General features: G+C 44.7%; 2 protein-coding genes and 2 long non-coding RNA genes across 17 annotated transcripts; 1 reads left to right on the top strand and 3 right to left on the bottom strand.

Moving 5' to 3' along the window:
• Positions 1-33,353: 33,353 nt before the first annotated feature.
• LOC308505616 lies at positions 33,354-37,968 on the bottom strand. The gene is made up of 3 exons (XR_013994604.1): positions 37,912-37,968; positions 35,623-35,928; positions 33,354-35,367 (listed from the first exon to the last, which is right to left on the bottom strand). It is a non-coding gene; the product is annotated as an uncharacterized lncRNA (long non-coding RNA).
• A 934-nt stretch (positions 37,969-38,902) lies between these two features.
• Positions 38,903-105,187, top strand: FHL2 (four and a half LIM domains 2). Of its 13 annotated transcripts, none has more exons than XM_081068175.1 (8): positions 39,281-39,380; positions 41,273-41,332; positions 76,192-76,371; positions 81,386-81,633; positions 87,211-87,385; positions 95,684-95,853; positions 98,457-98,643; positions 103,626-105,187. In XM_081068175.1, the coding sequence occupies exons 5-8, from the start codon at positions 87,379-87,381 to the stop codon at positions 103,775-103,777; spliced, it is 516 nt and encodes a 171-aa protein (XP_080924301.1). In that variant the 5' UTR covers positions 39,281-39,380; positions 41,273-41,332; positions 76,192-76,371; positions 81,386-81,633; positions 87,211-87,378; the 3' UTR covers positions 103,778-105,187. The 13 variants fall into 13 exon arrangements, with proteins under 13 accessions (XP_080924305.1, XP_080924311.1, XP_080924301.1 ...); XM_081068181.1 differs by lacking the exon at positions 81,386-81,633 and adding an exon at positions 41,944-42,003; XM_081068184.1 differs by lacking the exon at positions 41,273-41,332 and adding an exon at positions 78,133-78,242 and having other exon boundaries at positions 39,285-39,380.
• Positions 100,768-109,886, bottom strand: LOC308505615. The gene is made up of 4 exons (XR_013994603.1): positions 109,649-109,886; positions 104,632-104,720; positions 103,057-103,309; positions 100,768-101,953 (listed from the first exon to the last, which is right to left on the bottom strand). It is a non-coding gene; the product is annotated as an uncharacterized lncRNA (long non-coding RNA).
• An 11,156-nt stretch (positions 109,887-121,042) lies between these two features.
• Positions 121,043-132,068, bottom strand: LOC308505648 (uncharacterized protein). Of its 2 annotated transcripts, XM_081068267.1 has the most exons (11): positions 131,922-132,068; positions 130,997-131,069; positions 130,224-130,358; positions 129,280-129,437; positions 128,682-128,792; positions 128,118-128,225; positions 127,588-127,698; positions 126,803-126,913; positions 124,605-124,798; positions 123,894-123,980; positions 121,046-121,355 (listed from the first exon to the last, which is right to left on the bottom strand). In XM_081068267.1, exons 8-11 carry the CDS (start codon positions 126,884-126,886, stop codon positions 121,313-121,315), a joined length of 408 nt encoding a protein of 135 aa, XP_080924393.1. In that variant the 5' UTR covers positions 126,887-126,913; positions 127,588-127,698; positions 128,118-128,225; positions 128,682-128,792; positions 129,280-129,437; positions 130,224-130,358; positions 130,997-131,069; positions 131,922-132,068; the 3' UTR covers positions 121,046-121,312. The 2 variants fall into 2 exon arrangements, with proteins under 2 accessions (XP_080924392.1, XP_080924393.1); XM_081068266.1 differs by lacking the exons at positions 123,894-123,980; positions 124,605-124,798; positions 126,803-126,913; ... (5 more) ...; positions 130,997-131,069; positions 131,922-132,068 and adding exons at positions 123,063-123,444; positions 123,538-123,775 and having other exon boundaries at positions 121,043-121,355.
• Between the last annotated feature and the right edge of the window lie 12,111 nt (positions 132,069-144,179).

The raw sequence follows: 144,179 nt of genomic DNA, 5'->3' as shown, positions 1-144,179 counted from the left end.
AGAACAGGCAGAACACGTCCCCAGTGTGGACACACTGGACAAAGTGACGGTTCACACACCGGGCAGGATGGAGAGGGACAATATAATGTTTCCTCACATGACTCAGAATGGTGCACAATTCAAAATGTATGAATTATTTCTGGAATTTTCCATTAATATTTTTGGACCACAGTTGACCACGGAAAGTGAAACCGGAGGCAGGGAGGGACTACTGCACTTGGGGTTTTTGTCTCTCTAATTAAGGTTTGAGCTCCACGCAAGTGGGGACGGGCCAGGATGTCTTCTCTATCCTGAGCCTCCAGACCCGTGCCTGGCACTCAACAAAGTTTTGCTGAAAAAAGAGTGAGTAAATGGGTTATCATTTGTGCAGTGCCCATCAGAGCACCGAATTATGTATGAGTGAGCAGTTAATAAGTGCATCAGTTTCCTAAGGTTGCTGTAACAAATTACCACCAATTTGCTTAATGCAACAGAAATTTATTCTCTCACAGTTGTTTGAAAATCAAAAGCCCAAAATCAAGATGCCAGCAGGTCACAAGGTTGAAAGGGAGTTCTTGCCTCTGCCACTATCTGGCACTCCTTGGTTTGTAAGAACACAACTCTAATCTTGGCCATCGTTGCCCTCTCTCCGCGTTCAAATTTCTGTCCTTCCTCTTATAAAAACACCAGTCATTGAATACAGTGCCCACCCTACGTCCAGGATCTCAAAATGCTGAGCTAATTAATGTGCAAAGACCCTATTTCCAAACAAGGCCACGTTCTGAGGTCCCTAGTAGACAGGAATTGGGGGTGGGCACTATTATTCAGCTCAGTACAATAAGTTTAGTTCTCCCTTGATATTTAACTTGTCTCAGTACCCAAAACAGCTACTAGAGATTCACCTATTGGGTCATTGAGATTTTTCAGTTCTTCAAATCTTTCGTAGAAATTTCTGGAATTGATGGGCCAATAGTGGTATATATTTTGTTCTAAAAACTCAAACACGTAAAAATGGATCTTTTTTATTTTCTTATATTTCTTTTTATTTTTTCATTTTTACCTTGAGCTCCTTATTCCATCTACTGGAGCAGATCAAGCTAGTCAGTTTCAGATAATTTCAGCCTTTTCCTCAGTCACTTCAGGTTGGAATACATTCAGATCTAATTCCCCCCCACCGCCATGTCTTCCATTTCTGCTTTCAGTCAGAGCTCTGCGAGCAGGGTCTCTGGGGTCTTGTTTGCACCCCTGGGATAGCCTTCACGATTGAACACCCAGACCCCTAGACCTACTGGTAGTCTGTCCCCTGCCACAAACTTGGCAAGGACTTCACACCAGCATCAAATGTCCTTGTGCCGGGTCCATCTCTGCTCCTTTCTGTTCCTCCTTCACTCTATCCAGGCTGGGGGGCAGAGGGGAGGGCAGTGCCAAGTGTGAATGGGAGACCTGCCAGTTCTGCCCATTGGTGCCACTCACAGAGTTTTCCTTTTTTAAAACTGGTTGGATGTGTTTGGGGTTTGGTTTGGTTTGGTTTTCATTAAAACTCAAGCAGTCTTTGATCTCCGTTTCCACTATGCCCACTTTTCCCCTAGATAGCACCTCATGTCCCGTGGCCTCCATAGAGCAAAGGCTCTCATGGCACGAGTGAGGAAGTTCACTAAAGCAAAGGTGGGACACAAGCCTTGATGCCCTTGGACATGCCCTGGCATCATGCCATCCACACGTGTACGAAAATATCATCCATCAAACTAGACCCAAATACTCTCCACTGACAGTACCCTTTGGGTCTCAGACATCATTTCATGGTGCCTCTAGGCCAAAGTTCTGTTAATTCAGCAGTTACATTCTAACAACTTGGTAAGTATTTATGTCCTAACAACACAGTGGCTATTTGACAAAATATATATACTTACAAATTGAATGAAAAATAATTTTTATTTCATTTTTAATAACCACAATTTCTTATTATTTAGCTGTGTGCCTATTTGCAACATCAGAATCAGATTGGATGCTCTCTGTGATAAACTGAATCGTGTCCCTAAAATGCATATATTGAAGCCCTAACCCCAATATGACTATATTTGGAGATAGGGCCTTTACAATGGTAGTTCAAAGCACTCATATAAATGAGGCCCTATTTCAATAGGATTGCTGTCCTTATAAGAGGAAAAGACACAACGACATGCATGCACAGAGAAAAGGCCAGATAATGCCACAGCGACATGCTATTAGGGGAAAAAAACTCTTCCTCTGCTCTCTTAGTTTCAGTTCTTGGGGCCTACAAATTAAACTAACAAAAGACAGATTAACAGGAGAAAAAGTATGCAATTTTTATTAATATTACATGCATTTGCGTTCACCGAAAAGAAGAAACTCTAAAAAGCAGTAAGACTTGTGGGCTTATATACCATCTTAACAAAAGAAAGGGGATTTGGGCTGTAAGGGATGACAAACTGTGGCAAAGTGACCAGGAGATATACGGGAAGGAAATGGAAGGTTAGTGTTATTTTAGTAAAGTCTGTGCAAACTACTCATCTCAGTGTGATGCTCCATCTCTGGGATTAAGAGAGCTTCTTTCTTCCTGATGGGGGACAGGCAGAGCACCTGCACAAAGGGAAATTCATGCTCTACTTTAGGCAGATGGGGTGGCCAGAGAACTCTTCCTTTCTCTGTTGATTCTCAATTGTCTTCCACTCAAAATTGTCCTTATGTCAAATTGTCATATTTGAGGGGTGGCATATCCTGAACCCCTTCAACAGCCATCTGCAAGTCAAGGAGAGGAGCCTGAGGAGAAACCAACTCTGTTGACAGCTTGATCTCAGACTTTGAGCCTCCAGAACTGTGAGAAAACAAATTTCTGTTCTTTAAGACACCTAGTGTGAGATATGTTGTTATAGCAGCCCTTGCAAACTAATACCATAATTCTTGTTTCTTTTCTTTAATTTTTCTTCAATTGCAGTGACTGCCTCTGACAAAGAACAAAACACCATCTAGTGCTGAAACTACAAATGACCTTGAGATAGTTGTCCACTTGGTGTGGGCCAGATGGCAAGGACACAACCTTCCCTACGAGAATTTGGAATATCCCAGGGGCTCTGTGCGTTTGCTTTGGTGCCCCAGGACATTTCATCCACAGTTTGGGAACCATGGCCTCAGACCAAAAAATTTGCATCTGTCTCCTTCAAAAAGCACCAGTTTAGTGACATAGCTGAATATTTTCTTATATGTCCAACCTCACTACTTGGTATATAGTATTATAAAACTTCATAGTTTTCAGTATTTAATATCAACATATAGGCCAAGGACAGATAGGCCAATTCAGTGCACTTGAAGAAACTAATGTAAATGTTCTGAACCTCGTCAAAGAAAAGTAATTGAATTGATGGATTGCTGAGAGGTGAAGGGCCGAGAGAGATGAAGAGTGGTGTATGGCTATTACTTTTCTCCACTTCCTGTTGGAAGCTCAGGAGGAAATGACTCAATGCAATGGAAAAAAAATAGAAGCTTAAGTACACTGTTGAAAGTTATAAAAGTAGAATGGAAGCATTAAAATAAATATTTTTATAGTGGAAAAAAGCAGAGAAGATGGGGAAAACATTAGTGAGCCAAGTTCTTCACTCACATTCTGCAAAACTAACAGAAACAGTCTAAATCTGATAAATTACCAAATAGAGCAACAAGCAGGTAAAGGTGTTCTCCCTGAAGAGCGTTGCTAAGTGTGTGTGGGTGGGGTGGGGAGGGGAGAGTTCATGTTGAAGCAAGATTCTTTTACTTGTCATTTGTTAGCATTCCGTTTTATTTTGAATTGTTTTCTGTTCTTTAATAATATTTTTATAATAATAAAATTTAGTTTTTTAAGAAAATGTTCACAAAATATTACATGGAAAGAACAATATCTAGAATAGAATATTGCATAGCATAATTCCAGTATACTTCATATATCTAGTCCTAACATATGTAAGAAAAAAGATGGAAAGAAATAAACAATGCTGCTAATTCTGGATGATAAGAACACTGGTATTTTTAATTTCTGGAATGAGTAGGAGACACTTTCATAATCAGAAAAAAATTTTTATCTTAAGAACTGGTACCAGAATTTTTCTCAGGGAGAAAACTAAAATTTCAGTGTATAGTATTTTTAAAAATACCATCTTAACTCTTGAGGGATAGATGAGAGCTGGATAGATACAGACACTTGGGTAGCAAAGGGAAAGTGTTCCACACCCCTTCCCAAGCTGCAAAGCTAGCTCATGCTGGAAGGCCAAGCCTGGTCACAGAGGCAGGCCAGAGGTCTGAATTACTGTTTTTTCATAACCTGTTTTTCTACCAAATTTTTACCAAATTCCCCACTCTTGTCTTCAGATCTCTGTAAGGGATTGAAACAGCCCCCAGCGGGAAGGACAGATGCCATGGAAGTTCTCCATGAGCTGTAGGAGAGAAATCAGCATGTGATTTAGGACAGACGTCCAGGTGTATATGTAGCTATGGCAGGTCAGGAAGGAAGCGTGAGTTCTAGCATGAGCCACAAGGAAATCTCTAGTTGAGGACTGGACTGTCCCCTTTCATCCAAGGAGCCTCCATAAGACCCAGTAAGTTCTCATGCCATAAGAGTAGAGTAGGTCAGGAGTTACCATGGGTGGACCTGCATGGTTTGGTCAACCCACATTCGAGGTGGATTATAAAATCAAGGCTGTGTACACAAGAAAGTCTGCTGGGTAGGAGCCAAGGTGGCTATGAAACATACTGGAGGCAGTAACTTTTTGTTCCCGTTTTTATGTCCTTATGGCAGCTTCTCAGAATGAATTCACTAGTGAGTTACAACCTTCTCAACCTTTAAGAGAGGGTCCAGAGTTTGCAATCTGGTGTGCCTACAGTACCCAGGCAGGTGCATGAATGTGTGAAACACACTCTCTAATGCAATAGGGAACAGTAGGGAGACCCTGAGATAGATGAATAGCAGCACAGGAACCATGTGGCAGAGACTCAGCCCTCCAGCTGCAGACAGACAGCCCGGGAGTAGAATCCAAGGCTAGTCTGATCAAATCAGATCACAAAGCCACTGGAAAACCATACCAGCACTGGACACATTGATGACAGCTATGCTGATCAAGTTTTTCAGACAAAACATTAACCAGAACACTAGTTCCATAAAATCAGGTTACATTCATCAGTCTTTGTGCTTGCCCCTTCCCCCATCTTCCAGCCCCCTTCCCTTTTCCTCCTACATTTTTCTTCTTAATTTAAGCAAAACAGACCTCGAGTTTCTTGCTTCTGGAAAGTTACTAAAAACAACTTACATAAGAAAGCTTACTTTCCATAAATATACCCATTTATAAATGAGAACATAACTGGGAAACTGCAGACATTCCTAATTTGTTTTTATTTGTTTGTTTGTTTGACTTTTTTTGCGACATGATCATCTAATACACACATTCTTTTCAGATCTGCACGTTGGTTCTGGTGTCTTGATGAGAATTCTCTTAAACCAAAGAGATTGCAATCGATTCTTCCAGAGACCACTGACAGAGGTAAGAGGAAAAGTTGTTATCCACATAAAGAACACAGAGTTAATGACACTCAGAATTAAAATTCCTCTTTTTGGTTATGCCTGGACATGTCAAAACAAAAGATTAAAGCAGAAAAAATTACTTATCTTGATACAGTCACCCATCTATGATGTGCTAGCACAGTCGAAGGATAGAAAGACACTTAAAGTTTCTAGAATAAAGAACTAATTGATATAATTCACCAATCAATCCATTCAGTCTTGGGCTTTTCTTTGTTGGGAGGTTTTTTATTAACTCAATCCCCATACTAGTTATAGGTTATAGGTCTGTTCAGGCTTTCTATGTCTTCATTGTTTCGTTTTAGTAGGTTGTATGTTTCTAGGAATTTATCTATTTCTGCTAGGTTATCCACTTTTTTGGCAAATAATTATGCACAGTAGTCATTTATGATTCTTATATCGCTAATCTTTCACAAACTCTTCCAAAAATTGAAGAGGAGGGAACACTTCCAAACTCATTTTCTGAGGCCAGAATTTCCCTGTTACCAAAGCCAGACAAGGACACTACAAGAAATGAAAACTACTGATGACTATTAATGCAAAAATCTTCAACATAACATTAGTAAATCTAATTCAATAGCACATTAAAAGGATCATACTCTATGACCAAGTGGTACTTATTCCTGGTATGCAAGTATGGTTCAATATACTACTAGGTTGGTGCAAAAGCATTTGTGGTTTTTGCAACTATTTAACCTTTTAAACCGCAATTACTTTTGCACCAACCTAATAAAATCATTAATGTGATTAATGTGACACCACATTATAAGGATAAAAATCACATGATCATTTTAATAGATGCAGAAAAGTGTTTAACAAATTCAACACTTTTTCATGATAAAACTCTCAACAAACTAGAAGAAAATTATCTCAACATAATAAAGGCCATATATGAAAAGCCCACAACTCACATCGTACTCAATCATGAAACACTGAAAGCTTTTTCTCTAAGATCAGAAACAAGGCAAGATGCCCATACTCACCGTTTCTATCCAACATAATACTGGAAGTCTTAGCCAGAGCAATTAGACAAAAAAAGGCATCCAAATTTGAAAGAAAGAAGTAAAATTTTTTGCAGATGACATGGTCCTGATATATAAAAAATCCTAAAGACTTCATAAAAACTATTGAATCAAAAAAACAATTCAAAAATTCATTTGAAACTACAAAAGGCCATGAATAACCAAATCAATCCTGAGAAAGAAGAACAAAGCTGAAGACCATACATTTCTTTGAAAATGTATTACAAAGCAATAGTAACCAAAACAGTACTGCACTGGCATAAAGACAGATGTAGAACAATGGAACAGAATATAGAAGTCAGAAATAAATCCAATTATATACAGCCAACTGATCTTTGTCAAGGGTGTCAAAAGTACACAGTAAGGAAAATATAGTCTCTTCAACAAATGATGTTGAGAAAACTGGATCTTCACATGCAAAAGAAGATTGGGCCCTTATCTTACACCATACTCAAAAATCAACTCACAATGTCTTAAATACCTAAAGGTAAGACCTGAAACTGTAAAACTCCTAGAAGAAAGCATAGGGGACATCATTGATCTTGATTATGGCATTGATCTTGGCAATGTTTACATGGATATGACATTAGTAGCACAGGCAACAAAAACAAAATAAACAACATCAAACTAAAAACTAAAAAGTTTCTGCACAGCAAAGGAAGCAATCAAAAGAGTGGTAAGGCAATCTCAATAATGGAAGGAAATATTTACAAACCATATATTGGATAAGAAGTTAATACCCACAATATATAAGTAACTCTTACAACTGAATTGAAAAAACTAACAACTTGACTTTAAAAATGAACTAAGGACATAAATACACATTTTTCTAAAGAAGACATTCAAATAGACAAGTATATGAAAATGCTCAACATCACTAATCATCATGGAAATGCAAAAAAAAAATTTCAATGAGATATCACCTCACATCTGTCAGTATAACTATTACCAAAATAAAAAAAGACTTAGTATTGACAAGGAAGTGAAAAAGTTGGAATCCTGTACATTATTGGTGGAAAAGCAAAATGGTACAGCTGCTATAGAAAACTGTATGGATGATACTAAAAAATAAATAAATAAATAAATAAATAAATAAATAAATAAATAAATAAATAAATAGAACTACCATATAACCCAGCATTCCACTTCTGAGTATTTATACAAAAGAATTGAAATCAGGATCTTGAAGAAATATCAGAACTCATATGCTTATTGCAGCATTATTCACAATAATCAATATGCGCAAACAGCCTATATGTCCATCGACAGATGAATGGATAAAGAAAATGTGGTGTATACACACAATAGAATACCTGTCAGCCTTAAAACAGAAGGAAATCTTGCAATATGAGACATCATGTATAAACCTTGAGGACACTATGCTAAGTGAAATAAGTCAGTCACAGAAAGACTAATATTACGTGATTCCACTTATGAGGTCTGACAATTAAGCTCACAAACTTGTTGCAGTGGTATTGCTAACCTTTTTTGATAGTAGAGGGATTATTCATTGTGAATTTGTACCAAATGAACAAATAGTTAACCAAGTTTACTATTTGGAAGTGCTGAAAAGGTTGTGTGGAAAAGTTAGAAAACCTGATATTTCACCAACAATTCGTAGCTCTTGCATCACGACAATGCACCAGCTCACAAGGCACTGTCTGTTTACTGGCTAAATTATTTGTTTAGCCAGTAAACAAATAATTGTATTGGAACACCCTTCCTTCTCACCTGATCTGGCCCTCAATGACTTCTTTCTTTACCCGAAGGTAAAGGAAATGTTAAAAGGGAGATATTTTGATGATATTCAGGACATCAAGGGTATTTATACAAAAGAATTGAAATCAGGGCAGCTCTGATGGCCATTCCAAAAAAAGAATTCCAAAATTGCTTTGAAGGGTAGACCAGGTACTGGTGTCAGTGCATAGCTTCCCAAGAGAAGTACTTTAAAGGTGACCATAGTGATATTCAGCAATGAGGTATGTAGCACTTTTTCTAAGATGTGTTCATGAACTTAATTGTCAGACCTTTTCCCTCACATTTTTTAATGAAAATATATATGATGATGGAAAAATATGGCAAATATTGTGCTCTTTAAGAATTTTTGTGTCACAATAGATAGAAATCACCTGTTACATAGCTGCCATCTTTATTTTTATTGTTTTCTTTTTTGAGACCATACAAAACCTGCATGTAAGGAAATATGTGCCTGTGGAGAAAAGGGAACTGCTTGAGTTAGTTTCTCACCATATGCTTAGCTTGAAAAGTTTCCTTATCTACTTTACCTCTTTGATGTTTTCTTTGAAAAGCAGCCCCATCTCCTTGACAAGTTAATTGTTGGGGAGTATAGTAGCACTTTCATAAGCCATTTTATTTTCTGAATATCTATATCAGGAAGAGATGGCTCTGATCCTACTTCTTCCTGGTTGCATATCTTCAATTTCTTTTTTCATCCCTTCTAGCACCCTCCCTTCCTCCTCTCCCTTATCCTCTTCTCCAGCACCTCCACTTCCTTCCTTCCCTCAACCATTTCTGTGCACTCCCACCCACCTCCCTATTACAGCTTAAGCCCTCAGTTTTCTGCCCGATGGTGGGTGTCCAGCCTGAAATGATTGCTAATCTTCTTTCACCAGGCTTTTTACCTCCATGGCTTAAGTGCCAGCTTTTTGTGCCTCTGTTAAAATTTCTTCGCTAGTAACAATGAAACGTCAAATATCGATTAATGCAGAGGTCACTCCCTATGTGTCTGGAGAGTTTTACTGGTGAATTTGGGTTGCCTTAAAATGTTCTATGTACTCATGAATTACAATGATCCAGTGCCATGAACCGAATTAGAGGGCAAGGCCTCTTGTTTAATGCAAGTAAGAGTTCATTTCAAGAGGAAGTTGACAAATACAGTAACATCTTGATTTTGTCAAATGTCACCAATTATTTTTCAACCATTTTAGTTCAGCAAAACCAAATATCTCCCTTCCTGGACTTTTTAATTCATGTATACTTTAGGTGAAATATAATCCCTGTGTTTCTACCACATTTGCACTTAATACAACCAACTTTTGTTTTCTTAATGTCCAAGAACACTTTAAGAGAGGTCAACAGCCTCTTTATAAAAAGCTTTCTTCCTGTCAGGCTCCCAAACAGGAAATTGTATTTTACTAAGGGGAAACAAATGTTATCATTTCCAAACTTCAAGTGTGGCTTCACATCAAGCACCCACCATGTTTAACAAGGCTCCTGAATTTGACAAAATGTATTCTATTTCCTCTGGTTCAAAAATGTGTATGTGTAATATTCCCAAACAAGTTTATAATCATATATAATCATATATATAATCATATATATAGTCATATATGTGTGTGTATATATATATATATGTGTGTGTATATATAAAAAAATATGGTGAATGTTTAAATAAAAAATATTTATTACAGGGGTGGCCGGTTGGCTCATTTGGTTAGAGCGCAGTGCTTGTAACACCAGCATGGCAGGTTTGATTCCCACATGGGCCAGTAAGCTGTGCCCTCCACAAATAGATTGAAAACAACAACTGGACTTGGAGCTGTAAATCATCCTCCATCATGACAATGCTCTGTGTCACATGTTGCTTCTGGTAGTATACAGCAATTTCTGTCAAATAAAAACACACTGTTCCCCAATATTCCCCAATAAAAATTTTTTAAAAATATTTATTACAGTAAAAGACACATTACCATTAATCCCCTTCAAAACACTCCCCATTGCTTTGAACACACCCCATTGTTCTTGCTACTTTCTGTAGTAGTTCTAGAAGTCCTCTTTCGTGAGTGTCTTTAGTTGCACTTTCATGGCTGGCTCAATGTCCTGAATCATTCTGATTTGGGGGAAAATCCAGAAGTCCAGAAGGGGCCAGATCCAGTGAATAAGGTGGATGAGGACACACTGTAATGTTTTTATTTGACAGAAGTTGCCGTATACTACCAGAAGCAACATGTGACACAGAGCGTTGTCATGATGGAGGATGATTACAGCAACACTTTAAAACACTTTTCTCAACAATAGCTCACATCCAACTGACTACACCAAACAAGTTGAAACTTGTTACACATTGCTATTAAGGTTTGACGTGCCACTTCCCATATTGATGATCCCTGCCTTTCTGTTAGATGGCACTTGGCAGCAGCATTCACTATATTTTGTGATCAGACCTCATATGTGGAAATACATTAAATGATCAGTATATTATGTAAATGAATTATACATATATCTCCAACTTAATGTTTTCATTTATGTTCTTTTTTGAGGGGACAAAGATCATCCTTTATTTTTATTTATTATGTTTTAATTATTTTTTTATTCCCATACCCCCACCCCAACTATCAGCTTATTCTCTATATCTATGGGTCTTTTTCTGTTTTGTTTTGTTTATTCATTTTTTTTTGTTTTTTTGGATTCCATATATAAATGAGATCATACAGTATTTGTCTTTCTTTGTCTGACTTAATTCACTTAACATAATACCCTCTAGGTTCATCCATGTTATTGCAAATGGCAAGATTTTATTCTTTTTATTGCTGAATAATATTCAATTTTATATATATAGAGAGAGAGATATAGATATAGATGCATATTCTTTATCCATTTATCTATCAATAGACATCTAGGTTTCTTCCATATCTTGGCTATTACTAGCAATGCTGCAGTAAACATAGGGGTGAATATATCTTTTCAATTTAGTGGGGTTTTTACCCCTTCGGATAAATACCCAGAAGTGGAATTGCTGGATGAATGGCAGCTCTATTTTTAATCTTTTGAGGAACCTCCATACTGTTTTCCATAGTAGCTGCACCAATTTGCAATCCTACCAACAGTGCACAAGGGTTCCCTTTTTTCCGTATCCTCTCCAACACTTGTTGTTTGTTGATTTATTGATGATAGCCATTCTGACAGGAGTGAGGTGGTATCTCATTGTGGTTTTAATTTGCATTTCTCTGATAATTAGTGATGTTGAGCATCTGTTTCATAGGTCTGTTGGCCATCTGTATGTCCTCTTTGGAGAAATGTCTGTTCAGGTCCTCTGTCCATTTAATTGGATGGTTTGGTTTTTGGTGTTGAGTTGTATGAGATCTTTATAAATTTTGTTTCATCTTCTAGGTTCATCCATGTTGTTGCAAATAGCAAGATTTCACTCTTGCCCCTTATTAGTTGTGTCATTGGCAAATATCTTCTCTTATTCAGTAGGTTGTCTTTTCATTTTCTTGATGGTTTACTTTGTGGTGCAAAAACGTTTTCATTTGATGAAGTCCCATTTGTTTATTTTTTCTTTTGTTTCCCTTGTTTGAGGAGACATATCCAAAAAGATATCACTAAGAACAATGTCAAAAGAGTTTACTGCCTGTTTTCTTCTAAGAGTTTTACGTTTTCAGGTCTTATGTTTAAGTCTTTAATTCATTTTGAGTTTATTTTTTATATGGTGTAAGAAAGTGGTCCAATTTTATTTTTTTGCATGCTATCTGTCCAGTTTTCCCAACAGCACTTATTGAAGGAACTGTCTTTACCCCATTGTATACCCTTGCCTCCTTTGTCATAGATTAATTGACTATATAAGTGAGGATTGATTTTGAGACTCTCTAATCTGTTCATATATATATATATATATATATATATATATATATATATATATATATATATAATGCCAATACCCTACTGTTTTCATTATTGTAGCTTTGTAGTATAGTTTGATATCAGGAAGCATAACACCTCCCACTTGGTTCTTTCTTAAGATCTTTTTGGGTATTCAGGGTCTCCTGCAGTTCCATATAAATTTTAGTATTAGTTGTTCTAATTCTGAAAAGACTGTCTTGGGTATTTTAACAAAGATTTCTTTGAATCTGTATATTGCTTTAGGTAGTAAGAACATTTTAACAGTATTAATGCTTCCAACCCATGAACATAATATATCCTTCCATTTATTTGTATAAAGAAATCCTTCCATTTCTTTCTTCAATATCTTATTGTTTTTAGAGTATAGTTCTTTTATCTTTTTGGTTAAATTTATGCCTTATTGATACAATCATAAATGGGATTTTCTTAATTTATTTGGTTTTGGTTTCAAGGTAAGCTGTCTTTGTAGAATGAATTTGGATGCATTCCTTCCTCTTCAACATTTTCGAAACAGTTTAAGAAGGATCCACATTAATTCTTCTTTGAATGTTTGACAGGATTCACCTGTGAAGCCATTTGGTCCTGGACTTTCGTTTCTTGTGAGTTTTTCTTATTACTGCTTCAATTTCATTGCTAGTAATTGGTCTGTTTAGATTCTGCATTTCTTCCTGATTCAGTTTTGGAAGATTATGGTGGCTCTTATGTTGGGTGCATAGATATTTGTGATTGCTCTATTCTCTTCTTGGATTGATCTCTTTATAATTATGTAATGTCCTTCTTTGTCTTTTTTTACATTTCTTTTTGTTTTGTTTTAAAGTCAATTTTTTTCTAATGTAAGCATTGCTACTGCAGTTTTCTTTTCATTTCTATTTGCATGGAATATCTTTTTCCATCCTTTCACTTTCAGTCTGTATGTGTCTTCTGATTTCAAGTGAGTTTCTTGTATGCAACATATAGATGGGTCATGTTTTTTAATCCATTCAGCCACCCCTTTTAATTGGAGCATTTAATCCAGTTATATTTAAAGTAATTATTGATAACTATGTACTTATTGCCATGTTGTTAATTGTTTTTTGGTTATTTTTATAGTTCTCCTTTGTTTATTTCTTCTTTTCATGATCTCTTTGTAGTTTGCTGTGTTTTTCTTTACTGTTTGGGGACTCCTTTCTGTTAGTTCTTTGTATATTTTTTGTGGGTTTTTGGTTTCTGGTTACTATGAATTTTTATGTATATAACTCTATATTTACAGCAGTCAATTTTAAGTTGACAGTTGCTTAAGTTTGAATATATTTCATAGGGATTACATTTTTATTCTCCTCTCCATGCTTTATATTACTGATGTCTTGTTTTACATCTTTTTATGTTGTGTGTCTCATAACTATTTATTGTAATTTGGGTTGAATTTGATACTATTTTCTTTTAACCTTCAAAGTAGCTTTTTAAATGTCTAATTCACTATTTGTTAAATATTTGGCTTTACTTGTGAGATATTTTTCCCCTTTCTCATATTTTCTTATTTCTGGTTATGGTTTGTTTTGTTTTTTCCTGCTTAAAGATGATCCTTTAACATTTTTTGTAAATCTGGTTTAATGGTGATGACTTCTTTTCCGGGAAACTTTATCTCTCCTTCAACTCTGAATGATAACCTTGCTGTTTAAATTATTCGAGGTCTTAGGTTCCTTCCTTTCAGCGCTTTAAAAATTCCTGTCATTCCCATCTGGCTTGTAATTTTGCTTCTGAGAAATCAGCTGATAACCTTGTGGGGTTTCCTTTGTATGTAATTTATTGTTTCTGTCTTGCTTCCTTTAAAAGTGTCTCTTTATCTGTAATTTATGCCATTTTAATTACAAGATGCCTTGGTGTGGATCTCCTGGGTTCACCTTGTTTGGAAATCTCTGTGCTTCCTGTATCTGGATGTCTGTTTCCTTTCCCAGGTTAGGAAAGTTTTCAGCCATTATTTCCTTAAAGTTTCTGTTCTTTTCTCTTTTTTATTCTTCTGAGATCCCTATAATGTGAGTTTTGAGCACTTGATATTATCCCAGAGGTCCCTTAAATTATTCTCATCTTTTAAAATCTTTTTGCTGTTGATAGGTTGATTTACCCAGTCTGTCTTCCAGGTTGCTGATCTGCTCTTCTGTATTAGCTAATCTGCTGGTAATTCCTTCTAATGTATTTTTCATTTCAGTTATTATATTCTTCAGGTCTGCTTGTTTTTTATTATATTTTCTAACTCTTTGTTGAACTTCTCCCTAAGTTCCTGTGTTCCATTTTCAAGTTAAATGAACATCCTTATGATCATTTCTTTGAATTCTTTATCAGGCAAATTACTTATCTCCATTTCCTTAGGGATTTTCCTGGGGATGTTTTTGTTCCTTCATTTGAGAGATAGTCTTCTGTCTTTTCATTTTGTTTGTCTGTCTCACTTTGTTTATATGAATTAAACAAGACAGCTATCTCTCTCAGTCTTGAAAAATTGGTCTTATGTAGAAGGGGGCTGTATGTAGGCTGTGTGTGTTGGGTGGTTTTGGCAGGCTGGTAGGAGCCAAGCAGGTGCTTAAGGCGTCTGAGACACTGGCCTACAAAGGTGGAGTGGCTCCAGATGAGGTCAGGAGCATGTAGTAACACCCTGTTTATCCTGCTTGCTCTCGTTTTTCAGGGCCAAAATGGGCTCAGGTAATGCATCCATGAACTTGCTGCAACAAACTTGCAGGTAGGCCAGAGCACCTGGATATAACCCCTCCCTACTCTAAGAATTCAAGGGCGATGTAATCAATGACACTCATTGGCACTTCCAACCTCAGAGCAGTCTCACAGGCCCTGGGGAGCTCCCATGGCTCCCCAGCCTTCTCTATACAGTCTCTGTCTTGTTTGTTGTTCAGTATGTGGTCTTATATAGAAGCAATAATGGGCTTCTATGAGCCAGGTGGTTTGGGGAAGCTGGTTGGAGCTGAGGAGGCACTTACTACATCTAGAGCACTGGCATGCTGGGTTGGAGTGGCTCCCAGCAGGGAGGCCAGGTGCCTGTGGTGACAGCATTGTTGTTCCTGCTTGCTCCCATTCTTCTGAGGCAAAAGGCTGTGGGCAGTGTAGCTGGCAACATGCTGTGGTGATCTTGCAGGCAGGCCAAAGCACCAAAATAGAGCTCCTGCCACCCTGTGGAAGTGGAGGGGGATGTAAACAATGCTGCTCTTGGGCTCCTCTGGCCCAGAGAGTTCCCGCAGCATCCAGAGGGCTCCCTCAGCTTCCCAGCCTTCTCTATTTGGTCTCTTTCTCTTGTATGTTGTTCAGAAGCTGTTCATTCAGCCCTCAGTTGTCTCTCAGTTATGATTGCTCTCTACATATGTATATATTTGAGTTTGCTCATGAGAAGGGGTGACTCCCATGCCCACCACTATCTTGGACTTCTTCATTCAAATTCTGATGCTAAGGCCAATGAGTAGTACTTAAATCTGCATACAAGTGTAATCATAAAGAGTTTTATATGACTTCTGATAAGAGTTATACATTCATAATATAGTTAAAATGTCCATACTGCCTAAGGCAATATACATATTCAACGCAATTCCTATCAAACTACCAACAACGTTTTTCACAGAAATAGAACATATAATCCTAAAATTTATATGGGACCATAAAAGACCCCGGATAGCCTCAGCAATCTTGAGAAATAAGAACAAAGTGGGAGGTATAACAATACCTGATTTCAAACTATACTACAAGGCTACAGTAATCAAAACAGCATGGTACTGGCATAAAAATAGACACATAGATCAATGGAACAGAATAGAGAGTCCAGACGTAAATCCATGCCTATATGCCCATCTAATCTATGACAATGGAAGCAAGAATGTACGATGGGGTAAAGACAGTCTGTTCAATAAGTGGTGTTGGGAAACCTGGACAGACACATGCAAGAAAATGAAGCTGGACCACCTCCTTACACCATACACAAAAACAAATTCAAAATGGCTTAAAGACTTAAATGTAAGATCTGAAACCATAAAATATCTAGAAGAAAATATAGGAAGAAACTTCATGGACATTACCCGGAGTAAGATTTTCACTGATATATCCCCTCGCGCGAGGGAAGTAAGAGAAAAAATAAACATGTGGGATTACATCAAACTAAAAAGTTTTTTCACAGCAAAGGAAAACATCAATAAAACAAAAAGGGATCCTACTGTATGGGAAAAGGTATTTGCCAATGATATATCTGATAAGGGATTAATATCACAAATCTATAAAAAACTTACTCAACTCAACTCCAAAAAAACAAACAACCCAATTAAAAAATGGGCAGAGGACTTGAGGAGACATTTTTCTAAAAAGGACATACAGAAGGCAAGAAGACATAGGAAGAAATGCTCAACCTCACTAACCATCAGAGAAATGCAAATAAAAACCACAATGAGATACCACCTCACTCCAGTCAAAATGGCTATCATCAATAAATCAACAAACAACAAATGCTGGCGGGGATGTGGAGAAAAGGGAACGCTAGTGCACTGTTGGTGGGATTGCAGATTGGTGCAGCCTCTATGGAAAACGGTATGGAGGTATCTCAGAAATCTGAAAATGGAACTACCCTATGATCCAGTAATTCCACTCCTAGGCATCTATCCAGAGAAATCCAAAACTCCAATTCAAACATCTGTATGCACTCCTATGTTTATTGCAGCACTTTACACAATAGCCAAGATATGGAAACAACCGAAATGCCCATCGGTAGATGACTGGATTAAGAAGCTGTGGTACATTTATACAATGGAGTATTACGCAGCCATAAAGAAGAAAGAAATCTTATCATTTGCAGCAACATGGATGGATCTAGAGAACATTATGTTAAGTGAAATAAGTCAGAAAGAGAAAGACAAGTACCATATGATCTCACTTATATATGGAATCTAAAGAAAAGACTATGTGAATGAACTAATCAGAAACAGTTTTGGGGACACAAAGAAAATACCGAGAGTTGTTAGATGGGTGTGTGTGGGGGGGTTGGGGATAAGGGGAAAAGTAAAGGGATTTGGAAGCAGCTGGTAACCACAAGATGGCCTCAGGGTTTTTTTGAAAATTAATTTGAGGAAGGTATTCAATAATGTTGTAAAGATTTTGTTGGGTATCCGATGGACATGCGTCCTATTTGGGAGACCACCTCAGGGATACTGTGGACACCTGATCATGGCATTGTACACCAGAAGCTAAACATTAATGAATGCCAACTATAATTTTATATATATAATGTGATGGTTCAGTGTGAGGTCGGAGGGATAGTGGATGGGGGGAGGGGGGTTCACAGTGTGAGGGATATAAATGATGAACGTCTAAGTATTACCTTGTCTTGTACACCTGAAACTAATAAATAAAAATAAAAATAAAATAAAATAAAATAAAATAAATAAATAAAAACTGTGATGCAGATTGAAAGAGAAGAGACTACAGTAATTTTACTTGCTGTGTGACTGCAGATTACTACACTGTTTCCCCGAGGATGGGACCTGGCTGGACAGTCAGCTTTAATGCGTCTTTTTGAGCGGGAATTGGTGTAAGACCCAGTCTTATTTTACTATAAAACCGGGTCTTATGTAGTATAATATAATGTAGGACTGGGTCTTATATTAATTTTTGCTCCAGGGGACGCATTGGAGCTGACTGTCCGGTTGGTTCTTATTTTCGGGGAAACAGGATAGCTCTGATTGTGGACATCAGGTATTGGCTATACCTTCTTACAGTTTCCCTGAAAGACAAACTCACACAAAAACACCACTGGAAAATGTGGCATTTATTATATATCTAGATGAGGAGAAGAATGAGAATATTCACTAAAAATAATTGAAATCCCCTTAGTTAATTCTCTAACTGCCCTCCTTGGCCAAGCATTTACAAGCTTTCCTCTCCTTTTTTCCCATATGAGCCCTGTTTCATCAGCTCCACCTGGCTTCCTCTAGGTTTTTTTTCACTGAAAACCATACTTATTTACCATCATTCATGCAAAATGTCATTCCTCCACCTGGGAGACCTGTGTGTGGGTAGATCTCAGCCCTGGAAACTCAGTCTCTGCTACCAAGGATCCTTGCTGAAGCCACTTTGAACATAGGAAAAGCTCTCCTCCAAGGAACTCTCCTCCTAGCTGGCAAGAAAATAAAACTGTCTCCTTTGGTTGCTTTAATTCGATGCTCTCTAAAGAGTAATTTTATAAGAAATATTGTGACCTTAAAAGAAAGGCGGAAGGGGGGGCACTTCAATGTGAAGAAAGAGGCATATAGCAATTATTGGAAACCAATCTATTCTTCTAGACCATAATAAAGACATGAAAATAAAACAAAACATCTCAAAACCCAAAAAAAAAAAAAAGAGTTATACATTCAAATCAGTACATGCCTAACCTGGAATGCCCTGAAGCCTTTGCATGTCCTGCTTTGAAACTCCTGCCACTTTCTGCCCTACTTTCCTCCATCCAAATGCCATCTAGGATGTTCATATCTAATTATTTCATAGGGTTAACTAAATTTGTTTCCATGCTCTAAATGAATTGCAAAAACTCATTTGCAGTATGCCTATCACCCTCTTAAAATTGGTCAGTTTCCCTCCAGTAAGGCTTGGCTGCCCAACAGAATGTAAACAGTATATGTGTGCTTGCTTGAAAGGAAACTTTCCTTTAGAATTTGTATGGCTGAAGCTGAATACTGTCTCTATCTAATGATTTAAAAGTTCTGCTAAAAAGGTTAAAATTACTCAAGAGTTATATACCTAAAAATGAAATAATTTTTTTTCATGTTTACATATGTAGCTCTTTGTCAAAAAATGTCACCCACTCTCCGTTTCACCTTTTATGGTGTCTCTGAAAAATCTAAAAAGAATAATTAGGAAAACGAAGATGTATTATCAAATACACAGACCTTGAGAAAATCCCTGAAGCATTAGATCAAAGCTGTTTCCTGATGGTCCTTTGCTGCCTTAAATATGTGATTTAATTGAGACTTTTCTGTGCATCTAACGCCAATGGAGGTAGGTGTTACCATGTACTCAAACACCTGAATCCAATCTTTACCCTTTTTTAAAATAATCCAGCTGATTTATTCTCCCATAGCTTGTCTCTGAGCTAGGACAGAATAGAGTGTCCTCAATTAAGCCCAGTTGGAAGATTCCTGGGGACACTCCAGCAATAGATTTTCTTGCCAGGATCACTTGGCTGCCAGGTATGTGGAAAGTGATTCTGGTCAAAATGTTCTCTTTTTATGTGTGCCAACAAAACACTTAGGAAAGCTTTCACACTTAATTCCTGAGCATCCCTTGATACCCTGCAAGAGTGTATGTTTACACACACACACACACACACACACACACACACAAAGGTACATGCACACACATACAGCATACAGAACTTTTTCTATTCATTCTCACATATCCCTGAACCCAACGTACCTTTCACTCTGTTTTATTTTATTTTTCTTGAATAACAAAAATTTATTCTAAAAATATATGTCAGTAACAACTCAATACCAAAAACTGGTTATTATAATGAAAAGAAAAACAAGTAAGAGAAATTTGCTTTAATTGTTTTTCTGAAAGATACAAAATTATCACTGTAATATACTGCCAACTCTCACTTATCTGTATTTGATTTATTCATTTTATGGATTATCCAAGGAAATTTAACAACCATCGATTCAATTCTTCCTATTATTTAAATATCTATCTGGATTGTTTTTATCATCAAATAAATACGTTCTCAAGGAATGCAAACAAAAATGAACATTTGCTTAAGTAACATAATTAGGAAGATAAGTTTATGTTTAGGAAATGTTCTCCAACGCTAAATATTGGTTGAATCACTGTTTATCCCAATTTTTGCATGTAACCAAAAAAAAAAACTGACTGCATTGATGTACTGGCATTTGAAAATAACAAGTTTACAATTTATATACAGAGAAAATACAACTAAATTATTTCAAACCCAAAGAACAGAAAACCTTAAAGGTATATAGTGATATTTAATACTTTAAAAGTGGGTTTTTTAATCTTCAAAATGCTACAGTACTCAAGAAAATTTCAGGCCTGTCTAAAAAATAATGACTGATTTAAAGTATTGAAATGTCAAGAATGCAGGGGACAAAGGAACTTATATTTAAAAGGCCCCCATTATTATAAAATGTATCTTAAGTCTATTTTGCAAATATATGAAAGCAATAGTTGAAAGAGCAGTTAGGGCTAAGTTAGTAACATACAATTTACCTATCAGCCAACATCTTTTCCAAACTAATATAAACACACATGTTTCATAATACTTTTTCCACTCTACATGTGTCACATACGTCCTGTCATATCCATATTTTGGATAATTTTTATCACCCATGCTCATCACATCAATTCGCCATGATGCACAGTGAATAGAAATGGTCTTTTATATCAAAATTCTTGATATATGATATTCTCTGTAAACCAAGAGCTGATCACAGAAGATACATTTAATTCCTATTAAATGTAATTCTTATTAAATGTAGGTGAATGTTAGCTCATTTTTAGACTATTAGAAATTGGTATAATTTACTTTGACCAATCTAAGCTAGAAATACTATCTTAGTATTTATATTTAGTATGACTAAGTACATCTTTGTCAAAACTTGACCCTGAGTTTGAGTGCTGGAATATAAACTGTAAAACTGAAAACACTCCAAAATCTGTTGGCTAATATTGGTATCCCTACAGCGCTGTGCTTTTTCTCTCCATTAATATAATATGTGTAAAAGTGCCGGGTCTTCAGCAAGAGAAGAAGAGGAACTGCCTAAAGAATATCCAAATAAGGGAACAGCAAGTTTCCTGTCTTAAAAATTTCTGTTTCAAAACTTGATAAGAATTTATTCCAAAATACATTGGTATTTTAGTATAAAAACACTGTTTCCCCAAATTGTTTGATATTGAAAGCAGATCTACACCTCAAAAATATTCACTAAATACATAATTAATAGCTGAATATAAAACAAAGTAATTTGTCCCGTCCCGCGCAACGAGAGTTGTGGGCAGCGCAGGGTTAAGAAAAGACAATAGTCATGAATACAGTTTAAGCAGACCAAGGGACCTCCCAATCTCAAAGACTGGAAGCCCCAAATCAGGCCTTGCATCAGCTTTTATTAGTTAGGTAGGGAAGTAAAGGAGATAAAGCTTGTCAATCTCAAGATCTGTGAATTCTATACTTCATAATATGAAAACGATTAAAGTCAATCACCCTTGCCTACAGACAGCTAGACTGTAAATCTCAACTTCCCCAAGGGACAAAACCTATATGCATATGAATAGATGGAGAGCACCTCATTAAATCACTTCCTTTGCAGGTTTTGGGAAGGAATGCAGCCACAGAGGCTGAGGCTTTCCTTAGCCTGAGGAAGTTGTGGGGCTGTGCCCACCTCTGTGAACCCCATGAGTTCTTTCTTTTGTTGGTTCCCACATGACTGTTTCTGGCTTGAGTTGTTCCTCCCGTGAGGAATCTTACTCATCATTGACTGTCCAGTCATCTTTCTGGGACCAAACACGGAGGCATAAGGTGCAAACACAAAGGTTTAGCAAAGTCCCTGAAAGGGTCCATCTTAAAGACTCTCCTTTTTGGGGAGCAGGTTCAAGGAAACAAACGGTTAAGCTGCTGCGTGGTGACAGTAATTTCCAGACAATAGTCTCACAGTAACAAATAATCTAACTTCTTATTTAATATTAAGCACTAAATCTTTAAAACATTATCATGTTAAACATTGAAATTTGCTGGAATTACACATAGGGGAAAAAATAATTATATCAACCATCATTGAAAGCTCAACGAGCTCAAATGAGGTGATGAATAAAAATACAGGCTCTCCAGTGGCTCTCTAACTGGGCTGAGCCCAGGTATTGTTTTTACTTTTATTTGATCTCTTTTTTTTTTTGAGGAGGGGGTGCGTTTTGTTTCTAAACCAACTAAACCAAAAACATTAAAATATTGATGCTTTCTGAAGAGACCCAAACTAAAATCATGCTTAAGACCTGGTTTACTCATGAAATTTTCTGCTGTATGGCATTAGTAATTAGGATATATCCAGCCCTGAATAGCACTGAAATTCTTTGTGTGAACAACAAAGACAGTCCACCTCCTGAGTGCCATGCCAAGCTCCTTATTTGTGTGCCAAGATGGCATCATGCCCTTCAGTGACGATGTCTTCCAACGACTGGCCCTCTGTGACTGTTGCACTAACTGTACACTCCAAATGTTTATTAAGAACCCAAACCAAACCCTTTTTACCTTTAGTATCATGATGAATCTTTACATATTTATTAAGTATATTCTACATTATCATGGCCTGTTTGTACTATTTTCAGGAAAAGAATATTGTCTTAAACTAATTGATAGTGTTGCATCAATCTTCTTTCTTCGTTCCTTAGATTTCCTTAAATGATGACATCATGTTCCTCAATGGTTCTAGACCAAATGCCTCTTCTTGAATAGCACATTTTGTATCTGCTGTAAAGAACAGATAAAATTCCCAGTGTTGATACGATACCACCAACAGAGCTGCTAATATCAAATTTTAATCCTTTATTTTCTTTAGAATTTATTGTTGCTGTGATTGTTACTGATGAAGAAACAGATGTCACCAAACTATTGTAGGTTGTGGTCATCATGGATGTTGACATCTGGGATGTGTTTTGCGAAACACTTGTTATTTTGGGTGTCGACTTTAAGGTGGTGGAAGACACATTTGTTGAGACCCATGATGTTTTCATTTTAGATGTTGCTATGTGTTTCAGGGTGGTGACTGCCCCGTTTTATTGAGACTGAGGAAACTGGAGTTGTAGATGGCTTCACAGTGCTTTTGGAAGACTCATTCGTATAGTTGAAAGTCCTGTGTAGGATATTCCTTGTTGGTTCAGTAGTGGGGCTTCTGAGAACTGGAAAGATTTCTGCTTGAAGATTCCCCCAGTCTTCAAGGCCAGGGTCCACTGCGGCCTTGAGCAGTGTGAGCACCAGCAGTTCCCCATCATGAAAAAGGCCACGCCGCCTTGTGCGCCGGGTCCCATTGTTCCGAGGGCTGGATGCAGCAGTCTCATGCTCCCAACTGAGGTGGCAGTGGCACCAGCAAGAGCGGCCCTTCTGTGCACCTGAGCCAGCTCCAGGTCCCCTCCACGGTGCATGCCTCCCCTCCTGCCTCCTGCCCCCAATGACTAAATAGGATGCGTCTGGGGCCAGACGCACGGGTTGACGCAGGGCTTGGTGTGCAGAGCACAGGTGGGGACTTCACTCTGCTTTGTTTTTGTTTTGTTTTTGTTTTGGAAGGCAGCAAAAGTTATACTCAGAAACCAAATCTGTCTTTGCCAGAAATTTATTTAGCACGGGTTAGCTGTGGGAATTATAAAAATTTCACAAGCCAATAGCATACAGTTTAATACTATCTCTTAAACCAAATAGAGAACTAACATACTTCAAACAAATGTCAGATTAATTACACTACACTTCCAGGCAAAGGGAGGTGAAGGAATAAAGTCCAAGTTTAATATGAGACATGTCTTTTTATATGAGTAAGAACTCAGAGACTGTCTCACCAACCAAAGGGCTAATTTCCAGCTGCCAACACAAAAGTCAAAGTCCGCTGTTGCTAGAGCAAGTTGCTAGGGAACGAAGGTGCCAGTGTGGGTAGGCAGGCTGACATCTTTCAGGGCATTGCTGTGTGGCTCGTTACCACTGTCTAAGAGGAACGCCTCACCAAGGCAGGAGCAAATGCCCCAAGGGTCTTTGGAGAGTTTTTAAGTTAGGAAAGAGTTGAGTTAAGTTAGGAAACGGAAACTCTCAAATAGTCTTCACAAACTCTCAGTATTTATAGTCTAAATGTCCCTTTGCCATTATTGTTCCTCCACGTGTCCCCATAGATAAACTCTCAGCAGGGCCCCTCTGCAGGTGGGATGATGCTTATCAATGACAACCCATGTAGGATGATGACCCCCTGGCATGACTTACTTCATTCTTAAAGCAACGGAGAATGATGACTTCCTGACACAACTCAGTTCATACTTATAGCAAAGCAACTTGTTTTGTCTTTGTCATAAACAATGGATTAAAACAACTTCCCTTAAGTCATAAACAAGTGGATTTGAAAACATATTAAACCTATACATAACACACTTCATCCAAGAAAGGGTCCAAAGCTGACTTTAAAAGGTAACATTTAGCACAATTATTCCAATCTTAAGAAAAAGGAACTTCAGTGTGTGACCTGGGGCCCAGGACCATCCCCTGGTCGTTTTGATTTAGTAACCCCAGGTAGCATTCTTGTCCTCTATTCTAACCTTTATGGTTTGGCCAATAGCCAGATATCTATCTTCTGAAGTAATCATCAGAAAAGACCAGAGAGGCACAGGCTGGAAAAGGTGTGGTATTTGTTCACTGATTCAAAGGAAAATCATTCACATTAATCCTTCATTTTTGGCATTTGTTTCCTGAAAGTGCTGAGAGCCTTTCCCTGGTGCTTGGTGGCTTTTCTGCATCCTGTGTCTCATGCTCACAGCAACCCCCGATTATTATAACCTTGTTGGAAATAAGAAGAAATGAAAATACAGAAAGAGGATGAATGGCCCTCGTGATAGTTATCTGAGGATAAGAGAATCAACGTGAGGTGGAGAAATACTACTCATTTTTGCATATTGATTTTGTATCCTATAACTTTACTAAATTCATTTATTAGTCCTAACACAGTTTACTTGATGGAGTCTTTAGCATTTTCTATATATAAGATCATGTAATCTGTAAACAGAGAGAATTTTACTTCTTCCTTTCAGATTTGGATACTTTTTATTTCCTTTTCTTGACTAATTGCTCTGGCTAGGATTTCCCATACTACAGGTATGCTGCATTTCTATACACTAACCAGAAACTCTCTGAAAAAGAAACAAAGAAAATAATCTCATTTGCAATAGCATCAAAAACAATAAAATACTTAGGAATAACTGAAAATTATAAGTTATTGATTAAAGAAACTGAAGAAGACACAAAAAATAGAAGGGTATACTTTGCTCATGGATTGGAAGGATTAGTATTGTTAAAATGTCCTTATTACCTAAACCAATCTGCAGATTCAGTGCAATCTCTATCAAAATTCTAATAATTTTTTTTCACAGAAATGGAAAAAAGAACAGTCATAAAACTCATATGGAACCACAAAAGACCCCATTAGTCAAAGAAACCCTGAAAACTCATATGGAACCACAAAAGACCCCATTAGTCAAAGAAACCCTGAAAAAAGAACAAAGCTAGAGGCATCACATTGTAAAGACAATGGGTGATGACCCATAAGTTACAGATGAGCAAGGACTGAAGTACAAACCCTGAAAAATCTCTCCCCACCTAAAGTAAGAGATAAGTGACAGCCTGTAACAAACTGAGGTGGGCAACATAATATCGAAGAATACTGGAGGCTGAAGACGTAAACAGGTCCACACATATATTCAGATTTTAAAATGTGAGCATTTGCTATGTGCCTAAGCTTTGCAATATGATCGTGACTGATGTCACGAAAAATGGCTGTCCTCTTCAATTGTTATTTTGGTGCATCTACTAAAATGGAATGTTTAACTAGGAATGATGTGTCCACTTAGATGGCAGACATTATTGTCACTATTGTCATTGTTGATATGGTGGTGTTCCAAAAAGGCTCGGGAAATTCTCCACAAACTGATGGAGGAGGAACCTGGCCACCTTCCTATTTTTCACCATGCAAGTCCAAGAAGTTTCTAAGTTCCCTTGCCTCCTGCCATTCTCACTACCCACAGGCAGGACCTAAGGTTTTGGATTGCTGATGGAAGATAAAGCAGCAGCACAAGAATGTGGGGAAAGATTGGACAGAGATTCCAGGAAGTGGAGTTCAAATTCAAGTCCAGCCATTGAATCTCTATGAAAATGTATCATTTTATCGAAAAAAAATTTCCTTCTTTTCTGATTAAAAATAATACGTGTACATGTTCATTATAGAAAATAATAATCCAGAAAAATCTAAAGCATAAAATAATAACTATCCAATTTTCTACCCACAGAAAACCCACTGGGTCTAATGTTAGCATCCCACAGAAGACATTTCTAAACAGCTCTCTCCATAGTGCATGCATAAACACACAGCAAACACGACGTCATTGTACACCAATGCAATCCTGCTTTCCATGTTGTTTTATAGAGTGATACATCTTTTTTACTTAATGTGTTGCACACATTATACTCAGTCAATATAAATAGCTCTATTTCATCTTAAAGATTGGATTTTGTTCAAAGTGTCACATTGTTCTGATGTAAAGTACTTTTATTTGATTAAAACTTCATAGATGAGCATTTAGGTTGTTCCCACTTTTTCTGCTATAAGTGAGTCTATGACGAAAATCCTTCTATCTGTATCTTTTCACAATTATCAAACATCTTAGAACAGTTCTAGAAATGGAATTTCTACAGCAAATGTGATGCTCATCGGAAATGTTAACATTGTTAAATGCCCTCCAGAATTTGACTTAATTTACACTGTACGCCTACCAACCGTACTGGGAGTTGCCATCTGATTCTGGCGCCGTCAATATTGAGTAATGCCAACTTTTTTTTATTAATTTCAAGTGTACAAAACAACACAATGATTAACATTTACACCCTCACAAAGAGATAATCTCTACAAGTCCACTACACACCTGACACCATACATAGCTATTCCAATACCGTTGACTATATTCCGTATTCTGTATTTTACATCTTGTGAATGTATATATATACATATGTATGTATATATGGTCTGACAAGTAAGTTTGTGAACTTGTTGCAACTTTTTTATGATATCTGAGAGATTATTCATTATGAATTTGTACCAACTGGACAGTTAACCAAGTTGACTATTTGAAGTGCTGAAAAGGCTGCGTGAAAAAGTTAGACGACCTGAACTTTTCACCAACAATTCCTGGCTCTTGCATCTCGACAATGCACCAGCTCACACAGCACTGTCTGTGAGGGACTTTTTAGCCAGTAAACAAATAACTGTATTGGAACACGCTCCCTACTCACCTGATCTGGCCCCCAATGACTTCTTTCTTTACCCGAAGATAAAGGAAATAATGAGAGGAAGACAGTTTGATGACATTCAGGACATCAAGGGTAATACAACGGCAGCTCTGATGGCCATTCAAGAAAGAGTTCCAAAATTGCTTTGAAGGGTGGACTAGGTGCTAGCATCAGTGCACAGCTTCCCAAGGGGAGCACTTTGAAGGTGACCATAGGGATATTCAGCAATGAGGTATGTAGCAATTTTTGTAGGATGAGTTAATGAACTTAATTGTCTGACCTTCTTATGTGTGTGTGTGTGTGTGTGTGTGTGTTTAATTATAGTTGATATTCAATATTATTTTATATTAGTTTCAGGTGTACAACGCAGTTCTTAAGCATTTATATAATTTATGAAGTGATCCCCCTGAAAAATCTAGTACTCCACACATAGTTTCTATATTATTGACTGTATTCTCCATACTGAATTTCCCATCCCTGTGACTATTTTGTGACTACCAATTTATACTTCTTTCACCTTGTCACCATCCCCCCAACCTCCCTCCATTGCAACAATCATCAGTTTGTTCTCTGTATCTATGAGTCTATTTGTTTTGTTTGTTCGTTTATTCTGTTCTTTAGATTCCACATATAAGTGAGATCATATGGTACTTGTCTTTCTCAGTCTGACTTATTTCACTTAGCATAATGTTCTCTAGGTCCATCCATGTTGTTGCAAATGGGAAGATTTCATTCTTTTTTATGGCAGAGTAATCCTCCATTGTATGAATGTACCACAATATCTTTATCCAATCGTCTATTGATGGGCATTTTGGTTGTTTCCATATCTTTGCTACTGTGAATAGCACTGCAGTAAACATAGGGTGCATATATTTTTTCGAATTAGTGTTTTGGATTTCTTTGGATAAATACCCAGGAATGGAATTGCTGGATCATAAGGTAGTTTTATTAGTAAAGCCAACTTTCAATCATTACCAATCTGATGAAAAACAATGATGGCCAAATTTTGTTTCTATTGCTATTTCTTTCAGTACTTAGGTTGGCACATTTTAATAAGGTCATTGACCTCTTTCTCAGTATTGCTTGGTAAATCACCAGTTTTATGTATTTGTCCTAGTCTTCTATTAGATTGTTTAGCTTGTCCTGTTAATTTATACAAGTTATATTAGGGATATTAATACTTTGTCATATGTATTATAAATTTTTCCTCCAGCCTTTTGACCTTTCTATATGGTGTTTTTGGCACTTTAATGTAGCCCAATTCAATGTTTATTTTTTGATGGTTTCAATTTTTCATGTCATCCCTTATTTCAAGATTATGAAAAGAGTACATTGGATGAGTTTCAGCATCTGACAATTAGTTGGACATGCAGCTCCCCAAATCACAAATGCTATGCATTTTACTTGGTAACTTCCCACCACCCTACTCTTTGCATCCTGAACCAGTTTCCACGGCCTTCTCTAAATTCTCTTCCTAGTGCAAAGGAGCTCAACCTCACCCTTCCCTCGCCCCGAGTTATAGAAGCTATCCATAAGCGCCTGGCCGGCCCAGTGCCAGGGCTTACCTTACCAATTAGGTGCCAGGAGTATCTCTGACATCATCACAGAAAATGAGCCTCAGTTGTCACAGCAACAGCTGCTGTCGCTGTGCTTCCAAGACAACTTCCTCACTTGGGTCCACATGCCTTGAATTGTGCACATATGTTGAGCACAAGCCAATGTCAGTGACAGGAGTGGGAAAAGTCGGTCCCTCCTGGGACTCGCAGCTTTAAGCTTTCAGCTGCTAGTGGTTCCTGTGTGCCTCTTTCTTAACAATTTCATATCCATGAGATAAAAATTTCCAAACTGTCCCAGGACCACACTTTTAATTCTACACAAGGAGGCTAAAGACAAAACAAGGTGATTAAAAGGTCAAATAGGGGGTCAGGAAGGAATCACTAAATGAATTTCATCTGGAAATTTCTCCTTAATTTGGCAAAAACAAAGCTTCTTTTCCAGTAATGAGAAGCCACTGTGAGAAATGAATACCTAGGAGTATGTGTAATAACATATACCACCCTTCATTTAAAAAGCAATCTTCAAGGATTTGTTGAATGAATGAATACATGAATTAATGTACGCATGAATATATGAATGAACAAAACTGTCAAAGCACATTATTGTTGGATAGAAGGCTAAATTATATACCTGTCACTGATCATGATAAAGGAATACAAGGAATTCTGTTCTTTAGCTTCTTCTTAAGAAAGGATTGTTTTAAATGCCTTTGAGGCTAATTTTTAGATGCAGAGTTTGGAGGTGGAGGCAAAGCTTCCTTGCAACCAGCTGAGCAGCTTTTTAAAACTAAACATAGACTTGCTTCCTCCAGATACAAGGGTGTGCGTGGACCCACCTCCCTGTTCTTGGGTTCCCTTAGAGTTCCTATGCTCTAAGTAGCTCTTAATCTTTTGATGAAATGGCCCCCGTTTACAACCCAGGATGTTGCCAGAAGAGCTCATCCTTTGTTATTATGCGAATTCCCCCCAAGTTACCCCACAGACCTGCAGAGCGAACACTAGCCACACTCCTGTGGCTCCACGCCCACCCATGTCAATCTCCTTACTTACTGGTCACCTCACCAGGATGTACTCAAAGGTGGGACAGAGCATGCACTGAGCCTGTGTGCTCAGGAAGTCTTGGGGGCTGTGGTCTCTCCGGCTCACATGACTGATGGTGCTATGAATGAACTAAACATTCAGACTCCACTTTGCCTCAGGTACCTGTGACCCCGGGGTGTATGGAAGAAACCCCGGGAACTGGCCTGGCTGTGACAGTCTTGGCCCCTTCCTGTTGGCCTTACCTGACTACGTACCTAAGCAGGGCTTAGTTACGCCCTCTGCTGCCAGCCACACTCTTGGCCGTCCTGCTGACCCATACACATTCCCATGAATTCACTGTTGAACACATTTCATTACCAGTAACTAAATTGCATATTCTTTCTACTCCAATGCAATATATTTTTCTTCTAATTAGTATAGCCATCAAAGTGATTAATTAAATAGATGGCTAGTGTATTTATACTGCAATTTTCATGTTCCCTTCACAGCTATTCCCGGTCGCCTGGGCTCTCCTGTTTTCTCCTCTCCAAAATGTATCACTTTGGCACGTGGATTATTTTGAGCTAAAGGCAATCCAGACACTGCAGGCTCAGGATAAACTTCTGTTCTTCTCTTAACTTCCTAGAAGAATTTAAATTAGGGGCCTTACACATAATAAGAGTTATTACCAGAGACGAGATACCTTTTCTGACCTACATACAAGGCAGGGTAGACTTTTAATTACTGAACATCTGCTCTTCTTATCATCCTGGAAACTGCCCTCCTCCCCTCTGACGCCCCAAGTCGCCTTACCTCAGCCTTAGCTCAGAATGTCATATATCCCTGATTTTGCCTTTCTGTTTTCTAGCTGCCAAAGTACCCTGTCTGTTCCCTGATTTGGGACACATGTTGCTAATTCCCTCTACAAAGCCCTATTCCCTGGTTAAGTCTAAGTAAGGGACTCCCCCCTTCAAAGCATCTCTCTCCCAGTCTTGGAGAACACAGAGCTCACTTAAACCAGAAAAGATAAATCAGGTTGATTTAGAGGGTTAGGACACATTTTTAGTTAATTTGTCCAGATATGTGTCTATAATGAGACTTTAATTATCATAAACTCTGTGGACCTCTGAAAACCACTTGAAAAGTCTTAATAGGAAAATAGAATCTATTTCAAGTAATTTCAACAGAGGGCATTTAACGCGAGAACTGGCCACATAGGTAATGGAGGGTGGTGAGCAAGAAGCCTGATGAGCATCAGGGAGAGGCAGAGGTGTGGGCCCCAAAGCTGCCACCACACAACACATGTGGGAACAGACATACTGAACATGGCAGAGCCACAGCTGCTGCCACACCACACAGCGTGCCCTGTGTACCCCTTCCAGCTCAGCTAGCTGGTTCTGAGCTGTATCCTTTAAAATAAACAGGTAACTGTAAGTGTAGTGAAGTGTTTCCTTGAGTTCTGTGAGCCATCCTAGCAAATTACAGAACCCAAGGACGGGGTCGTGGGAACCTTTGATTAATAACCACCTGGTCAGAGGTCAGAAGAGGCCCAGACTGGCGACTGGCGTCTGAAGTAGGGGCCGTCTGTGGCGCTGCACCCTACTTCCAACGCTAACTTCAGGTAGATCGTATCAGAACTGAACTGTAGGACACTCAGTTGGTGTCCACAGAGAACTGGAGAATTGGTTAGTGTGGGGGAAAAAACATACTTTTGGTGTCAGAAGTGGAGTGTTGTGAGAGTATAAAAGAAAAAGTTTTATTCCCTTTAGCCAGTCACAAAAGGACAAGTATTATAGGACAAGTATTATAGGACAAGTATTATAGGACAAGTATTATAGGACAAGTATTATAGGACAAGTATTATAGGACAAGTATTTCTAGAGACAGAAATTAGAATGGTGGTTGCCAGGTGCTGGAGAGAGGAAGGAATGGGGGGTCACTGTGAAGGGGTTCAGAACAGACCTCCCCAAGATGTATCACTTTGGCACGTGGATTATTTTGAGCTAACGACAACCCGGACACTGCAGGCTCAGGATAAACTTCTGTTCTTCTCTTAACATCCTAGAAGAATTTAAATTAGGGGCTTTACCCATGATAAGAGTTATTACCAGAGATGAGATACCTTTTCTGACCTACATACAAGGCAGGGTAGACTTCTAATTACTGAACATCTGCTCTTCTTATTGTCCTGGAAACTGCCCTCCTCCCCTCTGACGCCCCAAGTCGCCTTACCTCAGCCTTAGCTCAGAATGTCATATATCCCTGATTTTGCCTTTCTGTCTCAGAGCCTCCCCTGTATGTGGGGTCTCTGACTCTCTCATATATGTGGAGTATCCATATGTACATATGTAATTAAATTTGGTTACTTTTTCTTGTTAAACTGTCTCCTGTCAATTTACTTATTAGACCTGCACAAAGGGCCTAGAAAGGTAGAGGAAGGTTTCTTCCTCCCCCACAGCTGTAGATACAGAGTTTTAGTTTGGACAGATGAAAAGTTCTGGAGATGGCTGGTGGTGATGGTTGTACAACCATGTGAACTGTCTACTACTTTGTGGTTTTCCTCCTGAACTTCTCTCCGTAAGTCTGGGCACTTGGGACATTTTAAAATATTGTACTTTTGCAAGTAGAATATGAGTCATAAGGGCTGTGCTCTGAGTGAATCATAAAACAATCTTGTCTGGTCTTTTGCAATAAGGTGACACCACGTTGGATTCTAAAGAAGGCAGCCCTGTTTATGTCGGTCTAGACTGGGATGGCTGGATGGACGTAGCTGAGAGAGGGGGAGCTGGGCGTCTCACTGCCCTGCTAATCAGAGCAGAATCAATAAACATTTTAGTCATTCAGGAAAGAAAGATGAATGATGATTTTCCTGTCTGTCTTTAGGCTTTTAGTTTCAATTTTTATGAATGGAAGAGTGTGCAGACCTGAAGTATAAACTTATTAGTGATAGGAAGGGGAGAATCTATGTGCCGAAGTACAAGTTGGCTGGAGGTCTGCTGGCTCTCCCAGCTGTCTTTTCTGTCTTGTCACTCATCTGGCTTTAGGACGTCAGCCCCTTAAGGATAGCAATGAACTCTCAAGAAAACAGAATGTTGCCAGCCACTTGGGTAGCACCTGTAAACTGGTGAGCCTCCTGCTCTTGGAAGCTCCTCTTTCCCTTTGGGGATAAGCTGGATTTACTGAGACCATGAGACTCCCAAAGCATAGAGGTCTCCTCGCCGCCACCTCTGTAGGAAGAAGAAAACAAATGAAGAGTAGAGTAACTGTACGATAATGACATTGAGTATTTGCCCTGGGCGTCCCAAAGATTACTTTACCATAACAATCATTGTGTATTCTACATGTCCATTGAGAGAAAGGGACAGACAGCATAGCATTGGAAACGTGATTTGGCAGTGAGTGGGCTGAGTTTCAGGACCTGCTCTCCACATGCGAGCTGCTCACCTTGCAGTGCCTCCAGCCTCCTAAGAGCTCATTAAGTGGCAGATATTGTTGTTAAAGCATGTATCTCAGTCTGGAAACACAGATATGCAGGAAATATTGCTTTATTTCTCTTCAAATACCTTAATTGAGATTCTGGGCACCCACTTCACCAGTACGGTAGGAAATGGCCCGCTTGCCTTTACTGGGTCCCACCACCACCCCCACCATCTTCGCTGCACAGAATCTGGAGGCTTATATGCTCCACAGAGTGGGTGCCAGACAATCCCACCATCTAAGGCACTGTCGTGGCCACACGGTGGCAGCAGCATAGAGGTCCCCACACCTCGTGGAATCCACACACCTCCCTGTCATTCACAACCCAGGGGGTAAAGGCTGGGATGGGGCATTGGACCACTGCTCTCTCTCTCACTGCTTCTGAAGGTACTGGTGCTTTCCCTCTGTCAGCCAGGGTCCGGGCAGGAAAGACATGCCACACCCAACCGAGGTCATGGGAGGACAGATTTAACAAAGGAACAAGCTACAAAGGTGTGGGCAGCAGTTTGGGAAACCAATCAGGGACAGGGCAGGGCCTTGGAGCTAGCGATTGTGGCAAATCATTCCATGTGTAGCCCTTAGGGTCAAGGAGAAGAAACTGTGACCAGAGCTTGGAGAGGGCCCCCGACAGGCACTGTGGCCTTCGCTAGAAGGATGCAGCCAACCTGCAGCAGCCCTGCAAGGAGGCTCTAGGCACCTAAGGACCTGACCTCACTCTCCTGTGTCCTGATCTCCTACTGGTTCCTTCCACAGGCTAAACCCAACCAAAAAGCCAGAGAATAAAGGAGCCCTCTGATGCTCATTTACACAGCCACCTGGGCACAGAGCAAGGGGGAAAGAGAGGAGCAAACCTGATATCCCTGGGCCCCTCCACTCTCGGAATCCTAGGGCCACCTCTCTGAGGAGGGTTAAGCTCATCCAATGGCCCCACCACACAGTAATTGTAAATGGTTCTGTAATTGCAGTCTTGCTGACCTGATTACAGCCCATTCTCTATAGCATCTGGGAGTGGCTTCGTATCTGTCTAAACTCAGGGGCCAGGAGGCATTCGGTCTCTCCAAATTCTCCCTCAGCTTCTAATTGAAGTTTCACATGTCACCGGTTAAAGTTCCATCTGTTTGATTGAACATTTTGACCCTACTGGGTTACAGATAGCTTGAAGCAGAGAGTCCCCAAAGTGTTATCAATAATACAACTGGTGTGGATGAAAATGGTAAGAGCAGCTTTGCCAAAGGTTTAAGGGGGAGAAGATCAGAGTGCCCAGTATCTGGAAGTGCAAGGGATGGTGGCGACCTGTTGGTGTACTGCTGTGTTGAGTTTGTTGTGTATTTTTGGCAGGTGACTTGAAGCAGAATGACGCGTTAGATCCAGGGGCTCTTAACTGAGGGAAGCTGAGCCCAGTCCTTGGCAAGTCCATGCTTTCCTCCTGCCTAGGTGACAGCAAACAGGACACTGACAGCCCAGTCAATATGGAGCTAGCTCTCTACCTTGGTAACGTGGTTCATTTCAACACTCAAACTAGTCCAGCATAAGCCAAGTTCAAAAAAAGAAGAGACGCCTGGAGTCTATCACACCAGTAAATGGTGATGTTATTTTTCAAGTTGAAACTTTCCAGAGCTGTTCGCAGATGTATTTACACTATCGGATGTTTATGCGACCGATATTGCTTGGTTATTGTTCTGGGAAGCGCAGAAGGGATGTTTATGTGGAGATTTCAGTAAAAGCAAATGGACGTAGTTAGACCACGAAAGGTAGTCATTTGAAAACAAGGGCATGGAACGGGCTTGTCCTCCCAGCTCCTGTGTAGACACATAGTGAGCGACACACTTCATAAACCAATTCCCCTGTCACACGCTGGTTCTGCGCTGAGGGCTTCCCGGAACAGAACAGGGCTCTCCTTCGTCCTCGCTGTCCTCAACCAACGAGAGTGGATGCTGTTCCTTGCCTCTCCTGCCTGGAATTCTTTATCTCGGGGCTTCTGACCTCAGCACGAAGCACTTCTCCTGCTGTCTGCTTGTCCTTTTCTGGCTCCCTGTCCAGCTCGTCTTCCACTGCCAGGCAGTGAATCTGTGAATCCAATAAGGGAAAATCTGTCTGGGGTAGAAAAGACTAGCTCCCTCCAGCTCGGGGCAGGAGCATTAGCCCTCTGTGCCTTCCCACTACAGGGAGGGCAGTTGCGGCAGCAGGCAGGCTAGGTGGGCCTTGCTAGCCCTGGTGACAGGTGAGAGGCAAACACTCCGTGAGCCAGGCTCAGCGGCAGTGCCCAGTCGTGCACTTGGCCAGCTGGGGGTTGAGGCACGCCATTCCACCTACACAAGTCACCTCCAGCAGGTTCCAGGAACCACAGAACCGGGTTCACAGATGAAGGCTGCCCGCCCCAGGCAAGGAGCAATGATGACAATGACCCCACAGAAAGAAGACTGTGGTGGCCCAGCAGTAAATGGCATCGACGGTGTCCAGCAGGGAAAGCTGCACCAGGTTCAAGATGAGAGGCTCGGGCTCCTGCGATGTATGACTACAGCACATGACAGACTATCAACGCTTTGAAGTAAGGTTCTAGCTGCTTCAGGGCTCAGGGGCCGGGATCCAGCCACCGTGCTGGGCACATGGAAGAAGTTCAATGAATGTCTATTAAAAAAAGAATAAATGAAGAGTACTGATGAATGAACAAGATTCCATGACCCCCTGGACAAAATGCCTGCAAGCACAGACCTGGAGAGGTGAGATGCTGGCAATGGTGAAACAGAGCCCAGTTGGGACCCCCACGAAAGAGGCTTGTGATGTCCCTGCCCTAGAGCTTAACAATTGAACCCCCACCCCTCCTTGTGGTTTGACCTGGAAATGTCCCGTCCAGTTCTTTGCTTTAGATAATTACCCTGAAACTTGTGTTTGCTTATGATCACAACACCCCTTGCTTACTGATCACAATCTCTATGACCTAGCATTCTTTCCAGGTTACTGTCATCACTGCTCCTGGGTTGATGACCACGTTGGAGAGCCACATCACCTGAGAGAAAACTCCATGCAGACCCCTGGAACATCATGTGGTCTCTGGGGGAACACCGAGATTCTTCCTTAAATATCCCGGTCTGGTCTGAGAATGTTAAGGCAGTGTTTGGAGGTGTTAACCTACTGCCTTCTCAGACCTCTGGTGCTCTGATAATAAACGCTTATTCTGTGATCCAACTCCTGGGTCTCTATTGGCTGAGCCGGGCCCTCGCCCAGACGGGTGGTTGGGGATAAACTCCTGAGCTCAGGGGCCATCTGGGAGTCTCTGTGTCTCCCTATCCTGTTCCAACCAGTTTCTGGTTCCTAGCGGGGCCTCAAAAAATATTTCCTGAGTAGAATCTAATGTTTGTTCCAGACCTACATGTCCTTTAGTTTTGTTCTTTGAAGTTTTGAAACCCTGTCAGCCTTTTCCACTATGATACGGTGGAAGAGAGTTCAATTCTCCCTGGCACACCCAGTCCTGACCACAGCCAAGAATCCTGGGTCACAGTCCCCCAAAGCAGCTGCCATTCCTTCCCACATGTGTCTGCTCTGCCAGTGATGTCAGCAGGGGCAGTCTGTCACATGCCACCCACCCCATCCCAGACTGTGTGGGTACAGTCTGCCCCTCTGAGAGGGTGGGGGAGAGTCAGCGTGGAGGAAGGGATCACACCAGGGTGCTTCTGGGAGCTGTTCCTTGGGTTCCAGGTAGAGCCCCGTATGCCCTTAGACCAGCCGTTACAGAGGTTGCCCGTTAGGTGGGCACCCCATGTCCTTGCCCAGAGCCAGCTTCCTCCAAGAGGAATTCCCTTCAGCCCTTCCCTGCACCTATTTTTCCCTTGTCCAGGAATCCCCACGCTCCCACAGGGGCTGACGTGAGGTTGCAGTCACCTCTTCTGACCAGACGTCTGCAGGGTACATGCCGGTGAGTAAATCACCGGTGGGTAGGGCGGCTTGAGGGTGATCATCGAGGAAGGGCTTTAGCTCTGAAAGGTCAAAGAATAGTCTAGAAAGTGGCTCAGCACCCGCCTCCAGACTCTGCCCTCAGTGGTCTCCTCCTCCTCCACCTCCTCCTCCTTCCCCTTCTTCTTCTTTCTCACTGTCTCTTCTTTACTGACCCTCACATTGCTACATCTTATTGTTGGTATTGGCATGAAAAAACCTGCGGACCTCCACATAGGCTTTTCCAAAGACCAGGAGACCCCAAGAACTTGTGTAATCCTAAAATAAATTGGGGTTCATTAATGCAGAAACACAAAAGGCTCTCTTTTGATTCTCAGAAACTTAGGTTTTAAATGAAATTAATGTTCTTATTATAAAAGAAATACACAGGGTGGACGAGTGGCTCAGTTGGTTAGAGCGCGAGCTCTGGGCAACAGGGCTGCCGGTTCATTCCCACATGGGCCAGTGAGCTGCGCCCTCCACAACTAGATTGAAGTCATTCAGTGAGATGCCACCCAGGAGATGGGTGGCTCAGTTGGTTGGAGCGCTTCCTCTCAACCACAAGGTTGATGGTTCAACTCCCGCAAGGAATAGTTGCGCCCCCTGCAACTAATAACCTCAAGTGGACCTGGAGCTGAGCTGCGCCCTCCACAACTAAGACTGAAAGGACAACAACTTGACTTGTAAAAGTCCCAGAAGTACACGTTGTTCCCCAATAAAGTCCTGTTCCTCTTCCGCAATAAAAAATCTAAAAAAATATAAAAAATAAAAGAAATACAAGATCATTGTAAATAATTTAGAGATTACATATAAACCAAAGAGGAAAATAAAATCAACCATAATTCTATCAACCAGCATAACCATAGTTTCACATTTGTGCATAGCTTTTCAGAGTATATTTATGGGGTAACTGTACAGTAACTTATTATCTACATACCATTTCCCCCTTCAAATGACCTGCTTTTTTATTACCAATATATTACAATATTGTCTCTATGTTATTAAATATTCTTCTAGGACGTTTCTAAAGGTTGTAATGCATTCTTTATGGCTATACTATTCCTCATTTACCCAAGCCCTGTTGTTAGCCAGTTATGTTGTTTCCAACTTTGCCCAAATATTGAAAGAGCTGTAAGCAAATTCCCTGTAGCTATATCTCTGCCCACATCCACAGTCCTTTCCTTGTGATAAATTCTGGGACATGGAATCGCTGTGTTAACGCAGGTAGCTGTTGCCAAATGGTCCTCTGGAAATCCTGACCCTGGTCATCCTCCCTCCACCTACCTCCAGCCACGGACGAGATGCCTTTCAGAAATAAGAAATTTAATGAATAAGAAATTTAAGGGTGATCAGGAACTGTTGCTCCCCCAAATGAGTCTTTTCTCTCCTCTTCCAACATATGGTTTAAAGGGGCTAGCAAGATTTTTCTGTTTTAATTCTATGGAGAAAACGATTTGTGCCTCAAGAAACCCTTGTAACCATTCATGAGTGAGGATGGGAGAAAGAGGACTTTCTGTAAAGGCATTCCACTCCTAACTTCCCACATGCTCAGTGTTTATTAAACCGATCCCTTGGTCTTCCCTAGAATCTTCACCCAAGCAAATGCCTCTGAAGCTAGGGGGAAAGGGTCAGAGTGTTCTTTCCAAGAGGCAGTGTTGAAAACACATACCACACCATAAGTACATTTATACAGATGGGCTGTGTGACCTGGGGCAAATTTCGTCTCCATTCTGTGTCTCAGTGCCAGCCACTTACAATCTGGGGGGCTCGCTGCAGTGGAGCGGTGGGCAGCCTGCCCAGAGGCTCTGCCACTTGTCTGACGTCGCCAGATCCGTCCTCATGCTGTGGCTTGTTCCCTTTTTGCTGCTCTTCGGATGGCTGGAATGTATGTGCAATGCCTGGGATGTCCTTGAGGCAGGCAGGCCTAAAGGGGAGCTGGCAGCCCCTTCCCATCTGGATACCTTACAAGGCAGCCAGGATCGAGAGGCTGAATTCTTATCTCCGGCGCTCTGGACGTGCCTTATTTATAGCCCTGCTGGCAAGAGCAGGCAACTGGCCTGCAGCTGCGTACACGGTTGGGGTAATCCAACAGAGTGGTTGGCATCGCCGCTGTCCGCTCTGATCAGGCTGGAGGGCAGACGACAGGACAGGTAAGGGCCCAGTGTCCTCCCTTCCCCTTCCTCTCCTTTGCCGTCTGTCCATCCCTGTGCCTGCACCGGCTTAGACACGAGCTGCGCAGGCTTCCGGCCCTGGCAGGGAGCTCTCTGGCGCTGTGGACTCGCAGACCCAAGCAGAGACCCAGGTGGCGCTGGCAGCTTCTCTCACCAGCAGCACAACTCGTGCGCTCCGCTTAGGTGCCTAGAAGAGCAGAAGCTGCTCTCGCGCGGTGCCTGCAGAAACATAAAGAATGTGGGAGCACCCTGATTCCTCTGCCCCTCTCGGAGTGGGAATCGGGAGTTTACACTGAGATTTCAACACCGGAAAGCTGCTTTTCAAAAAGGGCAGAAAAAGGAAAAAAATTATAACACAAACATTGGGGGGTTGGGGAGAACCACAGTGCTCTCCAGCTTTTTTTGCTCCCTGACAGGATTTCTGCATAGCCTGGGGTGAAAAGGCAAATTACTGATGAGTCTGATTATTCTGGGAAAGTATGTTTATACAAGATGACTCTATGGCTGATGGTTCAAAAGTACAGATAGCTGGTGTGTGCTTTAAAAGAAAATGCACTGATGTTTTCCTAATTTCTAGTGCAGAATATACGCAAAATTCACAGTACTGAGTAATGCTGGGGCAATGGCATAATAACGTTAAAATGGATAGAATGACATATATATGATAATAGGTATCATACATATAAACATCTGCTAGCCAGACTCCATGCGAGGCACTTTATCAAGTCCAACCTAAAAAGAAAACGAAAAGAAAAAAGAAAAGAAAAAACTGTCACTCCAGTTTTGGTTTTTTGTTTTTGTTTTTAATAATCATGAGGTCGAAAGATAGTATTGACACCTGCGTTATAGGTTAATGTTATTTTATCACACATCTTTGCTCTATACAGGTCTGTTGTTTTATTTGTTTCTTAAGGAATGTTGTTTGCATTTTGTTTTACTGCTAGGTTTATAACAATGAGATGTGCTGTAATAAAGTCTATTACATTTTGAGATCCATGCTATTTTACAAAGATATTTAATGGACTAGCCAACTAATCAACTCAAGTGATCACCTTTTTGAGGCTTTTTCTAATATCAAGAAAATATTTTAATGACTGACTTCCAGGAAAATTTGCCTATTTTCCCACAAAGCATTCCCTGACTGCTCACCCACCCACCCTCTTGCCTGCCTTTGAGCACATTTTGCATTTTCTGATTTCATCATCCTGTTTAGTTCTTCCAAAGTTCATTGATTACAGACCCTGGAGGCCAGGCCACACTGTATCTCTGTCTATAGTCCCACAGCTCTTAACACAGCCACTGAAACACTTTCTACTGGTGTCTAAAATATTTCATATTTAAAATAGATGGCCAAGAAACACTGACTTTAAATCATCCTCTCCCCACTGTTAAAAAAAAAAAAAAGTTCAACTGAGTAAGTGTTAAAGATCTTATTGGTTTTATTCAGCAATTCATGAATCGGTCAGCATCCCATCTAGCAGACAGAAAAGGAGCTCCAAGAGCTGTGCAAAATGAAAGACTTTTATAGGAAGAAGGGAGCGGGAACAAGAAACTTGTACTAGGCAAACCAGCAGGTTGGTTACAGCAAGGTCATTTCCCTGTAGGAGATGGGGGGGTCTATAAGCAGATTACCTCACTATTGTTGATCAGGTGACTCCTGACTGACTGGTTTGAGATTCCGTTTGTGGGAGAACCAAAACTGTAATTAAGTTAAGTCTCAGTTTGGTGATATAAGCCTTAGCATAAGTGATTCCATTCGGGGCCTGTTATCTTGTTTTCAACACCACCAAATAAAGAGGTGAAATTATATTCATAGTGTTTATATTTTCTTTTGTTTCTTTTCTTATTATACAAACATATGTTCATCATAGAAAACACAGACCAGCAGAGAGAAGGACATGAAAAATTATGCGTAGCCTTACTACTCAAAGGTACACAATCAGCATTTAATTGTTTATCTTAACTATTTCTCGATTCTAAGAGATCCTTGATTATAAAACCAACCATTAATGTAATACTAGCTTTAAAAGAGAGGGGGGAAAAATCCCCATTATGTTGCACACTGATGTATGTTAGATGAATCTAAAAATAATGAATTATGGGGAATATACATTATAATTAAGGAATATATATACACACTATACGTGTGTGTGTGTGTGTGTGTGTGTGTGTGTGTGTATATATATGTGATCAGGTTATTTGACAATATACTTTTTGTCCAATTTATAGTCAATATACTTTTGCTGTGTATTCAAGCTCTAATTCTTTGAAAACTCGTTGTCTCTATAGACATTATGACTTCTCTCTAGCCAGAGTATTAAAATATTCATAGTAGTTAGATAAATGGGACGTTAAAAAGCATAAACTGAGATTTAGATAAGTAATTTTTATCAGAACATAACTTGTTTTGAAGTTTGGTCTACTGATTTCTACACTATTCATGCTCCCTACTGAATAGTGAAAACTCAACCGTCTTGTGCCTTGATCTGCATGCCCCCCAAACTTGCTTGACTGATTTTCTTCATTATCATTGATTTGTCAGCCTTTCATCACTTAGTCTCCAATATACCAAAATAAGGATGGAAAGTAGAAAAAAACTAAGGTAAGTTCTGAGCAATTTGGTATTTAACAGATGTATTTCATAAATATCACTCATTTTTTAAAGTATAAGCTCATACAAATAAAATCAATTTTAACTTTGAGGACAATTTTACAATTTGGGGCTTTGTTTGAATTTAAAAAGTAAATATATATAGAGAGAAGAGGAATAAAATTCATTCTAATGGAAGTGCTTTATCATAGTTAGTAATGCTAAAAAGTTAAACTGAAGTAAAGCAATATCAATGCAACAAAACATAAATTATACCCCATGTGTTTTATTAAGAAGTATAACTAGATTTTAAGGGGAAAGTACAAGAATTTCATTGTGGATTTTAAGAAGTGAGATTTCTTTGGCTGCCTGGAACCAAAGAAGCCTGAAGGGAGTAGGGTGTCTGAGGGGACAGTGAGAACTGACTATTTTCTTTCTTTTTAAATTTTTTTAAAATTAGTTTCAGGTGTACAAAGTAACATAGTAGTTAGACATTTAAACCCCTCATAAAGTGATAACCCACCCTCCCCAAATCTACTACCCCTCTAACATCGTATATAACTGTTACAATACCACTGACTATCTTCCCAATGTTGTACTCCACCTCCTGTGATATACATATATATGTGTATATATATATATATATATATATATCCAAAAATGTACACAAGTGGACACTTTGGTCAACGTTGCTCAAGCATAATTCTGTTGAACACAGAATTATGTGTTCTGATTATGAACACATAATCAGAAGTGTCTGGACGCTGATGGTAACCACTTTGAGCACCTCTTGTAATTGCAGAAGTCAAACGTGACTTGTATTCATCTTTTGTTATCAGTATATACTGAGTATTACAATTTTAATACAGTTTTTCTTTCTTAAAATGTGTATACATGTTTTTGGCACCCTCTGTGTGTGTGTGTGTGTATATATATATATATATATATATATATATATATATATATATATATATTTAATTATCGTTGACATTCAATATTGTTCTACTTCAGCTTTAGGTGTACAGCGCAGTGGTCAGGCATCTACACAGTCTATAAAATGATCCCCCTGATAAGTCTAGTGCCCATCTGGCATCCAAAGCTATATTCATAATATGTGATCTTAACTGTGTAATATATATATATATATACACAAATATATATACATATGTGTGTGTTTATATGTATGTATATATAAATAATGGAGAAATACACCAAAATATATAAAATTATTGTTTCTGAGGGGTAAGAGTGGTAGTAATTTTATATCTTCTCTACATTTTAAATAGCATGCTAAGTTTTCTACACTGAGAATAATAGTGAAAGTTTTTTTATTGCAAAATTGCATGCAAATATAAAGCATTACAACTATTGCCGCTAATTATAAAAACTGTAAATAGCCAACCAAATAGCCAGACTTTTTAAAAAAGTAGCTAAGATTTATCAAACGATCAATATACCCAGGAATTATGTATTAGCTCACTTAATGCTCACAACCACGCTATAAGTACTATTTATTGTCATTATTATTATTATTATTTCTATTTTCAGATAAGGAAACAGGTTTAGAACAGTAACATCCACTGCAGAAGTTGCAACCAAGTTAAAGATATGGTCTGGCTTCAAGGACTTTGTAAACTGCTTGGCATTAGAATACCATAGAGCAATGTTAAAGCCATATTCAATGAACGGTGTGGTTTGAATGGCATATACAAATGCTCTAGGAATGGTAGGTAATAATCTTATAGAAATATCACTTGGAATGAGAAAGATATACTTGGGGTAAAGTTTTCACTGAAAGGGGTATGGAGCCTAAAGGACGTAAGGAATTACAAAAGGCCGAGATTGGTGGGGAAGAATGTGAACAATATGAATATGGAAATAAATCGGATTTGTCCTGTCAAGTGAAGGGTTCATCCTGTAGGTACAAGATATGCTAAATGTGCCCGTGCTGGCGTATGAGGGGTAGCAGTAACGATTTAGGGACAATGGCCACTTGATTTCTCTTTGTTCTTTTTGAGACATTTCTAAAATCTGACAGTTTGTAAGAGGAAATGAAGAGATCTCGTGACTCTCTAAACTGGGCGGGGGGGGGGGACAAAAACCCCAAAATTAAAACCTTCCCTGTAAAGAATCTGAACTGGGACTAATTGTAATTCCAAATTTAAAATAAAAGGAAGCTCTGGATTAGAGAGGTGGTAGGTGGCGTCTGAGTGCCCGCCAAGGGCACGCACGCATGGGATCCACACAGCAGCTCTGTGAGAGCTACTCTGGTTTCCTCCTTCGTATATGAGGACGCTGAGACACTGAGAAGTAATGGGGCTTGAAGCCAGTAGGTGGAGGAGGAGGGATTTGAACCTAGGCAGAGCAGTGCCAGGACTGACAGGCATCCAACAGAGACTGTTGGAAAAGTCTCCACTATGGAGAGTGGACCTCACCTTAAAAATAAGTGAGGGCTTTCAAACTTCTTTTATCCTTTTTTTTTCTTGTTTTAATACTCCCTTTCTTTCCAGCCCCCTCTCAGGAGCATGGAAAGGGTGTTTATCTCCTTGGCCACACCCCTGAGAGCTAGAGCAACGCCTTGCACACAGCAGCTGCCTATAAATATTTGCTGAACTAAATTGTGGTGTTTAATTCAGGCGTAGGAAGAGTTAGGATCCAAAGGAAAGAGCCAGAAGTTTCCCTGGTTACTAGTACCATTCCCTCTGCAGTACTGGCTCAGAAACAGGCCTGAAGGGTAATACCACTCCCTACCCTTTGATACACAGCACAAGTTGATAATTAACAATCATAATAATGTTTCTTAAATGAATTTGGGGGGGCAATAATATTTGATGATAATGGATCTCTAAGGAGGAAATTATCAGCCTAGGAAGTTTTATTCACCACAGTGTGTGTGAGTGTATGGGGGTGAGGGATGTGAGTGTGTGTGGTGTGTGTATGTGTGTGTGTGTCAGCGTGTGTGTGTGTTGGGGAAGAGAAAGAAGTTGGAGACGCTGAGTAAATTCTGAAGGGTGTAAGCTTGCTTTTTCAAAGGCTCTCCAGTTTTGTTCAGAATCTTGTTATTTATTAGGAAACAACAACATTTTGCTTCCTTTAAATTTAATTTAGTAAACAAACAAACAAACCTGGTGAGAGAAAATAGCCTCCTTATTTCAAAACCTCAACTTTAATTACACTGAATTATGGACCAAATGTTGTACTCTTCCAATCCTTAAATCAAAAGACGGAGGTCAACAAGATTTGGAACCAATTAGGTTCAGTGAAAAAATAATAACATGTATGTGACATAAAGAAGCAAGGAGATTTTGAAAGTGCATGAGACAAACTCCTTTTAGGCACCTGTCTCCCTATGCCTACAAATTTAAAAAGCAAAAATCCTATGAACAGGTGCAAATTTGTTGGCACTCAAATTAACCAGCATGGGCAACCATCCAAGTGAGGAAACACAGTCGCAACCACAATTCCATGTCTAAAATACTCTCAGATGGAAAAACTCTGAGGGCACAGTGAGGATCTTCTAATTAAAACAGAGTTCTCAGCAAGTCAGAAGGCTTGGAAATGCATAGTGGCAAGTTCAACATCATTTCGACAATGAATTTTGGCTAGAAGAATTGATAGGCCCTTCAGCCACCATTATTAGGCAGAAGCAGTAGCAAATCCTCCAGTCTGGCTAGGGATTAGCTCTGGCAGGATCCTGGCACCCCGCCCTGAACTATTTCTACTTTTGTACACAGCGCTTCACTGTTTCCTGGGAAGTGACAGCAAACCTCTGCCAGCCTCAGGCAGGAGCAGCTGGGTAGCTCCAGAGGCTAACGTGAGCTCAACTGAACCACAAGTCTCTTTTTAAAATGTGTTATCATATTTGTAAGTTAAATTAGATCGTGTCTCTCGCCTGCTCAGAAATTTCCAATGGCTTCCAAATCAAAATACAATCCTGATGCTATGTAATATGTAGAACCCTACAAGATCCCAGCCCCTGGAATCTGACCTCATCTCCCTTTCTCCCCCTCCATCTAGGATGCTCCAGTAATAGTGCCCTGCCCCAACTATGCCAAGCACTGCTGAGCCTCAGGGCCCTGGCACCGGCTGGTGTCACTATCAGTCAAGCATTCCTCCAAGAAAATCACACACCATCCTCCTTCATTCAACACCACATCTGAGAGCCACCACTGAACATTCCATCTAAAAGCATACTCTCTAGCTCCTTACTCTGATTTACTCCTTATCCTGGTTCTGTTCAATGCACTTATCATCTCACATACATACACACCCAAAGTTACATACATATCAGTGTTTGTCTCTCCCCCAGTAACATGTGAGCTCCAATTAAAGCAGAGCCTCTCTGTTTTGTTCACTGAGATGCTCCCAGGACCTACAACAGTGAGTAGCACATAGTAGGTCCTAATAAGTGTTGAAAAATGAGGGCTCAAATTCTTAGAAACATTTTCACTGTAATTTGTATATCAGGGTCTAAGTCTAATGCTCCCCTGTCCACAGCTTAAACCTCATTTGGAAAACTTTCACTGCTCTTTCATTTTGTTAAGGGAGAACAGTGGGAGCTGGAAGTCAGACTGGGTGGGCTCAGCTCATAGCTCTGCCACTTACAACATGCCCAGGTGAGATTTCAGCTTCCCAGAACCTCATCTTTAAAGTGGGGATAATAACAAAAATCTCTTACCACATTTGTAAAAATTCAGCAAGTCAAGAATAGTAGTAATGGACATGACATCATCAAAATGGCGGCGTGAGGTGAGCCTCTGTAAATCTCCCCTGGAATTTACAAGTAATAAAACAACTATAACTCCAAAAGGACTCCCTGCACAGCAGAAAGGCAAGACGAAGAGGCCCACTACTGAATTCACCTAAAGGTGGGAGAATCGCACAAGCAGGGGAGGAGGGAAGGGAGAAGTGCGGGGATGGAGCCGCGTGGGCGCAGGACGCAGACCTAGATCAGTGCTCCGAAACTACCACAGCTGCAGGAGAGGGAAGAACTCGGACTGCTAGGGCTCCGCTTATGGCCCACAGGGCTGAGGGGGCAGCATATAACGAGGCTGAACACAATGCTCACTGCAGAGACATCAGAGAAAAGACTGAGGGAAAAAGGCTGAAAACGGTGGTTTAAGCCCTCACTGCCGAGCAGAGAACAGAAGCCTTAGGCCCTGAGACTAGCCGCCCTCTCCCTACCCTCCCAGAGCTCGCCCCGCCCCCACCATCCCGGTGCTATAAGCAGAACAGCAGTAATGTTAGATCAAAAGAACAGAATATTTGCTGTTCTGAGAACTGTCGACTACAGACACAGATTCGTAGCCCAACTAATTCCAGCAAAAGGGAGGGAACTGTGGAAGCTGGACCGGCTGTGGTGGTGGTCGCCGCCATTGCTCTGGGCCACCTCTCACAACTCACCCCACCCGTGGCCCCACCTATCTGAGCAGATCACTGCAGGAGTAAACAGAATTGCTGAAACATACGGACTCTGAATCTGGTGCAGGAAGAGCTTTGGAATTTCAAAAGCTCTCCTCATACCCACACAGACACTGTGCCCTGTGACCCAAATGAACTATTAACAGAGGAGAAGCCCATCTCCCAGGGAATCTCCCCATTGTGTGAGAAGCTGAAATAGTGCACAGAAAACATAGCACTACTGTGTGAGAGAGAAAAAAAAAGGCTGCAGTCGGAAAGAAAATAAAACATTCTACCAACAAGTAGTGGAAAACAAAAGAAAGACCTCTTCCTATCAACCTGTTGCAGAAGCCACTCCTGTAGATGTCTAGGAAGAGAAATAATAAATCAGTAATTGCCATGAATGACCAAGACAACAAGACAGCTCAGAAAAAAAGTGAAAAGTCTCCAGAAAAGGAACTTAAAGATATGGAAATATGTGACTTAAATGACAGAGAATTCAAGGTTGCAGTTCTGAAAAAAACTCAACGAGATGCAAAAAAAACACAGAAGGGCAGTTTAATGAACTCAGAAACACAATCAAAGAACAACATGAGCATTTTACTAAAGAGATTGAAATTTTAAAAAAGAACCAAATAGAATTTCTGGAGATTAAGAACTCAATAGAAGAAATTAAGAATGAAATAACCAGCTTAGGTAGTAGAGTTGACCAGATGGAGGAAAGAATCAGTGACATCGAAGATAGAAACCTGGAAATTACACACATGGACGAAGAAAGAGACTTGAGACTGGAAAGAAATGAAAGAACTCTGCAAGAACTTTCTGACTCCATCAGAAAGAGCAATAAAAGAATAATGGGCATACCAGAAGGAGAAGAAAGAGAGAAGGGAACAAAGAATATATTCAAACAAGTAGTCAATGAGAACTTCCAAAATTTGTGGACAGAACTGGATCCTCGAATCCAAGAAGCAAATAGAACACCTAATTACCTAAATCCCAACAGGCCTTCTCCAAGGCACATTGGATTGAAGGTGTCTAAAATCAACGACAAATAAAGCATCCTCAAGGCAGCCAGGGAAAAGAAGACAGTAACCTACAAAAGAAAGGCCATTAGATTATCATCAGATTTTTCAGCAGACACTCTACAAGCCAGGAGGGAGTGGAACCAAATATTCAAACTATTGAAAGAGAGAAATTATGAGCCAAGAATAATATATCCAGCAAAGATATCCTCTAGATATGAAGGAGGAATAAAACCTTTCCAGACATACAGAAGCTGAGGGAATTTTCTAATACACGACCTGCACTACAAGAAATACTAAAGGAGCCTATTCGACCACCATCAACTGGGACAATCTGTGGCAACATAAAAAGGGGGAGAATAAACGCCTGAACAGGAATATGGGAATGGAGAAAGTAAGCGTGCTGAAGAAAATGGAATACTCTAAATATCAAAGTTTCTTTTACATAAACTTAAGGGTAACCACTCAAAAAATATCCAGAACTGAAATATATACTGTAATAAAAGAAGAAACACAGGGAAACATCCTAGAATACCACCACACAGAAATAATAGACAACAACAAAAAGGCAAAGAAACAATGGAGACACAGCCTTATCAGAAAACTAAAGATAGAATGACAGGAAATCCTCACATATCAATCACCCTAAATGTACATGGACTGAACTCACCAATCAAAAGGAACAGAGTAGCAGATTGGATCAAAAAACTAAACCCAACCATATGCTGTCTCCAAGAAATTGACACTCCAAGCAAATGGTTTCCAGAGAAAATCAGGGATATCCACACTGATATCAAATGAAACAGACTTCAGGGTGAAAAAGGTAAAAAGAGACAAAGATAGACATTTCATAATGGTAAAAGGGACTATACAACAAGAACATAACAGTCATCAATATTTATGCCCCCAATCAGGGAGCACCGAAATATACCAAGCAACCAGTAACAGAACTAAAAAGAGAAATTGACCAATACACAATTATACTAGGGGACTTAAATACATCATTGACAGCTATGGATAGATCATCCAAACAGAAAATAAATAACGAAATAGCAGCCCTAAATGACACATTAGATGAAATGGACATAATTGACATATATAGAGCACTTCCTCCTAAAACATCAGACTATACATTTTTTTTCTAGTGTACATGGAACATTCTCAAGGATAGACCATATATTGGGACATAAAATCAGCCTCAGCAAATTTAAGAAGATTGAAACCATACCAAGCATATTCTCTGATCACAAGGCTTTGAAATTGGATATCAACTGCAAAAAGAAAGCAGGAAAAAAACACAAATACATGGAGATTAAACAACATACTTTTAAAGAATGACTGGGTCAAAGAAGAAATTAGAGGAGAGATCAAAAGATACATAGAAACAAATTACAATACAAATACATCCTACCAAAATTTTTGGGATGCAGCGAAAGCAGTTTGAAGAGGGAAATTTATATCATTACAGGCCTATCTCAAGAAACAAGAAAAATCCCAAATATTTAACCTCTTGTTTCACCTTAAAGAACTAGAAAAAGAAGAACAAATGAAACCCAAGTCAGCAGAAGAAAGGAAATAATAAAAATCAGAGCAGAACTAAATGAAATAGAGAACAAAAAGACAATAGAAAACATTGATGTGACAAAGAGCTGGTTCTTTGAAAAGATTAACAAAATTGACAAACCATTGGCTAGATTCACTAAGATAAAAAGAGAGAAGACACTAATTAACAAATTCAGAAATGAAAAAGTTATCATCGGGAAGTTATCACAGACACCACAGAAATACAAAGGATCATCCAAGAATACTATGAAGAACTATATGCCACCAAATTCAATAACCTATAAAAAAGGACAAGTTCTTAGAAACATATAGCCTTCCTAGGCTGAACCATGAAGAACTGGAAATTCTAAACAGACGGATCACCAGTAACAAAATGAAATCAGTCATCCAAAGCTTTCCCAAAAGCAAATGTCCGAGGCCAGATGGCTTCACTAGTGAATTCTACCAAACCTTCAAACAGGATCTACTACCAATCCTGCTCAAACTCTTCCAAAAAATTGAAGAAGAGCCAGTACTCCCTAACTCATTTTATGAGGCTAACATTACCCTGATACCAAAACCTGACAAGGACGACACAAATAAAGAAAACTACAGACCAATATCTCTGATGAATACAGATGCAAAAATCCTAAGCAAAATTCTAGCAAATCGAATACAACAATGCATTAAAAAGATTATTCATCACGACCAAGTGGGGTTCATCCCCGGGGCACAAGGATGGTTGAACATCCGCAAATCCATCAATATGATACATCACATAAACAAAAGAAAGGACAAAGATCATATGATTATATCAACTGTTGCAGAAAAAGCATTTGACAAGATACAACATCCATTTATGATTAAAACACTTAACAAAATAGGTGTAGAAGGAAAATACCTTAACATAATAAAGGCCATATATGACAAGCCCTCAGCTAATCTCATAATTAATGGTGAAAAACTGAAGTCCTTTGCTCTACGTTCAGGAACACAACAGGGCTGTCCCCTATCACCTCTGCTTTTCAACATAGTGTTGGAAGTACTTGCCAGAGCAATCAGGCAAGAGAAAGAAATAAAAGCCACCCAAATTGGGAATGAAGAACTTAAATTGTCACTCTTTGCAGATGACATGATGCTATATATAGAAAACCCTAAAGACTCCACCAAAAAGCTGTTAGAAACAATCAACGAATACAGTAAAGTTGCTGGTTACAAAATGAACTTACAAAAGTCCATTGCATTCCTACATACTAACAATGAAATCTAAGAAAAAGAAATACAAAAAACAATTCCTTTTGCAATTGCAGCAAAAAGAATAAAACACCTAGGAATAAACTTAACTAAGGACGTGAAAGACCTATATGCTGAAAACTATAAGACATTCTTAAAAGAAATTGAAGAAGACACAAAGAAATGGAAAGACATTCCGTGCTCATGGATTGGAAGAATAGACATAGTTAAAATGGCCATATTACCCAAAGCAATACACAGATTTAATGCAATCCCCATCAAAATCCCAATGACATTTTTTAAATAAATAGAACAAAGAATCATCAGATTTGTTTGGAACCACAAAAGACCCCGAATAGCCAAAGCAATCTTAAAAAAAAAAAAAGAAGAAAGAAAAATACTGGAGGTATCACACTCCCTGACTTTAGCTTGTGCTACAAGGCTACAATATTCAAAACAGCATGGTATTGGCAGAAAAGCAGACACATAGACCAATGGAATAGAATTGAGAACTCAGAAATAAAACCACATAAATATGGACAGATAATTTTTGACAAAGAAGCAAAAAACATACAATGGAGAAAAGACAGCCTCTTCAATAAATGGTACTGGGAGATTTGGATAGCCACGTGCAAAAGAATGAAACTGGACTGCTATCCGTCACTATGTACCAAAATTAATTCAAAATGGATCAAAGACTTAAGCATAAGATCTGAAACAATAAACTGCATTGAAGAAAACATGGGTACTAAACTAATGGACCTTGAGTTCAAAGAGCATTTTATGAATTTGACTCCAAAGGCAAGGAAAGTAAAAACTAAAATAAACGAATGGGACTATATCAAACTTAAAAGTTTCTGCACAGCAAAAGAAACCGTCGACAAAATAAAGAGGCAACCAACTGAATGGGAGAAGATTTTTGCAAACAGTGTCTCTGATAAGGGGCTAATATCCAAATTATGCAAGGAACTCATGCAACTCAACAACAAAAAAACAAACAACCCAATTGAAAATTGGGCAGACGACCTGAAGAGACATTTCTCCAAAGAGGACATACAAATGGCAAATAGACATATGAAAAAATGCTCAACATCTCTAATCTTCAGAGAAATGCAAGTGAAAACCACAATGAGATATCACCTCACCCCAGTCAGAATGGCTATCATCAAAAAGGCAAATAGTAACAAGTGGCTATGGAGAAAAAGGAACCCTCATACACTGTTGGTGGGAATGCAGACTGCTGCAGCCGTTATGGAAAGCAGTGTGGAGGTTTCTCAAAAAATTACGAGTAGAATTACCATATGACCCAGCAATCCCTCTCCTGGGTATCCACCCAAAAACTTTGAAAACATTTATCCATAAAGACACGTGTGCTACAATGTTCCTTGCAGCTTTTTTACGGTGGCCAAGACATGGAAACAACCAAAATGCCCTTCGATAGACGAATGGATAAAGAAGTTGTGGTATATATACACAATGGAATACTATTTGGCAGTAAGAAAAGATGATATAGGAACATTTGTGACAACATGGATGGATCTTGAGAGTATAATGCTAAGCGAAATAAGTCAGACAGAAAAAGCGAGAACCATATGATTTCACTGATATGTGGTATATAAACCAAAAACAACAAAAGAACAAGACAAACAACTGAGAAACAAAAACTCATAGACGCAGACAATAGTTTAGTGGTTACCAGAGGGTAAGGGAGGTGGGGGTTGGGAGATGAGGGTAAAGGGGGATCAAATATATGGTGATGGAAGGAGAACTGACTCTGAGTGGTGAACACACAATGGGATTTACAGACGATGTAATACAGAATTGTACACCTGAAATCTACGTAATTTCACTAACAATTGCCACCCCAATAAATGTTTAAAAAACTAAAATATATATATAATATATTTATATATATTTATATATATATTCACAAGCTGAGGCTGGGACTTGACTTGAAATCATGCCCTTGCTTAGCTGCTTAGCTTTCTCTCCCTCTCTGTCCTGTTTCCTCACTTCCAACATTGTTAGGCAGCAGATCTCCAGAATATTTTCATCTTGCAAAACTGAAACCCTGTACCCATTAAACACTCACTCCCCATTCCCTAACTGCTGGCAACCGCCAGTCTACTTTCTGTCTCTATGAGTTTGACGATTTTAGGGACCGCCTATAAGTGGTATCATACAGCTTTTGTCTTTCGTCATTGGCCTATTTCACTTAGTGTAAGGTCTTCAAGGTTCATCCATGTTGCAGCAGGTGTCACAATTTCCTTCCTTTTCAAGGCTGAATAATATTTCATTGTGTGTATAGACCATACATTCATTCATCCGTTGATGGACACCTGAGTTGCTTCCAGCTCTTGGTTATTATCAACAATGCTGCTATAAACATGCGAGTACAAATGCTTCTTCGAGACTCTCTGATATATATACCCTAAAGTGGGATATACTTCCCATATCGTAACAGTGACCTGATCTTATTGGGATCTCATCTTTACCCAGCTGGCTCCCTCCCTTCCGGTCACACAGGACTTTAAGCTCTGGAAGGGATGGACTGAGTTGTCGTCATCTTTGTGGCGTTGTGAGGATTAATCACTTCGCAAATTGTAGTCCCTGCCCACCCTCCTCAATTCAATTCTATGAGAAGGACGTTGTATGAGCTTTTATTGTCAAAATAGCCCTAAATTCCAGGACCTTTCACAAATTTTTTATTTCAAAGATTAGGAGTGTGGGTGAGCAAAGGAAAAGAATTCTAACTAAAACCAGGAATAAGAAACAAGGGCTATTAGGAGTACTCGAAAACAATTAATGAGAAGAAATGTTGTACATTGTACTTGGTTTTCTTTAAAAGTTTACTCTAAATATAACAGCATTGATCTTTGATAATACTCTCTCTGAAGTTATAATTTGCTTTTGTTTTTAAAGTCACATTTCAAAACTTTAACTCAAAGCTAATACTAGGAAATTGTGCTAATGCCTTTTAATTTGGTCTACAGTTTAAAATACAAGTTGGTGTCATTCAGCCTTAATTTCAGGATCGGTTTTACTGACTGAGGTGAGACTGAATGAGTGTAATTATCTAAAGTGATGATGGTAATGTGTACATGTGCCCACAGAGGCCCACTTGGAATTCTTTCAAGTTGGTTCATATTATCGTTCCCCTCGCTTTAAGTTTCATGGGGATTTAACAAGCTGTAGGCTCACGGCCAAAATGGTGGATGTTTGGTAAATGATGAAATGGAATTTGGAAATAAAAATAAAAATCTTCTCTATACTAGACCCATGAAATCTTACCTGAAGTTGGTTTAATAGGCAGTGTGTCACTTCCTAAAATAACTAAGCATGTTTCTGTCATATAATTTTTCTAAATGCTGGCAGCCATCATAGCCACCTCCTGCATTTGGCTCTATGGCACTGTTAACTTCTATCCGATAGAATTACTCATTTCACTGCTCTTCAATTCGGTCTTTCTGCATTTCTTCCCACCTATATGGACCCCTCTGGTTGCCAGCATAATAGAAACACAAGCTGATACAAGATATGCATACCACACACTTCCGTCTGGTTGCCTGTGCCAAGAAATCCTTCTGGTTTGAGTGAGACAATCTAAAATGTTGGTTTTGGACACCACCAACAAATGCCAGTGTAATATATGACACATCTCCCAGAGATTAGCAGTCAGACTAGGCTTCAAAAGGCATTGCCCCAATAAGTCTTCTGGCACTGTAGCCCACTGACATTCAGAGAATCTCTCAGTTAAAGTAGGCCGGGGCCCCTGACATGGACTCGTGCAGACCAACCTTCACTTTAACCCTCTCCTCTGCCAGGAGACCAGCCCTGGACCCTCCAGGTGTAGAGAAGAGAAAATGATTCCTTTTGCAGCTCTGTGGGGTCATTTTTCTTATCAGGGCACATGCCCGGGTACTGTCAGGACCATGAAAGAAGGCAGACAGGCCAGGCTTCTGGAAGGTGAAGGAGTTGCCAATAAAGCTACCCTGGGTTTCAGACTTGCCAGGTCTCTTCCAGCTGGCAAGCTGCCCTTGTTTGAGAGACAAAAGTGTCATGCTGCCCTGCTGTCCTGCGTCCCTCCCTTGGTGTGAGCACTGGGCTCTAGGTCTTGCCTCTCAAATCACAGCCCCTGCTGCCAGCTTGCGGGGGTGTGGATGGTAATCTCGGGGTCCCCACCCCAGCCTCATAACCAGGCCAGGATTCCTGGCATTCCTCGCCCACTGGAATGCCCTTTCATTCTGGTTAACCCTGCCACGGGCCCTGGTGATAGGAACCAGGCAGGAGTTGGCTTGTTCTCCTGGCACCCACACTGGAGAGGCTCTGCCAGCCTAAAGCTTTGTTACCTGCTCCCATGAAAAAGAGCAACGTGTGCTTTTCCAGTCTGACCCATGCAGGCGGCTCCGGGTCTCCAGGACGGTCAAGGGCGGACCTGAGATGGCTCCAGCCTGGATTTTATGTCTGCCTCCTCTTTCCGGGACTAAGTACCTTGACAGGCGTTAAGCAATAATATCACATTATTTCCTCTATGTCCCAGGCAGGACTCTCCCTACCAGCAGACCAAAGTGTAACTTTTGTTAGTCCTGAGCACAATTACCACACAATACACAACTCTATTGAACAAAAATGTACAATTGACCATTAACTGGGGGCTGACCTAAGAAGCTGGTAAATCCCCTCTGTCCTTCCTTAGTTTGCTGTCTTTCTGGGCTTAGAATATCATGGCCTCACTCTGAACATCAGAAGCAAAGTGGGAAGCTAAGTCGTGGGTGGAGTTTTGGAGTAACTTGGGAGTAGCTTTTTCCTCTGAAACCATTCCTTACTTCCAGGTAAATGATACCCAGCACTTCCTTTGCCCACATAAGTTAACTAGCCCAGCACAGGCTCCTCACTTACTTCCCAGATGGAAGCTTCCTCTTCCTTCCTCTCACCATGTTCTTCTCCTTCTTTCCCTCACTCTCTGTTTTTCCTACAGATGTCCTCCTCTTGTTCTCACTGGGATATTCTTCCCAGCAGCCTCTACAGCTCCTTCTCTATGTCCCAAAGCCTAGTTGCACGAAGACGTTCTCCTCTTTGGGCCACAGCTCCCATCAGCCTTTCCTGCTACCACCCCCAACTGTTTCTTGGCCCCACAGACAAGTGCTCCCCACTCCTAGTAGATGCCACAGGCTCCCCTAGTGTCCCCTCTGCCATTGCTGTTACCCCTAGGCCATGCTGGATGTCAAGACCCTCTAAAACCACCTCTCCTCCTAGAGTTTCAGACAAAAAGGGGAAGAAATGAATCTTCCAAGACTCTGAGTCTAAAATCACACCCATATCACCTTCCTATACCAAAAAAAAAAAAAAAAAAAGCTACCCTGTAAGCAGCCAAATGAAAAAAAGAAAGAAAAAAAATTTGTTGTAATCAGGGCAATGGGTGGTGGCTCCTCTAAACTGAGTTCCAGAATCAGGGATGCCAAGTTTACGTTCATCGACTATATCAGTTCAATTAGTTCCGCTCTCGCAACACTGTCCCTGTGTGTCTGTGTGTGTCCCTTGCAAAAGAGCAAGAGAGACCTGTCCAAAATAAACAAAATTCTCACTGTAAACCCCACTGCTTGTGGGAAGGTGTACTACTCGTGAGTGAAGGCTGCAAATGCAAAAATATTCGGTCCAATCTTGGCTGGGAAGTGTTCTAAGACGCCTGCTAATGGTTAGGTCAAAATGAGGATTACGTGGCTTGGAAAGCCCCACAGTTGACTCTGTGAGTATGGATGGCCACAGGGAAGAACAAACTCATTAAACCTGGTCTACCTGTGGTACTGTGTATACATCAGCAATATGAGTGAATGAAGGAAATAGGTCAGTTTTTACGTCTGAGTGGTCTCACCTCAAACAGGTATGGCCGGAGGGAGATGAACTATGTGCTCCTGTCCTAGCCCATCTCTGCAGCCTGCCTGTCAAAAGCAACTTGAAGGGTGGGGTGCCGCTCTTCCTAGCTGAGTGGTTATCACTAAATACTCAACTGTAAGAAGGCTTGCTTGCACACATGGTCCACACACAGACCTCATGCAGCTACAGAGGAGAGAACCTTTACAAATTTCTGCGGGAGACAGAACTTCCGTTATGTAATTTCCCAGTGATACAGACTTTTTAAAGCATTTGATAGAAAATCAAACATGCCCCAAGCATCATTTAAAGACATGATTTTACTGCATTCTGTTGCTAAAAATGAAGACTGTGGCTTTAGTTTGTACAATGATATAGATTTCAAGGAAGTCTCTCACTGAGCAGCATTCTTAGTGGTTGACTAAGTTCCAGCTGCGGAGCAGGAGCAGGTCAGGAGAAGCAGCCCCCACCTCAGGAGACTTAGACTCTTGCAGGCAGAGGCACTATCCTAAGAACGTCCCATTGTTGACCTGCAGCCCCATTTTGAGCTTCTTAGAGTACCTCTGCTGCCATCTGGAAGGACAGACCTTTACTTCTTTGCTTTCATTCAAGTCATTTGCAAGTTGGATCTCAGTACAAAGCCCAGATAGCTGAGCTGCCCAACCAGACAATGGGCCGGGTGTGTTTGGTACAAGTAGCCCCTATGAGCCCTTGTATGACAGCCCTGTCCTGGTTTAGGAATTGAATTCAGTCGATACTGACCAGCTTGCAAATTGTAGAGAAGACAGAATGAAGGTCTCAGGTGTTGACCATAAGAGTTACGCTCTTTCCTTTTCTTATAAACAAGGGAAAGATGAGACAGGGTGGAATGATCCAAAATGAGGCTATTGAGGGTCCCCCACACAGCCTTTCTAGGGGAGGCACTTTATCTGTGTTCTAATGGATAAATAGGAGTTTGCCAGGCAGAGCAGAGCGAGGAAAGGCATCTTCTCCTTCTGGCTGTGGGAACAAAGAGAATGAGCTGGACAGGGTCTCAAGACCTCCTAGGTTAGGAGAGCAGTCCCTGCTCTCCTCACCGACCAACTATACAAACATATTCTTAGGAAAAGGAAACCTCTCAAGCGTGTCCTCATCTGCTTTTTTTTCTAATTAAAATTTATTATGGTGATAATGGTCAACAAAACTACATAGGTTTCAAGTGTACTGTTCTGTAATACATCATATGTATATTGCATTATGTGTTCACCACCTAGCGTCAGTTCTCCTTCCATTACCAGATACTTGATCCCCTTTACCCTCATCTACCATCTCCCCCCCTCTGGTACCCTCTGGTAACCACTAAACTATTGTCTGTGTCTAGGAGTCTTTGTTTCTTCATTTGTTTGTCTTGTTATTTTGTTGTTTTCAGTTTTATATCCCACATATAAGTGAAATCATATGGTTCTCTGCTTTTTCTGTCTGACTTATTTCACTTAGCATAATAATCTCAAGATCCATCCATGTCACAAATGGCAGCATTTCATCTTTTCTTATGGCAGAGTAATGTTCCATTGTGTATATATACCACATCTTCTTTTTTTTTTTTTTTCATTAATTACTTTATTTATTAGTTTCAGGTGTACAAAACAAGGTAATACTTAGACGTTCATCATTTATATCCCTCATACTGTGAACCCCCCTCCCCCCATCCACTATCCCTCCGACCTCACACTGAACCATCACATTATATATATAAAATTATAGTTGGCATTCATTAATGTTTAGCTTCTGATGTACAATGCCATGATCAGGTATCCACAGTATCCCTGAGGTGGTCTCCCAAATAGGACGCATGTCCATCGGATACCCAACAAAATCTTTACAACATTATAGAATACCTTCCCCAAATTAATTTTCAAAAGAAAAACCCTGAGGCCATCTATATACCACATCTTCTTTATCCAATCATCTATCGAAGGACATTTTGGTTTTCTCCATGTCTTGTAAATAATTCACAGTGGTCAAGACATTATTTATGGTCCTTCATCTGCTTTTAACATGACCTGGAAACTCAACACACCAGTCGCGACATAGGGAAATAGACGTTCCATACAAACAGGGTGGGAGAGAGAACTGACTCCAAAGAATCCTAACAAGGCCAGGCACCTAGGATATGGTAAGGCCACCCGCAAGATGAAGGGATAATTGCAAATTGTTGAAATGAAGGCAAAAGAAAAAGAAAGAGGCATCTCTAATAGAAGGACAGCTAGATGAATGTTTTTAGGTATCTGACAGTGATTTGCCGCTGGAGCGCCTCCGCCCCTGTGGGGAAGCACATGAGTAATCTGGGGCAGTTACAGAGTAATTGCTCAGCATCTTGAACTGTACAGAAGTTTCCAAAAATATTTGTGCAGTTAGGATGGTCCAGAATTTTAAAAGATTTTTGGGAGGGCAAATAGTACTGCCAAGATATGCCAAAGGTCAGAAATTTTAGAAAATCTTTTCCTGGTATCTCAACAATCCATTACCATTGCAATGATGTAGAAAGAAGCTTGGCTGTTCCAGAAAGCTCTGTCATGACTCTCAGGTCCAATGTTAAAGCGCTTTCTGAAATAGCCCAAAGCTGTTCCTTAACTTGTTTCTTTAGAAGAACATAAAGCAATACAAAAAACAGCTTTTCATCCCACACCATGGTGAACAATTATCCACTGGAGACATTCTGGAAAATGTTCAATTAGTGATTAACTGTAAAAATGACTTGAAGAAGAACTAAATAATTTAAAATAACCCATTAGGGTAAGAAGAGAGGTGGTACATCCTTTGTTTCACAGGTGAAGTGGGGGACACACAAAGGTAAGGGTACTTGTCACCCTGCTCCATAGGGGACGATGGGCCCAGAACTCAGACCCTCCCTCCTAGGGCCTGGCCAGCCCTGGCTCTTCCTAGCTAGACCAGTGGATTTCCTGTTAATGATCCTGATCAAAGCAGAAATCGTACAAAAGGACATGGGGGCAGAAAAGAAAGAGCTTGCCATGTTAGAGTTGCAGCATTGACTCATAAAGTTAATTCACAAAGAATATCTGGATTTCAGTGTGGTTTAAAATCAACATTCCGAGAAGCAAGCGAGGCATGACAAGCTCCCATTTCGAGATGCCAGGAAGAAGTGTCAGAGGCCACACGTAGAGAGCTTCAGGTATTTTAGGGAAACAAACATGGTTCATTCAAAATTGAATTCTGCCAGGTTTGCACAGACCTCAGACAATCACACTTCTTTTAAATGGAGTTTGGAATAGCTGATAAAGGGGAAAAAATCTGCTGGCAAGCAGAGAAGTGAATGGGTTACTGCAGGAAAGGACTGAAATCAGAGACAAAAGATCTCAAATAAGCAAAGTTTTTCTGTGTCCACATTATAAATAGTTTTCATCTGAAACAGTCCAGCAACATTTCCTGACCCATAACTGACGGTTTCGTTTTACTGGTCATTAAGCTGCCAAAGAGAAATTTTCTTAATGAGTTATCAAAGCCATATGGAAAGTTGTATCAAATGCTCCAAATAAGATTAACCAATGATGGCAAACTCAGAATCCTGGATTTGGCTCAGAGTCAGACATAATTTCAGGTTTTAAACACTGATTATTTGAATCCATTAAATCAGTTTGTGAAAAGAGAGAGCGATGAGATATGGAAACTTTGCGTCTTCAGAAAGAGCCAAGAATTTTCCCTCCTAACCAGAGCATGGCAGCAGGGAGAGGGGAAGGAAAGGAGTTTGCCTTTTATAGAAGGCTGAGTTTTTTCTGAAAGTCTAACAGGTAAAAGAAAACCATTTGGGTCCTACTAGAACATAGCTGTAACCAGACCAAGTTCCTTCCTTTGCTGAAGGAGACATTTGCACCAAGCTCATTTTTGCAAAGTATGTATTATTGTCCCATTTTACATATGAGCAAACTGAGAGTTTTGTGGTTGCCTCAGGCCACAGAGCTAGGCATAGGTAGATGGATTCAAACCCAAGCCTGATTCCAGAGATCAAGCTGTGCTGTCATAGATGCGTTATGTTTTCTATAATCTTCTGTATGTTATACTATAATCAAGGTGACCCTGCCTGTAGGGTCACCTTCCATAGAGGTTTTCCTGCTGGATTCAGGAAAGTAGTGCTTTCAGGAAAAGTGGGCCCAGGTGTCTGAGCCAGCACACTGGGATCTGGTGCTGTGTCATGGGGAGGTTCCCTACACCTGCCTCCTGACCAGCTCCCTTCCAGGCAGCATGGAGAGAAGGCACCCTTTGACTGCCAGTCTTCATGATTTGAGACACTGACTCACCCTCCAACAATCTGAGGCAGTTAAGAATGATTACCTCTGAATCAAAGGGAAATCATCCACAAGTTTCCTGCCCAGGGCCTGAGTGGGCGGAACTGCCTGTGAGAAATCCCATTTCTTAAATGGGATAGGTGCTCTAAAATTCTTCGTTGAAATGGTCAGTTAGGGTAACTAAGGTGGGGAGGTCTGATGCCCCCACACACCGTTTTCATGGGTTCCCTTTCTTCCTGGTGATGGTGAGATCTCCGCGTGCCAGTGGCGTGGGTCCTGGGCCACCAGCCCTCATGGCCCACCTGACTACCCACCATCTGGTCTGCAGTCCTCCCACACTCCCAGAAGCTCTGCCTTCCTCTGGGCCTCATGGTGGAGAGAATTAAGTTTCAGCATTTGTATCACTGAGACACAGACTGGAACTTTTCACCTTCTAAATTTCCTGCATTGTGCTTCCTTCCAATGAAGTCCCTAAGAGACTAAGTATAATACTTGCAGTTGGCTTTTAGAGTTCCTGAGCCTGCTTTATGTTTTGTCTCTCTCTGTTCCCATAGAAATGGACATTTCCTAGGTTTCAGGTAAATTACTGAGTCTAGAGTTGGAATCCCTAGCCAGTGTTTTACCCAGAATCACTGTCAGTCATCAGAATTACCTGGGAGGGCTTGTTGAAACAGAGTGGGACCCAAGAATGTTTGCTTCTAAGAAGTTTCTGGGTAATCCCGTGGCTGCTGGTCCCAGACCACACTTTGAGAACTACTGGCCTGTACCATACATAAGGTCTTCATTTTCTCTCCTCCCTTCCTAGCTATGCCTCTCCCTGAAACCCCCACAGCAAGAGAGAGGAGGGCCATGTTGGCTAATGAAGGAATTACAGGAGAACTGAAATGAACAAAAGAAGAACTTGAATAACTTACCAGTTGCCACTTGACCCCTTTCCCAGAAAATATTTTTTTTTTCTTCATGAACTAGACTTTTATCTATAGCAGAGAATTTTTCTCTCAAAAAGTCAATCTTTTACCTTTAGAACAGGACCTAAACTTTAATCCTTCTTCTGATAAGAGTGAAGTGTTTTCTCTTTTTGATCGAGATATACATCATTGACATATAACATTATGTTAGTTTAAGGTGTACAACATTTGTATACATTACGAAATGATCACCACAGTAAGTCCAGTTAACATCTGTCACCACAGTTACAGTTTTTTTCTTATGATGAGAACTTGTAAGATCTCCTCTCTTAGCAACTTTCAAATATACGTGCAGTATTGTTAACTATAGTCACCACGCTATACATTACACCCCCAGTGCTTGTTTATCTTATAACTAGAAGTTTGTACGATTTAAACACCTTCATGTTTCCTTCTTATTCTGGATTCATCTCCCCTTTACTGTAAATTAAAATATCATGAAATAAAAGCTAATACTTACTGAGGGCCTACTATGTGCCAAGGACTGTACTAATAGTGGTAAATGGTTTATATGCATCAGATCAAAGGATCTTTCCAACAATTTTGCACAGTATGCATTATTATCCCATTTTACATATGAGCAAACTGAGAGTTTTGTGGTTGCTTCAGGCCACAGAGCTAGGCATAGGTAGAAGATGGATTCAAACCCAAGCCTGATTCAAGAGATCAAGCTATACGGTCATAGATGGGTTATGTTTTCTATCACATTCTATATGTTATGCTATAATCAATTACAAAACAAAAGACTTGTCACATGCTAAATTCTTTGATCCATCCATTCATTCAATATTTAAATTTTTATTTTAACACTTACTAAGCACATGTTGTATGCCATGCACTATAATTAGGTCTTGAAAATACAATGATTGTGTACAAGATAGAACTTTGCAAAGTACTTTTTACTAGAGTATCTTGTAAAAATTTATTAATAGTTTGCCCTTTGATTTAAATTATTCAGAGAAATACATATGTCGTTAAGCTCAGAACTGCATTCCTCCTTCCTCTATTTCTAGTAAACCTCCTTTGACTTTCTATAAACTCGGCTTAAATTTGTTTCCCATTTTTCTTAAAGAAGGAGAATATGTTGCATTTATTTTTAGAAGATTTTTACTTTTTGAATGGATAATACATTTATATAAGTCAAAATTAAAAAGAAACAAAAGGGTTATAGTAAAAATTAATCTCACTTTCACTTCATACCTCCAGAACTCCCCAGATTTCCCCAGAGGCAACCACATTATATGTATCTTATTTTGCTGTGTATAATGTGCTCCTGTGTATAACACGCACCCATGTTTTTGGCCCAAATTTTCAGGGGAAAAATCTTATGTTTTAATTTTTTTTCTTTAATTTATTGGGGTGACATTTGTTAGTAAAATTATGTAGATTTCAGGTATACAATTCTGTATTACATCATCTATAAATCCCACTGTGTGTTCACCACCCAGAGTCAGTTCTCCTTCCATCACCATATATTTGACCCCCCTTACCCTCATCTCCCAACCCCCACCCCCTTTACCCTCTGGTAATCACTAAACTATTGTCTGTGTCTATGAGTTTTTGTTTCTCATTTGTTTGTCTTGTTCTTTTGTTGTTTTTGGTTTATATACCACATATCAGTGAAATCATATGGTTCTCTGCTTTTTCTGTCTGACTTATTTCACTTAGCATTACACTCTCAAGCTCCATCCATGTTGTCGCAAATGCTCCTGTATCATCTTTTCTTACCACCGAATAGTATTCTATTGTGTATATATACCACAACTTCTTTATCCATTCATCTATCGAGGGACATTTTGGTTGTTTCCATGTCTTGGCCACCGTAAACAAAGCTGCAATGAACATTGGAGCACACGTGTCTTTATGGATAAATGTTTTTAGATTTTTTGGGTAGATACCCAGGAGAGGGATTGCTGGGTCATATGGTAATTCTATTCGTAATTTTTTGAGGAGCCTCCACACTGCCTTCCATAATGGCTGCACCAGTCTGCATTCCCACCAACAGTGTATGAGGGTTCCTTTTTCTCCACAGCCTCTCCAACACTTGTTACTATTTGTCTTGTTGATGATAGCCATTCTGACTGGGGTGAGGTGATAATTTTTTAATTCAAATTTTTATTTGTTTACATTTAAATACATGTTTTTTGTATTATAAAAGAATTTTAGTGTTTATTTTTAACATATTTTAATGAGAAATTTTATGTAACAAATAACTATAAAACACAAGGTACAAGAAATTTTATGTACCCGTAACAAATTTATATTTACACATCATAGAAGGCCAAGAACTCTTCATCGTAAATTCATCGTAAATTCAACAAAAGCGATTATCGTATTCCAGGGTATTATTTTGCATATAGATGTCGTTATTGATTTCTAGAGTTACACTTTTAACTCATATGCATAAACAAAAAAACATTTATATAGATATGGAATTAGTACTACCCATGTATAATGCACATCCTTATTTTTCCCTCACAAATTTGGGCATAAAAGTGTGCATTATACACAGCAAAATATGGCATATATTGTCTTCCTTCCTTTCTTATTTTATTAACACAAATGATTGGTTACTATCTACAAGGTGATCTCTACTTTTAGTTGATATATCTTGGAGATCATGTCAAACCAATAAACGTAGCTACGTCATTCTTTTTAACAGATACATATAGAAATAATTCTAAAATGTACCATGCGATATTTAAGTAGGCCCTGTTGATGAACATATAACACGATCCATTATTTTGCTATTACAAGCAATTCTACAATGATTCCTATTGCATGTATATCAATTTACACATGAGCAAGTTAATCTGTAAGGTAATTTTCTGTAAGGGGAAATATGGGTTAAGGGCAAAATTGTGCATTTACAATTTAAAATTTTTCATTATGGAATTTTTCAATCGTTACAAAAGAGAGCGAGACTAGTATAATCACCCTTATATCTCCATCATCATCCAGTTTCAATGGTTACAGACTCCAGTTCAAATCTCAGCTGGCATAATTATTGTCTGGGAGGTGGTGAGCAACTCTCTCTGATATCCCCACATTGTGGTCCGCACCATAAAACCTTACTTCAAAGGGTGAGGATCAAATGAGACACCACACAGAGCTAGCACTCAGTAAGTGGCGGCTAATATGACTCTCAAGTTCTGTGGTTCCATGATGGAGACCCACGCTCTGAATTATCTGCAGACATTGAGTGTCAACCAAGAGAGAACAATCTAATAGTTCTTCCTTCTCTCAGGCCCACTGAATGTTAGACATAATGTGTCTGCCCACGATATTTCTATCATGCCTTTGCTGTCCATCAGCTCATCTTCCATCCATCTTCCAGCTACCGTCTTCCAGCTCCGTCTGCACTTGGAGGCTGGCCACCCAATCAACAGCAAACATTTCTTTCTGGATGCTGCTTTTCCCAGACGTGGGATTTAGCCTTCTCTCCTGCAAGGCTGAACGCTGCCATCTATCCTACCAAGTGTGCTTCAGGCAGAGGGTTTTGAGTGTGGGAGGCACTCTCCCCACCCTACTTTTGTTTTCCCCGCCCTGGAGAGGACAACAGAAGGTCTACAGAGGTCTCTTGCCCATGGAGTGTTGGGGGTTGGACCTTCTCCTGTCCCCTTTCTCGTGGAACAAAGAACCTGGCATTATCCATTCTTTTTGGTTATCTTCTGGGTTCACTTCGTGACAGAGGTGTCTGCAGGGTGTGGCGAGGGGAACAAGCCCACCGTGCACGTACATCCCAGGCGCACGATTCCTGCCCTGGAAAGACCAGATAAGTGGCCCCATTCCATTCCTCCCACCTCTCCCTGCACCTTCTCAGGCTTAGGCCTGCCTCTCGTTCCTGGAACCCAGCGGATTCCTGCTGCTCCGCCCCGGCAGGTCCTGGGTCGCGCAGCCCTCGGCCCTCTCGCCCCGCGAGTCAACGCCCCGGCGACGCTCCGCGTCACGCGGGTGCTCTACGGACCCGAGGGGACGAAGTAAAAGCCCAAAGCCAATAGAGAGTCGGCACCCGCGCGCGCGGCAGCCGGGGACCGGGGCGCGGCCACCAGGGCGCCCAGGGCGCTCGCCCCCCGCGCCCCCGGACCCGGTGCCAGCCAGCCGAGGCCGCGCCGCCGGCGCCTCGGAGGCGTGCGTCTGTCTCCTTATATGGTCAAATGACACGCGGGGCTCGCCAGGGCGGGAGGCTGCGCTCCACTCGGCCGCCGGGAGCCGCCGCCACTGCCGCCGCCCGGGACCTCCTGCTCGCCGGCCCGGGAACGCCGGCTCGCCGCGCGGTGAGTGCCACCTCCCCGGGCTCCCGGGAGGGAGACGGGGCTCCATCCGCGTGGCTTGGGGACAGGGAGCTAAGCCGTGGGGGAGACCCCGGGACAGGGGAGCCAAACGGTGGAGGGAGACCCGGGGAGAGGGAACAGAGGGGCGGTGGGGGCCCGGGGGAGAGGCGACCGGCGCGAGAGCAGCCAAGCAACGGGGGATCGCCAAGGACCGGGAAGCAGGGCTGTGAGGAGGACCCGGGGAGAAGGGAGCTGAAGTAGGTGCGGAACCCCCCGGGGTACTGTAGGCGGCAGGGACCCCCGCCTCATCCTCGGAGCGAGGGGCGCCGTCTGAGTCCTCGACTCCGCCGGGTGGCGAGCAGGGGCTGGACCACCCACGGGCGAGCCCTGGCCAGAGGCTGGTCGCGGGTCCGAGTGTGGGGAGGTGACCGACCCCCCTCCCCGGAGGCCCGCGCTCTGGCCGCCTCCGTCTGCGCCGGGGGTCAGAGGCCTTTCCCTGCCGTAGAAAGAAGTGGGGCTTGCGGCGTGGCCTCGCACGTTAACTGCTGTGCGGAAATTCAAAAGCTGAACCACCAGGTTTAACAAAAATGGGTTATTTTAAACGGGGAAAAAAATTCTAATCTTAAATTGCACTTGTGTAATATATTAGCATACCTGAAACTGCCGGCAAAGAGTGTTAAATGTTGTTTCCTATTTATTTTAAATGTAGAATCAATCCTATTTACATTCAAATCCCAATTTGAGTTTCAGGAGAACTAGTTTAACTTGGATTAAATGAAAGGTATACAGCTGCCTTCCTGGTCCTGCACTGCCTTGAGTTTATCTTGGGAGATAATAAATCAGGAGAACTGAGTTCAAAACCCAGGGCCAAATCCTTCGGGCACTTTTGGCACTACCGCCCCTTAACCTGTGTTTTATAGTCATGTATTAGAGGAAGGAAGCTGTGCTATCCTGAAAGAGGTTCAGATTGAAAACATTTGGGGCAACTCTTAGAAGTACAGGGACTCCTGGTTGCACAAACTGCCATAAAACCAAGCTCAATGAAGAACATTTCATTGTGCTCTTATATACATTTTTAACCATGTTTTTCAGATTTAGCTCACCCTGAATTTTGAAGAATTATCATTTAAGATACAGAATTGGGTTTCCACAATGTTTATTATCCTGTCATGCTTTAAAATGCTTTTACACCGCAACGTGTTAATAAAGGCTGGATTGGCTTATTGTGGACCAGATACTAAGCACTCATGTTCACAGTCTCGTTTCATCCTCGCAAATATGCCAGAAGGCAGGTGTGATGGACTAGTGGGCATGTATGCACTGGAGCTGGGCTGCCTGAGTTTGTCCCCGTCCCTCAACCACTAGCTGTGCCACCTTGGCCAGGTCCCAGAACCTCTCCATGCCTCAGTTTCCTCAACTGGAAAATGGGGCGATGACAGTGGCTTCCTTGCAGGATTGTTATGAAGACTACACATCATAAGCAGTGTATACAATTTGATATCATCCTCGGTTTTACAGATAAACTGAAGCGCAGAGAGATCAAAGCAACTTCTTTAAGGTTTCCCAGCCTGTGAATGGAAGTGATGAGATTTGACCCCAGACAGCTTAACTTGAGAGGCTGAGTTCTAACCACTAAACTATAGGGGACACACCTGAATATTGCAATGAGGGCTTATGCTGCATTTGTTGACCCAAGATTGCTTGTTAAACCACTTCCAGTACTAAAAGAAATCTAAGTTGCAGACAAAAACTCCCAGTAGGACATTGAAAAAAGTTAGACCGGGTTTTAGGAGGCCTGGGTTCTATTCCTGTCTGGCACGGAAGGTGGGTTACCCAGCCCCCCGGGCTCAGGCAGTCTCATTTGTCAGCAAGGGGGCTGGAGTAGGAAAGCTTGTCTCTGACTCAGATGGCATGAGATACAAAGTTCCTTTTGCTTGGGTGAACAAAGAGTGATATTGGATACTTCCTTTATTATGAGAATTTTTCAAAGCCCATTTATGATGTGGAATTATACTGAGAGGTCACTTCCTCAAGATGACCACCTTGAACAAAATGCATGGGCTCTTATCTAGTGACTGAGAGCCCAGTCTTCCGGAAGATCAAGCTGGCATTGTGACTTCATGGTGAGTCAAGTATATTGGCTTTGTTGTCCTGAATCATGGATTTGGACTTGAGCTTCTGTGATGGTTTATGCTATGTCAACGTAACTGGGCCCTGGGGTGCCCAGGCACAAATGTTATTTCTGGGTGTGTCTGTGAGGGTGTTTCTGGATGCCATTAATATTTGAATCAGTAGACTGAGTAAAGCAGAGTGCCCTCCCCAGTGTGGGTAGGCCTCGTCCAATCAATTGAAGGCCTGAACAGAACAAAAAGGCGAAGCAGAGGAAACTCCGCCTGCATGACCGCTGAGCCGGGACAGTGGTTCCTGCTAGCCTTTGGACTTGGACTGACACATCACCTCATCTTGGGTCTTGAGCCTGCCGGCTTTTAAACTGGAACTTTCGTCATCGGCTGTCCTGGTTCTCAGGCTTTCAGACTACTCATATGTGTATTCATTCAGCTATAGGTTCTGTTTCTCTGGAGACCCCTGACTGATACAGCTGCTCATTAACTTTGCTTAAAAATTCTCACCAGCTCTGTCTCGCCTTTTTCAAGATCCCATCACTTCTGTGCTACTGGTGGTCTTGATTTTCCTTTTGCTGTAAAATGTGTTTGTTCTCTTGAGGATCTAATGCGAGGTTTGGGGCAGCATTTGGTTTTTCCATCATTAATCCAATTCTCATGGAGATTCTCACACATGGCATGAACTTGAATATCACATGTTATCATATTTGTAGTCCTCAGTCTTCGTAATCCATCCTTTTACTGCCCTGATTTAGTCTGTGACGTAAAGATCTCCTTTAGGCTTATGGCACTAAGTGAGGCAAATGATGTCTGTGCCTCTAAGAGAAGCGGCTGCCCTGTTTATGAGTAAATAAGACTCATGTCAAAGAGCACCCTTGAAGTCTGTAAATATTTAGGATGTCAGTCAAAAAGAAAATAGATCTGTCTATGTTTGATGATACAACTTTTGGAGCAAATAAGACTTAGCCAGTCTATGCACAGAGGAGCAGGACATGTGCAAGCGATGCTGGCAGGATCCTGACACAGTGTGCTGAGGAAATGCCACCAAGGAGCGGGGCTGGGAGAATGAAGAGGCCCGTCTTCCATGGAAGTTGGGAGTCGCCAAAGGGAAAAAACCAGGCGGATGCAGGACAAACAACAAGCTGCCTTTTGGAGCTTGGAGGAGACCGGTGAGAGAGTGAGCACATAAATAACTTGCTCCCACGTCCCCAGGAAGGCAGTGGTAGAGCTGTAGGATGGGTCTCCTCCTCATCCCCCCAACACTGAGATGATTTATAAACCTGAGGTGGCCTGCCATTCTGGCCTGCGTAATTATGCTTGTCTAGCATCTACTGAACTAAGATGTTTTGAGATTAAATTACAAGATAGAATCTTAAAGATGATTTAAATTCTTTGGAGCTAGAACCAGACTGGAACTCTTTCAAAAATTGTATGTCTTATCTCAGCTTCTCAGTACCTAAGACAGTACGTGGAAAATAGTAGTTATTTCGTACATGCTTATTGACTGGATTTAAAAGCCCGTGGGACATCAGAATAAGTCTCACTATTCTTGAATTTACGAACTTATAGTGAGAAACTTGACATTTATTATTTCCCCATTTCTTTCCATTATTCAATATTCAAAAGTGAATTTGGAAGACAGTAGTTTACCTTATTCAAGCATTGTCTCTGTCACAAAACATTTATCAGAGACAAATCAAGATTTTTTTAAAAGTTTTTGAAAGTTACCAGTTTACATACAATTATAATACATTACAATATTATATTACATCCCTAACCCCTGCCCATAGATGTGCTCAATAAAGGCTCATTAAAATAATCCATAAATATATCATATAGCAGTAGGCATAGTCAATCTTATACCTTCCCAACAACCTAGAACTCGATTTCAAGTGGATTCTAGGCACGTTATTATATTTTTTAAAATAGCAACATCGTTTGAACTGACTCCCCTTTCTTTTTTTACCACAATTTGTATTTGAAAGAAACAGTTCAGCTAAATTAATGGACAGTGTTGGGGTGAGGGTCTGTGCTCGGTAGGTGCTCTGTGTCTATGTTGAGGTCCTGGGCCTTTCACGGATTCCCGGAGCCCCGGTCAGAGGATCTAGCACATTCTTCACAGACATGCTTAGAGACGGCTGCTGGCTGGCTTTTGCTTCCTGACCTGACCAGGCCTCATCCTGGCCTGTGCAGCTGCGTGTTCACATGGGTTTAGAGTCCAAACACAATAAGAAAAGTTCTCCCCACTGTGGAAACAGCAGTGTGTCTGGAAGAGGGAAAGAGGCCAGTGATGGAGTTGAAAGAATGAAGCTCAGGATCTGTTACATCAGAAGGTGTAATGGTATCCAATTTCAAACCACATTTCATTTGGGGTTTGCTCTGCACTTAAAACATTCCTCATCTTCTTTTTTTTATTTTTGCCCACATGCTTGTCCTCTGGGATATTTGTGTTCATTCCCTTGTGCATCCATTTGTTCATTCATTCTACAAGTACTTATAAAGCACCTGACGCTGTGTTTGTCACCTGCTGGTGAGGCCACAGCGATATATGCGCAGGACTTATGGTTTGGAGACATGCAGTCGCATTGCCCTGCGGTGTCATAAAAGCATCGTATTGGTCTAAAAAGAGCCCATGTGGAACAGACCGATTTTCTTAATTCTCCAGAAAAAGCTCTGGTTGATTGTTGATAAGCGATGGACTTTCCTACCTGGGTCCTTGGTGGCATTTAAGGTTAGCCACGGCTTTGTCTGGACTGATTTTTCCGAAGCTTCTTCTCATGTTGCGGCAGGATGTGGGAATATTCACAGGTTTCTCCTTAGGAATTAACTATGAGAGGAGTCTAGTAAAACCTTGGTTTTGGGAGTGGGGAAGGGAAATGGCATCTTTGGGGTCAGATTAAAGAAAGTAACTGAATACAGGGAGCACTGGACAGAATGCTGAACTGAGTCTTCTTTTGCAAATCTGGCCGTGTAAGGTCAAGCGTGGCCCAGCAGGTCCATGTGGGAAGGATGGGCCAAGCTCGTGAAACGCAGGCCTGGGCCGCATACCCGGCCAGCCCCCTCCCTGGATTCTCCGGAAATCTTTCTAGTCAGAACAAATGTCTCCCTTCGTCTCCTTCTTACCACCTCTCTCTACTTCCCTTTACTCTCTTCTTATGTTCCTTCTCCCTTTTTCTTCATTTTTCTCCCTAGCTCTGAGACTTTCCCTCTCAAACTTTGTTTTACAGTTTTTAAGCCTGGGAAGATCAAAATAACCCACATTTAAAAATCACAACGTAAATATCACATATCCTCCCTACAGGACAAGGAGGGCACAGTGAACAGAAAAACCGTATCGCCCATTTGTTGTTCCCAAATGACAGACGGTATTGACACTTTCCCCATGAAAACAAAACAAAATAAAAGTATTGTTTTAATAAAAAAAAAAAAGTTAAATCTGGGGACTTTTAAATGGTAACTGTGTCTCAGGAGGTGAGCTCAGTGCATCCTTACTCCATTGCCCATAAAGGGTCACTTTTATCCTCACGTCTGACTGAGCGCTGGGCTGACCAGGACCCAGAGATCAAAACTCTCTCCTGGCCATCCCAGCCCTGCCAGCCTCCCCCGGGACTTGCTTCCTCCCCTGGGACTTGCTCCCTAAGATGCAGCTTTTTCAAATACCCTGGTTTTTCGGAGCTGAAGGGGGAATGACCTCAGAAAGTGATTTCACCCACATAAGGGATGCGAACTCCAGGACACTATAATTTTTGTTTTGTTTTTGTGTTTGTTTTAGGACACTATAATTTAGACTTGATTCAATGAAATACCAAGTCAGCAGTCACACCTGATGTTCAGGTGTCTCCTTGTATGCTGTGGCCTATTGTCAGCATTCTGTGTACCAGGTCATGGACAGGAATGATATACGTGTCACTTGTCAAGATACCAAGATTCAGAGAGGGTCAGCAATTGTACACAATTAGGTTAAAACATTCCTTATAGAATCAACATGTCCTATTTTATGCAATTCAGAAATGGACTCTGACATCTTGAAAATGTTTTTAAAGAGTCATTGCCCCTCAGTTTTATCTCCCCCAACCCTGCATAGCAAAGTCGGGCTCTACACAGGGAACTTTCAGTGGGGCCTTCCTGTCTGTCCTCCATACTGCAGGCTGCAGGAGCCAACACGCTAAACCCACTGCCCGTGGGGCACATCTGTGTTCAGGAGCCAGGTCACATGCCCTCCTTTCCTGGGCCTTTGACTATCTTTTCAGCTTCACCTTGGCTACTCCTGAAGTGATCCCAGTCACTCTCATTTCCTGGGGTATCCACTTGCTCTTTCCTGTTTTTCATCTCCGTGCCTTTGCTCACTCTGCTCCTTGGCCTGTGGTAACAGCTGGCTAACCTGTCCCAGCACAGGTAACATCTCCTCCTGGAAGCCTGCCCTGCTCTCCCAGGTGAAGTGGCTCCCGGCTCCTCCGCTGAGTCCCCATGGTACCCTGTGCGTCTCTCAGAGCACTGCTCTGAGCAGTGATGGAAGCCTTGTGATGGGAGCAATGATGGGAGCCTGACTACCAGGGAGCCTTGTAGTCTGGCATATAACACATATGTCTGTTTTTATCACAAGTTCCTTCAGGGACGGTCTGTATCTTATTCATCTTTGTATCTCTGGCACTTCCCATAACTTGTGACGCAACAGTTCCAGCTCGACCTGAGTGAATAAATAATCAGGTGTTTTATAGGATAAAAAAAAAAAGGAAAGTTACAGGGGGCTCCTAATGTAGGGTTGTAGATAATTTTTGTCATTAAAAAGAGCCTTAAGATTAATATATAACTTTAAATGCACACACGCTTTTAAAAAGAATATTCTATTTGGTAGCATTTAATGAAAGGAGAACTGGTTTTAAACACTTTGTGACAGAAGCCAAGCTCTCAGATTTCTCATTAGCATATGGGGTACTTACTTTGACTCTCGGGGTTTGTGCTTCATGGAATTCTCTGGAAGTCTGTAAGAAGACCTTCTCAGATAAAGTGTGTCCCGACCTGTTCCTAATTAGTGATGGTGCTCGCCTTACACCTAACATGTTGGTTTAAGTAGAAGTGCTCTCCTAATCATTGAAACTTATCTTAGAGAAGATAAGGAGCGAGAAGGGAGAGAGACCCACCATCATAAGAAAGAAATCTACAGAAAGGAGAGCCAAACCCCTGGGCCAAGTGCCTCCTCCCAGGGGGTCCCTCTGAGCCTGTAACAGCCTGACTATTCCCGCTGGTAGTCAGGGTCAGTGATGATGACATAGCCTCAGACATACTTTGCACAGATGTGGAGCCCCCTTGGGTTCAGGGTTGACTACCTTCTATTATTTCTGTGGAATTGGAGAAGATAGCAAACACATACCAGGTGTATGAACATCATGGCCATTTCCTTCAAGGAGAACAGGCTCACCTCTTTCACTGGCTTGAGAACATAGGCGTGGTACTCTAGAGAAGTATTGGAGCAACCTGTAGATTGTTTCCCTTTCTCAGCAGGGTTGTGCTTGTCTGAACCCACTTGGAACCAACTTTCAATTTAGATCGGGAGTCTATTTTTTCTAACTTCTGTGGCTATTTGGGAAAATTCATGTGAATCTTCTTTTTCCATTAATATTCCTGGGCTCCCATTTTTCCATCCATAAATGAGGTAGTTGCCATAGAAAATCTTGGGAGTTGTTTCCAGCTTTTAAAATTCCACCATTTATCATTCTGTCCCTTTGATTGTTCTTACTTCGAATTCCCAAATCATTATTCTTATATTTGTGTGAACAGAATGGGCAAAAAGCCCCTGGTTCCACAGGTAAATGGCAGCCTCTCTGTTGGAAGGACAGGGCTCAATTGTGATGAAGTAAACGACAGCCGCTTTCAAGGCCAATAACCGAGGAATTACAGGAAAGCATTGAGTCTTCTGCCAGCATAGCTGCAACCTGAGATGGCCTTAGGGCAAAGGGTATTTATAAGTCGAGTTTCAGAATAATACTTCAAATGCTTAAGAGCCTCGTCTTGTGATGTTATCACAAGAATGTCCAGACGATGTTTTCTTTAACTCTAAGAAGAGAGATTTAGAAGGCTGGATGCTGCCACATGTGTCCAGCTGCATGGTTAATACTCTTGGGGAAAATTTTTTTCTATTAAACACAGAAATAACCAAATCTGGATGCTCACAAGATATTCATTTCTTTGCTTACAGTTGTCAAGACCTTGTATATACAAGAGTACAAAATTAATAAACACTATCAAATTTACTTTATCATAAACCAGGCAACAATATTTTATTTGCATCATAGGGCATTATTCTGGAATTTCACCCTTAAATGTTTTGAAATGACAGAAAATTGAACCAAGTTTAATTGGAGTTCATGAAACATTATTGAGAGTTCCATAGTCATCCGGTCTACATATTTAACAACCTATAAAACTTTTTACTTTTCACAAATTAAATATCGCCACTTGATAATATATGTATTCCTGAAGAAGATTGACTCTGTTTTGAAAGCCTTGGGGGCATTTCTCCATCCCAAGTATTTCCACAGTAGAGTCCTTTCTGTGAGAGTTCTGCCATGCATGTATGAAAATGGCATATGAGGATGAGGCGAGGTAAAAACCTTCCCTTGAACCCCCTCCACCCCACCCCCTCCTGTCCCTTTCTGCTCGTGAGCACTCTATGCTCATCCTTGAAAAACGCTGTGACTGGCATGATGATACATTCTTGTTCCTTTTGGAAAGCCTCGAGGTGTTGCCTGGAGAGGCCATTGCCTGAGGTCACTGCCATTTCCCACTGTGGGAAAATCTCTGTTCTCGGAAGCCGGCTTCTTTGTGTTCCATTCTCAGGATACCTGGGCATCAGAAGAATGATCTTTCCATCTGGGAGAAACCATTTGCCCGAGGGACATATGGCCCTTTTTCTTGTGCAAGGGCAGGTTGTGCTTTCCAATGCCCTGTCAAGGTTAAGGGCAGTGTTCTCAGGGCATCTCATTCAGGTTTATCCACTCCCTTTTGCCACTGTGGTTTCTTAGTATCAAATTTACAAATCATAAAGGGAGCTCATGGAAAATCTTTTAATAGAAATGAACATATTGTTTCTATCCCTGCCTTTCTATTTTGGGGGTAAGGAGAAAGGGAAAATGTAAGGCTCTGTCACCCATTTGAAGTGTACACACAGCCTCACTGATTGCAGGCTCTGATGCGAACACTTGTATCCAAGACCACGGTAGCTTTTTCTGATAGAATCAACAAAAATAGGGACTTATAAAGTCATGGAATGCATTCAAGCACAAAACTGCCCCCAACTAATTTTTTTTTAAAGTATCATTGAAAATGATGACCGTTTCGAGGGTGAGTTTCAATGACTCACATAGAGGAACGAGCCACCGCTTGGCTAGAGGTGACAGTGACCAACAGCAGGACAGCTGATGCCTTAGCACGCATGGCATTCCCGGCGCGCTCACCAGAACCGTATTTTCTCTTCTTTTTGACAGGTTGTTGAAACACAGGGTATCAAAATGACCGAGCGCTTTGACTGCCACCATTGCGAAGAATCTCTCTTTGGCAAGAAGTACATCCTGAGGGAGGAGAGCCCCTACTGTGTGGCCTGCTTTGAGGCCCTCTACGCCAGCACTTGTGAGGAGTGCCAGAAGCCCATTGGCTGTGATTGCAAGGTACCCCTGGGTGTCCCCTGGGCAGTGCCCGGGAGCTCCCCAAGAACCACAGCCTCTCAGTGTGGTTCTGCTCAAGTCCTGACCTTTGTCACCTAACCTAGTGAAATTCCATCTCTTGGTCCCTCCTCTGCTGGGCTTGGGCCCTTCCAGAAGCCTTTCCAAGCCCCTTCCTCCATTGTTGTGTCTGATCCCACTCCTGATTCCATAGCACTTGGTTCGTGCTTTCCCAGGACGTTTGTGCTGGGTGTCCTAAGTACACTTCTTACATTCTAGTTATTTGTGTCCTTATCTCGCTGCCCACCCCACCTGCCAATACTGCAGCTTTCCTGAAGGCAACACTCTCTTACTCCTGCTTGCCTCATTCTGACTCACCAGGAGCAGGTGCGGCTCAGTAAATATTTGATGCATGAATGTGCACATGAGCGAGCCGAAGCTGATCCCCAGATAGGTGGACACATAAAAGCAGGAAATTCTTTGGAATACTGGGGGCTCTTGTCTCTTTAATGGCAGGTCAGGCTTTGTATTGTTTCTTTTTCAAGGGGAAAGACACATGTATAAGGAATGCCCAGCTCTCCTGCCGTGAAGGCATGGCAGGTTCAACCGAGGCTACTGGTCCTTTATGCTGACTGACCAGGGTTGAGTGTTGGGAACCCGGGCCTGTACTTCTCAGCACATCCTTTGACCACTGAAGGCTGGCCTCCGGGGGTCCAGCCATGTCTCTAAGATCACTGATATCTTCACCTGCAAAACAGCTGCTGAAACACATTTGACAAGCACTTTAAGTGACTGTCATCTCCAGAGCCACAGATTTGGTACAAAATGGGGCCACTTTGGAATTCCTAAAGGAATTCCCAGATTAACGGACGGCAAGGCAGCTCATGGCATTTCATTATCTCTTTTCTGCTTTCATTCCTTTGTTCTCTCTTGGGATTTCGGCACCGTCCTTTGTGATTATAAATATCAGTACGTAACTGATTATAAATATCAGTACATAGCTGACTGATTAAGTCAGGCTGTGCCTACAAACACACCTATTCCTTATTTTGTATACTTCTTTATTTTATCACATCATTCCATGAAAGGCTTAAGCTAAGTTCTGTCCCATCAGCTTCTGTTGCTCGGTACTTAGTGACAACTGAGGAATAATTTTCATCTTTTGTGGAAAGAGGCCTTTGTCCTGAGCAGAGACATAGGCCACGAGAAACCAAGCTGGGCCATGTATCTTTTGGCTTCAAAACAGGGAGGATTGACAAGTGTAAAAGAAACAAAACTCAGCATTCGTCCTGTGGAAACTTTAAAATGGTCAGCGGTTTGGCCACCATAAGCAAAAAGTAGCTGATCTTGCTGGTCTGAAAGTTGAATATCTCCCTATGTCCAGCGTTGTCTGATGTCTCCCTGTACCTCTTGGGTGCTCTTAGACCCTCTCCGTTTATTTGCTAGGCCAGGTGTAAGAGCTCAGATGCCAAACTGTCCAGTTCCAATCCTGGCTCTGTGGTTCACGAGCTGTGTGAACGTGGGCCAGCTACTTGAGCCCTCTGTTCCCACCTTCACATTTATAAAATGGAGATTAAACAAGGGTGCCTACTTCATAGGGTTATTGTGGTGTGTAGATACAAAGCCCTGAATACCCAAAATGGCAGCTGACGGCATCACTATAAACTCCAAACTTCCACTTTTCATCTAACTACTTCCCTATATTTTTTTCCTGTAGCATGTTCCCTCCCCATGCTTCTCAGAAGCTCTGCCCTCTCTCTTTATCAGTTTTCATTATAGAAACAGCAATAAAAACGTCCGGTTTGAGGAAGAACTAATAGGCAGAGGAAAAAATACATTATTTTACAAAAAGCTTTACCTGGAAAAGATTTGAGCAGGTGAGAGTTTCAGCTATTATCCTGACAAAGAACAACTCTAGTTGAAAGAAAACAGTTTAGATATTTGGGGCTAGTCATGCTTGACTGATGACTAATGTAAAATCAAAACAAAAATCACTGACCATTTCTCCAATATGATTTAGTGGAAAGACCCTTAAAGCTTGTCGTCCTTCAGCACATACTTTATGAGCCAATAAACAAGAATCCCCCAAATGGGGCCAAAATCAACATGACTGCTGCGAAGTCAAGAATGAATCATGCTGAACTTTTCAACCCAGGTTAACAGTTTACTATATGTGGAGCTACGCCATGTATCTTTCTACATTTGGGGAGAAAAAAAGATGCTGATTTGAAGTTGGACCTTGCCATTTGGGACTTTTGAATATTTGCACTGTTCTCTGGACTTTCAAAAATAATTATGTAGTTCACTTTGTGAAGGAAGCCATGATAGGAAAAAAAATGTTTCTATTACTTCAGGAAGTAAGACATCCTGGCAGGCAGGGTGCTCGGGAGATGTGATGGCCATTCTCGTTTCTTAAAGTAGCATGGGCACCAGGAGCCTCATTTCACTCTCCCGCTGAAGGACAGGGGCATGTTTATCATTTTGAAATATTGGCAATCCTATGGGAATTCGGCTTTTTCTGTGGTTATTGACTGCCTTTTACTAGAGATAGCCAAGACTCCAGGAACTATTACAGTAGTTCGCTTACATATGTTTGAATATCATTTTTACGCAGTCACTCAGTTATATTCTTTATTTCTATTTAGTTACTCTGAGCAAATGCTATGATCTCATTTACTTTCACGGCCAGTGGAATAGTCAAAAACAGGTAATACGGGTAAAATTTCATGATTCTCTTACATTACACTATTCCTGAAGTTTTTGTTTCACACTGTGGATACCAGCAAAAAAAAAAATTTTAGCCTGATTTTAGATGTTTTGTGGATGGATATATGTACCTAAGTTCTGGGCTTCAAAAATTCAGGAACTGAAAGAAGAGATAGGCTGGCCAGTAGACAGCCAGAGAGATGGTTGTAAGACGCATGTATCAAATCAATGACTTTAACAAACTCTCGGCCATGTGCCCAGCTCATACTTCAAATTTTCCATGTCTGTGTGAGCAGCTCATGAAGTCAGATAGGCCACCACACCTACCCATGTACTCTAGAAGGTTCAGCAAAGAGGAGGCAATAGTCATGAACAAAAGTCCATCTGTGAATCTAAAACCTGCACTAGGATTGGCTTCCAAGGGTCATCACAATAGCTACCACACTCTGAGTGATTGCTTTGTTCTGGGCACTGCAAAATGTTTTAATTGCATGGTCTAAACTCCTCAGAATACCCCATAGAGAGGAACGGTTTTCCTTCCTCCTTATGGAGAAGCCACTGAGGTTGAGAGAGGTTGGGAGTCTTGCCTGGGCTACAGGGTTCGGAAGCACGCAAGTTGTGATTTGAACCCAGGTGCCGTGGTTCCTGACCCACGTGCAGTACTGCCTGCCACGCACAGACCCAGGCAGGACGCTGTCTCCATGGCTGTCAGGTCAGGTGTCGATTGGACTAGCAGTCAATCCTTTCAGTGGAGGAGTCTGCCTGGCCCCTATCAAGTGACCTCAACAAAAGGCTCCCGCCTTTCCCCTGGGCCCCTTCATATGGCAGTAACTGTGCTATAGAAATGATGCTCAGTTTGTTTCTAGAACACTCCTTCCAGCTTCCTAGTTAAATGGGAATCATTGAATTGATGATCAGATTGGCACATGTCCAACTCATCAAGCTATAAAAGTTTTTCAGTCAATATTTGGAAAGTTTTTAAAGGACAGAAAACTTCTGGGGCCTTTTGGCAGAAAGCAGCCAGGAAAATGAAACAGGAGACTAAGGTTTTTGCAAATCCAAGTTAAATCTAGATGTCCCTGTTACACGTTTAGAAGATTCCTGGCCAAGTCTGGCTGTGGGGCATAAGGTCAGATTGGGAAAACTGGTTCTCCCTGCCCTCTTCTGCTGGCCCCTCTAAGCCATTTTTCTGGGAAGAGCAATTATTCCACACACATTCCCACAGTCCAGTTCACCGACCTGACACTTTTTTATTTGTTGAGGTGATTTTTAAAGGCTTAGTGAGTGAATCAGCTTTTTTTTAGAGTTTCCATGTTAATTTGTCCACAGAGTTTGGAATGAGCACCAAAAAATATGCATATTTATTTAGACATCCTCCTATAAGAGACAAGTTTGTTTCTGAAGGCAATTGAGTAAAGCAGGAGCCTCAGAATTGGGAACAAATGGCAAGATGGGTAACCTAGAAGGACCTCTCAGTCCATGAAAACCAAAGGGTCACTTGCAAAACACGTGCCCCTCCCCCAAGGGACATAGCACTCAGTAGTGACATCTCGCCCATCGCATTAGGTGGGACTCCAGCCAGACTTGCCTGAGTCCACCCTCAATGGGCTGTATGACACCGACAAGTCATGCCACCTGTAAACCTTGGTGTCCCTATCTGAAAACGGGGTTCTTATCTTAAGGGAGTTAACTGAATCAGCTTACACGGAACACCGGCACAGAGCTCCACAGAGGAAGTGCTTTCATTTCTGCCACCATCTGTTCTTCTGGGCTTTTGTTTTCAACGATTTGAAAGAATATACCGTCGAAAACACGATAACCTGACAATCTCAACGCACAGGACATCTTTTCAAAATTTTGAGCATGGCTGACACTGAGAATCCCTTTATAAAGTGGGATCTTCTGGATTTGTGGAGTGGTTGGATTGGGAAATCTTCCAGCCCAGGCAGCACGGTGTGTAAAGGAGGAGAGGGTGCCAGCTCCAGGCCAGCTTCAGCCTGGAGCCACCCTGCTGCCCGGAGCCACCTGCAGTTAGCTGCAGGCTCAAGGGGCATCCAGGCCCCTGACTCCACCCCACGGCTCTGCAAAAGTCTCAAGTAACGCGTATTCAGAGGCAAGCAACAAGCACTTCCCACGTTAAGAATGTTTCTGAAATGGAAAAATATAAAATCTGACAGGAAGTGTTTGGGCCTAATCTTAATTGTTTATCAACATTTTACTGCAATTTATGACATTTCTGTGAGCACAAGATTAGCTTTGGTATTTTTCCTGGGATGTATAAAAGATTCTTTTTTCTTCTTCCCCGTCTCTCTAGAGGACTTTAAAACCAGGATATTTCTAGGACATTTCAACATTCTCGGAAGTCTGTCAGCACACCTGTACTTCGTAATCTTGGACCTCCAGCATCTAGATGGTGTCTGTTGTAGTCACTTTTGGGGCCCACATGGTTATGCTCTGTCCGGAACAGCTCTGACAAGGCTAGATGAGTCTACCTTGGTACTAAGAACCCAAACTAAAACCTTGTTGGGAGCTGAGAACACTACAGAGGAAAAGAGCCACCAGGTACCACGTCTTTACAGATTACTATTTGGAGCGTGATCTGAAGCTCAGGTTCAGACACATGGGTCTACTCAGATAATCCAGCTTCTTGGCCTTCCCCTGGTATTTGCAGTCTGCTCCTCAGCTCCAGAGAACCATGTGCCTAAAACCCCACCTCACCTGTTGTTCTCTTTGCCTGCCCGGAAAGAGCAAAGCTGGCAGTATTTAGTCCCCTTCTCACTCCCTGCATCGTGTGGACTTCCTTAAGAGTGCATCCAGGAGGAAGCGATGACGTGGATTTATTAACTCAGACTTCTAAAGAGAGCACAACGGAGATCCTATGAAAGAGAATCACAGAGAAACCTGATAGGGTGTTTAGATAAGGGCTACCATATATGACTTTGAAGACGTATGACATCAGCTCTTTGTGGCGTGCGTTAGCATGACTTCCCTTCAGCCAGCCTCGCTCATGCTGGGGGCTTCACGGAGCAGGTGGTGATATTTGAGCTGGGCCTTACCGCTGAGGGAGATTTTGCCTGTTGGAGGGGAGAGGAGAAGGGCCTTCCAAGACAAGGGCCAGCCCTGGCAGGGCCATGGAGGGGCAAAGGGGAACTAGAGCAGAGGATGAGGCTGGGCAGCCGTGTTGGGACCAACCTGTAAAGATGCTGGCATGCCAGGCAAAGCCTATGAGTGAAATGTGCACCTGGTTCTGTCAGATCATTGAAGGCTGACAGGCCCCGGGAATATTGCAGAAAATGTAGTCCACATCTTTTTCGCACCGTTACATTTCATTTGCTCATGTATAAAATACGAACAAAACCTTATTTCATAGGGTTATTCTCTGGCTCAAAACAGATAAGAAGGGACTAAGAAAAAGAACTTTAGATTTAAAAGGGATGAGGAAATTAAAAGCACTGCACAAAAGTAAAGTGGTAATTACTAGCATGGGAGATTAAAGGTGAGGGAAATTCTAATCCATGCTGCTATCTTCATGAGTATGTGCAATTTCAGGGAGTGGTGCTTTGAGGCAACAGTTTGCATCATTAATTATGATCTGAATAAAAGTTAATACTGATTTTAATTGTGCAATTACAATAGACTAAGTTATCATACATGCTTGGTGTATGTGCTTGACCATATAACTCTTATGTGTTAAAGTGCTTTCTGTGTAATAACTAATTAACTCATTCAGTCTCCACAGCCAGTGGTAGGTCCTTTTATTGCTGCTTTGCGATGACAAATCTGGGAGGCAGAAAGGCTAACTCTGTCGCTCTCAGTCATGTATCTGGTAGATGGCGAGCCAAGATTTGAATCTACAACCTTGAGTTTAAATAGTAGGATGACATTTTCCAGGCGTCTTGGACACCTGCTCCTCCTACAGTAGATGTGGAGTGAGTGCCCTGCTTGCATGGCAGTCCCTCAGCTGTCATTGGCCCAGGAAGTTTTCCACTGTCTGAAGCTAGAACAGTGGAGTGGACCCATCACCAACAGCAATGCAAGCTGTTTAAAGACTATTTTCATTTACTGCATACCATGAAATTTAAGAGTATGGTCACAGGTTGATATTTATCTTCAGGGAAAATATTTTGTCAGAAGGTTGTGAGAATTGTCAAATATCCTTGAGTGAACAATTCAGGAGCTGTTGCGTGCTAGTGCAGACACGCATATGTGCACATGTGTGCAAGAGAGAGAGGCCAACTGAGAGAGAGATTGTGCGGGTGAGTTACGAAGGCCCCGGGAAAGGAATGCCAAGATAACCCTGGTCAACTGAAAAGCATCTTGTGCACAGGACCCCTGACCCAGCTCTCCTGCGGGAGGCTGGGACGAGAAGCATTTACAGGCATCTGCTCTCCACCAGCCTAAAAGGACAGGTCAGCTCCTCAGGCCAAAGCTGAGGTGAAATGGCTGTACCACAGTTGGATTTAGAACGTCAGGCCATTTTGAGGAAGGCAGCAGCTCTTTGAGGGACTGGACACCAAGAGAGCAGGAGTGACCACAGGAAGTGTGGCCTTTAAAAGGTCTGCAAGTCATGCATTAGTGCTTGTGGTCTCGGAAGGACATGTCAATAACACCCAAATTGAGAGGGGCACTTCCTAGTTTCAAATATCTGTCAGCAAACCTGCCTTCCACTACACCTGTTGTATTTTCAAGCCTGAAATGGTAACTGTAGGAAAAGTGGATTTCTGCAGTACTTTTGATCCACGTGAACAGTTTAGAATGAGCTTTTCCATGACTGTTCAGTCACGTCAACCACTGGGCTGTTCTTTCCTCATCTGGGGACTCGCTAACCAGGACGAGACTGTGGCGACATCTGGTGGCTTTGCTCTCACGATGCTGTCTGTGGAGGTTCCTCCCTCAGTTTTTCTTAAGGTCAGCCCCAACAGGCAAATGTCCTTGAACTCTATTTCCTTCCCTTCTCTTTTCACTAAGAAGCTGTAGCCCCTGCCTGTGGGATGCCAACTGCCTGGGCAACACAAGACCATCTTCCAGGAAGCAGGCCTCTGACATTCCCCACTCTTCCCTCGCTTGGCTCCTCCGGGTTTCTCATCTCAGCCAGGTGATGATTCATGGAACACGGAAAACATTTTGCAGCTTTTTCACAATAACAAGCCTTTCTGAGGTGACTGGTCTGCACAGAGGGAACCCAGCTAACTTCTGAAAAAGTGTCTTTCACTTGCTACAAAATAATCAAAACTTATCATTTTATTTTTTAAATTGTGGTAAAATACACCTGACATAAAATGTGCCCTCTTAACCCTTTTTAAGTGTACAGTTCAGCATCGTTAAGTACATTCACATTGTTTGTGTAGCCAGCTTCCAGAACTCATCTTGTAAAACTGACTCTTGTACCCATTAAACAACAACTCCCCACTCTCCTTCCTCCCAGCCCCTGGCACCCACCATTCTATCTTCTGCCTCTATGAATTTGACTACTGTCAAAAGAGCCTCATAGGTATAAGTGGAATCCTACAGTACTTGCCCATTCATCCATCGATGGACACTTGAGTTGTTTCCACCTTTTGATTATTTTGAATAATGCTGCTATGAATTTGGGTGTACAAACCCTGCTTTCGAGTCTTGTGGGCATGGACCCAGAAGTGGAAAATGCATTGCTGGATCATATGGTAATTCTATTTTTAACTTTCTGAGGAACTGCCTTACCATTTTCCATTCCAAAAATTTTTAAATGCATTTATTCCACAATCAGCGTGACGAGTGATAGTTTGATCAAGAGCTCCAGTTCTTTTCAAATGAGGCTGATTACTTTTCTTAGTGGACAAGAAAATGGTTTGTTCAACCTCATTCAGTCTAAACAAAGGGCATGCTAAATTGCTTTCACTGGGGTGTAAAATACACCCCATTGTTGCTGAATTTTTTTCAGTGAATATACACAGCTCTCATCAAGGGGACAGTTTTGTAAAGCAAAGAGTAACACAGAAATTACCAGGATTTTACCTAGTTGGTTCACTGGAAATAGCTTTTGGATCAGAACATGAACTTGAGCCTTGGCTCAGCTGTGACAGTGGGGATGTTACTGAGCTTCTCTGAGCTTCAGTAATGATGTTTACCTTGCAGAGCTGCACAACCTTAACCTCACCACACGGTCATAAGTATCATCCCTGGCATCCCAGAAAACTAAAAACTTCTTTCGGGAGAAATGATATGTGCAAAGTATGGACTTTGCCGTTTGTAATGAGTTTGAATATATAGTCAATTAATTCAAATTAATGCAGTTTCTACCTTATTTCATTTGTCAAAATAACCACCAAAGCACAGATGATTTTTCCCCCCAAATTTCTGAAAATACTTTAGGCTAGAAATGCAAGAGTCAGGGCAGTCCTCTGACCCCAGTTCATACTCCCCTCGGTCTGGGTTCACAAAGGATAGAGAGGGACGGGCATTTCAGTGAGCTGAGAGGCAGTGCCCAGCTGGAGGACCCCCAGATACCCGGGGTGCTGAGTCTGGCAACCTTACAGGGAGATTGGGAAAAATCAACCTCACAGAAACAAGTCTGTTAAGTCCTGCATTGAGAAAATGCTACACCCATCTCACCTCCATTCCTTATTATGTTGCATCAGCCATAATTCTACTCCCAGGTGTCCTAAAACGCAAGCTTCTAATGGGGATGTTGGGAGAGGGAGCCATCCAGGGCATACCCCTTCACAGTCACCCAACTGTGTTTAAAGGGATTCAACAATAATATATTTTCTTAATTCCCTGAACTAAAACAATGTGCGAAGACTTCACCAAATCAAATAACTTTAGTTTGGTTCAAGGTTCTGGGAAGATAGGCACATACCACGGTATTTCATCAAGAGAACTATTAGTTCTAATTTGGGTTCCGAGCTTAGTTGGCATTTTAGGTCTTTCTAATCAAGTCCAAGATATGTGTTTTCATGCCCTACACTTGGCATCTCCCCAGCTTCGACTTGGGTTTCAGTAACAGAGACATCTTCAGGAAGACACTAGAGGAAAGCAGCCTGTTGTTCAGGGCACCTAAGAGCTGGAAGCCGGCCCAGGAAACCCCATGGTGGCCTACAATTCTCTTTCTGCCTCATTAATAAACAGATGCTGGTTCCAGGTCAGAGCTGGAGAATACAAGGAGCAAGAGAAAAGTAACCCGTTTAAGATACAACTGGCTATAACTAGGTTATTTTAATTTTGTATTGACACTTTCAAAATGCATATACCATTTTAACACTACAAGTACCAGAAAATTTATTATTCCTCAGACAAGACCAAGGGTAGCACAGAGTCGGCACGGTTTTCTCTCCTGGGTCCATTTCTCTTTTTCATCCTTTGCTAAAGAGCGTGGTTTCAGTCTTCTCAGTGCCTATCCTCCCATCTGTTCCCTATTTGTGTTTTCCACAGACCGGACATGGCTGGCCCCTCACGTCTCTGCAGGGACCTGAGTGTCTCCACCTCCTCTCTCTCCTCCCCCAACTCCTGTGTCCTTATCCAATTGTCACACACAATCTTAGCATGTTGCTCTCCTATTTCACTAGTTTATAGACACTCTCCACTGCCTTCGGGATAAACTTAAACTGCAAGCAGACCCAAAGGCCCCTCCTGGTCCAGCCCGGCCTGTCAGCGGGGCCCAACGCTCAGCTCTGCCAAGCAGCCCTCTGTCACCCCTCGCCATGTGCACACCTTCCTCTGTCTGGAATTCCCTCTCCAATGCCCTGCCCAGCTCACTGCCACCCATGGAGCTTCCATACTCAGCTGGTGGCGCCTCCACGTGCAGTCTCCTCACCTGCTTTTACCAGGTTAATCCAGAGCCCTGTCCTCGTGGCGCCTTCTGACTTTCCCTCCACCCAGGGCTTCTCTCTCCTGCCGGTCATCACGGTGACCCTGCTGTCATTGTCATGCTTGGTGTTGCCGAGCTCCATTGATGAGTTTCATGTTTCTGTCTGTCTCTCTTTCTTACAGACAATACCTAAGGGAAATCCAAAACTATCTCTCTTTCTCTCTCTCTCTCTCTCTCTCTCTCACTCTCTCTCTCTGTCTCTCTCTCTTTCTCTCTGTGGTCTCTCTGTGGTCAGACAGAGCAGCTCCGAGCCCCTCCTACCCTCTGACTGTCTTGTGTGATCTGGGTTGCAGGATTTGTCCTACAAGGACCGACACTGGCACGAGGCCTGTTTCCACTGCTCGCGGTGCAAGAGCTCGCTGGTGGACAAGCCCTTTGCCGCCAAGGGGGACCAGCTACTCTGCACGGACTGCTACTCCCACGAGTACTCATCCAAGTGCCAGGAATGCAAGAAGACCATCATGCCAGGTCAGAAATAACGCTCACTTCTTCCCCCTGATTTCTTCCCTTCTACTCGCTGCATCTGTACTCGTGTGGCTATTTTGGCAAATATGCATTGTGTCCTCCTGGCTCCAGGCACTGGGCAAATGGCGGGATGTCCGTAGAGTCATTGAGCTGAGAGGACACCTGGTCCTCTTCTCGTGTGGAGTTTATGTTCTAAACAGACAAAGATTACCTTCCAGGTAGACCCAGATTTGAGTGCAGCTGAGTCCGATGCCAAGGACAGTGCTAAGGTGACTTGTGCGTTGTAGGGGGAGGATAGGACTGTGTGCCTTATTGTTTAGAGTTTAATTAGTTAGTTTGTTTTTTTAAGAGAAATGAATGTTTTATTTTTTTTAAAGAGTGAACAAAAATATAGAGAATTTGTTAATACATAATTTAAAAGTTAAGTATTGTTAGATATATATAGAAATGAAGGCAAGGAGAGTAACCACTGTGAGACGAGCCAAAGATTCGGACCCTGGACGACTGAGAGAAAGGAACAGACATCACTGTGGCCGCCTCATTGGCCGCCTACGGTCAGTGATGTCCTCTGCACCACCAATGAGGTGTGACCGGAGGGTAGACTTGCCAGAGTTAGCAAATAAACCCGTAGGGCTCACAGTGAAACCTAGATTTCAGCTGATTGTGCTAGTATCTGTCCCATTTGGGACCTTCAGTCTGGCATCCGTACCCGAGAGCCACATAGAACCGGAGAGAACATTGTCCAGGGGATGCCTTCCGGGCGAGTGGCCACTGGAAGAGCAGAAGAGGCTGAGGCAGCACATGGGCCCCTGGGCCCCGGTCGCCAGAACAGCAGACTGCGTGGGGCACAGACTGCCGGGAGTAAATAGGGGACAGGGCATGTCACCCGGAACTAGGGCCCTCAGGCTCTGGGGCCTTCTCTCAGGAGGGCACTGACAGAGCTGCTGTGGAATCAGCCTCGGGTTGACCGGGAAGCCTCACGTTCCTGGGAAGGTGTCGTCCTCAAAACAACTTCTTCAGTAGGTCAGCATGCTTTAGCCTTAGGAAGATTTCAAATTGGGGGCAGGCAAAGTAAGAGACTCTAACAGTGATAAAGTTGTTAAATAATCTGTTAAAGTATGTGTGAAGTTTAAAGAAAAATTGGTCTAAAAAGTAAATGAATCTTGTGATTTTTGACTTAAAGTGCAATTGAATAAGTGATTTAGGCTTGTGATTTTAAATTGAAAATGTCTTCATTGATAAACTGTTTTGACATTTAAGATATCTTATGATCCATCATGTTTATCAGTTTAATTCATTTCGACAATTACTTAAGAACCTGAGGTTCAGTTTGTTAGTACAGGTACTTAAAAGGGATATCAATTATATTAAATTTTCAAATGTAGTTTTAAAAGGATTTCGGTTCACTACCTTAATAAACAGAACCAACACAAAGACCCTTTAAAAGTGATGTTTATAATTCACCCTACTTATGAATGCAATAATAGATGTGTCATATGAACTTAAGCTGAGGGTTTTGAGTTTGTTACGTCGATAGATTGAATGCTAATTTTCAAAAACCAAGGCGGCCTGCTGAGTAACCATATTTCAAACAGTAGCTGGATTCATATTGCTGCGAAGAGAATTAAGGATTAGATTTAGACTCGCGACTCTAGTGGGAGGCTGATTGCCAAGTTGCTGGAGTTTTTGTTTTAGTTTTGGTTTGCTGTGTGTTTTGGTAATGAAGAAATCCTGAAGAGTTCTGAGCAAGAGACTGACATGTAGGAAGTGTTATTTTAAGAAGATAGATTGAATGAGAAATCATAACTTTTGAAAAAAGCACGGGGATAATTAGGCCTTCAGTAACATGGTTTCTTGCTGCTACTACATTTCTCTAGTTAATACATCTTAAAAATAATTGTGACATGCTATTACAAGGAACAAAAACCCAGACTGATGCCCCCACAGCAGCGCTGGGAATGTGGAAGAGAAGCCAGGCCTGGAACCGCTGTGGCAGCTCCCAGCAGTGGAAAGTACGGGCAGGAAAAGTATGTTACAAAATTATGGTAACGCTGCAGATGTTGGAACCAAGAGGCCCAAATGTGGTGACATTGGGAATGAAAACAAAAGCCCAGATGATGGGGGTCTGATCCATAGTCCTGTCCCACGGGGAGTCACATGCAGAAAAACAACAGTCCTGGCGCAATAAGAACCGCAAAATTAATTAAAAAACAAATTAAATCTTTACTAGGTTTTCATGACAGGAGCCCCAGGAAGGTTCCATTGGTGGCTCATAGCAGACTCCTTTAAATCCTCTTCCCATCTCCTATCACAGAGCCCACATTCACGCACCGGCAGAACTCTCTCCCAGCCTCAGGGCAGGCTTTCTGGTCCTGCTTTCTGCGTCCTCTGGGTTCACCTTTGTTTGCTCTTCCTCAGCAGTGCTCTGCCGTTTTGCAGGTAGACTCTGCAGGGCCCCTCTGCTTCCCCAGTTCTCCCCTTCACTGCCCTACGGGGCCCCTCTGCTTCCCCAGTTCTCCCCTTCACTGCCCTACCTGGAGGACCTAATCAGGATAGAAGTCTTCCTGGGGGGCAAGGGACCCAAAGGAGAAGGCCCCAGGCCATGGGGTCAAGCTCAGGGACTGGTGGGAGGTGCACAGGTAGACACAGCATCCGCAGAGGTGGCCGCTGAGCCCGTGGGGACAGCTGAGGTCTCTAAGAAGGGACTCTGCGGTTCATTTGACGACCATGGACTGTGCAAGTGTTAAAGAAGAATGCCCAGCGCCGGCCCTTTGATGAGAGGTCAGTCAAATCTCACAGCATGGAACTGGAAAAGCATTAACAACTTTAAGCTTAGATGACTTTCAAGTTCACCTGTCTTAGCTCCCCAGTGAAGAAACCAGAAGGTTAAATGGCCGCCCCAGGCCCCCATTGGTGGCCGCGCCAGGATTAGGACCCGGCCCAGTGTGCTGCCCTGCGGTCCCAGCAGCCCTGTGGGCCAGACCAAGGGAAGGGCAGACGGGGCTTTACGGGGGTGGATACCACTAACTTCCACCACTTCCGCAACGGCGGTTAATTCAGAAGGCGGAAAAACAGAGGACATACAAGATGAAGCTTCACGGAGTCGCGCACGCACAGCCTCACTAGTGGAGGTGCAGCAGCGTGGGGCCCTGTCAGCCGAAACAGCCTGGTGTCCTACAAAGTGCACTGGACGCAGAGTCAGGAGGCCGGTGCCCTCGCTGCACTCCTCAGTAGCTGCGTGACTTGAGCCGCTTAGAGTTTTGGGGACCTTGGTCTCCTCCTCACCCCAACCCCCAGCCCTGCCAGTCTGAGTCACTTTAAATTCACAAACAGTCTGGCAAATGTGACAGCACGAAGTTTAGTTCCTCCTGGGCCGCCTGCAGGAACACATGTCGTTTGTGACTCAGCCTGTTCTTCCTCCAACTCCTCGAACGCCTCTCGAACTTGGTCCCCGTCTGTGCTGAGTGGTAAGTGAGCCACAGCACGTTTGAGCTGGTCTGCTTTTGTTGTTCCCACCGCACTGTCCATCTGGCCTCTCTGTCCCTTCCTTGTGCTCTCAGTCCTCAGGGAAAGCTAATAGGCCAGCAGAGTTCGCTTTCTAGGCTCCCATTCTGTGGCTCTGACTTCTCATGGTCACTGTTCCTGAGTCACCATTTTCCTTTCTGACATTGTCGGAGGAGAACACCCAAGTCTCAGAAGTTTGTCTACAGTGATTCTTGGAAAGTATTTTGTAGTCTCATTAACCCTAGCACCAACCATGACATAAAAAAGACATGTTTCCTGGGTATTTGAATTTCTACCTGTCCTGATCTTCTGTGGTAGTTGGAGAGAGAGAGAGATACAGAGAGAGAGAGAGAGAGAGAGAGAGAGAGAGATTTGTAGTAAGGAATTGGCTCATGCAACTCGGGCACTGGCTCGTCTGCAGTCCGTGGGACAGACCTGCAGACTGGACACTCAGTTCAGAGTTGGTGTCGCAGCCTTGAGTCTGCAACAGCAGCCTAGGGCAGCAGGCCTGAAATTCAGGCAGAGTTTCTCTGTGGCAGTCTTGAGAAGAATTCCTTTCTACTTAGGGAAACCTCAGGCTTTGCTCTTAAGGCCTTCAACTGATTAAATGAGGCCCACCCACATTATGGGGCAACATCTGCTTTACTCAAAGTCTACTGATTTAAATGTTAATGACACCTATAATGTACCTTCACAGCAACATCTAGACTGGTGTACAACCAAACAACAGGGCCTTATGGCCTAGACAAGTTGACACAAAATTAACCATCACACCTTCCATTGTTCACGGTGTTTACTAGGGAGAGAAAAAAAATTCATGATCAGTTAACACATAAAAATTGAACACTAACTGGTCCATAATCTCTTCTATTAACCCTCACGTTACAGATGTCAAAACTGAAGCCGAGGGACCAGGGGCACAGTGAGCCCCTGGAGAGGTAACTGCCCCTCCCCGGAGGGCTCCCATGAGGACAGCAGCGAGGGTGAGGGTGCACTTACTGAAGGGCGCAGGCAGGGGGAGGCGAGGGTTTCCCGTTGCTGGTTTTCCCCACTCTGAGGAAGTCTCACTCGCTACTGTCTCTGGGTTCGGAAAACGATGTGACCAGGCATTTGCTTCAGCTCCATGGCGCAGCTGATATTTGCTGTGTGCTCAGTGGGCACCCACAGGCCAGGGCCCAGCTCCTGGATGCTTTTCCCGCGTGAGGACAGCTCCAGGAGCAATGGGGGAGAGGAGAAGGGCTGGGGGACACACGGGCGGCTTTAGACTGGGTAGTCCCTGGTGATGCATTTAGTCTCCAACATGAGTGAGCAGACACGGGAGCGTCAGCTAAAGGAACACACACCATGTGCAAGGCATGGAACGGTGAGCAAGACGTGCCCTCCAGGAGTGCGTCCTGGGGGAGACTGACCGGGAGCCCACAGGAACGGCCAGCTGTTGCTGCTCCAACAGGAGTGGACCAGGTTGTATGGGAACAAGGCACAGCTGCCCAGAGCAATGGCGGTATTCTGAGATCAGGAACACAACGTTAAATAACTAGTATTTCAGGTGACGACAAATCTTACAGTAGGATGTGAAATTTTCCTACGATTTTTGAGATTTCCAAGACATTTCATGATCCTAGCAGGCTGAAGAGGGAGAGGGCTCAGAGCATTCCCTCCTCCACCTCTCAGTGACAGGCATCTCACTGTCATCTGTCATTAGGGACTTTTAGATGGGACGTTGAAGAAGCCTGCTATGATGGAGGCACGTGCCAAGAGCAAGAGCATCAGGAAAGGGACCCTGGGGGGTGTACATTTGAGCAGTCTTGAAGGATAAACTGGATTTCAACAAATAGGGAAGTCAGAAAAGGTCACTTTTTCAGAGGAAATGGACTGGGCACCAGAGGCAGGGTATCTGGAAAAAGCCTGATGTGTGCAAAAAAATAGGCAGGAAAAATAAAAGCAAGCACGAGCTCATCCTAGTACTTGCTTCCTTGCTTTGCTTTGATTTTTAAAAGTGCTACAACCAAATCAAGATGAACAGCAGCACAGAGCAATATTGTTGTAGCTTTTGAATTTAGATAGCTAGGACAAAAGGTGGGTGCTAAATGAAAAAAGTCACCTTCTGGGCCCACATCCTACAGAAGTCAGTTTCTTGACTGTAGCCAGGAAACCAGGATTCTGTCACATAGCACAGCGTTAGGGTTCCAAATGCTGAGGCCCTGTGTGCACAGGTTTCTTGGAGATGCACTACAGCTTCTGAGCAAGCCATGCTGTCGCTAATCCTTCACAGAAGGTCTGGTTCCTCACTTGCTTATTTGAATCAGAAGACACTGCTACCATCTGCTGGAGAATTGGTCTGAACTGCAGATTCTGTTGGAAGACGGAACTTTGCCGCCCCCTGCTGGCAATTTTTACAATAGTTGTACAGGTGTAAACGCACCTCTCAGATATGCACACCCACACACACACACCTTGGGCTAGCAGTTTCCCCCCCCCCCATGGATTCCCAGTGGGGGACAGGGACAGGACGCTTGTCGCATAGATTGTGAGGCGAGACCCTGTAGGGATGGAGAGAGGGGACAGAGTCCCAGAGAGCAGTTTCCAGGCTCTCGGCCTCATGTGGAAAGGTGCTGGCTCAGATAGTAAACGGCCATCAACTGTGATTGGATGGCCATCCGCTGTGGTTAGTTGGCCGTCAGCTGTAACCAGTGAGCCATTGGCCACTAATATAACTGCCGTGGCTACACTAGCAGAAAATGGGGGCTAGCGAGAAGATGGTGGCTGAGCTAGCAAGAGCTGATTGCAATTAGCACGGTGGATTGCAGCGAGCGAGGGGAGTCGGTCGGTTGGCAGAAAAGCAGACAGCAGGTTGTGAATCCAGCCTCCAGTGAGACTATAGTGTTGTGACTCCCCTACCTATGTCTCCGTGGGTGTTGCTTTTTGGCCTCGCCACATCCTTTGTTCTTATGTGGGGAGCGGGAGCTGAGACCCCGCAGGCCGCCCCGCAAGACAATGGTCTTGCTTGGAGTCCTCAGTGAGAATCGTAGTTGCCCAATATTCATTGACAAAATCCTCAGGCTGCTTGATCAGAGGGAAGGCTAGAGATTCAAAGAGCAAGTGACGAAGGGATACATGGGAAAATAAACCTCCAGAGACCACAATAAATCATTTTAGAATTTATATCAAAATCCCTCCATCATTTTTACCTGAAATTAAACTGCTGACTATAATTTTCCTCGTTTCAGGATTCATCACCCCGCAACTGAATTCCATAACTGGAAGATCACTGTATGCCCCCAACATGAGTTCCCTGAGTATTTTATACACTCTATGGCAGGTGGTGCCCAAATGTCTGATCTTAGAAGTACAGGAAGCTGAGAAAGTGACCCCAAAATGACACCTAATAAAATAATCACGATTCTCAGTGCACATTCTAGTTACTTGACTCATGGACAGCTCACCATCCTTCCAACCAGCTTTAATACAGCCGTTAATCTTGTAATTTTGACCGTATGATGTTTGAACTTGGAGCTAAAGACTAGTTTGTAGACACTTTCATTATGCTGCCCGATTATGATTATCTCAGCATGCTGCCACCCTGCTTCCAAAGCAGGCAGTCCTGCTTCTGGCCCAATTCCCCCTCATTAGCTGATCCGAGTTGAAGTCTGACTATGTTCCCATCATTCTACAGTAGCCGTCCTTTACATAAGCCCAGGGGTTAGCAAATTTTTTCCATAAAGAACCAGATAAGTGTTTTGGGCTTTGCAGGCACATATGACCTGTCACTACTCAACTCTGCCATTATAGATGATGGAAGTAAGTGAACATGTGTGGCTGTGTTTCAATAAAACTTCAGCTATAAGACAAGCAGCTGCCCAGATTTGGCCACGGGCTGTGTCATGTGCTGGCACCTGACCTTTTCTACTTCTTCATCCATTATGCTCCTCTTCCCCAATCCTTCTTCCTTCTGCTTCATACCAGAGGTGCTCACACATGTATCTGCCTTGAATCATCTCTTTCCATAAATATACACACTTTTTTTTTGGTAAAGTGTGGGATTCAATCAACAAATATTGAGCGTTTGCTGTGAATTAAGCTTGGCGGTGGTGGGAGGCAAACCAAAAAGCGTTTCACTTCTCTAGGAGTCCTTAATCTACTTGTACAAATTATCTAAACCTATCAAATAGTAATAGTTCCTCAAAGGGAAATGGGATGACACGAGATACAATCAGAAAGTGACTAAATGGGGAGTGTAGTCATGCATGTGGACCTTACTGATAGCACTTACTGCAGAGCATGTCCACCGCGGACCCTCACAGCTGGGTTTACACCGCCGTTGCGTGAAGCCAGTGGTGAATCAGGCTGCTTGCTGAATCAGGCTTGAGACTCTAGGCTCCTTTACACCCCAACCACTTCCATCCCACTGGGGAGCAGAGGGGTGGTTTTAACAGTCCCTCTGCTCTGAAAAGCACACTCCGTAGGATGAGTCTGAGCTACGCCAGATTTCTCTTTATATTTTGCAATGCTGAGAGACCGATACTATTTTTGCATGTCGTGTCGACAACCACCCTGTTCAACAAATAAATACTGAGTATGTACAGATATTGTTCTAGGAGCTGGGTGTATAGCAGTCAGCCACAACACAGAGTCTCTGCTCTCTACAAATTATTCCCATTTAGAGGCGAGACTTCGAGAGCTAAAATGACTCGCTGTGGTCACAAAACTACATGGTGGCAGGTTCTCAATGCAGACTGCTGGGACCCCAAGCCAGTTATCTCAACCGCACTGCTCTGTTCTTCTTGACTCTCGTGACAGGTACCCGCAAGATGGAGTATAAGGGCAGCAGCTGGCACGAGACCTGCTTCGTCTGCCACCGCTGCCAACAGCCGATTGGAACTAAGAGCTTCATCCCTAAGGACGAGCAGAACTTCTGTGTGCCCTGCTATGAGAAGCAGTATGCCTTGCAGTGTGTCCAGTGCAGAAAGGTATCTGTTGTTCCTGGGCCTGCACCCTGGAAAGTTTGGCTGTATGGCCCCTGCCAGCTCGCCCTTTCTGGAAGGATTACAGGTGTAACAACACGAGTGGCGTGAAAGTTCTGCCTGTCTTACCTCCCTTTCCATAGTTCTGACGTGCTTCTGTACACTCGGTCCTTTTGGCCCTGTGTTCCAGGCCTCCTTTCAAAGACATAAGCATGTTATGAGCTGAGATAGGAATCCTGTATCACTTTCTTGTTCTGGAACATTTCCAAATAATTGCTCCTTTATGACGACGTTCAAAAGAAGAACTTATTATCCCAAAGCTGTCTTTGTTACACTGCTCTCCTAAACAAGAAGCCAATTGCTCAACTTAGCGAGAGGGAGGGAAGGAGAGGAGAAGAACAGTAAGGGAAAAAAGGTTTGCCCCATGGGTAGAGAGCCGACTGTTAACTACCCCTATCCAGTCAACTCTGTGCTGCGTCTGCCGAGGCTGTTAGGTTAGAGAAAGAACAGGAACCCGCACCTGTAGGAAGCCATCTCACTCCCGCCTGCCCTGTCACCCTTCTGTTCCGTTTAGGGTGTAGCTTGGTTTGCTGCAGTGTGACACACACACACACACACACACACACACATCTCAGGACTCAGGCCTGTGCCAGACACTTTGGCTTTTGTCCGTTTTATGGACTGCACTGTTTCACCAGTAGGGGCCCTGCCCGGCTCGGGTCTGTGGGAAAACAGCCCCACTGCTGTGCCCTCTCCCAGATGAGCCTTGGCTGGAATGCCCCGCGAGGCCTGCACCTTTTCTAAAGGAAGAGTGTTACTCATGTCCTTCGGCCTCTCTCTCCTGTTTCCTTCTGTCTCATTTCCATTTTTCTCTTAACTGTTTTAAACTCCCTTTGTCCGTTTCCCCTCTTATGATTATGCTGTTTGTCTATTATTTATCCCTCTGTCCTTAGATGGAACTTTCATTCCTTTGTTTATATTAGGAATCCTCTTCTCTGCTCACTCTTTTGTTTTGTTTTGCTTTTCTCATCAAGATCCAAGGGACGTTCATTTTTGTTGCTCGTTTCTTCCTCTATCTTCTTCCCCACCTTATCGTCCTATTCCGTTGGGGAAATGAAGGCACACCTCCTGGGCTGGATGCCTGTGTGTGTGTGTGCTCATCCGTACACGTGACAGCATGCATGCCAGAAGCATCCATTCCTCCCGCCATGATGGGCCCCTGGAGCATCAGGGTCGGATGGTGGACAAGGTGACACAGCCTGGGGGGATGTATACTCTGCTGTCAAGTATTCCAGGACTTATTGACAAGTGTGCTCCCACAGTGTACACCGGGAGGACCTGAACCAATGTGAGGAGAGAGTGGTGTTTAGGGAGCATTCTCTAAGAAAGCAACACCCATGCTGAGACATGTGAGTTAGCTGGGGGTCGTAGGTTGAGGGTGGAGGACATGAAATCCAGATGCAGGGGGGTTGAGGGCCGTTACGGGCAGAGGAAGCATCTCACATGCATACGCCTGCTGTACACGTGATACCTTGCAACCCAACATATTTTCCATAAATTCTGTTCCTGGAACATTTATAGGAAGATTATGAATGGTTTATAGTTTAATGAAAAGAATACAAGATAGGAGGGAGTCCTGAATTCTAGTTCCTAGTTGTCATGAACTAGCTATGGATTCTCAGGCAAGTCACTTGATTTCTCTGGGTCTCAGTTTACTCATCTGCAAAATGGAATTAGTATCTTTATGTAAGGACCTTTATACGTTCTGTAAGGACTGAAGGAGGCACTGGGTGATATAGCAGTGTTAAAAAATACACTGCACTAAAGTGCCGATGTGAGGTACTTCGACTTGGTCTTCCAGTGCCATCGTTCTGTCAAGCTGAGACCCACCCGGTGTCCTCTGATACCGTACTCAGCTCTATCCTTCATCCATCTTCTAAATGAATATGGAAAGCAACAATATGCAAAGGAAAATACTAGATAAAGTTGAGGTATTGGTTACCAGTTCTGGTACATCTGGCTTCTCACAAATGTTAAAAAGACTGCAAGGCAAGGTGAGAAGAAAGGCTGTGGGCTTATTTTTCCCCAACCCCAGAGATGCCTGTGCTCTCCCTCCAGCATCAGCAGGCACCAACCCCACGGCGTCTTTGAACCTCTTCCACAGGTAATGGATACACGGAGTTGTACGTGGTGTTTGAGAGGGTACCCTGAGGCACAGGGATCTTTACAAATGACTTTTCCACAGGCACAGGGCTGGAAGGAGTAGGGTTAGAATTCGAACCTGCGTCTTCTGGGTACCATCTGCCACCCTCCCTGCACCGCGAGGGAGCAGTGCTGCCTGTAACGCCTGCGCCATAGAATCCCGGCATCCCTCTGAGGGGTTAAGGGCAGACACAGTGAGAAAGCCAGGGTCTGCAGCAAGGGAAGGGGTCATAAAGGGGTGACTATAAAGTCTGCACAGTAGTTTCTCAGTGACTTTTTACTAAAATTGAGCGTTTTCTGGATGAGGATGTTGCATTCTCTAGTGGCAACAGCTGAGACTGAGGACGTGTGCTTACCACAGAGGTCTCTCTGCTCGGAACCTGACCTTGAGCTCTTTTCTCCTCCAGCCCATCACCACCGGGGGCGTCACTTACCGGGAGCAGCCCTGGCACCGGGAGTGTTTTGTGTGCACAGCCTGCAAGAAACCGCTGTCCGGGCAGCGCTTCACGTCCCGGGACGAGTTTGCTTACTGCCTGAGCTGCTTCTGCGATTTGTACGCCAAGAAGTGTGCTGGGTGCACCAACCCCATCAGCGGTAAGTGCCAAGGTCTGTCCTGCGCCACTCCCCGGGGTACATAGCCACGTCAAGGTGGAACAAGGTATAAGATCCCAGCGTGTGAATGTGTTTGTACATGCAGACCTCGGAGATACTGTGGGTTCAGTCCCAACCACCACAGCAAAGCGATAAAGCAGGTGGTACTCGTTTTGCTGGTGGGGGGTCTTGCCATCGATTTATGAAAAACGCAACATCTGTGGAGCGCAATAAAGCACATTGCAGTACAGCGAGGTCTGCCTGTGTACCTAGACCCGCCACACCTCAGGGAGGTCCTGAAGAGCCAAACTTTTGCCTCACTGCTTCCCTTGTTACACTGGACACCCCAGCAGGTAATGACTCCCTCCAGCTCACCTGATCACTGAAAATCCTATGAATGGCCTACTCTCAAAAGATTTATTGTTTCTGCTTTTGGTTGGATTCTCTCTAAAACTGCAGTCTGTGCGCACCTGACAACCATGCCGTGTTTCCCCAAAAATAAGACCTGCCCCGAAAATCAGCCCCAGTTAAGATCGTCAGCCAGACGGACACATTCAGTACATTATGACGATGTTCCAGAAGATGACATGACTGTATTTGAATAAAGGTAGACTGTGGTACATGAAAAAAGAAGACATCCCCTGAAAACAAGCCCTAATGGAGCAAAACTTAATATAAGACCCGGTCTTATTTTCCGGGAAACACGGTATAAGCACTAAGTAACTGGCGTTTTCAGGCTTAGCATCTAAACTGGGTTCCCGAGGTGCTTCCCAGCACCTTGGAGGAGAGGCTTTCCACCACAGGGCCATGGCTGTATGAGGGCAGGGTTCAACATTCTGCTTAGTTCTTTCATATCCCCAGAAGGGCTGGGCAAAGCGAGAGCCCTAAATCTGGCTGACTGGCAGACCAGGCAATGGACTCAGCTATTACACAGGCCGAGAAATTCAGTGTGGGGAACAGATGGCTGTTCAGACTCAAGTCCTATAATTGTAGACCATGTACTGTCACACTGGGCCAGGAGGGAAGAGTGTGAGATTCTACAACACAAGGGACAAGTCCCACGTGACAGTCAGGCGGTCCCTATCAAGGGCTGATGGCAGATATATGCAATATAAATCAAGGGCCTGGCCAAACAGCATTCCTATGTGGCTTCGCAATGTAGTTACACAAACACATTTTACAGCCCTCTGCGCTTGTCCTTGACTTTCTTTTTCCTCAGGCCTGGAGCTGAGTTCACCTAACTCAGCGAACTCACCTGATGTAGAAAGTCCCAGGTCACTAAAATAAGTCTCTCATGTGTAGCCCAGAGCTCATAGTCCCATATGAAATTAAAATGTAAAGAAAAGAAGCATAGTGTTTAAATTGTTCTATGTTAAGACATCCAGTTACAGCCGTTTATATACCAGATTTCCCTCGCCAGCATTTAGAGGGAAAAATGCAGTCTTTTGTCCTAACATATTAATCTTTAATGCTGTTTTCACAGTAACTTCTGTGAAGTAAATGTTTATAAAATTAGGTTTTATAAAGCAATGTAATCTACATAAAAGCACTTTTAAATGTAAAGATGAGGTATGTGTGTTAATTGTAATTATTACGATTGTAGCACTGAAAAAAAAAAATTAGAAAAACAGAATGAAAGCTTTCCTCCAAAATAGGACAGGTATTTCTCTGAAATACAGAGACTAGTGTTCCAGAACCTACAGAGGAAATTTTGAAAATATAACTAAAATGTACTTTTAACCAGATTCCCAAATAACTATGCAAGATTACGAGGTCAGACTAAATTTCTAATAGATTCTTACTTAGTACTTTTTTCTTGAATAAAATTTAAATGATTTTTGTAAATAAATTTGAGTTATTTTCTAATGTTTTATTGCAGTGATCACACAAACGCAGTCGATCGTCATTATTCAGAGTCCGTATTTGCCAGCTTGCTACTCACTAACATGTATTTGTAATTCCAAAAGTAATACTGTGGCGCTTTCATGTCATTCTCAGACATGTGCAGAGTGGCAAAAAATTTGAGTCATTTGATGTCCCGACCCGCGGGACATTACACGAGGGACCCTGAAGCACCTAGAAGGGAGGAAAATGGGAGACACAAAGACCAGAGACAAGATAGGAGTTCTGATCAAGTCTCTCTTTATTGCAGCTCAATCAGGGGTTATATACATTCTTTTGCTGGGTGGAGGGGCATTAACATAAGAAGGGTTGCCGCCGGCTAGAGGTCTTAAACCATCCAGACACCCCCTACAGAAATGTGGGTGTTATCTAAAGACCCAAGTAACTTCCTCTATCTCATGCTTCTCAGTTATGTGATGGTGCCTTACAGGCACCCGCCCCCTACAATTTGACACATACTTTTACCAGTCAAGGTGGAAGAAGGGTGACATTCTGCCTTCTTGTTTCAACTCATATTGCAAACAAGGGTCTTTCTCATGGTCTGTTTGTGCCCTTTGTGTGTGTGTGTGTGTGTGTGTGTGTGTGTGTGTGTGTGTGGTGGTTTTTGGGGAGGTTTCTTGGCATTTTTATGCTTTTTGTTGGCATTTTTGCTATTTAAAATGACCCCCACGGAGAGCGCTGAAGTGCTGTGTGTTTCTGAGCCCAAGAAGAGTAGGAGGTACTTGTGTGCTAGGTACGCCTCCTTCAGGCTTCAGTTACGGTGCTGTCGGCCAGAAGTTCAGTGTTTATGAGTCAACAATTCATATTAAATGAGGTGCCTTTAAACAGAAATAGACATAAAACAAGGTTATGTACTGATTGGTTGACGAAAATGTGACCAGAAGCTCGCAGGACCCTAACCCTGTATTTCTCCTAGGAGCAGGGGGTCAGTGTTTGCTAATTCAGTGTTCGTACTGACTTTATAGGACGTAACTGTCTCAAACAGTGAGCATGTACTGTACACGCATCTTGCCCTTAGGAGAATCCGTTCCCCTAGTGCTATCTTTGGCTCTCATGTCTGTCACTCGCCCCCTTTGCTGGTATTTGAAGGAAATCATGGGGGCTTCCCACCAGAGACGGCTGCCCAGCACAGTTCCCGTCACTAACACCCTTCATCCTTTCCCGGTCAGTGCTCTTCCTTGACCCAGGTCTGCGAAGTAACAGGACTTATCAAAGGAGGGAGAAAGAAGGAACATGGAATGGTAGAAACTGTGGGGCTTCCTAGCTGCTTCTTGGATTTTCAGTTAACTCACAGTGCTGGAAAGAAAAACAACTATAGGCAGACCTCAGACATACTGCGGGTTCAGTCCAGACCACTGTAATCTTTCTGTGGGTGGATGGTCTTGCCTTCGATTTGTAAAAAACGCAACATCTGTGAAGAGCAATAAAATGAATCGCAACAAAACGAGGTCTGCCTGGATCTTGCAACTGTCCTGCAACCCCATGTCAAGATGAAGTGTTGCCCACACTACTGGTTTTCCAACATGGCTACACATTCAAAACACCTGGAGAGCTTTAAAAATTACTGCTGCCTGGGTCATGATTTCATTGGCCATGGCCTCAGTGCTAGAATTTTTAAAAGCATCCCAGATTATTCAAATATGCAGAAAAGTTGGACAGCCACTGGCCTAAGTCACTGGTTTGGTTCTGCCTCGGGGCTGGGGCATGTGACCTGTAGGTTTCCATAACCCTCAGGAGTCTAGGATTAGAGGTAATCAATATTTTAGTAAATTGATTATTCGGTGTAACTCTTCTTGTAAAGCTTTGATTTAGGAAAAGAGTTGAAAAGCTTTGCTGTGATAGCCGAGGAAGTGTGGTATTAGAAAGACAAGAACATGCATTACAGGACAAGTTCAAGTCCCAGCCCTGTAGCTAACTAGCTGAAGGGGATTAGCTCTAAGGTCTAAGTTCTCCCCCATGCGAAAGGATTTGATGCCCAATGTCAGCCTCACCAGTTACATTGCAAAAAGGAACTGTTTGATGAATTATAGACTTCTCGTGCCAGTTTGAGACCTCAAACTATTATAAATGGAGTAGTCAGTGTGGATTCTTTGTTCTTAATATAGTAGATGGAACCATTATTTCTTTATAATTGGAATTCATGATCCAAATTTCATAGAAATTTATCACAATTGTAAGATAAACCCATGTATTTGATTCCACTTAATTTCAAAGTGCTCAGTGGTACTACAAGTCAACTATATTGTAACAGGCAGCCAATGTGCCTTCAACATTTGATAAGAATTAGTCATCAAACAAGAATTAAGCACCTGAATTGACTGCGTTCCTACTTTTCTTGTTGATAATGTAAGCTGGTTTTCTCTACTGCCCACACATCTTCCTAAGCTGTTCTCACCTATCTCAGCAGCCCCATCTTCCCGCAGTCTCACCAAACCTCTAACTGTTACCTGACTCTTACCACCCAGTTCATGCTTGTCCGCCCTTTGGTAAAAGCCACAAAAATGGGAAACCCACCTATGGTCGTTCTCCGAGTATCTCCAAGTTCTGTCTCACGCTGTTCCCTCTGCAGAAAGGTACGTCTGCTCCTCCTCCTGCCACGTGTCGTCTCTTTGATGAGGCCTTTCTCGGCCGTTCCAGAGAAAATCAACATTTTCCTTTTCAACACTCCCTTTGGCATTTCATCCACTACATCACGAAATGGTGCCAGACGTGAGGTGCCCAGGAAAGGAATCAGTGACATAACTTCCCAGTTGCATGGACTTTCATGCTGGTGGGAAAAACAAATACATACAACAGGCACTTCCTAATTATAGTATTTATCTTATAGTTTTGGAACCAGCTTATGCGTGTATGTGTTCCTTCTAATATTTAGGAGTTCCTCAAGGTCCTGCACAGTACCTGCCTGACACGTGGATCCCAGTCCCAGAAACTCATCACAGCCATACTGAACAATCCAAGCGTGGAAACGGATCAAACCAGAATTCCTTTTTCTGTCCCAGTCGCTGATTCTCACTAGCAATATTCCCTTTCTCTCTTCATATGGTGTTATTTTTTTCTCTATTAAATGTTTTCTCTATTAACAGGACTTGGTGGCACAAAGTACATCTCCTTTGAGGAACGGCAGTGGCATAACGACTGCTTTAACTGCAAGAAGTGTTCCCTCTCGCTGGTGGGCCGCGGCTTCCTCACAGAAAGGGATGACATCCTGTGCCCTGACTGCGGGAAAGACATCTGAAGTCAACACGAATTGCTGCTTGCGAAACACACAGATTTATATACTTTCTTTCTCAGCCAGGGAATATGTGTCCTGGTTCCCACCAGCCACTCCAGACTTTCCTCTTGTGCCTCTCAGCGATATTCACGTTTGTTTAAACCCTTGCATTCTTTGTACTAATTCAATCCCAGGGAAGGAGAAAACCCTTATGTAAACCTTAGGTGGGAAGGTAGTTTTGAATTTTTGGAATCAAGCAAGGCAAATCCAAGTGTAAAAATCCTAAAAAATGTATCTTTCTTTCGCTGTATATTTAATTTTTAAGTGCAATGAACATGTCACGAACTTGAAAGTTTTCCAACTAAATAAGGTAATGAAGAGTTGGTATTTACAACTGTGTAACTTCCTGTCATGTAAGGCCTAAAGCAAGAATATATGGCTTACAATAAAGTTATCCAGAACAAAATCTTTTGCCAACCACAGTGTCTGAAATAATGATTAAACATTAAGTTCTAAGTATAAATGACCCTGTATTGCATGGTCCACTGTTTACGGTGTGAAGTTCAAGTTCTGATGAGCTGGGTGAGTTAACTGAAATGGCATCACGCCTTTTATTTAAAACACAGCCCTCAGTCAGCACCACAATCTCTCCTTACTGCCTTCTCTTCACTCCCCCTTCCCAGACTCTCTCTCAGAATCCAGTTGTCTGCATCTGATGCAGTAACATGTGCTCCAAAATCTGAGCTAATTACGGTGACGGCAGTTTGGGGGTCACTTTTCTGGACAGAGCTCAATGCTTTCCCACCTTCATGGGTCCCTAGTTTACACTGACCTGCCTTCTCTTCCATAAAGTGAAGGAATACAAAAGGACACAGCACCTTGAGGCCAGAGATGACATCTTGTTTTATCTGTATATCTTCAACCCCTGAACAAGTCAGAGCATAATGGAAGCCTTCAGTGAATGTTTCTGAAAGAATAAGACAGACAGTAGAAACAGAGTGAGAGAGAGAGGGAGATAAAGAGACACTGCTGTAAAGTTAATGCTCTCAGCTCCTAGTTTGGCAGGACTCTGTAAAATCATCTTGGAAAGTAGACTATCCAATTGGAAAACACTGAGCTAATCTGTGAGATAGGACATTGCATATTTCTCTTTAGAATGGTAACAATAGTGGCCTCTTAACCTTCGTTTTCTAAGACAATGCAATATAATAAAATGATATGCTGTGCAGCAGGAAAATCGGGTGGGAAGCAAGTCCCATCTATACTGAGCACACGTCAAGTCAGTTCTCAATGCTAGTCACTGTGAGTCACTGGGAGAAATGTCTGATAATGTCTGAGGCAGGTCTTCTGGATTTATAGTTAGCTCGACAATTTGCCTAAAAAGAATAACTCCACCCCTTATCAGTTGTTTCTCCATCTTCTACTTCATAATATAAAAGTAAAAACATTCTTGCAAATGTGCTTTTTAAAATAAAAATAGCAAAATCCTACTGCCCCTCCCCAAAACAAGTAAAAGCTTTCCAGATTTCATGTGGAACATCCTTGTTTCTCATTAAAACCACAGATACACTAGATAATATCCATCCTGAAATTGCCCAACTTAAATGAATGGTGAGGGGGTTCCCCTGATCGCCAGTAGCTCCCGCTGGACTAATCCTCCCTCAAACGACAATCATTCAAGATAACATAACTTTTAAAACTTTGAAAATACTGGAGCATGACCCAAACAGAAAGACCGGAGGCGAGTGAACACTTGGTTATGACCATGGGTGGGTTTCCCATTTTTGTGGCTTTTACCAAAGGGCAGGCCCCAGTAGAGTAGCTAAAAGTCTGTTAGAAAAACTTCAGTCTTACCAGCTTGAAGAACCAGAGGCCTAAAGTCTCTAAAAGCATACAGCAAATGGAGAAACATTTACTCGGGAAAAATCGCATGTTGATAAGAACAGCAAAAGTCTGTGGCATTAGAGCCACAGCTTAATCCCATCCCACCCCCACTTCCCAGTTTCCTGTGACAGAAGCTCTACTCTGGGCGGGCGATGTACTCTAGGCCAGTACAGCCAAGTAGGTAAGGACACCCCCTGGCCTAGGGCTCTGCCCCAGGTGTGACAGGCTGACAATCCTGGGGTTCCAATCGGCCCTGACCCAGCCTGCTCCTGGGGTGGAGGTTCCACACTGGGAGGTCCTGCATTCCCAGCACCTACTTGTAGAGGAGGGGCTTTACTCCGGGAGGAGCAGGACACTGCCTAGCCCCACAGGGAGAGGCAGGCTCCAAACAGCAGCAATGCATAAGGGGACTGACTATATTTGGTACCAAGAATGGAGAAGCCTGTTCCTAAGGGGATTGTTAAAAACAATACAGATCTTGGTGGCACGCAATTAAGAGGGGGCTGGTAGCTCCATGATACTAGTAGCAAAAAGCAAAATGGCAGACCAGCCAGAAGTTTAACAGAGAGCACCAGGGAAAGAAACAGCTAAGAAAAGCCCTCTGGGGATCCAAATTATCCCTGTGGGCATGGACGGAGTGCGCCCACTCAGGAGCGATCAGAGTGGATGTGGAACAGACTTGAAAGCATTCTCCAAGCCACACACAGATCCTCAGCAAAGACAGAAGTCTTATTAGCTCAAAGTACTTAAGCAGGACCTCTGACCAAATACTGGTATAACAATTACTCATTAAAGCGACAATGCCAATAAAGAGATAAACATTAATTAAAAAGAGTCAAATGGAAATGCTGGAAGCTAAAAGTATAATAACCAAAATGAGAAATTTACTAGAGGGATTCAATAGTAGATATGAGTTGGGAGGAGAAAAAAATGTCAGTGAACTTGAAGATTATGAAATTTGAAAAACAAAGAATGAAGAAAAATGAACAGAGCCTCAGAAAAATGTGACACACCATTAACTGGACACCATATGCAAAAAGGGAGGACCAGAAGAGGAGAGAGAAAAGGGACAGAAAAAAAAATGTTTTAAGAATGAATGGCTGAAAAATGCACCCAAATTTTATGGAAAACATTAATCTAAAAATGATCCAAGAAGCTTGGCAAAGCTCAAAATAGGAAAAACACAGAGATCCACACCCAGACCCATCATAGTCAAAACATTGAAAGCCAGAGACAAAAGAAAAAAATCCTGAAAGAAGTAAAGTGAGATTGGAGCTGCTACACCAGCTTCCCGGAGAGCCTGGAGTTAGAGTAAAACCATACAGAAAGCCTGCCTCTACCACAGCTCTATCCAGCCCCTCTGCCAGTCAGGAATCACGACATTGGACCATATTTCTAACTGGCTCTGCAATAATACAGATCTATAATAAGCCTTTTTATTGAGCAAGACTTTATTAAATTGTGAAATAAAACACATAATACAGAAGACTACATAAAACAAATGTTAGGTAAAACTCAGTTGTGGAGATGGAAGTCAGAGTAATGGTTACTTCTCTGACTGGGAAGGGAGAGGAGGGAACTTTCTGGGATGCTGGAAATATTCTGTATTATGGTTGGCAAACTGTGGCCCAGGGACTAAATTATGCCTGCTGCCTGCTTTAAAAAATTTGTATTGGAACAGCCACGCCCATTCATTTACACATGGTATGGCCCACAAGGCCTAAAATTTGTACTATCTGGCCCTTTACAGAAAGTTTGCCAACACTTTATCTTGATCTGGGTAATGGTTACATATTTATAGATGGGTGGATGGATGGATAGGTACATAGATGATAGGTAGATAGGTAGATAGATATAGATATTGAGATCAATTCACTGAGTTATATGAAACTTTACACTTTACAATATCGTATGATATCTTCATTTAAAATATGCATGTTGTATTTTTTAGTTTCCTGTACTGAACAGTTATTTTAAACCTCTTCTTTTTTCTTTAACCATGGCAAGCAAACTCGCTCGATCTTTCCCTGAATATCCTAGTACATGCAAGCTCTGGGAGTCAGTCTCTAGCATCTGATGTTTCGGTGGCATCTTACACTCGGTCCACTGTTTCCTTGCATGCTTGGATACTTCGGACTTGTGCTAGTTGCTGCCTTTACAAAATTATCTGCATGTGTTTCTTGAGGCTTAGAAAGAGCGTGTCTTCCTGCCGAGATGAGTTCCACTGCCTCAGCCACACGCTTGGAGCACCACCAGACTAGAAGTACTTCCAAATCACTTCCACCATTTCTCTCACCATTCTAGGGGTGTAAATCTTCAGTACAAATCTGTAGGGCAGTCTGCTGGCTTGCTTCCAGCCTCCAGCCCACTGTGCCCCTTCTTCCTGTCCCTTTCCTGTTCCTCCTTCCTGTTTTCCCATTCTTTCTTCTTTTCTATTGCTTTTCCCTCCCTCCTGCAGCAAAGCAGGTTTACTTCTAATTCACCTTTACCACGTGGGATAGGGGGTGTTTGGGGTCATAGCTACCAGGTTTCCTATCTTGTGGGGAGTGGGGCTAACGTTCGCTCCTTTACCCCACAGTCACCTAAACCATGGCTTAGGTTTCAACAGCACATGAAGCAAAATGGTCTCCTTTTCGGGATTCTTATGTTCTCTTAGATGTTTGCCTGTCAGCTCTTTGGCGCTTTTGATTTAAAAAAAGAAAAAAGAAAAAAAAGAAAGAAAAAAAACGTTGTTGTTTTCCAGCAGAGTTGTCCCTTACATTTAAGAAGTCAGAGCAAGCTTTTTTCCTAATATTTACCATGAGAAAACCTAACGATAAACATTGCATTAATTACTTCCTATCTTTGTGACACATTCTGCAATGTTGAGACTTACATTTATCTGTCTTAAGCTCTAATTTAAATGCATAACTATCTTGTAGAATAAATTATATATTTATTAGAATAAATTATATACTTCAACTTTGTGGCGATATTTAATACTTAAGATATTGTAACATTCTTAATAAACTAGCCTATCTTCCACCAAAGCCATGCAAATGCAGTCACTGATGTCGCTGAAAACAGTTCCCTTATGAGGCAGTCCCCGTGCACAGACCTTCAACTCAGCCAACAGCTCACCAAAAGCGTCTGCTGTGATACACTGGGCCCTGGACTGACAACGATTACTACTGTCTCCATGTTGCCCTTGAGGGAAGTTTAAGCTCTGGAAAACCTTTAAAGAAACGTCTGCAAAAGACCTTAGTGCTGTTGGTGGAGAACGTTAGGCACTAGCCTAGAAACCCTTGTCATCCACATAGTGAAGCCCAGGGTGTATTTAGGACACATCACTCACTTGCCACAAATGGACACAATCCAATCTGTAGGCAGAGGGCCATCCTCCAGGCATACATCAGCCGAATAAATAAACCCTGATTCCCTCCGAAAAGACTGTTTTTTAATGAGCTATCCTAAAGCAGAATAAAGGTGGTATTGTGTACCAGTCATATTACTTTAGAAACGTAAAATATTTAAAATATAAAATCAATTTTCAATCATCTTTAGTGATGGTCATCCCGCTTTGAGGGCACCTCTTATTTGCTGTCTGGCCATTACATATATAACAGACAGAGGCGGCTTAGGGAGAAGGTATAAGGGAGGAACACAAAGAACTAACATCTGGAAGCGACTTAAGGATCAGGGTGAAATCTACATGCTTGACAGAGGAGGAAATGGAAGACCAGAAAGAATAAAGCTACAAGACTACAAAGGACCCAGGTCTCCTGACTCCTAGCCCATCATCCTTTCTCAGGGAGATTTTCTGATGGTACTACAAAACCAACCGCTATAAATTTTTATATTATGTACACCTTTTCTCTTCATTGGCCAAAGTGACTGTCCTAATGAATAACTGTTTTTGTACAAGCTGGTGCCATCATTCACTTGATTTCTGGGGTGAGAGTGGGACTGTTGTAGTACGGGACCTGTCTCTGGTTTAAGAAAAGAACAAGGGATCTTCTAGGCTTTACTCACTGCTCTGCACCGACTAACGGCAGCCCTTCAGAGAGGTCACTTTCGCTCCCTGGGCACCAGCTTCTTCTTTTGTAAAGTCAGAGTGCTGGAGTACATTGTGTTTAGAGCCTGAAAAAGAATGAGAAAAATACAAAATTTGACTTGTTTGATAAGTTAAGGGAAGGCTTTATATCCAAAATAAAACAAATTATTTTCTTAACGTAGAAATGACTATGGTGGAAATGCCACCTTTGTATATGAGCTCTTCTGAAACACTGAGAAGGAAGTAGCCAAGCAACTCACATGCCAACATGTACATAAACTAACAAACTGACCTTTCTTGGGGTGCCAAAAGAAACACAGAGAATAAATAAAACTCTATGACAAAAATAAGAGCAGTGCAACTGTATCCCAGACACTTACATATTAGCAGTTATACAATTAGAAGCATATGAATAAAAAAATCTCCCAGGTTCTGAAGGATCTTTTGAAAGAAAAGTCCATTCTCTGTTTTTGGTTGGTTTCCTCAGACCTCAAGGAATTAAAAACATAACTAGTAAACCACCTGGTACACAGGATACTCTGATTTAATTACTAATTGTTCTTCAGATTGCTTCTCAAATTATTTGAATGCGTAGAATGAATGAATTGAAGTGAATAAAACGGTAAAACCCCTTGAGGGCAGAGATCACGTCTTAATATTCCAACTTCATATTTAGAGTGTGAAATTACAGTCAACCTCTGTGCAATGAATGACATGTTTGCTCAGGGAGTTTTGTTTGTTTGTTGGTTGGTTGGTTGGTTGGTTGGTTGGTTGTTTCTTATTAAGAAAGTAGAGAAATTAACTTGACATTCTCTTTTCCATTAAAATGATAAAACTACAAATATATTTTTTAAGCAATAGCCAATAGAAACAATGGAAATGCCCATCCATAGACAATTAGATAAAGAAATGGTGGTATATTTATACAATGGAGTATTACTCTGCCATAAAAAAGAAAAAATCTTAATATTTGCAACAACATGCATGGACCTTGAGGGCATTATGTTAAGTGAAAATAGTCAGACTGACAAAGAAAAATACCATATGATCTCACTTATATGTAGAAGCTAAAGAACAGAATAAACAAGCAAACAAAACAGAAATAGACTGATAGATACAGGAAAAAAAATGATGGTTACCAGAAGAGAGAGAAGTTGAGGGATGAGGGAGAAAGAAAAGGGATTAGGAAATACAAATTAGTAGTCACAAAATACTCACAGGGATGTGAGACACAGTATGGGGAATATAGTCAATAATGTATAGATTACGTAGGGTGCCAGAGGGGTACTGCACTTAGGAGTGCACCATAAGGTGGGAAAAGGCGCACCACTACAAACTCAACAGAGGACAGAGGGCGTCACAGGGAACGACGCACGCTGGTGTCAAACACTTACCACTCAGCCTGCTCAAAATTCTGGGTATGCACAGCACTCACGGCGCAACCCCAATCAGAAAGGCAATTTCCTCAAAGAGGAATAGCTCCTTAGACGGTTCACGTCAATGCCTTTTACCACATTGTAAAGATTTAGAATTCTTGTGGAAGTTCATTCCTTTAAAACTCTACATTAGTTCATTTTTGTGCCTGAGAAAATGAATTGTTCAGTCTTCAAAATGGTCTAAACAATGTTTCTCTATATTCACCCGTAATACACACCATCAAACTATGTCCCTATGTCACTAGACACACCGGCAGATGATTGAGAGATGACCCACAGAGAGAGTTAGACAGCAGACACACAGTGCTTTCCCTGCTTTGGGAACAGGCCCTGTAGCCTACTCTCTCCCATTGAGGTACAAGTCTAGAAACATGGCCATGGGCCAAGTACTAGATCACAGGAAGGACTTCCTGTGAACTGGCCGGGTGTGAAAACGGTGCTATGCTCGGGTAAGACGATGTCCTTCCGTGTGTGAGAGACACACACACAATGAAGGGCCCGGCCACAAAGACGAACTCTCTGCGACAGGTTCAGCAAAACCTCTCCCTCGACCCTGAAGCTCCATCTGGCTCGTTCTGTAACCTCAGCCCCATTCAAAGGCAAACTCCTTAAGACAGTCCGTGTTTCTCTGTTCCCTTGGACAGCCCCACTGACTCTCTCCAGCCCACTCCACGCCACTCCACGGCCCCGCACCCCAAGTGCTCTGGCCAAGTCACCAGTCAACTCACTGCGCTGCAGGTACCCCCCTTCTCTGAGCTCACCTCTTAGCGCCACACCTCACCGGCACCTGGCAAGACTGTCACTACTTGAAAGGCTCTCTTTTCTTGAGTGCGTGACACTGATTTCCTGCTGCTCTCCCCCCGACCTCTCTTACTTTGTCTCCCTGCAGCAGACATGTCTCTTTTCTCTCGTCACCCGGAAACTAAAAGTTCCCAAGAGCTCGGCCCTCCTCTGGTTCTGCACCACCAGCTTTTAACCATATGAAGGTTAAAATCTAGTAACCATATGAAGGTTAAAATCTGAGAATCTAGTGACCGTGACAGTGTCTCCTGCATGCCAACACCCCCATGGTTACTCTGCACGGGCAACAGGGTCACCAGAAGCCCTGCAGCCATAGGCTCCCCCACAGGCCCTCCAGGAACCTAACCCCTCCGCACTCCTTCAATTCCAACCCACGTCTCCTGCCTCCATCACCTCCGAGAGGCACACAACTCCCAGGTTTCTTGCTCTGCTCCTTCCCAACTTTACACTCACACCTAAAAGCACCTCCTCGTAGCTCTCCTCAAGTGGAAGAGCCGTAAAAGCCAATCTCTCAGGCCTCCCCTTTCTCGGCCCTTCCTCTTGGCCGGGCCACAAGCAGAGGGCGCGAATCTCTAGTTCCCTGAACCTACCACGCACGCACACTGCTCACCTTCTCTTCCACCGCCCTCTGCCTTCTGCACTTCCCCGTCCGTCTGTCGAATACCTCCTCACCTTTCCAAAGCCACACCAGCGGGACGGGCAGTGTCTCCTGTGTCACTACCATTCTGTGTCTCTCTGAGGACACGAACAGGGACACATCTGGCTGCTGACACACAGGCACTAGCATACATACCGGGACTGGCTGAATTAACAACTAAATTCTTAAAGAGAACATAAAAGGAGAAAGAGAGGTCACCCGGAACACACGCCTGAACTCTGTTTCCCCAAAGGAACTTCTAACACTCAAACAAACATGGGCAAGAAGAAAAAGAAAGAAACTTAAGAAAATGCTCTGAAATCCCAAATTTCCTATTGCACACAAACGAGTGATTTTTCCCTAAAACACGAAACACCTCAAATCCGAGAGATTACTACTACTAAGTGAAAGAAATAGCAAGAGACCAAAATAATTTGATGACCACTTTCATATCATTAATGTTCTGCACTGAGACCTCCGCGTGTTTTATAAGGATTAATAACGGAGTCCACTGAAAGGAAGCTGAAGCAAAATGCCAAGTATTTCCTAAGAGCTTTAGTAACATTTTTCTTAGGATATAAAAATACGTACTCCAAAACTTACATTAGCTTTTGTCCACAAATGGTAGCTATGCAATTCGGGAACCCTGGGCTCTGTTTCTGGCGCAGGAAATGAGCCATCCGAAGTCTTCTTTGGAGAATGAGAAATACCGGGCCTCCGTGGAGACTCATGATGGCTGCAAAGGTTGAGCCTTTGCACCCCTGAGGAAGTGTGCACTCCTAAGGCGGGGAAAGGCGCACCCCTGCAAACTCAACAGAGGACAGAGGCGTCACAGGGAACGACGCACGCTGGTGTCAAACACTTACCACTCAGCCTGCTCAAAATTCTGGGTATGTACAGCACTCACGGCGCAACCCCAATCAGAAAGGCAATTTCCTCAAAGAGGAATAGCTCCTTAGACGGTTCACGTCAATGCGTTTTACCACATTGTAAAGATTTAGAATTCTTGTGGAAGTTCATTCCTTTAAAACTCTGCATTAGTTCATTTTGTGCCTGAGAAAATGAATTGTTCAGTCTTCAAAATGGTCTAAACAATATTCCTGTATATTCACACGTAATACACACAATCAAACTATGTCCCTATGTCACTAGACACACCGGTAGACGACTGAGAGATGACCCACAGAGAGAGGTACACAGCAGACACACAGACACAATGACAGACGGGCAGAAACCAAAGAGAAGCTGTCTTACAGGGCGGCCAGCGGGGTCTCAGCTCCCGCGCTCCCCACATAAGAACACAGGATGTGGCTAGACCAAAAAGGAACACCCACAGAGCCATAGGTAGGGGTGTCATCCCACTGTAGTCTCACTGGAGGCTGGATTCACAGGACGTGCCCCCTGCTGTCTGCTGTTCTGCCTGAAAATCGACCGACTCCACGCGACTCGACTCTCGACTCACCAACCAGCGCAGCCGCAGCAGCTCTATCAGGGGCCAATCGGCTACCCGGCTACAGCTGACGGCCAACTAGCCACAGCCGATGGCCATCCACTACCCAAGTCAGCAAGCCCCTCCCACGTGAGGCCTAGAGCCTGGAAACTGCTCTCTGAGGCTCTGTACCCACAGAAGCTCATGCAAATGGAGACGAGCTAGCACCAAAATAGATATACGATCAATATTCATCAAACTGCTGCCACTGAGCGGTAGAAATGAGGCAACCAGTCTTATGACAAGAACAGACAGCCTCCCCATGGGACTCCTTGATAGAGCTAACACCGTAGTAGGCCTGGAAATCTGAGGAAAAGCCACACAACTGGGATAATGGCTGTCTCCCCTAGAAAGTCCCCAAGAGCTGGCAACAGAAACCATGAATCCCTGCAAACGAAGACAAAGTTGGAAAAGAAGGCACCTCTGTCTTGGGCTAGCTCGGTCTCACCAGGAAACACTGCATGCTCGATTCCCACTTTACAGCCACCATGTTGGAGATGGAAGGAGAAGGAGACTGCAGAGTGGGTGAGGAGGTGGGGCCGCTCTGGGACTGGGGAGGGAGGACTCCTTCTGGAAAGGCGAGCCCCCGGGGGGAGTCTCCTTGGGAGAGGCTTCGGAGGTGTGCTGTGAGGGAGGGCCTGGCGGACACGGTGCAGGCTTCTCCGCTTCTCTGTAAGCGAGGTTAAAAACCAGAACCAAACAAACAAACCCAGACTGCCTTATGCCCTTTTGGGCCTGTGATGTGAGGAGGGTGGTGTGTAGACCCTCCCTGGGCTGTGCTGACCTCCCTCTGTGTGTGCTTGCTTAGGATTCGCCTGCCTAAGAAGAGAGGTTTCTAGGCATGAAGTAGAAGATACTGTGAAAAACAGTATATAACAGTCTAGAGGGTCGCTTTTTGCGATGGCACGTGTCTAGTCGCTGGTGTGACCTGGAGAGAGTGTAAAATTTATGTACAAATGGAGGCATCTTGTGTTGCTGATCCATCGATTGTTTGTTTGTTTCTTTCTAGGGCACCTTTACCCACTGTGTTCAGCTTGCTGCTTCCACTAGAAGAAAGAACCACACTTGTGTGTCACGTGCCAGTAAGTATATTTTTCTAAACCTTTCGCATAGCTCTTTTTCCGAGGTGAAAGAAAGGAGAAAAGGAATGAACTTATGAAGATGGGACTTGTTGTATAACACTAATGTAACGTAGGCATTTACAATAATCAAGCTTATTAGGAAAATAATTCACCCTAAAGAAAGAAGTTGTTGAATACCACGGTCTTAACTGTTTTCACAGTTATTCTGTGAGTAAAAATAAGGGCTTTAAGTCAATTGCGATCCAGGACAGATTTGCCCACCTACCTGCAGAAGACTCTGGACTCTTTGTCAGGAATTAATACGTCAATGAACGATAGCTGCATGAACTACAAATGTTTGGTGATTTTTGTTTGAAGGGGAAGAAAATCGGTGTTTAGGCTTGTAGCGGTGTACATTTTATTACTTTGTTTTCACATCATTCTCTGGGGCTCAGAACTTTTCATGTGTGCTGCAGGTATCTGTAGGTGCTTATTTCTAAATTTTCAGTGTGGCCCAACACGATAGGTCATTGTGCGTAATGAGGATAGAAAGCTCCAACACTGCTTACGTTTTTGAGCCATTTTATTTTCAGAACTTTGTCCCAAGCATATGTGCTGCATGCAGTGCCACCACCGAGGTTTTTGTCTTCTGCCTCCAGGGAGGCCTGGGAAACTCCAGCCCTGGGCGCCATCCACCCAACCACCTGTTTTTCTGAAGGCTTAAGAGCTCGGAGTGGTTTTTGCCTTTTTCCAGGGTTGTAGAAGAGAACAAAAGAGATTGTGCGGAAGCATCGGTAAGTGGTCCGCAGAGCCTAAGCTACTTTGTCGTTGGTCTTTTACAGAACAAGCTCCTTGGTAATTCTCCACTTTATGGGTAGCAAGTGCAGACAACCCGAATAGACAGGCTAGGGCCTGTGATCGACTAGCATGCGGCCATTATTGATCATGGTTTTGAATCCTATGTAATGACCTCCGAAATGGCTCATTTCCAATGTTAGGTGAGATCTAAAACTAACTAGAATATGATTCTAATTTTGTGACAACGTAAGAAGGATAGAAACTGGAAGGCGAATTCCCTGATACATTCATCGTGGCTCCTCTGAGACAGTGGGAAGCTTAGTGATGTTTATTAAGGGCTTCTTATTTTTATAAAGTAAGTCTCTACTCGCATTTTGTAGTATTTGACCTGAGAGGGAAGCGTGGAGGGAGGAAGCCGTCAAATGAGCACCTAGACATCAACTCATGGTGGCATAGTAGGAGAGGCTAACCTCACTCGAAAAACCCTAGTTTGCATGTCTCACGAGCAAAGCAGAAACAGGTGTACTTTTGCAGAAGTGTTTGAATGCTTACTAGAGAGGACGGACTTCACGTCGTCCATGAAAAGTACCAATAAAGAAGTCAAACACGGCAGCCTGGTTGGTTGCGTTTAGAAATCAGTTGGTCGAAGGAGCCTGTGGCTGAAGCGTCTAATGGTGAGTCAGCACAAATCTGGAAGGTTTGCTTGCATGGCTGTGAAATCCACACTGGTAACAGGCTCAAAATTTGAATTATAAGGGAGTTGATGCCCAAAGTGCATTCCTTACAAATTGAGGATTAGTCAATTAATGTACGAATGGGTTTTCTTTCTTCTTTGGTTTGGTTTCTCTTGATCTTTAAGAGTGACAAAAAGTCTTTCTCTAAAGAACAGCCTTGCAAAGTACATTCCTCAAAACCTGATCATTTCTATTTTCTCCTGAAGGTCTTTTTGGTTCATCATGGGTGCAAGGTGTTGTAGCTCACGTGATGGAGATAGTTTCTCTCAACACCGACCCCTCCGTTGTCATGACCTATGACGCTCTTCAGTGTGCGTTCTACGTGGGTCCTCCGGAGAGTGCAAACAGACGTAAGGATCAACGCAAGTGCCACTACTTAATATGAAAGGCCAGTGAATGCTGAAAACCCTGACACGTGTTCCTGGAGGAATTATTGGCGAAATCGATTGAGCTTCTCAGGAGAAAAAGAAAGATTATGTCATTAATAACTCGAATCTACGCTGAATTCTCACAAGAAAGTTACTCTTTTCATCTAATGATGATCTGTCTTCCCCCTTCTCATCATTTTGACTTAGGGGAGAGCACACTGTTTCTCTGAATAAGGGGCCAAGCCTGCACCGTGTCCGCCAGGCCCTCCCTCACAGCACACCTCTGAAGCCTCTCCCAAGGAGACTCCCCCCGGGGGCTGGCCTTTCCAGAAGGAGTCCTCCCTCCCCAGTCCCAGAGCGACCCCACCTCCTCACCCACACTGCAGTCTCCTTCTCCTTCCGTCTCCAACATGGCGGCTGTAAAGTGGGAATCGAGCGTGCAGTGTTTCCTGGTGAGACCAGCTAGCCCAAGACAGAGATGCCTGCTTTTCCAACTTTGTCTTCGTTTGCAGGGAGTCATGGTTTCTGTTGCCAGCTCTTGGGGACTTTCTAGGGGAGACAGCCATTATCCCAGTTGTGTGGCTTTTCCTCAGATTTCCAGGCCTACTACGGTGTTAGCTCTATCAAGGAGTCCCACGGGGAGGCTGTCTGTTCTTGTCATAAGACTGGTTGCCTCATTTCTACCGCTCAGTGGCAGCAGTTTGATGAATATCGATCGTATATCTATTTTGGTGCTAGCTCGTCTCCATTTGCATGAGCTTCTGTGGGTACAGAGCCTCAGAGAGCAGTTTCCAGGCTCTAGGCCTCACGTGGGAGGGGCTTGCTGACTTGGGTAGTGGATGGCCATCGGCTGTGGCTAGTTGGCCGTCAGCTGTAGTTGGGTAGCCGATTGGCCCCTGATAGAGCTGCCGCGGCTGCGCTGGTTGGTGAGTCGAGAGTCGAGTCGAGTGGAGTCGGTCGATTTTCAGGCAGAACAGCAGACAGCAGGGCACACGTCCTGTGAATCCAGCCTCCAGTGAGACTACAGTGGGATGACACCCCTACCTATGGCTCTGTGGGTGTTCCTTTTTGGTCTAGCCACATCCTGTGTTCTTATGTGGGGAGCGCGGGAGCTGAGACCCCACTGGCCGCCCTGCACGACAGCTTCTCTTGGGTTTCTGCCCGTCTGTCATTGTGTCTGTGTGTCTGCTGTGTACCTCTCTCTGTGGGTCATCTCTCAGTCGTCTACCGGTGTGTCTAGTGACATAGGGACATAGTTTGATTGTGTGTATTACGTGTGAATATACAGGAATATTGTTTAGACCATTTTGAAGACTGAACAATTCATTTTCTCAGGCACAAAATGAACTAATGCAGAGTTTTAAAGGAATGAACTTCCACAAGAATTCTAAATCTTTACAATGTGGTAAAACGCATTGACGGGAACCGTCGAAGGAGCTGTTCCTCTTTGAGGAAATTGCCTTTCTGATTGGGGTTGCACCGTGAGTGCTGTGCATACCCAGAACTTTGAGCAGGCTGAGTGGTAAGTGTTTGACACCATCGTGCGTCGTTCCCTGTGACGCCCTCTGTCCTCTGTTGAGTTTGCAGGGGTGCACCTTCCCCCGCCTTAGGAGTGCACACTTCCTCAGGGGTACAAAGGCTCAACTTTTGCAGCCATCATGAGTCTCCACGGAGGCTCGGTATTTCTCATTCTCCAAAGAAGAATTCGGATGGCACATTTCCTGCGCCAGAAACAGAGCCAAGGGTTCCCAAACTGCATAGCAACCATTTGTGGACAAAAGCTAATGTAAGTTTTGGAGTACGTATTTTTATATCCTAAGAAAAATGTTACTAAAGCTCTTAGGAAATACTTGGTATTTTGCTTCAGCTTCCTTTCAGTGGACTCCGTTATTAATCCTTATAAAACACGCGGAGTTCTGAGTGCAGAACATTAATGATATGAAAGTGGTCATCAAATTATTTTGGTCTCTTGCTATTTCTTTCACTTAGTAGTAGTAATCTCTCGGATTTGAGGTGTTTCGTGTTTTAGGGAGAAATCACTCGTTTGTGTGCAATAGGAAATTTGGGATTTCAGAGCATTTTCTTAAGTTTCTTTCTTTTTCTTCTTGCCCATGTTTGTTTGAGTGTTAGAAGTTCCTTTGGGGAAACAGAGTTCAGGCGTGTGTTCCGGGTGACCTCTCTTTCTCCTTTTATGTTCTCTTTAAGAATTTAGTTGTTAATTCAGCCAGTCCCGGTATGTATGCTAGTGCCTGTGTGTCAGCAGCCAGATGTGTCCCTGTCCGTGTCCTCAGAGAGACACAGAAGGGTGGTGACACAGGAGACACTGCCCGTCCCGCTGGTGTGGCTTTGGAAAGGTGAGGAGGTATTCGGCAGACGGACGGGGAAGTGCAGAAGGCAGAGGGCGGTGGAAGAGAAGGTGAGCAGTGTGCGTGCGTGGTAGGTTCAGGGAACTAGAGATTCGCGCCCTCTGCTTGTGGCCCGGCCAAGAGGAAGGGCCGAGAAAGGGGAGGCCTGAGAGATTGGCTTTTAGGGCTCTTCCACTTGAGGAGAGCTACGAGGAGGTGCTTTTAGGTGTGAGTGTAAAGTTGGGAAGGAGCAGAGCAAGAAACCTGGGAGTTGTGTGCCTCTCGGAGGTGATGGAGGCAGGAGACGTGGGTTGGAATTGAAGGAGTGCGGAGGGGTTAGGTTCCTGGAGGGCCTGTGGGGGAGCCTATGGCTGCAGGGCTTCTGGTGACCCTGTTGCCCGTGCAGAGTAACCATGGGGGTGTTGGCATGGAGGAGACACTGTCACGGTCACTAGATTCTCAGAGGACGCATGCGACCTTCATATGGTTAAAAGCTGGTGGTGCAGAACCAGAGGAGGGCCGAGCTCTTGGGAACTTTTAGTTTCCGGGTGACGAGAGAAAAGAGACATGTCTGCTGCAGGGAGACAAAGTAAGAGAGGTCGGGGGGAGAGCAGCAGGAAATCAGTGTCACGCACTCAAGAAAAGAGAGCCTTTCAAGTAGTGACAGTCTTGCCAGGTGCCGGTGAGGTGTGGCGCTAAGAGGTGAGCTCAGAGAAGGGGGGTACCTGCAGCGCAGTGAGTTGACTGGTGACTTGGCCAGAGCACTTGGGGTGCGGGGCCGTGGAGTGGCGTGGAGTGGGCTGGAGAGAGTCAGTGGGGCTGTCCAAGGGAACAGAGAAACACGGACTGTCTTAAGGAGTTTGCCTTTGAATGGGGCTGAGGTTACAGAACGAGCCAGATGGAGCTTCAGGGTCGAGGGAGAGGTTTTGCTGAACCTGTCGCAGAGAGTTCGTCTTTGTGGCCGGGCCCTTCATTGTGTGTGTGTCTCTCACACACGTAAGGACATCGTCTTACCCGAGCATAGCACCGTTTTCACACCAGGCCAGTTCACAGGAAGTCCTTCCTGTGATCTGGTACTTGGCCCATGGCCATGTTTCTAGACTTGTACCTCAATGGGAGAGAGTAGGCTACAGAGCCTGTTCCCAAAGCAGGGAAAGCACTGAAAATACAGAGGACGGGAAACGACTGCCGATGGACGAGGAACCTGCAGGAAGCACTAGAGGAGAGATGAGCTAGGGAGATGGGAAGGGGCTCGGAGGGTGGGAGTCCGAGCTCAGGCCTCACAGCCTCCCGCTCTCTGAAAGGGAAGGCAGAGGCAGCGTCTGGGATGGGGACGGGCAGGTCCTCGGAAGAAAGTGAAAATGCCAGTGCAGTGTGCAGCTGGCTTCTTGGTGTCTTTGCATCTCTCGTACAGAAAAGACAAATCTCCCACCCTTAAAGTCATTTGACTTTCAGCCCCTTATTGGCAAGTTGAATCTCTTCCCTAGTTTACAGATGTTTGGTCTTCCGCACCACTCTAGGAAGAAACCTTCCGGAGTTAGAGGTAGGGTTGACAAAGGGCGAGGAAGTGGGGCCTAATGTGAGTGACAAGAGGAGAGGCAGGAGAGGGCCTCTGATCGAACGCATCCATACTGGGCCAAAGGACCGGCTGCAAAAAGTCCGGCTGCTTATAGCACGAAAGCCAACACTCCAGAGGCGAGGTTGGTAAATGGCAAAGTGGGTTTATGCAAACGCCGGGAGGATGGCAGACTCCTGTCCAAAGGCCCTGCACTGCCTTCCAGCTTGGCCCAAAGGTTTCGAGGCACGTGAGGAGAGGCCGAACAGAGGAAGGGTTCAGGGATACGAGTGGTTCTGCACCACAAAGGAAAGCAGACGTTGGCTCAGGCCAATTACTGGAAAGAAGGCACTTCCCAGAGGCAGATCTCTTTCCGGGGTCAGAGTGGATCTTCTTTGATGTGAGAAGTTCCTTCAAGTCACTGTCCCGGATGTTTCTTTGAGGAACCAGGGTCATTTAGCCTGTCAGGATGCAAAGAGAACCATTGAAACTGGTATGCAGGGGACATGTACAGTGAACAGAGTCACTAAAGTTGGGAGGGAGGAGAGAAAAGCAAAGCAAAGCAAAACTTACAAAATGTCCCAAGCTCAACTACACTGTCAACTCAAATGACACTAGAGCTCTCAATCTCCAAGCAGAAGATAAGAGTGCCACCGTGACAGCCTGACCCCTTCGACCTCGAAGGGGAAGAAGGGATCCAAGTTGTCACCACTTGAGCAGTAGGTTGCGGGCCTACTATGGAGGTCAAAAGTCCACCGAGAATGATGACATTTGCTGTGATTTTCCCCGAAAAGCTGTGGAATGGGCTGAGCGTCAAACAGCTGAAAGGAATCTCCTGTTGCCGGGCTATTGAGATAGGCGTTAGGAAGACCGTTCTTGTCACGGAACAGACTGTCTCAGGGGGACGCAGGGCAACAAATCGTTGATGTGCAGGTGACGGCAGATGGAGGTCAGGGATGTTCACAGAACAGGGTTGGCTGACGCGTGAAATGTTGAAATGGTGCAAATGAGGCCGACGTACACCTGCCACAGAGAGGTGTCTGTGTCAGACGGTTGCTGGTGCTCTTTCCCGTTACTTTACGTCTTCGGAATCTGGGCTCGATCCAGAGGAGGCACGTTCTTTGTTCCTGTGGGACTTGACCTTGTGCAAATGTGTGCATACAGGCCACAGCTAGACGTTCTCGGGAAGATAGCTATCACCTCATGCGTCGCTTTGGTTGGAGTCCTGTCTCATTTCTGGTTCTTTGATAGGATCGTGTGTGACTGAGGCAGTGTTTTATGTGAACGCTTCCAAAGATAACTGTCTTGGCTGGCTTTCAGTGTTGCTCGACTCCACTTTACAAACGGCATTACTCGGTTTTATATTTCCATTGTGAGTTTTTAAAATTACTGACTTGCTCTCTCCTTCCAGTTTTTGTATAGAAATCAACTTCCAGGTTAATAGGATTCATTGGTGAATAAATCAGTCAACCTGCGTACGTTCCTGTAGCATCGGGAAATTGCCGTGGTCATCTTTAGAATTACGGTTGATGAGTTCGCCGGGAGAAGTAGCAGAGGTGACAAAGGTTAGGTCAGAGGGAGGTGAACGAGAGGGAACTTTCCCCAGATTGCCCTTCTGTAACTGTATTGGTGAGGATAGGCCGTTGCAACACAAAGTCCTCAAGAAATGAGTTGGCTCCCACGCAATCCAAGTGTACGTCTTGCTCCCGTGATAGTGCGTAGCAGGTCCAGAGGCCACGCGGAGATTAGGGTCCCAGGTTGATGGACCACCGGCCACCTTCAAGTGGAGGCTTCCAAGACTGCCTTCAGGGTTGACTCCCTCTCTCTCGTCAGGTGCAAGGGAAGAGAACCCGGAGGACCCTGCCTACGGGTTGTATGCATGACGTGGGCCTGGAAGTGGTGACTTCCACTGTCCTCAGAGGTGGCGCTGGCTCCAGCAGCAGCACAGCCGGACCAAGCGCTGGCCCCACAGTGGGTTTTTCCACAGGCTGTGGAGTGTTCTGGACCTCTGGAGGTGGTTGTGGGACAGGAGAACGTGACAGGTTCCCGCACGTGCCTGCCCTCCCCGTGCCTTTCCAAAGACAGGCAAGATGCGACTGCCTGTCAGGGCACTCCGGCCTAAGAACCTCCCCTCCCCAGATGATCTTCGCTGCCTGCAGTCCCCTCACCTTCCAGCTCTGCCTCGGTGGGCTCCAGATGCTGCTGCAGCTCAACCCAAAGGAGGTGGACGGGGCCCACCAGATGTGAGGCAGGAGAGTCCACCTGCAAAAGCGCCCGCTTCAGCTGGGACCAGGGCAGAAGGAGGGGCTGGCGGCAGTACTGCACCCGATCCGGCCAGCTTCCCACTGTCGAAGCGATGGCCCTGGGGGGAAGGCAGTCGAGCAGCAGACAGAGCGTTTCACAGTCCCGGTCTCCCCTTCCACTCTGCCTCCCGTGAGCCCCTACTTTGGAGCTGAGCGTCTCTATAGCAGCCACCGCACGTGCAGGGGACAGCCCCATCCTATCTCCGACCCCCGTGGGGCCGTCCTGGCCGTAGGAGGGCTGGTGATCCTGCGGGTTCAACATGGAGTCTGTGTGAGCCTCTTCTTCCCAATGGCATTTCTCCCGCAGGTCCCGATCACTGGCCACCCAACCCTCGTGCACCTGGACATCTGGACTGAGGACTGGGACTGGCCGGTCAGCAGGCTGCTCACCACACCTTCGGTTCTGAGCCTGGTGATGGTGGCCAGAGAGATGGGTGTGGAGAAGGGCAGAGCGGGATGGGAGCGTGGTCGGCATGGGACACGTCGTCCCGGTCTCCGCTCTGGTCCTAGGGGGCCTGGGACGCTTCCAGAGTTCCCTTGGACACCTCTCCTCCCGCAGTGGAAGCCAGCAGACCTCAGCCCCACTCCCAATGGAACCGGAAGATGTGTGAGATCAGGGCTGTGCCCGTCCCTCCCCTCCCACAGCCTCCATTCTGTGGACACCAGGAGGCCGTCCTCAACCCAAAGACCACTCACTTTGTCACCTGGTCCGTCGGGGTGTCCTCCCGGTTGTCGTAGGGGAAGAAGCCTCCGGATGTCGAGAAGACCTCGATGGCATCCCATCTGCTGGATGGTGGACGGGACATGTGAACGAGGACTAGTGTTTCTGCCTGACTCACTGACCAGAGCTGAGGCCTGGGGATCGCGTCTGCTTTGTTCACTGACCTGAGCTAAGTGTCTCCAAGAGTGCCTGCCTGTAGCAGGTGCTTCCTACACATTGTGGAGCAAACGGACTCCACCCAGAACCATCCCAGGTACCTGAGCGGCCTGGGGCCCCGTGCTGTCCCCAGACATCCCTAATCTGGCTGCACCAAGGACAAGGGCCAGGACAAGGTGGCTGCAATGTCAGCTCTTCGAAAGGAGGATTCCCATGTGCGTTTCCAAACTCAGAAAAGCCACAGGCCGCTGCCGGATGAGGCAGGCGACTTTCCGTGGGGGAGAGAAATGGTTGCCAAGAACAAGCGCAGCACAGCTGGCTGCCCTTTCTGCTGAGACAGGCACCAGGTATGCACCTGCCATGGCTTCTCCCTACGGGAGTCCCCACGAGCACTCTAGGATGTATGTCCCCTACAGCTGCCTTTTTCAGAGGAGGAAAATTGAGGCTAAAGAGATAGGGTGACACTTGCAAGTCCCACAGCTACCAGTGGGCGGAGACAGCCCTGTGCTGTCCGCAGGGCAGGTGCTCACCTAGGAAGCAGCTGGTCCAGGACCTGTTGTGCTCTGGAGAAGGCTGGGTGGACGACCGTGAAGGTGGCGATGCGGGAGATGTTCCCACCCGGGAGGGTTTGCAGCGTGGACTTCTTTAGGCCCTCCAGTGTGCCTGGCTGCAGGGCCCGCATCCTGCGTGCCTCAGGGAGGTGCAGCGTGAACTCCGCTTCATACTGGGTGGGACAAGGAGGGACGTCCAGTCAGCGGCATCAGCATGAAGCCCCGGGGGAACTGAGGTCCAGAGCTCCCCCAGGAACTGCCAGGCCCTCAGGGGACGTGTGCAAGAGGAGGGACAGGCGTGACCACGCTGAACATGGTTCTGGCTCTGAAAGTACCATTGAGTTTCGGTGGTGGTGATGGTGGTGGTGGTGGTGGTGGTGGTGTTTATTGTTGTTCCCTTCAGGCATAGGTCGGCTGAGGAACACCCGACCTCCGTGAATGAACAGTTATTGTCCCAGTGAGTCCACAAGAAACATCCCCCTTATAGTGATGACAACACAGAGGCTTAGGGATGTGAAATGGCTGCTCGGGGTCATCCAGGTCACACCTGACAACTGTCCAAGGGTAGAGCGGCAAGAAGGCATTTTTCTCTTATCTCCCTGAGACTTTTCCGCCCACTGCTGCTTCGAACAAACTAGGCCCTCCCAAATTTGGAGACAGTGTAAAGGATAGATCCAGCTTGTGAAAACCCTCGACTTCGAAAAGGACACTGATTTTTCTCATTTGACATCCGAAGGCGTTTTGAGACCCTGTGTATGCAGGTCCCTGATTCAGCAAAGTGGCCACGCCTGGGGAGTCCGGACTGGAGAAAGCCGATCCCCAGGCAGGAATGTGAATAGAGGATTCGAGAGGGAGCCAATCCACGGGGCTGGTGCAGAGTGACGGGGGACTCGACGTCCTCGTGAGGCAATTGCAGATCCAGGAACACTGTGATTGCCGTCAACAACCCGACGTCAGATAGAAGAATGAGAAATCCCCGGGACAGCCCGGATGCAAGCTCGCCGCCATTATCAGAACCCGCTGTTGGAAACGTCACTGCTACAAGCCCGTGCCATTTTGAATCTGGCCGCAGCCGCTACAGTCTGACACATACGTGTCCTCCAGCAGCCGTCCCATCCCTGTGCGTCTGCCTTGAGCTGGGATTAGCATCTAGCTATGGTGCGCTGAGTTGTGTCACCCAGATTCCAGGACCGTACCACCTACAAGTCGAGAACATGCCTGTAGTTGGACTTGTGGAAGGACCTAAGGTTCAGTGAGTTCATTGGAGTGGGTCCGAATCCAATAGGCCTGGTGTCCTTGGAAGAGGAGGGGAGGACACAGGAAAGCACAGAGGGAAGTCCAGGTGGCACAGAGACAGAAGATGGCCATCTACAAGTCGAGGAGAGTGACCCCTGAGGAGAAACCAGCCCTGCGAACCCTCTCACGTCTCACTCGTAGACCTCGGGATGATGGGGACATACATGTCTGCTGTGTACAGCACCCCAAGTCATCCTACGTGATGGCAGTCTGAGCAAAGAAATACAGTGCCTTGGGACACACTTCAGTGTTCCCGGCAGCACGGCCGACATGGCACCTCTGTTGATTGTCGTCCAGGTCCAACAGCCCTGAAAGGCTGCGTGGCTGTGGCTGAGGGCCTCCCTTAGGGAACATTCTAAGGGAACACAAGCGAAGGCACAGTTCCTGACCTGGCAGGCCCCCGTGATACATTCCGTGAGCAGAGAAACGTTGAGAATCAGTGCATCCCACATTCCCCCTTTCTGTATATACACCGTGGCAATAAGCGTGATGACGTGTAAGGCTTGGAGAAGGTGTGCGACGACGGTGGAGCTGACTGCTCCCCAGGATACCTGGGGCAGGTGGTTCAAAGAACAACATCCGCCTCCTGCAAATGTGTTCACTCATGGTCTACTGAGAAATGAAGCCACATGTTTGTTGTTTGTTTGTTTGTTTGTTTCTGACGTGCCTACGAATCTGTCAGGAGTGTCTTTACCCCTTCCACGTAGCTGGTGGGATGGACGTGCAGTTCCAGATCCCTAAGTGCATGGGACTGTGGGACACTATTGTAGGAAGTCCCTGGGAGGGCCCCAGGGGAGTGCCCAGCTTTGAATCTGGGTGCCGGGCCCTCCCTGGTCATCTCGGGGTCCTGGGTGTGGAGGGCCCTGTGGACCAGCCCTCACCTCAGTGCGGCACTGGGTGGTGGTGGTGGCCTGGTGCACCTTGCCCCGGTCCAGGGAGGTGGAATAGTTGAAGCCACAGACCATCTGCAGGACGATGTCCTTGGTGGCGTTCTGCAAAGACAGAGCCCAGTACCGGGCCAGTAGACATTGGGGGCCTTCCACTCAAGAATCTGCGCTCCTGTGTTATGGCAGCCCTAGCAAACTAAATACAGTCTATTAGGACACAGCGAATGCGTCCCCTGTGACACAGTCGAAGTGGCAACAGGATTGAATGACGTCAGGGTCCCACAGCACTGACAGGCTGAATGGCTGAGGAAGATGACCTCTTTGATGGGGCCCGAAGGAGATGAATGAGGCCACAGCTCCTGACCCGGTCCGCCTACCAAGGGTCCCTGTGCTCTGCCAGATGACATGTTGCAGAGAAGCGTCGGCAATACCTCAATTCCTCCCCATTTTGTGTGGAAAGCACCCAATGCGGTGTTCGCATGTGTGAGGTTTGGAGAAGGTCTGCAAGGACAGGCCACCTGACGACTCCACGGGACACGTGGGGTAGGTAAGGAAGCAATGAAAACAATAGCAAACTGCAAAGACGGCATAGATGTCTTCCTCTCCTGTTCCCACAAATGTGTGTGAAGAGTGTGTGTCTACCCTACCGGGAAGTGGGCGGGGAGGGGTAGAGGTCCAGAGTGCTGAGGGAGTGGGCCTGTGATTTCAGTCTGTGCCCTGGGTCCTCCGTGGTTATGTCAGAGGGCTGGGTGGGGTGCCCTTTGTGGGCCAGCTCTTACCTCAGACCAGGACGGGACAGTGTCGGGGTCCTGGTGCACCTGCACCCTGACCTGGTAGATGGCGTAGCCGAGCCCCTTGAACAGTTCCTCAAGGATGTCCTGGGAGGAGCTCTGCAAAGACAGAGCCCGTTATGGGGCCAGTTGGCATCGGGGTCCTTCCACCCATGCTGTGCCCTCATGTTATGGCAGCCCCGGCTGTTACGACACACTGAACAGGTCCCCTGCGCCACTGCTGACATGGCAATAGAACGGAATGACGTCAGGGTCCTACAGCACTGAAAGGCTGCATCGCTGAGGAAGATGGCCTCCTTTTTGGGATAGGACGGATGAGTGAGGCCACAGCTCCTGCGACCGGGAAGCGGGTGGGAAGGAATGGAGGTTCAGACTCCTTGGGGAGCGGGCCTTGAACCCGCTCACGTGGCAGAGGCCTGGAGGGGTCAACGGGAGTCCCCGGATTTGAATGTGGGTTCTAGTCCTGCCCCAGTCATCTCAATGTCCCGGCAGTGTGGACCCGTGTGGCCTGCTCTCACCTGAGTCCAGTGCTGGCCGGTGTCGGTGGCCCGGCGCGGCTGCACCTTATAGAGGGAGTAGGCGTAGGTGAAGCCATCAGCTAACACCTCGACGTGCTGGGTGACAGCCTGCAAAGACAGAGCCCGGTACCGGGCCAGTTGGTATCGGGACCCGTCCACCCATTATGTGTGCTCCTAGGTTACGGCAGCCCCGGCAAACTCATACAGTCTGTTAGGACATGCGGGACAGGTCCCCTGCGCCACTGCCGAAAAGGCAGTAGAATTGCATCGTGGCCGTGTCCAATAGCCCTGAGAGGATGAGTCTCTGAGGAAAATGACTTCTTTTCGGGATACGAGGGAGATGGATAAGGTCGCAGGTCCCGCCCAGCTAGCTGTATGTGTCCCCCACCAGGAAGCCGGTGATTAGGAGTGGAGGTTCAGACTCCTGTGGGAGTGCGCCTGTGAACCGCTCCTGTGAGAAAGCCTGGAGGGGCTAAGGGAAGGCCCCAGGTTTGATCTGCGTTCTAGTCCCACCCCAGTCCTCTGGATGTCCCGGCTGTGGAGACCCCTGTAGACTGCTCTCACCTGAGAGAAGCTGTGGAGGGTGTCGCTGGCCTGGCACTCCTGCACCTCGTACAGGGAGAGGTCATCGCTGAACCAGTCAGACAGCTCCTCCGCGGTCACTGGGGTGGAGCTCTACAAAGAGAGAACCCGGTTCCGGGCCACGGGGCATCAGGGGCCTACCTGGGCATTGCCTCTGGGGGAGCTGCCCACCACCAATTGTGCCCCACAGATGAGGCAGCGAGGGAATTCTACAAACGCCTCCAGCCAGGGAAGGAACAAGATGACACCTCGAGGTCTCAGGATCAGCAAGTGGGTAGAGGAGGCTGGTCCCCAGCACTCACCTTTTCATCCCTCCAGCCACGACCTGGGGGTGAACATGACACCCGCCAGGCTTCTGACACCTGGGCAACGTGAAACTGCACAATATGGCTTCCCCCCTCCCAAACTTTCCCTCACTGCCACCCAAAATACACACACACACACACACACACACACACACACAAGAGCGCACACACCCAGGATGAGGGGTAAGGAGTGTAGGGCTTCCCAAGTGGGTTCACAGTTGGGACCTGAGTGAACAGGATTACCCCCCCTCTCCCCCCAGTCTGCCCCAGGTTACCTGAGAGTTCCTTTTTCCAAATGGCCAGAGGCGTCGCCATTGACAATTTCGGGAGAGGTTTCCGCGTCACAGGAGGCCTCGGAGGCTCGGGAAGCAACAGCAGAACATCCTGCTCTCTTGACTGTCTCCAGTCTAGTGAGCTGGATAGGGGGCTGTCTCTAGAATGTGGGTGCAAGTTACCAGAGTTCTAATGTCAGTTAGGGGCTGTTACCAGTTTGGATTTCACAGCCATGCAAGCAAACCTTCCAGATTTGTGCTGACTCACCATTAAACGCGTCAGCCACAGGCTCCTTCAACCAACTGATTTCTAAACTGCAACCAACCAGGCTGCCGTGTTTGCCTTCTTTACTGGTTCTTTTCATGGACGACGTGAAGTCCGTCCTCTCTAGTAAGCATTCAAACACTTCTGCAAAAGTACACCTGTTTCTGCTTTGCTCGTGACACATGCAAACTAGGGTTTTTCGAGTGAGGTTAGCCTCTCCTACTATGCCACCATGAGTTGATGTCTAGGTGCTCATTTGACGGCTTCCTCCCTCCACGCTTCCCTCTCAGGTCAAATACTACAAAATGCGAGTAGAGACTTACTTTATAAAAATAAGAAGCCCTTAATAAACATCACTAAGCTTCCCACTGTCTCAGAGGAGCCACGATGAATGTATCAGGGAATTCGCCTTCCAGTTTCTATCCTTCTTACGTTGTCACAAAATTAGAATCATATTCTAGTTAGTTTTAGATCTCACCTAACATTGGAAATGAGCCATTTCGGAGGTCATTACATAGGATTCAAAACCATGATCAATAATGGCCGCATGCTAGTCGATCACAGGCCCTAGCCTGTCTATTCGGGTTGTCTGCACTTGCTACCCATAAAGTGGAGAATTACCAAGGAGCTTGTTCTGTAAAAGACCAACGACAAAGTAGCTTAGGCTCTGCGGACCACTTACCGATGCTTCCGCACAATCTCTTTTGTTCTCTTCTACAACCCTGGAAAAAGGCAAAAACCACTCCGAGCTCTTAAGCCTTCAGAAAAACAGGTGGTTGGGTGGATGGCGCCCAGGGCTGGAGTTTCCCAGGCCTTCCTGGAGGCAGAAGACAAAAACCTCGGTGGTGGCACTGCATGCAGCACATACACTTGGGACAAAGTTCTGAAAATAAAATGGCTCAAAAACGTAAGCAGTGTTGGAGCTTTCTATCCTCATTACGCACAATGACCTATCGTGTTGGGCCACACTGAAAATTTAGAAATAAGCACCTACAGATACCTGCAGCACACATGAAAAGTTCTGAGCCCCAGAGAATGATGTGAAAACAAAGTAATAAAATGTACACCGCTACAAGCCTAAACACCGATTTTCTTCCCCTTCAAACAAAAATCACCAAACATTTGTAGTTTATGCAGCTATCGTTCATTGAAGTATTAATTCCTAACGAGGAGTCCAGAGTCTTCTGCAGGTAGGTGGGCAAATCTGTCCTGGATCGCAATTGACTTAAAGCCCTTATTTTTACTCACAGAATAACTGTGAAAACAGTTAAGACCGTGGTATTCAACAACTTCTTTCTTTAGTGTGAATTATTTTCCTGATAAGGTTGATTATTGTAAATGCCTACGTTATGTTAGTGTTATACAACAAGTCCCATCTTCATAAATTCATTCCTTTTCTCCTTTCTTTCACCTCGGAAAAAGAGCTATGCGAAAGATTTAGAAAAATATACTTACTGGCACGTGACACACAAGTGTGGTTCTTTCTTCTAGTGGAAGCAGCAAGCTGAACACAGTGGGTAAAGGTGCCCTAGGAAGAAACAAACAATCGATGGATGAGCAACACAAGATGCCTCCATTTGTACATAAATTTTACACTCTCTCCAGGTCACACCAGCGACTAGACACGTGCCATCTCACAAAGCGACCCTCTAGACTGTTATATACTGTTTTTCACAGTATCTTCTACTTCATGCCTAGAAACCTCTCCTCTTAGGCAGGGGAATCCTAAGCAGGCACACACAGAGGGAGGTCAGTACAGCCCAGGGAGGGTCTACACACCACCCTCCTCACATCACAGACACCAGAAGGGCATAAGGCAGTCTGGGTTTGTTTGTTTGGTTCAGGTTTTTAACCTCGCTTACAGAGCAGCCGGGAAGCCAGGGTGTCTTTGGCAGCCAAAAAAGAAATTGTGTCTCTATGCCTATTCACCAAGAAATCCACAAGGGGAGGGGAGGGGAAGGGAGGGGAGGGGAGGGGAGGGGAGGGGACCAGAAGGGAGGGGGAGGGTAAGGAAAGGAAAACCTTCAAGTCAATAAAAAGGCTCTTTGGAAAGTGAGTGATAGAAAAAAGTGGAAAAAAGCCGGTCTTCTAGCGAAACACAGACATGCTGTAAAATCCACCGGCCGTTTTCCCCCATCCTTGTGTCCACTCCGTGCACCTCACTCAGATGGGTCCTGTGTGTCCTCCCCTTCGGGGAGCTCACAACTGACTGGGAGACGGGGAAACACACCACCAAGGAGGCCGGGAGCGGGAGAGCCCGGCCCGCCCGCAGGCCCCGCCGCCCCGGGGCTCTGGCTCCTCCTGCGGGTCCCGGTGCGGCGCTGCCGGCCTCGGTCGGGAGGGACACGCGGTGACCAGGCGCCGCCAGCCTGCACCTCACCTGAGGGCCTTGGGAAGCATCGGGCGGGCGTGGCGACACCGGCTGCTCCCCGAGGACACAGGCAGACAGTCGGTCACCGGGACCACTCTGCCCGTACAGGGCTCTGCGCCCTCTCCTTCGCCTCCCCGGAGGGACAGAGAGCAGCACCTGGGGACAAGATGGCGGACGGTCAGGCGCTAGGCCACAAGGACCAGCTGACAAGTCCATTCGGGCTTCCAGGTGAGGCCGGCTCTGCCTGGCCACAGCGGGTGAGCCAAGGAGCGTGGCCCGCGAGAGGGCGGGGCCTCGCAGGGGCGGGGCCTCGGGGAAGGCTCAAAGCCACCCTGGGGCCTGGCGCCCAAGCAGTCAGGCCTGGAAAGGATGCTGGGGCCTACCTCTCTGGGCACCTCCTCCTTCCTCAGCAGAGGACCAGCCCCAAAGCCGGACCAAGTTGCCTACAGTCAGTGTGGTGACCGCACTGTCCCGGCATCCACATCTTCTCCAGGTCATGTCACGACCAGCCTCAACTGCCTCCTAACTCTCAACCAGCTGACTAGTCCTGCTACTTTTGCTGAGCCCCAAATGGGAGCTACCTGCCTCCAGACTTGGGGGAGAGGGAGAGGGAGGGATGAGGGGCGGGGGCTGCTCACTTTCCCTCTTTGCTGCTGCACTTGAAACCTCGGGGGCCTGAGCCTCTTCAAACTTTCATACAAAGTACACAGACCCTCACAGAAACGTCCGAGCTCCACCGACACTCCCCAGGCCCTTCCTAGACTGAGTTCACAACTACAGCTTTACTCCATCCTCACTGTCGGCGGATTTCAGTGTATCACATCACGCTTCTGAAAATTAAAAGACTTTTCTTGAACTCGAGTCTCTTCACTGCATGGTATCTGTACTTTCCACGTACCCGTAGGATCCTAGTGCCTAAAAAGAAAGTCCGAGTACTTCAGCCACAAATTGTGAAAACGGCTGAAACTATAGTGGTGCTAAAATGACCTCCTGAAAGTCCCCCAAACGCCTTCCGCTTCGTGGCCTTGGTATGTGTGTTCATCCATGTGCCTTTTCTTGCAAAGTCAACCGTCAGAGTTTTGCTCACGGAACTCTTCTCACAAGACTTCACTCACACAGGAAGGAGGAGCCTACTGAGGACTGAATGCTTGTGCCCCTCAAATACCTAGGTGGAACCTAAGGCCACACACGGTGGCCTCTGCAGGTGGGACGCCCCCTCCCAGGAGGCCCTTAGGTCCTGAGGCAACAGCCCTCATCCGTGGGATTAGTGCCCTTATAAGGAAAAGAGTCCCACAGAGCCCTTGGCCCTTCCACCAAGTGAGGACACAGCGAAAGGCAGCTGTCGATCAATCAGACAGAAAGCGGGCCCTCAGCACACACGGATCTGCCGTGGGCCATCATCTTGGACTTCCCAGCCTCCACAACTAGGAAAACTAAATGGTTGCTCATAAGCCGCAGAGGTCATGGTATTTTTGTTATAGCAGCCCAAACGGGCGAAGACAGAGCCACTCTCAGACCTTTGAGTAACCTGTCTTTCACTGTAGTCATTTACCTGAACCCAAAATGTCCCCAGATTTCCCTGACCTGAGGATACAGGCACACATTTTGGTCCAAGGGAACAGGCAGAAAGGAGCCCGACAAAAATCTCTTTTCTTCTTCCTCTGGTGCCCTGTTCTGAGGGCTGGGTTTGGGCTTTCTCCAGGTCACACTCCTCACACCCGAGGGAGTCGTGCCCAACCAGGGCCTTCATGGACTCCCATCCTCTGCCCTGTGCACAGATGCAGACCCCGTCTCAGTGCACACAAACCCATGCCCCGATTCACAACTGCCACCCCAGGAAAGTCCCCATGTCCTTGGAGGGCAACAGGTGGGTCTTTGCTGCCTGAGCTCCAGGCCCCAAGCGATGTCCAGGACATGTCTTTCCAGACGAGTGACTATACCTTGGGCAGCCTCGGGGGTACAAAAAATAAATACATGATTGAATGAATGAATGAATGAATGAATGGATAAATATCTATATACACATCTATCTAGCTATATTTACTGGTGAAATACACGTAACCAGAAACGGACTATCTTAAACAGTTTTCAGTGTACAACTCGCTGGTAAGAAGTACATTAGCACTGCCCTGCAAATGTCTCCCCACCCATCCCCAGAACTCTTCGTCTTGCCAAACTGAAACACTCATCCCCCATTCCCCTCTCCTCCCGTCCTCTGGCATCCACCATTCTTTCCACCTCCATGAGGAAGATGATGCCCAGGGAGTGGGATCATCCATATTGGTGCTTTGAGATGAGTTCAGTTCTCTTACCACAGCATCCTCAAAGTTCTTACTTTGCTCATGTCATGTGTCAGAATTTCCTTCCTTTGGAAGGCGGGGTAATATTCTGGCAGCAGATTCGGGGTGTGAAATGGCTGACATCTCCCTGCCCACCACCCTCTCTTTTACACCTTCCTCAGAAGCTGAGGCTTATTCTTCAAGGCGGCAGATCCCAGCACACGGGCCATCACCTTCCCCTCGAACCTGTAACAGACCTGCAGCTGCGCTTGGGACATGTCGTCCTCGTCTGGCCCCGCAGAGCGCCCAGCAGCAGCTCCCACTCAGCAGCCAGGTTCACTACTTTCCATATGATGCACATGTACAACTTGGAACAAGCAAAGTTGAATTTCCAGAGTCAAAAGGAGGCATTCAAATATCCCAGCCAGGAGCTGCCATGCAGGAGCAGCAGCCTGTGACATGGACCTCGGATCGCTCCTCCTGGCCACGGCCTGTTCCATCTCTGCCTCCTGCATGTGTATATATATACACACAGGTCCAGCCAAGGATGGATCTTGGCTTTCAGGCCCTGGCCTGGGGCAGCTTGTATCCACAGCGCAGGGCTCATGCCTTCTCCTGGGGAAGATGGGGCTCACCCTAACAACCATCGCCACCCCCACCAGGGAGTCCCGTCTCCCCAAGTCCCCAGGATCCTGAGACAGTCTTGCCTCCAACCATGAATGATTAAGCCCTCACGAACCTAGGATCCAACCCAGGTCATCACACGGGCGAATCAAAGCCAGTACCAAACCACTATTTGCAAAGGCCCTCGATAGTGTCCCTCATATATTTCCTCATGGTATGTTCTGGAGTGTTTCCTGCACACGGTCCGGTGCGAGTTCCCACCGACAACGGAAGGAGAAATTTTAAACTCATTGACGGCATATGCACACAGCCCTTGGATCATGCCAAGTGTTCTCACCATCCCCACTGTGCAGGTCTGGGCATAGGGGAGGCGCTGAGAGGCACCAAGCCTCTTAGGACACAGAACTGGGCAGAAAACAGCTCTGAACACAGAGCTGGGAAGCTGGACCATTCGCAGGGAAATGTGGGGAGGACTGTGTTGGATATCCGTGTGCAGGTAGGACATGACAGGGGCGAGGAGGGTGAGCAGTCAACAGCCCAGAAGGGACTTCGGGTGGCTCTGATTGGAGGGAGGGGCCAGGTATTGAAACCTTCAAGATGTGACCTCACTTCCTTGGTGACAGCCCCTAACTGACATTAGAACTCTGGTAACCATGCACCCACATTCTAGAGACAGCCCCCTATCCAGCTCACTAGACTGGAGACAGTCAAGAGAGGAGGATGTTCTGCTGTTGTTTCCCGAGGCTCCGAGGCCTCTCGCGACGCGGAAACCTCTCCCGAAATTGTCAATGGCGACGCTTCTGGCCATTTGGAAAAAGGAACTCTCGGGTAACCTGGGGCAGACTGGAGGGAGAGGGGGGGCAATCCTGTTCACTCAGATCCCAACTGTGAACCCACTTGGGAAGCCCTACACTCCTTACCCCTCATCCTGGGTGTGTGCGCTCTTTTGTGTGTGTGTGTGTGTGTGTGTGTTTTGGGTGGCAGTGAGGGAAAGTTTGGGAGGGGGGAAGCCATATTGTGCAGTATCACGTTGCCCAGGTGTCAGAAGCCTGGCGGGTGTCATGTTCACCCCCAGGTCGTGGCTGGAGGGATGAAAAGGTGAGTGCTGGGGACCAGCCTCCTCTACCCACTTGCTGATCCTGAGACCTCGAGGTGTCATCTTGTTCCTTCCCTGGCTGGAGGCGTTTGTAGAATTCCCTCGCTGCCTCATCTGTGGGGCACAATTGGTGGTGGGCAATCCCCCAGAGGCAATGCCCAGGTAGGCCCCTGATGCCCCGGGCTGGGAACCGGGTTCTCCCTTTGTAGAGCTCCACCCCAGTGACCGCGGAGGAGCTGTCTGACTGGTTCAGCGATGACCTCTCCCTGTACGAGGTGCAGGAGTGCCAGGCCAGCGACACCTTCCACAACTTCTCTCAGGTGAGAGCAGTCTACAGGGGTCTCCACAGCCGGGACATCCAGAGGACTGGGGTGGGACTAGAACCCAGATCAAACCTGCGGACTTCCCTTAGCCCCTCCAGGGCTTTCTCACAGGAGCGGTTCACAGGCGCACTCCCACAGGAGTCTGAACCTCCACTCCTCCTCACCGGCTTCCTGGTGGGGGACACATACAGCTAGCTGGGCGGGACCTGCGACCTTATCCATCTCCTTCGTATCCCGAAAAGAAGTCATTTTCCTCAGAGACTCTTCCTCTCAGGGCTATTGGACATGGCCACGATGCAATTCTACTGCCTTTTCGGCAGTGGCGCAGGGGACCTGTCCCGCATGTCCTAACAGACTGTATGAGTTTGCCGGGGCTGCCGTAACCTAGCAGCACACATAATAGGTGGACGGGTCCCGATACCAACTGGCCCGGTACCGGGCTCTGTCTTTGCAGACTGTCACCCAGCACGTCGAGGTGTTAGCTGATGGCTTCACCTACGCCTACTCCCGCTATAAGGTGCAGCCGCGCCGGGCCACCGACACCGGCCAGCACTGGACTCAGGTGAGAGCAGGCCACACGGGTCCACAGTGCCGGGACATTGAGATGACTGGGGCAGGACTAGAACCCACATTCAAATCCGAGGACTCCCCTTGACCCCTCCAGGCCTCTGCCACGTGAGCGGGTTCCAGGCCCGCTCCCCAAGGAGTCTGAACCTCCATTCCTTCCCACCCGCTTCCCGGTCGGGTAGAAATACACCGGGGCAGGAGCTGTGGCCTCACTCATCCGTCCTACCCCAAAAAGGAGGCCATCTTCCTCAGCGATGCAGCCTTTCAGTGCTGTAGGACCCTGACGTCATTCCGTTCTATTGCCATGTCAGCAGTGGCGCAGGGGACCTGTTCAGTGTGTCGTAATAGCCGGGGCTGCCATAACATGAGGGCACAGCATGGGTGGAAGGACCCCGATGCCAACTGACCCCATAACGGGCTCTGTCTTTGCAGAGCTCCTCCCAGGACATCCTGGAGGAACTGTTCAAGGGGCCCGGCTACGCCATCTGCCAGGTCAGGGTGCAGGTGCACCAGGACCCCGACACTGTCCTGTCCTGGTCTGAGGTAAGAGCTGGCCCACAAAGGGCACCCCACCCAGCCCTCTGACATGACCACGGAGGACCCAGGCCACAGACTGAAATCACAGGCCCACTCCCTCAGCACTCTGGACCTCTACCCCTCCCCGCCCGCTTCCCGGTAGGGTAGACACACACTCTTCACACACATTTGTGGGAACAGGAGAGGAAGACATCTATGCCGTCTTTGCAGTTTGCTATTATTTTCTGCTTCCTTACCTACCTTACGTGTCCCATGGAGTCGTCAGGTGGCCTGTCCTTGCAGACCTTCTCCAAACCTTACACATGCGAACACCGGATTGGGTGCTTTCCACACAAAATGGGGAGGAATTGAGGTATTGCAGACGCTTCTCTGCAACGTGTCATCTGGCAGAGCACAGGGACCCGTGGTAGGCGGACCGGGTCAGGAGCTGTGGCTTCATTCATCTCCTTCGGGCCCCATCAAAGAGGTCATCTTCCTCAGCCATTCAGCCTGTCAGTGCTGTGGGACCCTGACGTCATTCAATCCTATTGCCACTTCGACTGTGGCGCAGGGGACGCGTTCGCTGTGTCCTAATAGACTGTATTTAGTTTGCTAGGGCTGCCACAACACAGGAGCGCAGAATCTTGAGTGGAAGGCCCCCAATGCCTACTGGCCCGGTACCGGGCTCTGTCTTTGCAGAACGCCACCAAGGACATCGTCCTGCAGATGGTCTGTGGCTTCAACTATTCCACCTCCCTGGACCGGGGCAAGGTGCACCAGGCCACCACCATCACCCAGTGCCGGTCTGAGGTGAGGGCTGCTCCACAGGGCCCTCCACACCCAGTACCCCGAGATGACCAGGGAGGGTCCGGAACCCAGACTCAAAGCTGGGCACTCCCCTGGGGCCCTCCCAGGGCCTTCCTACAACAGTGTCCCACAGTCCCATGCACTTAGGGATCTGGAACTGCACGTCCGTCCCACCAGCTACGTGGAAGGGGTAAAGACACTCCTGACAGATTTGTAGGAACGTCAGAAACAAACAAACAAACAAACAAACAACAAACATGTGGCTTCATTTCTCAGTAGACCATGAGTGAACACATTTGCAGGAGGCGGATGTTGTTCTTTGAACCACCTGCCCCAGGTATCCTGGGGAGCAGTCAGCTCCACCGTCGGCGCACACCTTCTCCAAGCCTCATACGTCATCACACTTATTGCCACGGTGTATATACAGAAAGGGGGAATGTGGGACGCACTGATTCTCAACGTTTCTCTGCTCACGGAACGTATCACGGGGGCCTGCCAGGTCAGGAACTGTGCCTTCGCTTGTGTTCCCTTAGAAGGTTCCCTAAGGGAGCCCCTCTGCCACAGCCACGCAGCCTTTCAGGGCTGTTGGACCTGGACGTCAATCAACAGAGGTGCCATGTCGACCGTGCTGCCGGGAACACTGAAGTGTGTCCCAAGGCACTGTATTTATTTGCTCTGACTGCCATCACGTAGGATGACTTGGGGTGCTGTACACAGCAGACATGTATGTCCCCATCATCCCGAGGTCTACGAGTGAGACGTGAGAGGGTTCGCAGGGCTGGTTTCTCCTCAGGGGTCACTCTCCTCGACTTGTTGATGGCCATCTTCTGTCTCTGTGCCACCTGGACTTCTCTCTGTGCTTTCCTGTGTCCTCCCCTCCTCTTCCAAGGACACCAGGCCTATTGGATTCGGACCCACCCCGATGAACTCACTGAACCTTAGGTCCTTCCACAAGTCCAACTACAGGCATGTTCTCGACTTGTAGGTGGTACGGTCCTGGAATCTGGGTGACACAACTCAGCGCACGATAGCTATATGCTAATCCCAGCTCAAGGCAGACGCACAGGGATGGGACGGCTGCTGGAGGACACGTATGTGTCAGACTGTAGTAGCTGCGGCCAGATTTAAAATGGCACGGGCTTGTAGCAGTGACGTTTCCAACAGCGGGTTCTGATAATGGCGGCGAGCTTGCATCCGGGCTGTCCCGGGGATTTCTCATTCTTCTATCTGACGTCAGGTTGTTGACGGCAATCACAGTGTTCCTGGATCTGCAATTGCCTCACGAGGACGTCGAGTCCCCCGTCACTCTGCACCAGCCCCGTGGATTGGCTCCCTCTCGAATCCTCTACTCACATTCCCGCCTGGGGATCGGCTTTCTCCAGTCCGCACTCCCCAGGCGTGGCCACTTTGCTGAATCAGGGACCTGCATACACAGGGTCTCAAAACGCCTTCGGATGTCAAATGAGAAAAATCAGTGTCCTTTTCGAAGTCGAGGGTTTTCACAAGCTGGATCTGTCCTTTACACTGTCTCCAAATTTGGGAGGGCCGAGGTTCTTCGAGTCAGCAGTGGGCGGAAAAGTCTCAGGGAGATAAGAGAAAAATGCCTTCTTGCCGCTCTACCCTTGGACAGTTGTCAGGTGTGACCTGGATGACCCCGAGCAGCCATTTCACATCCCTAAGCCTCTGTGTTGTCATCACTATAAGGGGGATGTTTCTTGTGGACTCACTGGGACAATAACTGTTCATTCACGGAGGTCGGGTGTTCCTCAGCTGACCTATGCCTGAAGGGAATACAATAAACACCACCACCGAAACTCAATGGTACTTTCAGAGCCAGAACCATGTTCAGCGTGGGCACGCCTGTCCCTCCTCTTGCACACGTCCCCTGAGGGCCTGGCAGTTCCTGGGGGAGCTCTGGACCTCAGTTCCCCCGGGGCTTCATGCTGATGCCGCTGACTGGACGTCCCTCCTTGTCCCACCCAGTATGAAGCGGAGTTCACGCTGCACCTCCCTGAGGCACGCAGGATGCGGGCCCTGCAGCCAGGCACACTGGAGGGCCTAAAGAAGTCCACGCTGCAAACCCTCCCGGGTGGGAACATCTCCCGCATCGCCACCTTCACGGTCGTCCACCCAGCCTTCTCCAGAACACAACAGGTCCTGGACCAGCTGCTTCCTAGGTGAGCACCCGCCCTGCGGACAGCACAGGGCTGTCTCCGCCCTCTGGTAGCTGTGGGACTTGCAAGTGTCACCCTATCTCTTTAGCCTCAATTTTCCTCCTCTGAAAAAGGCAGCGGTAGGGGACAAACATCCTAGGGTGCTCCTGGGGACTCCCGTAGGGAGAAGCCATGGCAGGTGCATACCTGGTGCCCGTCTCAGCAGAAAGGGCAGCCAGCTGTGCTGCGCTTGTTCTTGGCAACCATTTCTCTCCCCCACGGAAAGTCGCCTGCCTCATCCGGCAGCGGCCTGTGGCTTTTCTGAGTTTGGAAACGCACATGGGAATCCTCCTTTCGAAGAGCTGACATTGCAGCCACCTTGTCCTGGCCCTTGTCCTTGGTGCAGCCAGATTAGGGATCTCTGGGGACAGCACGTGGCCCCAGGCCCGCTCAGGTATCTGGGATGGTTCTGGGTGGAGTCCGTTTGCTCCACAATGTGTAGGAAGCACCTGCTACAGGCAGGCACTCTTGGAGACACTTAGCTCAGGTCAGTGAACGAAGCAGACGCGATCCCCAGTCCTCAGCTCTGGTCAGTGAGTCAGGCAGAAACACTAGTCCTCGTTCACATGTCCCGTCCACCATCCAGCAGATGGGATGCCATCGAGGTCTTCTCGACATCCGGAGGCTTCTTCCCCTACGACAACCGGGAGGACACCCCGACGGACCAGGTGACAAAGTGAGTGGTCTTTGGGTCGAGGACGGCCTCCTGGTGTCCACAGAATGGAGGTTGTGGGAGGGGAGGGACGGGCACAGCCCTGATCTCACACATCTTCCGGTTCCAATGGGAGTGGGGCTGAGGTCTGCTGGCTTCCACTGCGGGAGGAGAGGTGTCCAAGGGAACTCTGGAAGCGCCCCAGGCCCCCTAGGACCAGAGTGGAGACGGGGACGACGTGTCCCATGCCGACCATGCTCCCATCCCGCTCTGCCCTTCTCCACACCCATCTCTCTGGCCACCATCACCAGGCTCAGAACCGAAGGTGTGGTGAGCGGCCTACTGACCGGCCGGTCCCAGTCCTCAGTCCAGATGTCCAGGTGCACGAGGGTTGGGTGGCCTGTGACCGGGACCTGCGGGAGAAATGCCATTGGGAAGAAGAGGCTCACACAGACTCCATGGTGAACCCGCAGGATCACCAGCCCTCCTACGGCAGGACGGCCCCACGGGGGTCGGGGATAGGATGGGGCTGTCCCCTGCACGTGCGGTGGCTGCTATAGAGAGGCTCAGCTCCAAACGAGGGGCTCACGGGAGGCAGAGTGGAAGGGGAGACCGGGACTGTGACACGCTCTGTCTGCTGCCCGACTGCCTTCCCCCCCAGGGCCATCGCTTCGACAGTGGGAACCTGGCCGGATCGGGTGCAGTACTGCGGCCAGCCCCTCCTCCTGCCCTGGTCCCTGATGAAGCGGGCGCTTGTGCAGGTGCACTCTCCTGCCTCACATCTGGTGGGCCACGTCCACCTCCTTTGGGTTGAGCTGCAGCAGCATCTGGAACCCACCGAGGCAGAGCTGGAAGGTGAGGGGACTGCAGGCGGCGAAGATCATCTGGGGAGGGGAGGTTCTTAGGCCGGAGTGCCCTGACAGGCAGTCGCATCTTGCCTGTCTTTGGAAAGGCACGGGGAGGGCAGGCACGCGCAGGAACCTGTCACGTTCTCCTGTCCCACAACCACCTCCAGAGGTCCAGAACACTCCACAGCCTGTGGAACAACCCGCTGTGGGGCCAGAGCCTGGTCCGGCTGTGCTGCTGCTGGAGCCAGCGGCACCTCTGAGGACAGTGGAAGTCACCACTTCCAGGCCCACGTCATGCATACAACCCGTAGGCAGGGTCCTCCGGGTGCTCTTCCCTCGCACCTGACGAGAGGAGTCAACCCTGAAGGCAGTCTTGGAAGCCTCCACTTGAAGGTGGCCGGTGGTCCATCAACCTGGGACCTAATCTCCGCGTGGCCTCTGGACCTGCTACGCACTATCACGGGAGCAAGACGTACACTTGAATTGCGTGGGAGCCAACTCATCTCTTGAGGACTTTGTGTTACAATGGCCTATCCTCACCAATACAGTTACAGAAGGGCAATCTGGGGAAAGTTCCCTCTCATTCACCTCCCTCTGACATAACCTTTGTCACCTCTGCTACTTCTCCCGTAATTCATCTCCCGCAACTCATCAACCGTAATTCTGAAACTGACCACGGCAATTTCCCAATGCTACGGGAACTTACGCAGGTTGACTGATTTATTCACCAATGAATCCTATTTACCTGGAAGTTGATTTCTCTGGGAAACCATGCTGAAGTACTAGCAGGTGTTGTTTTGTGAAATGTTGAACCTTTGACTTCCTTGAGTGGTTCATGCTCCCAGCAAGGCAAAACTTGCTACCTTGAGAACACAGAAACTGACAAGGTCAGGAAGTGCGGAGCTGGCCAAAAAACACCCCCTTGTTTATCTAAACATTGTAACTGCTAGATTGCAGACAGTTCTGTCACTTTTTGATGCCCAGAGTATATAAGCTGAAAAAATAAACTTGGGCGGAGGCATTCTACTTAGAACTGAGGCATTCTACTTAGAACTGCATCAGTCTACTTAGAATTGCCTGCCCTCCCGATCCCATCTTTGTCTCTCTTCTTTTTTCTCAATCCTCACTCCCCACTTCAGGGACTGTTCCTCTCGTGGGCAGGCACCGACAAGTGGCGCCCGAACAGGGACCTGAATACTGGGGATAAAGTGAAGGACACCGCACGGAGCTGAGACGCGTCGCATAAGGTAAGGGGTGCGGTGAGATTCCACAGTCGGGCGTAAGAAATCATGGGACAGGGTAAAAGCAGAATGTCTTTTACTCAAATGTTAAAAAGTATGCTAAACGGACTGGACTCCCAGGATGAGGAGGGCCTAGACGAGGAAGGCCTAGAGGAAGCCGCTGCTCGATATCATGACCCTATACGTTACAAAGGGGTGGTTCAGACAGAAACAGGTGCTAAGACAGGACATCTGAATCCTCTCCAGGCAGAGATTGATCGATTGCAGTCAGCAATCGCCTCCCTCTCTGTGCAGGTGTGCAGATGGTACAATCGAGGCAGGCAGAACAGACTTGCCCTCGTGATTCTCCTCTGCGTAAGGTTTTGCAAACCGCCTGCAAGTTAGGGGAAGATACTGGAGACTTTGGGTTGGCATTTCCGGTGATAGAAAGACAGGATGCACAAGGAAATCCTGTCCGAAACCATGTGCCTTTTGCATTCAAAAGTTTAAAAGTATTAAAAATGGCATGTTCTCAATATGGTCCTAATGCCCCGTTCACCCAGGCCCTGCTAGAATCACCAGCTACAGAAGCCCTGCTGCCTAGTGATTGGAAGCAACTTGCTAGGGCTTGCTTATCAGGAGGGGACTATTTATTATGGAAGTCTGATTTTGCAGAATTCTGTCAGAGTACTGCAGAGATAAATCAGACACAAAACATTCCTATCTCCTTTGATATGTTGGCAGGTGAAGGACCTTATAGAGACTTGCAAACACAATTAAATTTTGACCCGGCTGCTTATGCACAAACAAGTGCTGCCGCCAGGCGTGCATGGAAAAAGATCCCTATGCCTGGAAAACGTTCTGAGGACCTCTCTAAATTATCCAGGGGCCTCATGAGACTTTCCAAGACTTCCTTTCGCGATTAATGCAGGCGGCTGGAAGAATTCTGGGAGACTCAGATGCCAGCATGCTGTTAGTTAAACAGCTCGCTTTTGAGAATGCTAATTCTGCATGCCAGGCTGCATTACGACCTTACAAAAATAAGAGTAACTTGTCAGATTATGTCCGGTTGTGCTCAGAAATAGGACCTTCTTATACACAGGGTCTTGCAATGGCTGCTGC

Source organism: Rhinolophus hipposideros (assembly GCF_964194185.1).
Source record: "Rhinolophus hipposideros genome assembly, chromosome: 12".
Taxonomy (NCBI): domain Eukaryota; kingdom Metazoa; phylum Chordata; class Mammalia; order Chiroptera; family Rhinolophidae; genus Rhinolophus; species Rhinolophus hipposideros.
The sequence above is the reverse complement of the archived record's forward strand: the minus strand, read 5'-3'. Positions and strand labels throughout refer to the sequence as shown.

Bases quoted from the DNA above. Each gene is read 5' to 3' on its own strand.
- LOC308505648 (XM_081068266.1), bottom strand. From the start codon at position 123,672: ATGCCGACCACGCTCCCATCCCGCTCTGCCCTTCTCCACACCCATCTC. The intron at 123,445-123,537 runs GTGCACGAGGGT...TTGAACCCGCAG, and splicing joins TCCTCAGTCCAGATGTCCAG to GATCACCAGCCCTCCTACGG.
- FHL2 (XM_081068174.1), top strand. From the start codon at position 66,468: ATGACACGCGGGGCTCGCCAGGGCGGGAGGCTGCGCTCCACTCGGCCG. The intron at 66,588-76,191 runs GTGAGTGCCACC...TCTTTTTGACAG, and splicing joins GAACGCCGGCTCGCCGCGCG to GTTGTTGAAACACAGGGTAT. The intron at 76,372-87,210 runs GTACCCCTGGGT...TCTGGGTTGCAG, and splicing joins CCATTGGCTGTGATTGCAAG to GATTTGTCCTACAAGGACCG.